This window comes from Dendropsophus ebraccatus, chromosome 15, assembly GCF_027789765.1.
Source record: "Dendropsophus ebraccatus isolate aDenEbr1 chromosome 15, aDenEbr1.pat, whole genome shotgun sequence".
Classification (NCBI taxonomy): domain Eukaryota; kingdom Metazoa; phylum Chordata; class Amphibia; order Anura; family Hylidae; genus Dendropsophus; species Dendropsophus ebraccatus.
This window is the reverse complement of record NC_091468.1, coordinates 48,113,696-48,257,874: the sequence shown is the minus strand read 5'-3', so window position 1 is coordinate 48,257,874 and position 144,179 is coordinate 48,113,696. Positions and strand designations below refer to the sequence as shown.

Here is a 144,179-nt window from a genome sequence, read left to right as displayed (position 1 = left end):
GAATACTTTTTAATATTATTGCAGGACAAACATCAGCTGATAAGTACTGGAAGACTTGAGATTTTTATTTAGAAGTACTTTATAAATTTGTATAACTTTTTGACACTAATTGATTTGTAAATAATTTTATTTCTCAGAAGTATCTCTGTAAACCCTTGCCTCTTTAGCCTGTTTTGGCCTTAATGCTCGGGGCCTATTTTTCAAATCTGACCAGTCTCCCTTTATGTAGTTATATAGCTTTTAACTATCACGGTTATTCTGAGATTGTTTTTTCGTGACATATTCCTCTTTATGTTTGTGGTATACTTTGGTTGATACACTCAGTAGTTTTTTGTATAAAACACATTTGCGCAAAAATTTACATTTCTTCATATTCAAAATTCTCTTTTCCTAAGAAAGATAGACATGACACATGAACTAATTATTACTGCAACATCTACAACATGTCTGCTTTATGGCGACATCATTTGGTGAACGTCCTTTTACTTGTTAGGATGTTAGAAGGCTTCAAAACTTTGCATCGATTTTTCAAATTTTCATGAAAATTTCAATTCTGATTTTATTAGGGACCAGTTCAGTTCTGAAGTGGATTTGTGGGGCCTGTATGTTGGTTACCCCCATAAATCCCTCCATTGTAAAAACTGCACCCCTCAAATTATTGAAAGTAACATTTCATAAGTTTATTAACCCTTTAGGTGTTTCGCAATATTTAAGCAAGTTGGAGGGGAAATTTAAAATGTTCATTTTTTTGGCAGATATTCTTTTTTATTTTTTTATTTTAATTAATTTTAATTATTTTTTTCCTCTTACACAGCAAATACTAACTGAGAAATACCACTCCCTATTGACTCCCCTTATTCCAATGTTTCTAGAAATCCCCCATATGTGGCCACAGTGCGACACCTGACTCAACCACAGGCCGCAGACATGACAGAGACCAGGTGAATTTTGGGGCCTTTTTTTAATTTCAGTTTTTTTAGCCATTATGTCATGTCACAGAGGCCTTTCGGTGCCAAAATATTTGTGTAAGACGAGTTGACGTTTCCATCGGTACCATTCTGGGGGACATATAACACCCTGATCATTTTTTATTACATTTTTTATGAGGTGGTATGAATTTAGCAGCTGTTTTTCACCATTTTTTTTACATCGTTTACTACACGTCATATATGACATGTTATCGTTATTCGTCATGTCGGTACGATCACAGCGATATCCATTTTATATAGCTTTTGATATAGTTTATGGCATTTATACTATACTGTAAGAGCAGTAATATTTTTTTTTTTGTCGCCAATGGAATTATGTGAGGGCTTTTGTTTGCGGCAAAAGCTGACGTTTTTAGTGGTACATCTTTTGGGTACATGTGACATTTTGATAGCTTTTATCTATATTTTTTAGAGGGTGGGATTAACAAACAATTGTCATTTTGATTAGTTTTTTATTATTTTTTTTGCGGCGTTAATTGGGCGGAATAATTAATGTAATGGGTTAATAGACGGGATCATTACAGATGCGGCAATACCGAATATGTGTATCTTATTTATAGGGGGGAATGGGAAATGTGTATATTTATTTTTTTATTTAATTTCTTTATTTATTTTATTTATTTATTTGTGTATTTATTTATGAATGTATTTGTGTGTATGTGATTTAACTTTTGCAGGTCCATCTATAATACATTACAGCACATGATCTGTGCTGTAATGTATTATAGAATAAATAAGGTGTCAGAACCTGACAGCTTATTCATACGATCAGGTCCCTCAGTGCGGGGGCCTGATTGTCTTATATCTTAGCAGCCCAGACGCATTAACCCTTTAAGGACCAGCCCTAAAATGACCCAGCGGGCCGCGCAAATTTTGATCTTTGCGCTTTCGTTTTTCCCTCCTCCCCTTCTAAGAGCTCTAGTACTTTCAGTTTTCTATCTACAAGGCCATGTAATGGCTTGTTTGTTACAGAAATAGTTGTACTTTGTAATGGCGTCTTTCATTTTACCATAACATGTATGACGGAATCCCAAAATTATTATTTATGAAGATATAAATAGGTGAAATTGTAAAAAAGAATGCAATATGGTAACGTTTGGGGGGTTCCTGTGTCCGTAATGCACTATATGGTAAAAGCGACATGATACTATTATTCTATAGGTCAGTCCGAACACAACCATTTGCAGGTTACACAGATTCTCTAATGTTATATATATTTTTTATGAAATCCTTTTTTTTGGCAATTAGTTATTAATAAAATGGGCCTATTGTGATGTTTATAACAGTTTTATTTTTTCACCTATGGGGCTGTATGGGGTGTCACTTTTTCCGCCATGATCTCTAGTTTTTATTAATACCATATTTGTGAAGATCGGACGTTTTGATCACTTTTTATAAAAAAAATTTTATATATACAATGTAACATAAAATCGGTAATCCGTACACTTTTTTCCCTGTTTTCGTGTACGCCGTTTACCGTTCGCAATGACGCTTGTTATATTTTAATAGATCGGACAATTACGCACGCTACAGTATATTATATGTTTATTTATTTTTATATGTTTTATTTATATAATGGGAAAGGGGGGTGATTTAAACTTTTATTGGGGGACGGGTTTTGGGGTAGTGTAATAGTGATTTTAACTTTTTTTTTTTATACATTTTAAGTCCCTTTGGGGGACTTATACATTCTTTACTTTCATTTTCATCACTTCATCACTGATGCCATTGGCATAGCATTGATCAGTGTTATCGGCACTCTGCTCGTTGAGCCTGCCTGTGCAGGCTCAGAGAGCAGATCGCCGATGGGACCGCACAGAGGCAAGTGAGAGACCTCCGGCGGTCTGTTTTAATGATCGAGACCCGATCGGTAAGTGACAGGGGACTCCTCGTCACTTACACTTAAACGCTGAGGCCGTGCTGCGATCACGGTGTTTAAGGAGTTAATGTCACGCTGCAGCGCGATCGCTGATTGCAGCCTGCCCCCACCTGCTATGAAGCGTGCTCTAGGGGTCGTCTAGGGGTTAAGTAGCGTCTGGGTTGCTATAGTAACCCCCGGCCATCTGCCCTCCCTCCGGCTGCCCCATAGACACTGCGATCGCCTGAACTGCGGTGCCTAAGGGGTAAACTGCCCAGGTGGAGCGCCGTTTCCCTCTGGGCAGGGGAAGCGGGAAGAGGCTGTGTGACACAGCCTCCTCCTGCTGCCTGATCGTTGTTAGAGATGGAGGGGGGAGGCAGGGAGAGCATGACGTTCCGGGAACGTCATGTTGCAGGAACTACCTGCTTTACATGGCGTTCCAGGAACGTCATTTTACGGCAAGGGTTAAAGAAAAAATAACATTCTTTATTGCAGATTTGAATGAAATACAAGAGTGGAGGCAAAAGAGAAGAGAAGTATTAGTGATTTCTTCATGGATTCAATGGATGAATGGCTGAGAAAGCTGGATGCATCAATAACGCTGCATGGAAAACAGGAATACAACCATAGGCCATAGGACTCCTTAAGGCTGCATGCAATGTCTTCAGCGGTGATCAAATGTTGCATGCACAGGTTCGGAGAAATATATATATAATGGGTTGGCCACTTTATAGTAGAATAATTCAGTGTACAGTATTAGTAAGTGTACTCATTGCACATATTGACAGCAGCTCCCTGTGTAACTCAGAGCTAAAACTAGACTCCCCTCCTCCAGGCTGTGCTGTCCTGCTCTGTGGTGAGTCTGTCCATAAGATGGCCAACATTAAGGAGCATGTGACCATGCCCCGCCCCCCAGTGTCTACCACTGAGCCTGTATATTCTTATGGTGGACATTGGGGGGGTAGGGCATGGTCACATGCTCCACCATGTCGGCCATCTTATGGACAGACTCACCCCAGAGCAGGACAGCCCAGCCTGGAGGAGGGGAGTCTGATTTTAGCTCTATGAGGTATACAGAAAGCTGCTGTCAGTACGTATGTGAATACACTTATACTACACGCAAAACAATTTTATTATAAAGTGGACACAGCCTTTAAATATTATATATATGTTTCGTAAGAGTGCATTCACATGTACAGGATCCACAGCATATATAATGGTGCAGATTTAAGGCTGTGTTCATTTATTTAGATCAAATCTGCTGCAGATCCTGTATGTGTGAATAAAATCCACTGTGATACAGTGTGTGTGAAGCTACCCTTAAGGTGGATAAAATTTCAGTAGTAGCCAGTAACCAAAGATGGATCATCCATGTTAAGTATAACAATCTTTCAGTTAATATAACAAAATTCCAGTTAATATTCCAGTTAATATAACAAAATTCCAGTTTATATAACAAAATTCCAGTTAATATAATTTTAGCATATTTTCTTTTTCTTGCTTTTCTATTTACTATGTGCAATACTTCCTGTATTTTATCTGTATTGTTTGGGGCTAAAACCATTTTATCTGTGCTGCAGAGGAAATGAATGAAAGTAATGCTGTCATAAATCAGTTTTCACACATCCATAATTGCAAAAAAGATATATAATGCATTAATGTACTTAAAAAAAACCCAAAAAAACAACTGTTTTTACTAGAAAATTCTCATCTTTTAGTAACTAAATACCTTAGTGTAAAAAGATAGCAACAAACAGCATAACAGTCTCATAGGAATTGCCTCTAGTATGATATAGATAGGAATATAGATATTTCTTTTTAAATTCTACTGTCAGTTTTGAACTCTGCAACACACTGTTTGCTGGGTGTCAGAATAACACTGACATCTGCCAATAATGGTGATGTTGTAGTCACTTGCAGCAAAACAGATGAGCCTCGCTGTAGACAGGGCCGTGCATTGAACTGACCAGAGCCAGGGGGGTCATATATTTTTGGCTGCCATTGTCTCTGCACTAGGCTGAAGCAAGCTGTGAGCGATCTTTAGGATTGTCCTCAAGACATTCTTTTCATGTTTGGTTATGTTGAACTCAATAGACATATTTGCAAAAGTTTATTTTGAGTTATAAGTTAAACTTTGTTGATTATATAAAAGAATGTTGTTTCCTAATTAAATTTCATGTTAATGACTTTAATGCAATGAACCATTAAAGAAGGTGGCTTAATAATATCCGTATGTTACACACACACACACACACATATATATACATACACATTGTAGCTAACCAATATAATGCTGTTTATTTAGTATACATGACGGTAATATAAACAGAAAGTGAAATCACACAGTGTTAGAATATCACCGGCACTGCTCCGTCCACCAGTCTGTAATGTTATATACTCTTGGACTCTGGGCCACATATGCATACATCGGAGGCGCACCTCACAGTAGTCGTGAGTTAAGTAAAAGCTAAGGGCACTCATCGGAAAGTTGCAGTATATCTTTATTTCAACATAAAGTTACAGGCTTCGCTATTCGGCAGACGTCAGACTTCTTCACACAGACAAACTAGACATGACGGCCATTTCGCGCGCATGCATGCTTCATCAGGTCATAAACAGAAAGTGCATACAATTCATAAAACCACAATTATCCTAAAAATCAGGGGTAAACATATAAAAGGTGAACTTTGGGTAGCTAGAAAATTTATTTTCTGGTACCTAGAAACTTGTTCATAAGATGATATACCAACTGCTTTTCAGTATATAGTTTGCTAGCTGGATGTCAAAGGGGTACTCAGGAGAAAAAAATTAAAGGAGAAAAAAAATTACTTATCAGCCGCTGTATGTCTTGCAGGAAGTGGGGTATTCTTTGCAGTCTGACACAGTGCTCTCTGCTGTAACCTCTGTTCGTGAGAAAAATTGTCCACTGCAGTAACTTACACTAATAGAAAACCTTTCCTGCTCTGGACAGTCTCTGACAAAAACATACTGTGTTAGGGTACGTTCATACTGAGAAAAAGAGGCGGAAATTCCGAGTGGAATCCCCGCTGCAGACTCCGCTCAGAATCCCGCCTGTCTCGCTGTCTCAATGTTATTTATAGGGCGCTTCCGCTCTCCGCTTAAAGGATTTATATGTCAATTCTTTGATCGGAGAGGCGCAGAGAGCAGAGGCGCCCTATACATAACATTGAGACAGTGAGGCAGGCGGGATACTGAGCAGAGTCCGTGGCAGGGATTCTACTCAGAATTTCCTCAGTGTGAACATATCCTTGGACTGGAAAGAATACACCACTTCCTGTAAAATATACAGCAGCTGATAAGTACTGGAAGTTGAGAATAGTTACATAAAGAAGTAGAACAAATGATTATAAGTACATCATAATCTACTGTATTTTATTAAAGTAGAATGCCTATTTCTCCCCATACCAGGTTATTTTCCTAAACCAATAATTCACTAAAAAAAGCTAAAAATATGTCTCCAGCAATAAGATCAGCCCACTGAAAGATCTAGTTACATGCTGCCTATAGAAGTCTATGGGGAAGTGACCAGAGCCAGACAGCTAAAGCCAGGAGTGAATGCTACAAAACTGTAGATGACAGTGTGAGATCTATATTTTTTATAACACGTTATATGATCTTTCTAAAGACATCAGGTGTCGTATAGTGTTGGATTATCATTAATACTTATTTTTAGGTTGGAAAGGGGGGAAGGGGGCTACAAGACTGATGTGAAGCGTATGAACCTGGCCTGCATACCCATGCATTGTTGTCAGGCAAATTATTTTACAGACATAAGTCCTGATTTATCAAACTCTGTAAAATAAAATAAAAAAATAAAAAAAATAAAAATGGAGAACAATGCCCCCAGCAACCAATCACAGCTCAGCTTTCAGTTCTGGTAAAATAAAAGCTGAGCTGTGATTGGTCACAGTGGACAGTTTACACCAGTTTCTATTTTATAGAGATTGATAAATGTGGGCCTTAGTTTAAATAGGTTGAAAGACAATTCAAACAAATTATAATGTGAGAATAGAACTCAATTATTTATTATAATAAAAGTTTTTGCCCTATTTAGCAGATTGGGATGCTTTCTTTTTTCTTTTCATCACATACTTCATTGATATACAGGGAGCTGTGGGGATGAAAAGGTCACTGTACTTATTATTAATGTGATACATGTGAATGACAAAAAGGTTATATGCGTCAATGGAAAGAGCCACAGATATAAAACATTTTGACATTTTGGCTGTGGGATTTTCTATGGGCAGCGGACTAAGCTAAGAAAATGTAAATAGTTTTCTATTTTTACAATTTCTGAGAAAGCTTCTTAGTCTCTGTCCAAGACAAAAAAAACAACACATTCTTCTAACTTTTCAGGCTGATGTAATCTCCTTAGTGGCACAAATGGAGTTTGACAGTTTGGACGAAAAATATGATTTGCCAGGACTGTAACCCTCAAGGTCTATTCATGGCAAATATCAGGATGTAAAATCTATCTTGTATGTATGAGGACACTGGTCTAAAGTAGCAATAGACAAAGGCCCTAAGTTTGAGCTGCCCCATAGGCTTCTAGACACAAAATAATAACTTAAATATATTCTGAATGTATGATATAACATTACATTTATATAACATAGAGTTGGTGAAAGTGCACTAGAATAACCAGGCTGCACTGTGCTGATGGATTATTTACACAGTACACTGGCTTCTTTTACAATGCGTTTGCAAGGAGCTATGTGAGTAGAAAGGAAAGAAATAGCAGCAGCAGAGAAAGGAAGGGGTTGCACTAAGCACAGAGTTGCTGCTGGTGCATGACACAGCAAGGAAGATGTTACATGAAACACTGAGATAAGAAGGAAGACCTGATTTACCTTGCAGGGACATTGTGGATCCTCTGAGGGATGGGGAAGGCCTCAGTTTGCATGCATACATCCCAGGACTGCTCAGTCCCCTCCCCCTTCACTGCCCACACATTATATGCTATGTCTTGCAGTCTCTGTTAATAGAGACAAATTTCTCCTAGCAACAGGCAGTGAGCAGCAGATTGCAGGGAAGGTTATGGAATAACACTGAACGATTAACGAACAAATATGGAATAACAGCAAACAAATGTGGAACTGCAGCGAGCAATTAACAATGGTTTTAGTTTCAGCTCACAAAATGTGATAAACGACACATTAATGATTTTTTGATGGCTGCCTGCATTTACAAATGATTATCCTTTAAATTTGAACGATATAACGATTTTTCCCACGATAATCATCCCATGTAATAGGGCCCTTACTGTAAATCAGAAAAGATAATATATAGTCAGTGAGAGAGGAAAGATATAGATTATTTCTAGCACATTATGTATTTGTAGTTGTCAATAATTATCACAGACTTTTCTGAGGTTACAGTGCATTTATGTGCACTCTGACGTCATGTATTCCCCACAGCCATTCATTTTGGCATTTTTACAATAAAGCAACTTCCTTTCAGTGTTCAGTATTTAATGATCCTATAAGTCCTTAAGTTAAGAAACATCACTTAACGCGTACTACCCGCAGCTACTCTTATTTCTTACACTCAGCCGTGCATTTCTCCATGTCCATTAGCGCCTAATGTGTTAGCTCCAATTATGCCTTTTAGAAACAAGTAGATAACTAATGGCTGAGATCCTTTCTGCCCCATAGCAAGAATTTGAATAAAACACTAAATGGAGTACATAGCAGATTTAGGCCATGTTCACACAACATATATTTTCGTAAAGGTACGGCCGTTGTTGCAATCGGAATCAACGGCCGTACTATTTACGAAGATATACGTTGCCTTGCCTTCTATGGAATCCCGGCCACAGCGTATACACATAGTATATTCTCCGTCCGGGATCTCTCAGGGCGCCATAGTTTCACTGAATAGCGGCCGCAGAAAACCCTGTCAGTGCACACAGTGGAGCGAGCATCGCCGGCTGCTCGCTCCATAGCGTGCAGTGTAAAGTTCTGATGCGGGCGTGCACGGATGCACCCACATCAGAACTCTGCGGCGTGAAAGATCATCCGGTCAGTACTTCAGTGGCAACCTGGATGATCTTTTCAGAGACCAGCCGTTCTGTGACCCAGCCGGGTTACGGAACGGTCGGTCTCTTACGTAGTGTGAACATAGCCTTAAAGTTGATCCTAGAGATGGCAGGATACCTAGATATGGCAGAATTCTGTGTGTGAAGGTACATTAGTCAATAATATCAATGATGACTTGGACACTATCCTAAAGGGGTACCCAGTACCTCAGTAACCAATTATGCAAGTAATAAGAAACCTGAGTGGAGGCTGCAGTCTCCTGTCACCACATGCACACACTGAAGGTGCTGTTAAAGGGAACCAATAAGCACAATTGTGCTGATATGGTTCCTATAGATCTACTGTGCAGCTCCCCGAGTATACCAGCCCCATCTGCGGCGGCAGCTATGGGCCCCTATTCCACGGGACGATTATCGGGAAGTCGTTCGAATCTAAACGATAATCGTTTAGTTGAATAGCAGTTAACGATTAACGACCGAACGAGAAATCTTTGATCGTTTAATAAGACCTGGACCTATTTTTATCGTTGCTCGTTCGCAAATTGTTCACATTGAATAAGATGTCGTTCGGTCGTTCGCAGTAGTGACGAACGCAATAGTGATGACAAGACAACCGCAAGAACGATAATAACTAACGATTATTGTTCCAAGTAAATGGGTGAACGAATTCAGGTGTTTCGCAATAGCGGTAGTTTGGATCGTCTATCGTTAAAGGGGTTATCCAGTGCTACAAAAACATGGCCGCATTCTGCCAGAGACAACATGACTCTTGTCTCCAGTTCAGGTGTGGTTTGCAATTAAGCTCCATTCACTTCAATGGAAATGAGTTACATAACCCCACCCAAACTGGAGATAAGAGTGGGGCTGTCTCTGGAAGAAAGTGGCCATTTTTGTGTAGCGCTGGATAACCCCTTTAACTATTATGCAAACGATAATCGTCCCGTGGAATATGGCCCTTACATTGGGTAAAAAGATGCTTTATTCCACTGCGCAAGGCCAGGAGAGGGCCCACGACTAGTCATCAGGGCAGGGAGCCGCCCCTGACTAGTCACAGCTTTCTGCTTGTTAGCGCGCTCAACAGGGATGATTGACAGACAGAGAGACCACTAACAGGTGTCTCTGCCTGTCTATCATCTCCACAGAGCGTGTGAATATTCATGGGTGTCTCTCCGCCCAACACTTGTTGCTAAAAAAAAAGTTTGTGACATGAAAAAGGCCATTTTTAGGGGTGTGGTTTATTAAAGGACAACTCCAGTCAAAATAATTTTTTAATATGTAATTACTTATGGACAAATTTCTAATGTACATTAATTATGGGAAATGCACATATAGGGCTATTTCCCTTATTTTAGTAGAATTTATATGTATTTAACCAGTACATTTGGAGGGCACCGCATAGTGACAGGAGGGACATGGGACAGGAGGGACATAGGTGTGTGTGACAGGAGGATAGATAGGGACAGGAGATAGGTGTGTGTGACAGGAGGATAGATAGTGACAGGAGATAGGTGTGTGTGACAGGAGGATAGATAGTGACAGGAGATAGGTGTGTGTGACAGGAGGATAGATAGTGACAGGAGATAGGGATGTGTGTGACAGGAGGGCCGCCGCTCTACGCCGCTCTCTGTTCCCACATACAGCCTCCCGGTCTGCACTGCATGCCGGCCGGAGACAGGAAGCACCCCCACCCCGCAGGGAGCACGGCGCTCCCGGTGCTTCCTGTCCCCGTCTGGCATGCAGTGCGGACCGGGTGGCTGTATTTGGGAGCAGAGAGCGGTGGCCAGTGGCCACACACATCCCTATCTCCTGTTACTATCTATCCTCCTGTCAAACACCTATCTCCTGTCACTATCTATCCTCCTGTCACACACACCTATGTCACTGCTGTCACACACATCCCTTTCTCCTGTCACACACAACACCCATGTCCCTCCTGTCACTATGCGGTGCCCTCCAAAAGTACTGGTTAAATACATTTATGGATTACTTTGGGAAGCAAGTATTCCATAAATGTATTCAATCAAAAACATACTGTCTATTACATTTACATACACATCCATTGTAATTCCAATGGAGTGTCCAGCAGGGGCGCACTATATATAGAAGTCAATGAGTACCATTGACTTCTATATATAGTGCGCCCCGTGCTGGACACTCCATTGTAATTACACCCCCGGTTCGTGAAGTCACAGTATTTCAGAGAATCTGAAGTCTCCCTAATCTACTAAATTAAGGGAAATAGTCCTATATGTGCATTTCGCATAATTAATGTACATTAGAAATTTGTCTAACTTTCCATAAGTAATAACATATTAAAAAAATTTTTGGCCGGACTTCTCCATTAACAAGATGTATATTGCAGCATACTGCAGCTGAGCCCTTCACTTTAGCGGCTCAAATGTATTCAGCAAAGGACAATGTTCAGGCTGCCCTGTATGTATGTACACTACTGTTCAAAAATTTGGGGTCACATTGAAATATCCTCATTTTTGAAGGAAAAGCACTGTACTTTTCAATGAAGATAACTTTAAACTAGTCCTAACTTTAAAGAAATACACTCTATACATTGCTAATATGGTAAATGACTATTCTAGCTGCAAATGTCTGGTTTTTGGTGCCATATCTACATAGGTGTATAGAGGACCATTTCCAGCAACTATCACTCCAGTGTTCTAATGGTACAATGTGTTTGCTCATTGGCTCAGAAGGCTAATTGATGATTAGAAAACCCTTGTGCAATCATGTTCACACATCTGAAAATAGTCTAGCTCATTACAGAAGCTACAAAACTGACCTTCCTTTGAGCAGATTGTGTTTCTGGAGCATCACATTTGTGGGGTCAATTAAACGCTCAAAATGGCCAGAAAAAGAGAACTTTCATCTGAAACGCGACAGTCTATTCTTGTTCTTAGAAATGAAGGCTATTCCATGCGAGAAATTGCTAAGAAATTGAAGATTTCCTACAACGGTGTGTACTACTCCCTTCAGAGGACAGCACAAACAGGCTCTAACCAGAGTAGAAAAAGAAGTGGGAGGCCACGTTGCACAACTAAGCAAGAAGATAAGCACATTAGAGTCTCTAGTTTGAGAAACAGACGCCTCACAGGTCCCCAACTGGCATCTTCATTAAATAGTACCCGCAAAACACCAGTGTCAACATCTACAGTGAAGAGGCGGCTGCGGGATTTTGGGCTTCAGGGCAGAGTGGCAAAGAAAAAGCCATATCTGAGACTGGCCAATAAAAGAAAAAGATTAAGATGGGCAAAAGAACACAGACATTGGACAGAGGAAGACTGGAAAAAAGTGTTGTGGACGGATGAATCCAAGTTTGAGGTATTTGGATTACAAAGAAGAATGTTTTTGAGACGCAGAACAAATGAAAAGATTCTGGAAGAATGCCTGACTATTTACAGCAGAAGCAGGCAGCTGGTATTCTATCGGTAATGGAGTGGCCAGCGCAGTCACCAGATCTGAACCCCATTGAGCTGTTGTGGGAGCAGCTTGACCGTATGGTACGCCAGAAGTGCCCATCCAACCAATCCAACTTGTGGGAGCTGCTTCTAGAAGCGTGGGGTGCAATTTCTCCAGCTAGAATGCCAAAGGTGTGCAATGCTGTAATTGCTGCAAAAGGTGGATTCTTTGACGAAAGCAAAGTGTGATGTAAAAACAATGTTATTTTGAATACAAATCATTATTTCTAACCTTGTCAATGTCTTGACTCTATTTTCTATTCATTTCACAACGTATGGTGGTGAATAAGTGTGACTTTTCATGGAAAACACAAAATTGTTTGGGTGACCCCAAACTTTTGAACGGTAGTGTATGTATGCATTTACTTACTGGGAATATATTGGGCTTAATGTCCATTTAACCCCTTAAGGACCGGGCCTGAAATGGCCTTAAGGACCGGAGCAAATTTTATGAATATGACCAGTGTCACTTTATTCATTAATAACTTCGGGATACTTTAACCTATCCGGCTGATTCTGAGATTGTTTTCTCGTGACATATTGTACTTCACATTTCTTGTAAATTGAAGTCGATACTTAGAACAAATCTTTATGAAAAAACCCAAAATAACATGAAAAATTGTGAAAAAATGCATTTTTCCAACTTTAAAACTTTTCTGCTTATACAGAAAATGGTTATGCCACATAAATTATATATTAAATAGCATTAGCAACATGTCTACTTTATGTTGGCAGCATTTATTAAACTATATTTCATTTTTTTTAGACAATAGAAAACGTAAAACATAAGCAGCAAATTTCCAAATTTTCAGTAAAATTTCAAAATCAGATATTTTTAGGGATCTGTTCAGGTTTAAAGTGTATTTGAGGGGACTGTATGTTAGAAAGTCCCCCAAAGCACCCCATTTCAGAAACTGCACCCCCCAAACTCTGCAAAAGCATATCCAGAAAGTTTTTTAACCCTTTTGGGGAGTCACAGAAATAAAAGCTAAGTGTGTAAGAAATTTGAAAATTTACATTTTCTGTGCAGAGATTTTATTGTAATCCAATATCTTTCATAATTGTAAACCTATTAACAGAGAAATGCACCCCAATATTGATTGCCCCGTTTCTGCAGTTTATAGAAATACCCCATATGTGGCCCTATTGCGCTATTTGACGCAACCACAAGCCTCAGATATAAAGGAGCGTCTAGTGAATTTCAACGCCTTCGTTATATTTGGTCATTTCTGACTGTACCACTTCAGGTTGGCAGAGGCTCTGGGGTGCCAAAACACAAGAAACACCCCTAAAGGGACACCATTTAGAAAACTACACCCCTCAAGGAATGTAACAAGGGGTGCGGTGAGCATCTGGACCCCACAGGTTCTTCACAGATTTTCAGAACATTGTGGCGTGAAAAAATAAAAATTATTTCTTTATACTGAAATGTTGTTCTAGCCTTCAATTTTTCATTTCCACAAAGGGATAAAAGGAAAAAAATGCTCAAAACATGTAGCGCAGTTTCTCCCGAGTACGGAAATACCCCACATGTGGACATAAAGTGCCAAGCGGGCGCAGGACGAGCCTCCAAAGGGAAGGAGCGCCAATTGGCCTTTGGAAGCTGAATTTCACTGGAATGGATTTCAAGGGCCACGTCGCTGTAACGCCCGGAGTAGTGGATCCACTGGACCGGCACCAGCGATGGCACAAACCTCACCAGGGAGCGGAGTCTAAGGGGCCGCTGGTTTTCACCAGAGCCCGCCGCAAGGCGGGATGGACTTGCTGCGGCAGGCGACCCCCAGGTCGCTACCCCTGGCTTGGTTGCTGGTGACGGCAGGCGAGGCGTGACAGGAGCAGGTACTGACAGTGGCGTGTAAGCGTACCGCAGGTGACAGGCTGGACACAGGAACAGCAGAGAGACGGGAGGCAGGAACCAGGGACTAGGAGTAGGGACTGGGTAGCGGACAGGAATCAGGAACAAGGACTAGGGACCAGGTAGCGGACAGGTAACAGGAACAACAGGGAGCTGGGCCAAACGCTATGGGAAGCATGTAGAGGCTCCAACACCTGGAAGGGGGCATGGCTGGAACTTATAGGGAGTGGTTGGTGCAACTACCAATTAAGGGCGGACTGGCCCTTTAAATCTGAGACAGCCGGCGCGCGCGCGCCCGAGGAGGCGGGGCCGCGCGCGCCGGCCGGCACAGTGACGGACCGGAGCGTGGTGAGGTGAGGCGCCCCCCGGGGCCGAAGTAACAGCAGCGCCGGGTCCCTGCTTGCGGACACCGGCTGCTGCAGGGGCAGGAGAGAGGGTGCGGCGGCGGTCCGGAGCACGGGACGCCGCCGTGGCCCTAACAGTACCCCCCCCCTTTGGCCTCCCCCTCTTTCTGGTCTGCAGGAATTCTTTGATAAGGTCCCGATCCAGGATATTAGATTCGGGTTCCCAGGATCTCTCCTCAGGACCAAAACCTCTCCAGTCCACCAGGAAGAAACGTCTTCCTCTGACAGTTTTCATCGCTAAGATGTCTTCAACAATGTATACGTCATCAGAAACAGCTTGTGGAGAGGAGGAAGAAGCTTTACTGGAGAATCGGTTGAGGACCACTGGCTTCAAGAGGGAGACATGGAAGGCGTTAGGAATCCGCATAGTAGGGGGTAGACGGAGTTTGTAGGTGACAGGGTTGATTCGTTTAAGCACCGAGAAAGGACCAAGGAATCGAGGACCCAACTTGTAGCTGGGAATCTTGAGTCGAACATATTTGGCCGAGAGCCAGACTTTGTCACCTGGGAGAAAATTCGTGGCCGGTCTCCTCTTCTTATTGGCCTGGTCCTTCATGCGTTCAGAGGCTTTGAGTAAGGACTGTCGAGTCTGTTCCCAGATAGACTGCAGGTCAGATAACAACTCTTCCACGGCTGGGACCTCAGAGGATGGAGAGAGAGGCAGAGGAGGACGAGGGTGATGCCCGTAGACCACAAAGAACGGAGACTTGCCTGTGGAAGTCGAGTCCAGATGGTTATATGAGAACTCCGCCCATGGAAGTAGATCGGACCAGTTGTCTTGGCGGCTGGAAACAAAATGACGTAGGTAATTACCTAGAATCTGATTGACTCTCTCCACTTGTCCGTTGGTCTGAGGATGATAGGCCGATGAGAAGTCCAGCTTCACTTGGAGTTGCGAGCATAGGGCACGCCAGAACTTTGAGACAAATTGAGAGCCTCGGTCGGACACAATGTGAAGAGGAAGTCCATGCAGGCGGAAGATGTGTCTGAAGAACAACTGAGCCAGGCGAGGAGCAGAGGGTAGGCCAGGAAGAGCCACGAAGTGAGCCATTTTTGAGAAGCGATCCGTCACCACCCAAATGACTGTATTGCCCGCAGATGGAGGTAGATCTGTGATGAAATCCATCCCAATGTGATGCCAGGGATGGTCCGGGACTGGCAGAGGCAAAAGTAGGCCGGCAGGCCTTTGACGGGGAGACTTATTCCTGGCACAGACTGCACAGGAAGCCACAAAGTCCTTGACATCTTGGAGGAGATTAGGCCACCAGTAGTGACGGGAGATCAATTGCCCGGTCTTTTGTGCTCCTGGATGCCCGGCCACCAAAGAGGAATGCCCCCACTTCAAGATCCGCTTCCGGAGTGCGGGGCGCACATAAGTCTTACCGGGAGGCAGTCTTTGCAGAGCAGAAGTGGCAACTGGTACTAGGCGGTCAGGAGGTATAATGTGGCGAGGAGATTCCTCTTGCCCCATGACATCGGATGCTCTGGACAATGCATCGGCCTTTACATTCCTCTCGGCTGGACGGAAATGGATGGTAAAGTTGAACCGAGAGAAGAAGAGGGACCACCTGGCCTGCCGGGGATTGAGGCGTTGAGCCGATTGGAGGTAGAGGAGGTTCTTGTGATCCGTATAAATGTTAACGGGATGTTTAGCCCCCTCTAGTAGATGACGCCACTCCTCCAGTGCCAACTTAATAGCCAGGAGTTCACGGTCCCCAATTGTATAGTTCCTCTCGGCCGGGGAGAAAGTCCTGGAAAAGAACCCGCAGGTTCTGGTCTTGCCAGATGTGTCCCTTTGCGAGAGGACAGCTCCTGCGCCCACGGAAGATGCATCGACTTCCAGAGAAAACGGCCTGGAGACATCCGGGCGGACTAAAGCAGGAGCAGAGGCAAAGGCAGACTTTAGGCTATTGAAGGCTTGTTCGGCCTCTGGAGGCCAACGTCTGGGATCCGCCTTCTTCTTCGTGAGAGCCACTATAGGTGCGACCAGGGTAGAGAAGTGAGGGATGAATTGCCGATAATAGTTGGCGAATCCAAGAAAACGTTGGATGGCTCGGAGTCCCACAGGACGTGGCCACTGGAGGACAGCTGAGAGCTTGGCCGGATCCATTTGTAGACCCTGGTCGGAGACGATATACCCAAGAAACGGAAGCTTGCGCTGATGGAAAACGCACTTCTCTAGCTTGGCGTATAGATTGTTGGCCCGTAGTCTTCGTAGAACCTGACGCACTTGGGCCACATGAGTCTGCTGGTCAGGAGAGAAGACCAAAATGTCGTCCAGATAGACTATGACGCAGACATAGAGGAGGTCTCGGAAGATATCGTTCACGAATTCCTGGAAGACCGCGGGGGCATTGCATAGGCCGAATGGCATGACCAGATATTCGTAGTGCCCATCTCTGGTGTTGAAAGCGGTCTTCCATTCGTCTCCTTCACGAATACGGATCAAATTATACGCTCCCCTGAGATCCAGCTTGGAGAAGATCCTAGCTCCACGAAGACGGTCGAACAGTTCGGGAATTAGCGGAAGAGGGTATCGGTTCTTGACAGTCACCTTATTTAAGCCCCGGTAGTCTATGCATGGGCGGAGGGAACCGTCCTTCTTTTGAACAAAGAAAAATCCAGCGCCAGCGGGAGACGTGGATTTACGGATGAAACCCTTCTGTAAGTTCTCCCGGATGTAGGAGGACATGGCTTCAGTCTCGGGCACAGAGAGAGGGTATACTCGGCCACGTGGAGGAGAAGTTCCTGGAAGCAGGTCTATGGGGCAATCATAGGGCCGATGAGGTGGTAGAGAGTCCGCCTCCTTAGCCGAGAAGACATCTACGAAGTCTTGGTAATCCTCCGGTAGTCCAGTGAGAGGCTTGGCGTAAACCGGTGACCTCGTAGAGCACTTGGGTTGGGGAGACCTCAGACACCTATTATGACAGTCCTGACCCCAGCTGAGAACCTCTCCAGTTCTCCAGTCCAGCTTAGGGGCATGCAATTGCAGCCAAGGAAGGCCCAGCAGGATGTTGGAAGAGGAATGGCGCAAGACGTAGAAGGAGATCCTCTCCTGATGTAAGGCGCCCACATGGAGAACTAGGGGTGCGGTCTGGCAGTGCACTGCTTCGGTCAGAATCTCCCCCGTAACCGAAGAGATAGACCGGGGTTGGGCTAGCTGGATCACGGGTAGCCGCCATCTTTGGACCAAAGAAGCAGAAATGAAACTGCCCGCAGCACCAGAGTCGATGAGGGCAGTGGTCTGGAGAAGCTGCCCAGAGGGTGTCTGGATGGAGACTGGCATGGTCAACCTTGGAGAGGTGGCATTCACACCTAGGGAGGCCTCTCCTACCGGACCTAGGTGCGAGCGTTTCCCGGACGCTGAGGACGTTGGGGACATCTCTGCCGATAGTGATCAGCGCCACCGCAATAAAGGCAGAGATTCAGCTCCAGTCGACGGGCCCTCTCATCAGACGTCAGGCGAGCTCGTTCCACCTGCATGGGAACCTCTGGAGACAACTGGGGCGTAGGAGCAACGGGATTCTGGAACACCGGTGCCAGTCGAGGATGGCGACGGGGCAGGCTCAGACGCCGTTCTTGTCGAACCTCCTCCTCCCTCTCGGAAAACCTGGTGTAGACTCTGGTAGCCAGTAGAATGAGTTCATTCAAGGAGGTAGGCAGATCTCGAGCAGCGAGCACATCCTTCACCTGACTGGACAGGCCCTTTTTAAAGGTGGCAATTAGAGCGGCCTCATTCCAGTCTAGTTCTGCGGCCAGGGTGCGGAACTGGATGGCGTAATCACCAACGGAGGAAGTCCCCTGGGAGAGATTGAGGAGAGCAGTCTCAGCCGAAGACGCACGGGCAGGTTCCTCAAAGACAGAGCGGAACTCGGCCAGGAAGGTACGGAGATTGGCAGCAACAGGATCATCACGGTCCCACAGTGGTGTGGCCCAGGCCAGAGCTCTTCCCTCCAATAGGCTGATGATAAAGGCCACTTTAGAGCGCTCGGTAGGAAACTGACTACTTAACAGTTCAATATGCATTGTGCATTGAGTCAGGAATCCCCTGCACAACTTGGGATCACCTCCATATTTATTCGGGAGGGCCAATCGAAGTCCCGAGGTGGTTGCAGGTGGTGGTGGGCGCTGGCCTGTAGTATGCTGCTGCAGGGCGGCAGTCAATTGCTGGATTTGCTGCGACTGCTGCTGGATCTGTTGAGCCTGTTGAGCGACCACTCTGGCGACGTCACGGAGATCAGGCACCTCGCCGGGATCCATGGTTGGAGCCTACTGTAACGCCCGGAGTAGTGGATCCACTGGACCGGCACCAGCGATGGCACAAACCTCACCAGGGAGCGGAGTCTAAGGGGCCGCTGGTTTTCACCAGAGCCCGCCGCAAGGCGGGATGGACTTGCTGCGGCAGGCGACCCCCAGGTCGCTACCCCTGGCTTGGTTGCTGGTGACGGCAGGCGAGGCGTGACAGGAGCAGGTACTGACAGTGGCGTGTAAGCGTACCGCAGGTGACAGGCTGGACACAGGAACAGCAGAGAGACGGGAGGCAGGAACCAGGGACTAGGAGTAGGGACTGGGTAGCGGACAGGAATCAGGAACAAGGACTAGGGACCAGGTAGCGGACAGGTAACAGGAACAACAGGGAGCTGGGCCAAACGCTATGGGAAGCATGTAGAGGCTCCAACACCTGGAAGGGGGCATGGCTGGAACTTATAGGGAGTGGTTGGTGCAACTACCAATTAAGGGCGGACTGGCCCTTTAAATCTGAGACAGCCGGCGCGCGCGCGCCCTAGGAGGCGGGGACGCGCGCGCCGGCCGGCACAGTGACGGACAGGAGCGTGGTGAGGTGAGGCGCCCCCCGGGGCCGAAGTAACAGCAGCGCCGGGTCCCTGCTTGCGGACACCGGCTGCTGCAGGGGCAGGAGAGAGGGTGCGGCGGCGGTCCGGAGCACGGGACGCCGCCGTGGCCCTAACAGTCGCATTTACAAAGCAATCGTGCTGCCAAAACACTGGAAACTCCTCACATGTGACCCCATTCTGGAAACTACACCCCTCAAGGAATCTAACAAGGGGGGCAGTGAGCATATGGATCCCACTGGTGACGGGCACAAATGTGGAACAATGTGACGTGAAAGTGAAAATTTTCATTTTTTTCACTTTCAAGGCACAAATGTGCCCATCATCAAGGGTTCCCTATCCTCACTGCACCCCTTGTTAGATTCCTTGAGGGGTGCAGTTTCCAGAATGGGGTCATTTGTGGGGGGTTTCCAGTGTTTTGGCAGCACAAGGGCTCTGTAAATGCGACATGGCGTTCATCATCCATTCTGGCCAAATCCAGCCTCAAAAACCAAATGGCGCTCCTTCCCTTCGGAGGCTTTCCCTGCGCCCACATGGCGCTTTATGTCCACATGTGGGGTATTTGCGGACTCAGGGGAAAATGCTCTACACATTTTATGTGTTTTTTTCTCTTTTAACCCCTTGTGAAAATGAAAAATTCAAGGCTAGACCAACATTATAGTGTAAAAAATGTAATATTTCATTTTCACGCTACATTGTTCCACATTTTTGCCCATCACCAGTGGGGTCCATATGCTCACTACATCCCTTGTTACATTCCCTGAGGGGTGTAGTTTTCATAATGGGGCCACTTGTGGGGGGTTTTCACTGCCTTGGCAGCACAGGGAGTTTTTAAATGCAACATGGCCCCTCGAAATCCATTCTACCCAAATCCAGCCCCAAAAAGCTAAATGGCGCTCCTTCCCATTGGAGGCTCGTCTTGCGGCCGCATAGCGCCTTAAGTCCACATGTGGGGTATTTCCGTACTCGGGGGAAATTTCTCTACATGTTTTGTTTTGTTTCTTCTCTTTTAACCCCTTGTGCAAATGAGAAACGTCAAAACTAGATCAATGATGTTGTGTAAAAATTACATTTTTACACTTAAACATTGGCCTAGCCGTGAATTTTTCATTTTCACAAGGGTTTAAAAGAGAAAAAAAAAACACAAAACGTGTAGATCAGTTTGTCCCGAGTACGGAAATACCCCACATGTGGACATAAAGCGCCATGCAGCCGCAAGACGGGCCTCCGAAGGGAAGGAGCGCCATTTGGCTTTTGGAGGCTGCATTTGGCTGGAATAGATTTCAAGGGCCATGTCGCATTTACAAAGACCCTCGTGCTGCCAGGACAGTGGTAAACCCCCACAAGTGACCCCATTCTGGAAACTACACCCCTCAAGGAATCTAACAAGGGGTTCAGTGAGCATATGGACCCCACTGGTGACGGGCACAAATGTGGAACAATGTGACGTGAAAGTGAAAAATTTCGTTTTTTCATTTTCACAGCACAAATGTGCCAGTCATTGAGGGGTCCATATGCTCACTGCACCCCTTGTTAGGTTCCTTGAGGGGTGCAGTTTCCAGAATGGGGTCACTTCTGGGGGGTTTTCAATGTCTTGGCAACACAGGGCCTTTGTAAATGCGATATGGCATTCATCATCCATTCTAGCCAAATGGCGCTCCTTCCCTTCGGAAGCTTACCCTGCACCCGCATGGCGCTTTATGTCCACATGTGGGGTATTTCCGTACTCAGGGGAAATTGTTCTACACATTTCGTGTTTTTCTTTATCTTTTAACCCCTTGTGAATATGAAAAAAATAAAGACTAGATCAATGATTTAGTGTAAAAATGTAGATTTTTTTACACTAAATGTTGGTCTAGCCTTGATTTTTTCATTTCCACAAGGGGTTGAAAGAGCAAATAAACACAAAACGTGTAGGGTAATGTCCCCTGAGTACGAAAATACCCCACATGTGGACATAATGTGCCATGTGGGCACAGGGCAAACCACCAAAGGGACAGAGCGCCATTTAGAGGCTGGAATGGAGGATGGAGGCCATGTCGGGTTCGCAGAGTGCCCGTGCTGCCAAAAAATTGGAAACCCCCCACAAGTGACCCCATTATGGAAACTACACCCCTCAAGGAATGTAACAAGGGGTGTAGTGAGCATATGGACCCCACTGGGACGGGCACAAATGTGGAACAATGTGCTGTGAAAATGAAAAATTTATTTTTTTACACTAAAACGTTGATGTAACTTTGAATTTTTCATATTCACAAGGGGTTAAAAGAAAAAATGAACCCCTAATCATGTAGAGCACTTTCCCCCGATTACAGGAGTACCCCACATGGGGACACAAAGTGCAAAGCCGGAGCACAGAAAGCCTCCAAAGGGAAGGAGCGCAATTTGGATTTTGGAAGCTGGATTTGGCCAGAATGGAGGACGAAGGGCTCTCAGAGCCCCCGTTGCTGTCAAAACAGAGGAAACCCCCCACAAGTGACCCCAACGAACTCAGGAATCTGTGGTTCGTACAGGGTGGGGTCACTTGGGGGGGCTTGTGGGGCAGCGCCTTGGGGGCTTGTCATCACTAAATGGTGATGACGATGAGGAAGAAGAGGAAACGAGGGATCTTCCTCTTCTCCCTCACTGGTTGTCTCAGTATCGGGGGCAATCCAGGCGAATGCCTCTTCAGCCAAGAACAACCTGTGGGCCATTTTTTTTTTTTTCTGTAGGATGCCTTCACACACACCGGATCCGCACACTGCGGATCCAGCGTCAGTGCATCCCTATGATTGACATCCCGCTGGCCGGAGCATACTACCTCCTCCCCGCTCCAGCTTGCTCCGGGGCTCCCGGCGCAGCCAATCAGTGAGCTGCCCCACCGCAGCTACTGATTGGCTGAGCGTGACGTCCTGCTGAGAACCCCCGAAGCAAACCAGAGCGGGGAGGAGGTGCTGTATGCTCTGGCCATTGGGGGGTTAACTTACATACACGCAGCGGGATGTCATTCCTGCTGCGTGTATGTATTCTCATAGGGATGCACTGGCGCTGGATCTGCAGTAGATTTCGCTGCGAATCCGCAGCGTGAAATCCCCTGCGGATCCGATGTGTGTGAAGGCGTCCTTAGAGGGGTGTGTAAGTGTTATGCTTTTACACGTGTAAGTGTTAGTGTTTTATGTACTTTTTTTTACATTTTTTTCGTGTGTGTTTTTTAGGAGGGGAGGGTGGCAGCGGAAAGGGTAAGAGGAGAGGGTGGCAGGGGAGGGGAGAGGGGCGGCAGGACGGAGGGGAGAGGGGCGGCAGGACGGAGGGGAGAGCAAAGAGGGTAGGAGGAGAGGGTGGCAGCGAAGAGGGTGGCAGGATGGAGGGGAGAGGAGAGAGGGTAAGAGGAGAGGGTGGCAGGGGAGAGAGGGTAAGAGGGGAGGGTGGCAGAGGAGGGGAGAGGAGCTGCAGGACGAAGGGGAGAGGAGAGAGGGTAAGAGGAGAGGGTGGCAGGGGAGAGAGGGTAAGAAGGGAGGGTGGCAGGTCGGAGGGGAGAGGGTGGGAGGAAAGAGGAAGTGGCAGGACGGAGGGGAGAGGAGAGAGGGTAAGAGGAGAGGGTGGCAGGGGAGAGAGGGTAAGAGGGGAGCTGCAGGACGGAGGGGAGAGGAGAGAGGGTAAGAGGAGAGGGTGGCAGGGGAGAGAGGGTAAGAAGGGAGGGTGGCAGGTCGGAGGGGAGAGGGTGGGAGGAAAGAGGGGGTGGCAGGACGGAGGGGGGTGGGCTGGCAGGACAGAGGGGGGTGGGCTGGCAGGACAGAGGGGGGTGGGCTGGCACGACGGAGGGGGGGTGGGCTGGCACGACGGAGGGGGGGCTGGCAGGACGGAGGGGGGGCAGCAGGACGGAGGGGGGGCTGACAGGACGGAAGGGGGGCTGACAGGACGGAGGGGGGGCACGACATAAGGGGGGCTGGCACGACATAAGGGGGGCTGGCACGACAGAAGGGGGGCTGGCAGGACAGAGGGGGTTGCTGGCAGGACAGAGGGGGGCGCTGGCAGGACAGAGGTGGGCGCTGGCAGGACAGAGGGGGGGGCTGGCAGGACAGAGGGGGGCGCTGGCAGGACAGAGGGGGGCGCTGGCAGGACAGAGGGGGGGCGCTGGCAGGACAGAGGGGGGGCGCTGGCAGGACAGGAGGGGGGGGCACTGGCAGGACAGGAGGGGGGGCGCTGGCAGGACAGGGGGGGGGCGCTGGCAGGACAGGGGGGGGGGCGCTGGCAGGACAGGGGGGGCGCTGGCAGGACAGGGGGGGCTGCCAGGACAGGGGAGGTGCTGGCAGGATAGGGGGGGGTGCTGCCACGACAGGGGGGGGGGGCTGCCAGGACAGAGGGGAGGGGGGCTGCCAAGTCAGAGGGGAGGGGGGGCTGCCGGGACGGAGGCTGGTGGGGGGGCTGGCAGGAGGAGGATGCCGGAGGTCGCCGCCGGAGGTATCCCAAGGGGGGAGGGAGCGGAAAGGACGGGGGAAGGAGGAGGAAGCACCCGGTGCGGTCCTGGAGTGTGCCGGGTGCCTCCTCCCCCCGAGCTGCCTCCTCCTCCAGTAACAGGGAGATAGATTATCATCTCCCTGTTACCGGAGGAGGAGGCAGCACGGGGGGAGGAGGCACCCGGCGCCCGGCAAACTCCAGGACCGCATCGGGCGCCGGGCACAGGACTCACCACCCCCATCATCACCTTCTCTGCTGCATATTCTTAGCAAGCAGAGAAGGTGATGATGGGGGTAGTAGTGTGGATCGCCTGTGACTGGCCGGCTGGCGGCAGCCGGCCAATCACGGGCGATCGGGGGCCGGCACCCACGGGCAGATGATGCCCAGGGACAGCTGTGATTGGTGCTGTCTCGTACAGCACCAATTACAGCTCTGTGCCGGGGTCCGGTCCCTGAAATGCAGCAAATCGCTGTGATTGGCAGATGACAAGTCATCTGCCAATCACAGCGATCGTCGTCACGGGGGGCAGGGAAACTGCCCCCTACGTGACACATGAAGATGGCTGCTGATAGAATCAGCAGCCATCTTTACCGGAGCGCCGCGCGATTTCGCGCGGCGCCCATTTAAAGGGCCGACGTACCGGTACGTCATGGGTCCTTAAGTGACAGTGATCCATGACGTGCCGGTACGTCATGGGTCCTTAAGAGGTTAATGGGCAGCTAGACACATTAGCAGAAGCGATGTTAAATATGTAATTTCACCTGACATCACATGGCATAAGTCATTGTGTAAAGCTTTGTAATAATTTCCCTTATCTGGTTACTACATAACACTCAAATGAAATATTATAAATGTTATTTCTTCTTTCCCTGTATAAGAAGAGCATTCTATTGTTGTGTTTCTAAAGATCAATGCGTATCCATAGTTACAGACTACAAATGCTGTGTAGTCTGATCCCACAGTTATGGGTCACTTCTTTGTATTTGGCCTATATTATTGCCAGCCCACTGACAAGAAGCAGAAAGAGAACATTAACAAATGACTGTAGAAATGAGGGGGTAATATTTCTTCTTGAACTGAGCGCTAAAAGATCTGTAGGGACTTAAACGGCATTCATGCTCCACTGGGAAAAAGGATATGAAAAGCTACTCGCTCCCAGAAGGAAAGGACCCAGCAATCTGGTTTTCTCTCTCTTTTTCTTCTTGAAAACGGCTGCATTGCATTACCATTTTTCCCATTTAATAGAACATGAGTCTCCACAAGTCTTTTGGCATTTTCGGTATGGCTACTAAATCTCCAGTCATTAAAGCAGGGATGGGGAACCTCTGGCCCCTCAGCTGTTTCAAAACTACAATTCCCATCAACCCTGGACAGTCGACACCCAGGCATGATGGAAACTGTAGTTTTGTAACAGCTGAAGGGACTAAGATTTTCTATCCCCATCCCAATGAAGCATTAGCTTGCAGTGACGCTACTTCCAATAGGTGGCACCAGAGAGCAAACTCTTTACACAACTGTAGAATGAGGCTATAGGGAGTTTGTTTATAATCAGTAACCATGGGGACACATACAGCAAGTCTACATTTCAAACTATCACTAAATGATAGGATTCCTTTAAAATACAAAAACTGTAGAATGGGGATATGTACAGTAAAATGACACCCCTAAATATCTATAGGCCCCTATTAAATTTCAGAATGCCTCAAAGGGCATGTGTAGATTTCATGGAGATAAAAAAAATATGGGATATTCCCTATAGATGTTACCTAGGAAAACGTTGAGAGTCATAGGAACTTGTCATAGGCCATGTCATAGAACGGCCGGTGTCAGTGAACTTCATCCGTGTGCGCCCGCATCCCAATTCACCACAGCACACAATGGAGAGTGCGGCCGGCGCGGCACTCTCCATTGTGTCAGTTGTCAGTGTTGTGCGAAGGCTATTCAATGAATAGTGGCCGCACAAAATTGGCGTGTCAGTTTTTCCTGTGCTTGCTGCTGATTCCAGCCGGAGTGTATACTTTGTGTATACACTCCGGTTGGGATTGCCTCTGACTGCAGTGCAACATAACTTTTCTATTAACCCCTTAACGACCGCGGGCGTATATTTACGCCCCGTGGCCACCTCGGGAAGTTCAGAACGGGGCCGCGCGGCGACCCCGCTCTGAACCGCCGCGGTCCCGGGTGCCCCATGTAGCCCGAGACCGCGGCAATTAGCATGCATGGTCCAATCGCCGTGTCCACTAATTAGGATTTAGATGCAGCTGTCAAAGTTGACAGCTGCATCTGAATCCTTTATGCAGCCTCATCCCTGGTGTCTACTGGGGTGGATTGCCCCCCCCGGGACTTTGTCCTGGAGGAGCGATCCACACATCCTGCGCGGGACGGGGTCTGCACCGCAATGGCACTGATCCCGGGTCAGAACTTGATTGCTTCCAGCTGCAGCATAGAGCATAGATCTATACAGCATACAGCATAGATCTCAATGAGAGATCAGTGTGCATATACTAAAAGTCCCCCAGGGCGGCTTCTAGTATATGTGTAAAACAAATAAATAAAGTGTTGTTATTAATAAAAAGCCCCCTCCCCTAATAAAAGTTTGAATCACCCCCCCTTTTCCCATGTTATAAATAAAAACAAATAAATAAATAAACAAACATGTTTGGTATGGCCGCGTGCGTAATCGGTGGAATTATTAATTTATTTCATTCCCGATCTCGCACGGTAAACGGCGTAAGCATGAAAAATCCCAAAGTGGAAAATTTGGCATTTTTTGGTCGCATCAAATCCAGAAAAATTGTAATAAAAAGCGATCAAAAAGTCGTATATGCGCAAACAAGGTACCAATAGAAAGATCACATCATGGCGCAAAAAAAAGACACCTCACACAACCCCAAAGGATAAAAGCGCTATAAGCCTGGGAATGGAGCGATTTTAAGCAACATATATTTGTTAACGATGGTTTGAATTTTTTACAGGCCATCAGATAATATAAAAGTTATACATGTTACATATCGTTGTAATCGTAATGACTTGAGGAACATATATAACAAGTCAGTTTTACCTCAGGGCGAACGGCATAAAAACAAATACCCCCCAAATAAACAGAACACTTTTTTTTTATTTTTTTCAATTTCACCACACATTAATTTTTTTTCTGGTTTTGCAGTGTACTTTATGAAAAAATTCATCATGTCATTGCAAACTACAATTAGTGGCGCAAGAAATAAGGGCTCATGTGGGTTTCTAAGTGAAAAAATGCAACAGCTATGGCCTTTTAAGCACAAGAAGGAAAAAAACGGAAGTGCAAAAATCTAAATTGGCTCTGTCTTTAAGAGGTTAATCATGGCCGTTGTTGCAAATGGGCAATGACGGCTGTGATTAATAGAAAAGTTACGTTGTATGAACGTAGCCTAAAAATGATATGTCCATTAGTCACCTCACCAAGTTATGTTGGAAAATACATGATGATCTAAAAACAACTACCTCCTTTATGCTACCACTGCAGCGGTGTTTTCTGGTGCACTTTAACTTTCCACACCATCTGGATGTAATTATTTCTGAGTTTGATTATGGAGTATGCTACAGGAACGGAATACGGTCAAATGTTTCCCTAAATAGTTTTACAGATATATTACATGTATATTTATAAATACCTCCTCCACTTCTGAAAGATTTAGCAACGTTCTGTGACAATATCCTTATATATTTCATCACGTCTTTGCTTGTAGACTTTTATCTCCGTATGGGCCCTCTCTGAGCGATTCGCAGCTGTGTCAACATCCTATAACTGGATGAGGATTGGTCCTTGTTATTAATGAAGCTGATAAATAAAAAGTTGTTTATATGTCTTATTACTTGTGTCTATGCGCCCTGAAGAAGGAATTTGTATACTGTAATCTGTCGCCTGAAAACCACCATAAATGTTTAGAACCACTGGTCTGGATGTATAGACACATTATGGTTTGAAAATTGAATATTTTTAGCACATACCACAGATGCTTGATCAAACTGAGATCTATGGAATTTGGAAGACAATTCAACACCATCCACTCTTTGTCATGTTACATTGTTTCACAGTATGGCACAATATCCTGCTGAAAAGAGCCACTGCCATTTTGAAATACACTGCCAGGAAGGGGCGTACTTGGTCTGCACAATGTTCTGGCATGTGTCAAGTATGTTCCATATTAACGCTCAAGCCCAAGATGCCTGGAGCATTGCAGACCCAGTCTTCTTCCCATGTACTCGTACCCTGCTATCCACATTTAGGCTATGTTTACACTGCGTATGAGTCCGCCGTACATGTGCGGCTGAAACTACGGGCGTGGGAAAAGTATACATGCGGCCGCATGCGTACGAACCGTGAACATACGCCCGTAGTACAGTTATGCTTCCCTAGCTTGTTTTGAAGCGATCTGAGGCAGGTCATTTACTTGGAAATCTTCGCCCAGCCCCATAAACCACACAGAACCTTTTGGATTGAAAAATCAAGTTCAATTTGGCTGAAATAAGTACTTCGTACGGGACCGCATGGAAATCCACGGCCGTGAGTTTCAACATTTCCGTCCTCAATGGTCTTGTTCATTTTTCACGGCGCCGTATACGTTCCGGCCGTAAGCTCATACGTAGTGTTCATTGTGCGGGCGTATATCGTATACTTTCAAGCGAACGCTTCAACCTCAAAACTACGTGCGTATATTCGCGGTTTGCACTACGGCCGGAAACATACGCAGTGTGAACATAGCCTTAAAAAACAAGGAAACATGATCAATCAGACCACACAACCCAATTCCACTGCTCCATGTTCCGATTCATATTTTCCTATGACCACTGTAGACATTCTTTTGAAAATGGACATAGTGAGAGGGGAGTTTCCCAAATTATTTATTTTTAATAGTAAATGATGTTTTATTTGTCTCTATCTATGTACAGTATGTGTTATTGTCCATTTTGAAATTGACCATTGGACCATACAAACAGCCACGGGGCAGGACTCCCAAAATAACTCCAAGGACCTCACGACCTTGGATGTTTATTCACACTAGGCTTAAAAATTAGCAACACATTTCGGTGTCCGACTGACACCTTTATCAAGTTCCTCCTCACTGCAAAACGCCAAGTCCTGCCAAGGCTGACTATAAATAAAAACTGACAGCACAGATATGTATATATCCGTGCTGTCAGTTTCCAAATCACGAGCAGTCTATACCTACCTGCCACACTGCTTGTAATCTGGTATCTGGCTTCTCCAGTCCTCCAGCCGCTGCTGTAGCTTCAGGCTTCCTCTTTCTCTGAAAAGATTGACAGCTGGAGGAGGTGACGGCTGAAGATACATCCGATGGCCGGAAGACTGGAGAAGCCAGATACCGTATCATATATGTGCTGTCAGTTTTCAGGGCTGCACAAAAGATACATGGATTGTATTCTCAGGCTGTGTAACGGCTCTGCAAACGAGCTGCGATGTCACTGATTGGTGCAAGTTTGTGGTAGCCCGCAGCCGAGAAATCTGGTAACGTAAAAAGACCCTTGTTAAGTAAAAGGGATTTATGCAAAACAAAATAATAATAAGTACATGCATTTTGAATAGTATTATAGTGCAATATGTACTATCACTAATAACAGTTACTGTCAGTTTTCACATGACCTCAAGTTTTTGTTACAGTACAATGATAACAGCAATCAATACAGAACTGATAACATTGGGAACTATTTATTATCTCTTCTTCAATAGCAGCATTGCCGTGAAGCAGTAAATAGGCTTTATCATGTTCAGTTTGCTCGGTACACGCTATCACATTTTTAAATGTTTGTGCCATTTATCGGTCATCCTGTCTGAGACAAAGCCACTATACAGCTTGCAATGCGATCAAAGGACCAGAACTATCTCTAGAATTTTTCCAAGTTACTGTATACAGTAGACCTTAAAGCTTTGTTCATTTATGGCCAGGCATATTGCTTATTCCGTTGGGGGCAGTATTACAATTAAAGTGTCACTGTCATTATAACTTTCAAAATCTAAATCAACAGTAAGTGTGATATAAGTTTGCAATATACATGCTGTAAAACAAAGCTGAACTTACCAGAAATCCAGGTCCGGAGTTAGAAAATAGGAAGTTCCGCGTTTTCCATGATAACTAAAAAATAATGAATGTACTGTTGATTTAGAAAGTTATGATGACAGTGACACTTTAAAGTGTCACTGTCGTTTCAATTTTTTTTGTTGTTGCAGAAATCAATAGTCCAGGCGATTTTAAGAAACTTTGTAATTGGGTTTATTAGGCAAATATTTTCCCAGGTCCCCCCCCTCCTCTCTCTCAGTCACTGCTCATTTTCAGGAAGTCTCGACTCTTTTACATCAGTCGGGCCCTGTCTGTTCTATGGAGAGAGGAGGGGGGAAGAAAGAGATTAGTCGCCAGCAGAGAGAGAACAAAGGATTACACAGCGGGACCTGTGTGAAAGGAGATATTCAGAGGCGAGAGAGGTCAGTGCTGACCTCAGAGGAGATAGCCAGGTGATGTAGCTGTAAATTAACTCTTTGTTGTCCTGTTTTAGTGCCTCATCTCCCTCCACCCCCCCCCTCCATAGAGAACAATGAAGACAGGGGGGAGAGCTTCAAACTGCTTTTTCATGATAAAAATGAATTTTTCAGCTAAAAAATCCAATTACAAAGTTTCTTAAAATCGCCTTTACTATTGATTTTTGCAAAAAAAATAAAAATAAAAAATGAACGACAGTGACACTTTAAAGTCACATAAAGGAATGTGACCTTATAATAAAGAACCTCAATGTGTTACCTGATGAGCGGCATGTTTACCCGCAGCTTGTGGTGGTGCTGTGCTGTCTATAAAGTAAAGAAAAAACAGTTTAGCTTTCTTACCACCCCCAGCAGGCCAAAGTGGGCTGAGATACTCTTGTTCTTGATATTGGTGTAGACCCCCGAGATATAAGCTTTCACCTAACAGACATTTATAGGCTTTCCTATAAAATACAACATCCTTATAACATCTGCAGAGAACCCTGTGGGATATGCTCTCTACTATTTCTTATATCATCCAATAGATACAGCACATCACAGAGAAATGTTTACTCCTCTGGCCTGTAAAGTTCTTTCACTTACGGCACAGATTACCTACTTAGGATGATGGTGGTTTAGCTTTTAGTAGAAGGATGCTTGTGGTTCTCTGGATATGGGATGATAAAGAAAAGATAATGGAGTGCAGATAAATGACAGGAAAATAATAATGGGCTGATGCAGGGATGGTTAATGTTACATAATGTCAGTAATTTGGAACAATAAGCATCTCCAATAAATTGTGTGGCGTTCTATTAATATATAGTATAAAGTCTTGACACGGCAGGCCGAGGGTTACAATGATGTGATACAGTACTATGTGCCCCAAAACTGGCTGAATTGTGTGATTTCCCCTAATTATATGATACAGAAAAGGACATATGATAGTGTATATAAAGTAGGGGAATACCATTATTTCTGAACACTATATAACCACTATACGACATGGAGAGAAAGGAGCTGCTGCACATCACACCTATGGCTGACAGTAATGCCACTCGGCTACATTTAAAAACCAACGCCAGGATGTCGGTATATAATTTGATCAAACCATATTGCCCCATGTGTGTACCACGTGCCTGTCTCCTGAATCACATGGGTCCCTACACTAACTCCACACTGTGTCGGTCAGCGATACAGTACTATGTGCCCCAAAACTGGCTAAATTGTGTGATTTCCCCTCATTACATGATACAAAAAAGGACACATGGTAGTGTATATAAAGTAGGGGAATACCATTGTTTCTGAACCCTATATAACCACTATACCATACCTTCTGCAGGCCCCATCTCTAAGTCTCAGTTGTCTCCTATATACTACGCAATAGAGGGGATGATCCCCTATATCAAGTAGCATAAGAAAATAAATAAATAAATAAAAAATATATATCTATACACACTTTTTCTCTTTTTTATATTGAGTGGCAGCAGTAAAGCTTGACACAGAACCTCCTTTGCCCTTGTCCTGGCACAGATAAATAACGGTATTGCTGTTGCATGCTGTGCCAGGAATACTGAGCCTTCCCGGATGTTTACTCTAAGGGCCAGTTCACACTGAGCAAAATTGCTCAGTCTGTTTCAATGGGACGGCTTGCGCGCCTCCGTTTCTGTGGCTCTTCCCTCAAAGAATTGACATGTCAAGTTTCTCTTTCTGCCTGTGAAATCCCACGGTAGTAGGTGGTGGACAGCAAGCCAATGCTGTACATATTTTTTTGAACAAGACATCACATGTTATCTCGCACATATGTCTAGCGTAAATGTTTCTTAGTCGCTGAATAATTGGAAATGGTGAAAATGTAGAGTAAGGGACCTCTCTGCCTGTTATTCATCCTCCCTGAGTGCGCTGACAGGCAGAGAGCGGTGACTAGATACAGGTGGGGAGCCGCCCAGATGACTACCTCCATGTCGCAGCCTGTCACGTGCCAGGGGGATTTAAGTCAATTTTTTTCGGGTACACAGCTACTGCTGCAGCCGCGGCTGTATAAAGCAGTTCAGGGAACCATATCAGCCCGATTGGGCTGATTGGTTTAGTGCATACTGCGGATTCATTTCTAATGTTCCCATTGGGGAAGGGTGTGATTTGAACATTCAGCAGGGCCCAGGTGTAAGTGCCACACCCCTACACTGTAATAATAATATGTACTCACACATTCACTTCTGACTCCATTCCTTTTATGATCTACCATATAGCACTGAAAAACAGACTAATACAGCGTGCAAATAACAACAGCAGTTATAATAACAACACAGTATCCTCAGTAATACAAGGAATGTAGCTGCATTCTGTATAGATGACTTTTCATGTTCTGGCACAAAGTCATGCTGCGTTTACACGGAACGATTATCCTTTGAATTTTCGCATTTGGGCGATAATTGGTTTGTGTAAACACAGCGAACGATCAAGCGACGAGTGAGAAATCGTTCATTGTGATCTTTCAACATGTTCTCAAATTGTCGTTGGTTGTTCGCCAAAAATTCGCGGATCACTTCATGTAAACAGTCCTTCAAAGATTCACCCTACGTGTGAGATGGGCATAAGTGATATTAAAAACGATCGCAATAACAATTTTTCTATAAATTTATTCATCTAAACGCTGATCGTTATAAAAACCAAATCGTTGCTTCAAAATCGTTAAATGATCGATTGGGCGAGTTATCGCTTCGTGTAAAAGGACCATCACGCACCCCCATCAGCTTTGTAACATAGTAACATAGTAAATAAGGTTGAAAGAAGACAAGAGTCCATCAGGTTCAACCTAGGGAAACCCTACTGTGTTGATCCAGGGAAGGCAAAAACCCCCACGAGGCAGACGACAACCACCCCACCACAGGGAGAAAACTCCCATCCCCCCCGACTCCAATGGCAACCAGAACAATCCCTGGATCAACGTATCACCGGAAATCTAATGCCCATAACTTATAATATTATATTGTTCAAGAAAAGCATCCAGGCCTCCCTTGAACTTATTTAATGAATCGGCCATGACAACATCATGTGGCAGAGAGTTCCACAGTCTTACCCCTCGTACAGTAAAGAACCCGCGTCGATGCTGATGATAAAATCTTCTTTCCTCTAGACGTAAAGGATGCCCCCTTGTCATGGTATTGTATTAAAAAAAAACAACAACATTCCTTACAGGAGGTACTTCAGGACGTCTGTATGACCTTTAGCACAGATTCACAATTTAGGTCAAACAGACGTATTATAGTGTGGCACTGCCATGGGCAGAAATGTGGTGCCAATGTATGCTAAAATGTTCATTGCGTGCTTGGGAGGAAGATGCTTTGGATGTGTCCCACCACTTCTGTAGGTGACCATACATGGATGATGCATTTGTGATTTGGAAAAGTATCAACCATGACTTGAAGAACTTTTTTTTTTAACGTTGAGCCTGACTGACCTTGACATTACAGGGGTGGTGTCACAAAGCAAAGATTGTTTGCAGTGATTGTTGTGTTTTGCAGTGCACTATATTCACTAACGGTATGTATATAGTTATTTGTGCAGTATATATGCTGTGTGTATATATATATATATATATATATATATATATGCAGTATATTCACTGCCGGTATATAGTTATGTATGCAGTATATATGCTGCTTATACAGTTATGTGAGGTATATATGCTGTTAATATGATTGTGTGTACAGTATATGCGCGCCTCCACTCTCCGTGCCTCTCTGCTCAAAGAATTGACGCTGCTACCCTGCTATGAACCGATGTGGTTCCGAGTGCCCCTTGTAGCCCGGGACCGCGGGTATTAGCGGGCACGGTCCGATCGCCGCGCCCGCTAATACAGTAATCAGATGCAGCTGTCAAACATGACAGCTGCATCCGATTACCGGACGCAGCACTTTCCTGGTGTCTAGTGGGTGAGACGTTGTCCCGGAGGAGCGATCTCTGTACCTGCTGCCGGCTGGGGACCTCTCCAAGATGGCGGTGTTCCGGGCCGGCACTCGTTTGTTTTCGGCTGCAACAGCCGAAATCAAACAAGTGCCGATCTCATTGATCTTTGCTGTATAAGTACTTATACAGCAAAGATCTCAATGAGAGATCAAAGTGTATATACTAGAAGTCCCCCAGGGGGAATAATCCTAACCCCAGGGGGGCTTCTAGTATATGTGTAAAAAAAAAAAAAAAAAGTATTGTTATTAAGTAAAAAGCCCCCTCCCCTAATAAAAGTCAGAATCACCCCCCTTTTCCCAGGTTTTAAATAAATGTAAATAAATAAATAAACATGTTTGCTATTGCCGCATCCGTAATCGCCTGAACTATTAATCACATTCCTGATCTCGCATGGTAAACGGCGTCAGCGCAAAAATATCCCAAAGTGCAAAATTGCGCATTTTTGGTCGCATCAAATCCAGAAAAATTTTAATAAAAAGCGATCAAAAAGTCGTATATGCGCAATCAAGGTACCGATAGAAAGTAAACATCATGGCGCAAAAAATGACACCTGACACAGCCCCATAGACCAAAGGATAAAAGCGTTATAAGCCTGGGAATGGAGCGATTTTAAGGAACGTATATTTGTTAACAATGGTTTGAATTTTTTACCGGCCATCAGATAAAAGAACAGTTATACATGTTATATATCGTTGTAATCGTAACGACTTGAGGAACATATATAACAAGTCAGTTTTACCCCAGGGCGAATGGCGTAAAAACACATACCCCCCCAAATAAAAGAAATGCGTTTTTTTTTTTTTTGTTCAATTTCACCACACTTTGAATTTTTTTCTGGTTTCGCAGTGTACTTTATGCAAAAATTCAGCCTGTCATTGCAAAGTACAATAAGTGACGCAAAAAATAAGGGCTCATGCGGGTTTCTAGGTGGAAAAGTGGAAGTGCTATGGCCTTTTATGTACAAGGAGGAAAAAACAAAAATGGGCCCCGTCCTTAAAGGACAACTCCCACGGGACCCCAAAAAAAAAAAAAACACAGACACACACAGACACCATACTCACCATCTCTCCGGTGACGATCGCCACTCGATTCGCCCGCCGTCCGCCTCTCCGTCGCCGCCGTCCGTCATCCAGCGATGTCTCCAACTTCCGGGTCCAGGGGATGGAAAAGGCTGCCAGTGCGCTTGCGCACCGGCAGCCTTTTCATTGGCTGGAGCGCATCACATGGCTTCCAGCAAGCTCAGCCAATCAGGGCTGAGCAAGCTGGAAGCCATGTGATGCGCTCCAGCCAATGAAAAGGCTGCTGGTGCGCCTGTGCACCAGCAGCCTTTTCATCCCCATTCACTTTGCATGAAGACGCCGAGGAGGAAGAAGACCCGGACCGCCCCCGGCTCTGACGTCGTCGTCACCAGATGCCGCCCCGGAGAAGAGGACCGTGACGATCGTAATAGGTAATGTATACATTCCTTAACTTCCGGGGTGGGGGGTCGGGGGTCCGAAAGTGGGGGAAGGGGGCCAGGCCGGGTATTTAACTACATTACAAAGTTATATAACTTTGTAATGTGTGTTAAATGAGCAAAAAAAAATTTTTGTGGGAGTTGTCCTTTAAAGGGTTAATGCGGCCACTGTCCCCCAACCTGTGGCTCTCCAGCTGTCTCACAACTACAACCCCCATCATATAACCCTGTGCATGCAATATCTCCTCAGATAAGCCTGTGCTCATATACAGACACACAGAAGCCGCCACCTCACGCGGTGGAGTGTGTATACTGTCCTGTGCTCAGACTATGACAGACGACGTGTACTGTATGGACCTATATACCCCGTACTGTGAGGAGGAGCAGCAGCGCCCCCATTGCCCTAGTACAGCGACACCCTGTGAGGGAAGAAGGAGGAGGAGAGCTGGCCGCCGGCGGCAGTGCACGGGTTAAGCCGCGCTCACTTCCTCATCGCCTGACGCGCACACATGATGGCGGGCTCCGGGAGGCGGCGGCTGCTGCTGGCTGTGGTGACGGCGCTGTGCTCGGTGCTGTGCGGAGCCGAGGAGGAGGAGAGCGCAGTCAGGACGGTCACCTCTAGCAACTGGACGGCGGTGCTAGAGGGGCAGTGGATGGTGACATTGTGAGTACAGTGACAGGAGCCGGCTGTCACCGCAGCTGTGTGTGACCATGGCGCCATTGTGTGAGGGGTCATATACGTGCGCCGTTTACACGTCACTATTCACCGCGGTAACGCCTCAGTGTGTACACCGTGACTGAATCCATGCTCTTAGGAGCTATAATATAACATTTGCCCTTTATGAGGAGAAGAGTAATGGCTCATATGGAAATGACACCTGCCAATCAGAGGCGAGGATTGTGTACATCAGGGCATGGCCCCGCCCCTTTAAGGGGGTTCTTAGAAATAAGTCCACTTGGATCACATGACCCCTGTATACAGCGGATGTGTGATAACTGTGTGATTAGGGGGGTCTGACTGCCAGGTATCCTGACAGTGCTGATACTGTCTATGGAACCCCCGACATTGATGGGCGCTGGACCTGGCGATGGCGGTCAGGTGTCCTATTGGGGCTGCACACCAGTGTATGTGTCAATTGTTGGATCAGATGGGATATATTCTTCAGTGATGACGTTGTTGCCCCCCACTAACAATTTTTTTTTCATAACGATCAGCGTTTAGACGGTACGATATATCTTACAGAAATTCGTTTTGCGATCGCTTAAGCCTATCTCACACATTGGTTATATCGGTGAACGACTGTTTACACGGAACGATCTGCAAATTTTTTGTGAATGATCAACGACGATTTGAGAACATGTTGAAAGATCAAAATGAACGATTTATCGCTCGTCGTTTGATCGTTCGCTGCATTTACACGTACGATTATCTTTCGAATTCGATCATTATCGTGCGAATTCGCCCGATAATCGTTCCATGTAAACGCAGCAATAGACTTTGCAATGAGTGGCTGGACCCCACTGCTCCATTCACATCTCCAGGCTGCAGTCCTGTGGTTGGAAGATTAGGAATCGGTGGGGATCCAAGTGGTCGAACCACAAACGATCTAGTATTCTAAACCAAGGGCTGTGCAGTGCTCGGGAGAAGGTTCATCCAGAGCAGGGGTAGGGAACCTTAGCTTTGGCTGTCCAGGCATGATGGGAGTTGTAGTTTTGCAACAGCTGGAGGGCCAAGATTTCCTACCTCTGCTCTATAGAAACAATTCTTCCTGCTTACCAAATATGTTCCTGTGCCCTCTAGTATAAACATCTGATTTCTTAGCTAGTGAATAATAATCGTATTGACAGATTACCATCTGCGGTTTATATTTCATGGCGTTTGTAGTGTGATGCCCGGCTGCTGACCCCCCACCAGACTCTCTTATCTCCCCATAGGCTGCGCCCTGTATACTCCCTCTATACTCACTATGACAGACTTTCAGTCTGATAAAGAGCCCTGGCCTCCCAGATAATCGGCTGCTACAGACTGTGACCTGTCCGAATAGTATTGTCTAAAAAAGTGTCTAGCAGCCCTGGCAGTCACCGGGACCGTGACTGTCCTTCTGCTAAGAGAATGATTACTGTGGATGTTTGACTGTAGGGTCTTATTACCAGCAGTAACAAAAAGTCAATAGTACAAGAGAATATCATAACCTGTGTAATGTATCTTACTGGAGAAAAATGCCTAATCAGGCTCCTCCTTTTTCTCGACATTCTTTGTGGAAAAACTGCTGAAAATTCAACTTGTCATTCTGTTGACATGTTCCTTAAACTTTTTGGATTTTATTTTCTAACTACAAAGCGATAATGGGCAGTATTTTTCCTATTCCTCTGCAGTGAACACTGCACAGGTGCCTTAACGTTCCAACACATGTGTAGTGTTCACACAGCTGAAGAATAGGAGAATACCTGCCTGGGCATTCCTAATGATGAGGTCGGCAGGGAGGAGGGACGGAGAGGCGAACGAGAAATCGTTGATCGCTTTACAAGACCTGCACCTATTTTTATCTTCGCTCGTTCGCAAAACGTTCGCATTGAATAAGACATCGTTCGGTTGTTTGCAATAGATATGAACGAAATAGCGAAGAAAAACGATTGCAATTACGATCATAAGTAACGATTATCGTTCCATGGAAATGAGTGAACGTTTTAAGGTCTTTCGCAATAGCGATCGTTTGAGATCGTTAACCGTTAACGATTATGCAAACGATAATCGTCCGGTGGAATAGGGCCCTTAGACGATTTGGTGCACTATGCTGTGTCAGTCTGTAAGGATCAGGCCATAGTGCAAGGGTGTGTGCACACTACGGAATGCAGGGAACACCTGTCTCGGATTCCGCAGCTCGCAGCCGCGTGCATCTCCTCTGCTCCCATAGGCTTCTTTCTATGGTTTGCCAGATTCCGACGCCCTTCCGAAGAATGATCGGCTTCATTTTTTGGGTGGACGGCGGAATCTGGCAAACCATACAATGGAGTCTATGAGAGCAGTGCAGATGCGAGCGGGTGCGACCTGTAGAATCCGCGACAGGTGTTCCGTCGGGATTTTGTAATGTGCACATAGCCTGTTGTGGTAAATAACTACAACACTAGCAGGACAGACAAAAGGGATAAGCTGGATGTGCATCCATCTAGGGTAGAGTTCTAGATAGTGATATGTGAAATGTCCAGCTATATATATGTGTGTGTGTGTGTGTATGTATGTATGTATATATATATATATATATATATATATTATATATAGTGGTGCCTTGGATTATGAGCATAATTCGTTCCGGGGCCGAGCTTGTGAATTGCTGAGTGTAAGCGCAGCCACGTTATACCTGCAGTGTGTATAGGTGAGTGTAAGTGGCGGCACATTATAGCAGCAGTGTGTATAGCTGAGTGTTAGTGCAGCCACATAATAGCAGCATTTTGTTTAGCTGAGTGTGAGTGCCGGCACATTATAGCAGCAGTGTGTATAGCTGAGTGTTAGTGCAGCCACATAATAGCAGCAGTTTGTTTAGCTGAGTGTGAGTGCAGGCACATTATAGCAGGAATATACAGGATGGGAAACACAAGGGCTGACAGACTGCAGGGAGCATGAAGGAAAGAGCAGGGCAGATGTGGGCACAGTATAGCAGCACTCTCTGTCAGGGGAGAGAGGGGTTATAGCTATGGGGAGATTACCTCCACAGTCCTGTCCCCTGATGTAGCCCCAGCCTGAAGTGGATCTGCCATGATTTTGAAGGTGAGGGAGACTTCCTGGATCAGAGTACAGAGTACCGCTATGCAGACCATGCCCCTCCCCCGCTCCCCCTCCCACCCAGTACAGGGAGCTCTTAAACCAAAGCAATGCTCTTAAACTAAGTTACACTTTTGAAAAACTGTGAGCTCTTCTTGCAAAATGCTCTTAATCCAAGTTACTCTTAAACGAAGGTACCACTGTATATATATATATTCTCGCACAGTCGCAGTTTAACCATACAACTGATGGAGACTTCATAATAGCTGCTGCATGAATTGCAGCCACTATAGCAATCAAATAAGGGAGCGCTGCTGACTATAAATCACACTGTGGTGCCACCTTCACACTGACAGATGATGCCTGGCACTCTGAGCAGTGTTTGTGGGCAAGAAAACCCACAGAGCCCTGAAGGGAGGGGGGGGGGGGGTTGGGTGTTTCCTGAGCAGGACACATTTTGCTTTCTACTTGGCGCCTAAAAACTTATCTTTATCTGGCAACAAGAGTGAAGACGTCTTCCTGTGACCTCATTTAGGACTTGTTTTGGACAATCTTTTTCTAGCGGCTGACTCATACACATTGACATCGAGCGCAGCGTGACACATGCTTGTAGATCAGGAGTACTAGTCTAATGGGATCTAGTAAATATGCAGTAAGTATTCTGTGTTCGGCGTTCCACCCATTGATTTAACACAGTAATATTGCCAGACTATATATTTCCATAATAAAAAAAGAAATGGTACATTGATGACGTATTAGTACACCATGGCTGTGCCAGTGTATCCGATCCAGATATTGCTCACACTGACATCAACTAGTTGGTCTCAGCAGTGTGTTAATGGATCTGTCTTCACAGTATTGCCGTCTCCTGGTGTGTACAACAGAATAGTGCCAGACAGATAAGGGTCCTGGATTGTGTGCCCGACAGATTTCACTGTTAGGGTACTATTACACGGCCTGATGGGGGCCCAATAATAACTGTAAATGAGCACCGATCTGCTACATCGTCGCTCGTTTACTGGGCCTATTACACGGCCCGATAATCGTTTAAGAAGGGCTGCATAGACATTGTTACCGATGTCCTTGCAGCCCTTGCTTAAACTGTATACATTACCTATCCAGGCTGCAGGGCTCCTCTTGCGGTCCGCTTGTCCCCGGGTCCCGCGCGCTCCAGCTTCAGAGCGGCCTGTCTTAGCTAACGGACTGCTCAGCCAATCACTGGCCGCGGCGTTCCCGGCCAGTGATTGGCTGAGCGGCCTTTTAGCTAAGACAGGCCGCTCTGAAGCTGCAGCGGGCGGGACCCGGGGAGAAGCACAACGCAGGAGGAGCCCTGCAGCATGGATAGGTAATTTATGCACTTTTCAAATCATCAGCCGTTGGCCGTGCACTGCTATTACACGTAGCGATGCGCGGCCGGTGCCCGACAATTATAGGTCCAAAGCTATATCAGTGATAGTTGAGTTTATTACACAGAACGATAATCGGCCGGATAAGGCCGATTATCGTTCTGTGTAATAGTCCCCTTAGCGTCTCGATAAGGGGTCGGAGTACTTATACATTTTGGGAATGACGCAAGCAAAGTCACGTGCTGACTACATTTGGGCCTCTGAAGTTAGTGGGGACTGTGCTTGTATACATCGCCGTCTCATTCTGACAGGTTGTTGGTGTGTGTGTGTGTCAAGGAGGGCACACTTGTAAAGTCAACCCACCCAAAATGGTGCCGCACGGCTGCAGTTCCCTGCACAGCCAGGTAACTAGGAGTTCCACTTTTACAATGATCTTCACTCCCATCATTAAGATTCACACCCATTTGATTACTATCTGAATATTATAAACCCACATATCTCCAGGATGGGAGGACATATCAAGGAACTGTAAAAAGTTGTGTAACCAGGACACCCAAAGCTTTTCATTGGTAGGAACGTCTTGTTTTGTTGGGTTACTTACAGGTCCTGTTTAACAGGAGCTTACATGTGAGCTGCCGCTTAGAGGGCTTTCCAGGGCATTTTTGATCGATGGGCTATTTAAAGTGTAACTATCATTTGTAAAAACTTCTGACATAGCGACACATCAGAAGTACGTGTCAGTGGGGGTCCGGGTGCTGAGACCCCCGCCGATTGCTAGAATGATGGGGCAGAAGCACGTTTAGTGGCCATGTTGGCTTACTGCAGGTTATCTACCACTGAGGTGAATGGAAGCTGAACTGCAGTAACCCAGCATATCAGCTTGATCGGTCAGTCAAGCCAAGCCAGGTCGGGAGAAGTTGCAGAGATTTTTAAGTTATGTCTTCCTTTGAAGCTGCAGCATTTTAAGATGAAATCTTTAAGATGGTCATCAGTAATAAGGAAACCTGTCAGGATTTCATGCTGCCCGAGGCATAGAAAGCATAAATTTACTATCCGACTACCTTTAAATGTAACCAACTCATTCGGTGGATAAAACATCTAAGCTCCGTCTCTTGTCAGGGGTCCAGAATTATTTGCATGTACCTTTTTAGGAAAATATCTTGATAATTGTATGGCAGCTTTTTGTGTTGTTTGTGCCGCAGGGATTGTGGCGGTGCTCTCTCCTCCTCATTACGGCTATGGCAGCTGTTTCCTGAAGAGCACACATCACTTACGTCTTCTGCTCTGGTTTCACTTGCTGAAGCTTTTGCGTTTTTAGATCAACTTAAAAAAGAAAAGAAATGCCTTGGTTGCGATACTACATCAGAGAGGTGTCCCCAATGTGTGACACTCCAGTTATAACATTACTGTGGTGCTCATAGTGTCCTGACAGCCAAAGCATAGTATTATGGAGTATAATGGCCTTTTCCTGATGCATAAAAAAAATTCCTGATCCTGCGCTATTAATTTATTGGAAACTTCTTATAATTGCAGGTAGACTGTAAACACTGTTACCTTTTATTGTGCAGTATAAGGACATCCATGTGTGTGTATGGTATACAGACAATATCAATAATAATGCATACATTGTTCATATCGCCTAACAGAGTAATGTCCATACTGATCGATATTTAACACGTGACCATACACTAAGCCTGGCCGTGCAAAGCAAATAAGGCTTTCCTGCCCCTTAGGAAAATGGGGCCATGTAAGGTCCCAAATGAGCAAAATTGGTGCTCACTTACATGCCTTCTCAAGGTGCGCTAAATCGCTGCCAAATCGCAGAAGGGCTGCATCATTCGCGCAGCTATTAACATGCATTGTTATCAACGGCACATCTCCTATTTACACAACGATAACAATACACTTTACTGCCGGTCAAAAGATCCAATCAGCCGATGAGCGGGTGTTTTTCCACTTGTCGGCCGACTGCTGGTACTTTTAGGGTATGTGCACACTACGGAATTTGGGCAGATATTTCAAGCGGAGTCCGCAATGCGGTCTCCGCTTGACGTTCCGCCTGTCCCATGGATTCTGAAGCTCAATTTGCTGTCTGCTAAAAAAAAATTGATGTGTCAGTACTATGGGCAAAGGGCGGATTGAGCTTTAGAATATCATTGAGTCTATGGGACAGGCGGAACTTTAAGAGGAGACCGCCGTGCGGACTTTGCTTGCAATTTCCGCCCAAATTCTGTAGTATGCACATACCCTTAGGCTGTGTTCACGCGTGATGTTATTGATGCATTTTTGCCAAGTTTTGGACTAGTTGCAAAACTTGTGCCCCTCCACTTTACTTCCTTAGTTGTCAGTGCAGGCTCTACCACTATCCAACAAGAAACGTCAGCCACCTCCAGTAATCCATTTCCCTTAAAGTCATGGCGTATTCTGCCCCCCCCCCCCCCCCCCCACGAAGCAGTACCAGGAGTCCTAACTCCTAGATTAGTCGTAGGCACAGCAGCTCCTGATGGTGGTCACAGCTATTGCTGGCAGACCTAGCTCCCTATGCAGGAGGGACATATGTCTGACTGCTTTTTCTGGGTACAAAGTAACTGGATGCAGTCAGTGACCACATGTAATGTCATAAATCTGACACTAGGTGGAAGCAGAGACGCATGGGGCCACTCTGGGTCAGTTAGGGCATTTGATATACTTGCTATATGTGTTGCTGACCGTTCCGCTACTCATATGTTCCTGACCCTTGGTCATTGATCGATTTACCCGATTTTCACAGTGAAATGTTTACCTCTGATATTTTTTGTTCTCTGACCGTAATAAAAATCTGTGCTTATTATTTGATCAGATGGGAAGACTAAACTTTGTGAAATGGATTTCATCCTGGGCTTCCCGAGGATTAATATAGAAGAATTGACTTAGTCCTTTAATCCTAACACTAGAGCAGTAATGTAATCTTACAACACAATTCTGTAATGAAAGGAGAATATAAGGTCAGGACCTGGAATCCACAAGAGGTGTGTATGCGCCATCTAGGTATTGTACGCTGGAAGTAAGGCTTTATTGGAAATGACACGGTTACCTACAGACACTGTCATCCTTGCCCCCTTATATCTGGATATCTGTATTGATCCCTGTAATAATATGCCAATTTGGTAAATATCTGACAATATAGCAAGGGTCACTGATCCACCGTCTTATGCTGGAGTACAGTCGGCTTCACTCAAGTTTACTATGAACGATTTGAAGGCCCCTGTTAAATCTACTTCCAAAATACAAGATGCAATATATGGCGGCTGTATTCTTCAGTGTCTACAGAGGAGCAGAAGGGGATTAAAGGAAAGGATTGAAACATTTGTTGTCCTGGTCTCAATACATACTGCTGCCCCAGAGCTCAAAAAGGAGAGAGGTCTCGTTGACTACAGATGGCCGACTTCTCACCTTAGTAGAATCCAAATGAAAAAGGGAGATATGTCCCCGTGCAGACCATAAGTATAGAAGCAAATTTTATTGGTGTATATCCACAGGGCTGCAGCAGGCTGTGTGTGTGTGCGCATAATTGCATGCCCCCAAAGTGACCTTCTATATCACTGTGTGACCTCTATATCACTATGTGTTACCCCTCTCTATATCACTATGTGTGACCCCCTGTATATCACTATGGCTAACCTCTATATTACAGGTATCTGGCATTGTTAGCAGTGTTTCTTTAACCCCTTAAGGTCAAAGCCTATTTTCGTTTTTGCGCTTTTGCTTATTCCATTTTAAGTTTAAAAGTCCATAGCGCTTGCATTTTTTCACCTAGAGACGTATATGAGCGCTTATTTTTTGCGAAACCAATTGTACTTTGCAATGACAGGCATTATTTTTCCATAACATATGCTGCGAAACCGGAAAAAAATCATTTGCGCTGTCAAATTGAAAAAAAAACGAATTTGTTTTGATTTCGGGGAGTTTTGCATTTACGCCGTCCGTCCTATGGTAAAACTGACTTGTTATGCATGTTCCTCAAGTCGTTATGATTACTATGATATATAACATGTATAACTTATATTGTATCGGATGGCCTGTAAAAAATTCAAACCATTGTTAACAAATATACGTTCCTTAAAATCGCTCCATTCCCAGGCTTATAGCGCTTTTATCCTTTGGTCTATGGGGCTGTGTCAGGTGTCAGTTTTTGCGCCATGATGTGTTCTTTCTATCGGTACCTTGATTGCGCATATACGACTTTTTGATCGTTTTTTATTTAATTTTTTCTGGATTTGATGCGACCAAAATGCGCAATTTTGCACTTTGGAATTTTTTTGCGCTGACGCCGTTTACCGTGCGAGATCAGGAATGTGATTAATAGTTTGGGCGATTACGCGCGCGGCGATACTAAATATGTTTATTTATTTATTAATTTATATTTATAAAATGGGAAAAGGGGGGTGATTTGGACTTTTATTAGGGGAGGGGATTTTTTATTAATAAAAACACTTTTTTACTTTTTTTTTTACTGTAACTAGAAGCCCCCCTGGGGGACTTGTATATAGACAGCACTGATCTCTCATAGAGATCAATGCTGTGTATATACACAGCAAAGATCGATTAGATCGGTTATAGATTACTATGGCCTGCTGCAGGCCATAGCAATCTATTGCCGAGCCGGGATCAGCGTCATTCCGATGCTGAGGCCCGGCACGGGCAGAAGAACGGATCTCCCCCCTGCGATCGCATCGCGGGGGGGAGATCCGTCCCACTAGACACCAGGGACGTGCGGCGCAGTGCCTCTAAATGCAGCTGTCAGGTTTGACAGCTGCACTTAGAGGCTTAATTAGCCGGCGCGGCAACGGGTCCCGCGCCGGTTAATAGAGGCACTGCCCGGCTGGACATGTCAGCCGGGATCAGCGCCGTTCAGAGCGGGGTCCCGGCGGGACCCCGCTCAAAACACCCCGAGCGGCACCATGACGTATCAGATACGTCATGGGTCGCTAACGCTAAAGGGTTAAGTATGGTGAATATTTAGTTAGAAACATAGAAGACTGTCAGCAGGAAAAGACCACCTGCTCCATCTAGTCTAGTTGTGAGTAGTTCAGGACATGGAAGCTGGAGACTGGCTGCATCCACTGCACACACAGGAGAAGCTGCTTTATATACAGTATTCCTTTATTCCCTCAGAAGTCGCCCCAGGATCATGTAGGACATTAGGGAGAAGCTGCAGAGCCAGTGTGATAAATAACTCCCCTGGTATATGACCGCCCATTTATGAAGGAGCAGGAGTCGGGAGTCTGAGTCGGTCCTGATAAAATTCAGAAGTCTGAGTTGGAGACGGTCCTGATAAAATTCAGGAGTCGGAGTTGGAGCCCGAGCTGCGGCTTACCGACTCCACAGCCGTGGCCAATCAGTTGTCATTGCACCTGGGGTTCAGGACCCTAGGAAGACAATAAAGGTGTAAAAAAATAAACGTTAACCATGAAATCATCCCCTCCTCAAATACAAAAAATGTAAACAAAAAAAAAAGTCCAAAATCTTAAAACATTGTTGTTGACCCTGTGGCACTGTGAACGGAAACAAAAAAACGGGCAGCATGATGCACAAACATGCTCCCTTATGTATTATCCACTTTGAATGGCTGTCATTGGGGTGTTTTCAGATTGACAGATGTCTTCCTGTTTGTGTATAATTGTAACTGAGTTAGTTACATGGCACCAAGTGTGATATCAGGACGCAGATACACTGAGCTAATAAATATGGCTCTTGTCTATCATGTAGCAGATTTAATGCTGTAATGCCGGCCTGTTGGTAATCCCTCTTTGTTTTCTCTAGAAGTAGAATAACAATATATTCCAGACCCATTTTGCACAGAAATAGTTAAGCCCATAGAAGCGCAGAATCTGACTTTCGAGAACAATAACCTTCCATGGCTGATTGTAATGCATTGTTCTCGTAATAAATGTCTCGCTCGGAGCTACTTTGGAGTATGATTAAGATTCAGCCGGGCTGTGGAAATTGAAGTACATTGTTTTCTCATCCCCCCCCTTCCCCACCTAAAGTAGCACAAATTGTTTTATCTCTGAGATGTTCATTCATAATCCAAAGGGCAGATAGCAGAGATGTCGCAGCCTTAGGAGACATTTAATTATTTTCTTCTCACAGGCCTTTAAAGCGTCACAACAAAAGAAATCTCACTTCCAACGCTTGTTGATTGTTTTCTGCAAACAGATTTGATTTATGTGACTCAACAATCCATAGTCGGGGTTGGAAATATGAACGGTAATGCCATCAGTCATTGCTGACCTGTTACAAGGAGAATTTGGTTTTTTTGCATAGACAAAATCTTCAGCACTTAAGACAAAGTTATTGATTTCCAGAAGTTATCAAGTTGATGAAGACATAAGTTCCCCTACACGTGTGTGTGTGTTGCCTTGTGGCTCACCCGAACACCACCCCATGTGTACCCCACCCCATCAGTAACTTACCTACCGCCCATAACTTTACATAGTGCTCCATGAACCCTATTTTTTGCATATTCAAATTTTATAGGGGACAATGTATCAATGGGGACTCTTCATGAGTACTCCATTGTTTTTTTTTTCACTGATCTCCTTGAGCTTGTATTTTTCAATGTCCCCGTTAGCCAGAATCCTACTCCACACTGACGAAGGGCAAATACCCCGAAACAGCTGTCTGTGGATAGATGCCCGGCTTTGGTATTTCCCTTGTCATTTTGCAATACTCGCAGCTGAGTTAGATTTCAACCCAAAAGCGGCCACCCTGTTATTTTCCTTTTTGTGTTCTACTACTCGCAACCGAGTGGGACTTAATGCGCTACATTTTTTAGGGTGGTTTGATGATCTCCCTGCTGGGAGGCACCCCTTGGCAACAGGTTTTCCTTCCCTGGATGGATATCTGGCTATTCCCGTCTTTTGAGACTTGCAACTGAGGCTCCACAGACCCCCTTTTTTGCATTTTCAAAGTTTATAGTGGGCAATGTGTCAATGGAGACTTTTCATGAGTACTCCATTTTTTTTCGCTGATCTCACTGAGCTCAGTGATTACTGTGATTTGTTATAGATATTATACAATAGAGCAGTGATTTTCAACCAGTGTGCCGTGACACATGGTCGGGTGTGCCGCGGGGAAAGTTCCCCAAACTATGGTGCCCCTGTGAAAGAGGAGAAAACAATGGGGGAGAGAAACCTGGGGATGGGGGAGAAACAGGGGAGAGAAGCAGGGGGGGGAGAGAAACATGGGGATGGGGGAGAGAAACAGCGGAGAGAAGCAAGGGGGGGAGAAGTTTGGTGGAGAGAAGCAGGGGGGAGAAGTATGGTGGAGAGAAGCACAGGGTGGGGGGGAGAAAACAGGCAGGCCTAGGTTTCACACTGAGTGAGTATAAATACATTTAGAATCTATATTATTAACTATATGTATAATATGTACTGTTTTAGTGTCATTTTGTGCCATTTTGGTTGGTGGTGTGCCCCGAGATTTTTTAAGTATAAAAAGTGTGCCGCGGCTCAAAAAAGGTTGAAAATCACTGCAATAGAGGCTGTCTCCGCCTATGTGCAGCACTTTGACGGTAACATTCTCTGTAGTGACACGGGAACAGTGCTCCACATTTGCTGCTAATGTTCCTCTATCTGACTGTATCATCTCTGCAAAGTACTGAAGACCCCTGGCTGGCAAAATGTCCTGAATAGCCTAATGCATGTATGCTCCTGTTTCTTCTATTTGCTGCTCTGAATGTAGTACAGAACAGCTGTGCGGATGTCCTAATGGGAGTTATGATGGAATGGCTTTTATTCCTTTTCTCTGTCTTATATCATATATAAAACTATGGTGCTGGCTGAATCCTAAGGTTTCAAAATGGGCAATAATAGCTCCTTATGCAACCTATGTTGACTTCCCTTTTAATAGACATATTATATCTACTTACAGGACAGGACACACCGGAATCAATTCTGAACAGCTTAGTGAGTGGCGTACTTTTCTCCATAGTGACTTGTGACCATATTTTTGTAGTCTTTGCTCTTGGCAATCAGACTTTTACAGTAGCCAAATCTTTATATACTGTAGGATATCTAAAGGCCACTGCTCAGCTTGATTGTTGGCTGTCAGCACCCGGGCCCTACCTGAGGTGCCAACAGTGTGCTGTAGTTTACAATCCCCTAGAGAGCATGTCATTTTTCAGTGAAGCACATTTTGCACAATCTCTCGTCTCCTACTGTAATGAAGAGTCAAAGAGAAGTTGCGGCTCAGTGTTTGTGACTCACTCTGGCACAGCTCACCACTCCTTCCTGCTCGCCTTTCATGCATAATCTCTGCTGCTCAACCTTATGCTCTCTCTCATTGTTATCCAGTGTCTCTGAGTGTTTATTCCAGACATAAACTGCCTACAGAGGACTGATCTGCAATCTGATATAGTTGTGTTGGAGCTGTGGTCTAGGGGTAAATCAATTTTCTCAAGACCAGTGATAGTTTTTTTTTTGCCTTAGTTTGATTCCCCTGATAGAAATGAAATATAGGTATTTAATTATTGTCTTTTTTTTTCTCAGTATTGTATCATTTTTAAAAGTGCAAAGAATTCCCAGTCAGGTCCAAATTAGTTTTTTTAAACAATGATGAGAAAAAATAAATAACATTTCACTTCCATGAGGGAATCAAACCCAGGAAAAAACTCTCATTGGTCTCTAGACAGGTGATTTACCCCTAGACCACAGTTCCAACACAACTATATGTGATTGCAGATTAGTCCTCTGTAGGCAGTTTAAGTCTGAAATAAACACTCATAGACACTGGCTGACAGCATGAGTGAGTATAAGGTCGAGCAGCAGAGATTATTCATGAAGAAGAGGGAGGAGGAAGGAGTGGTCCAGTGTGCCAAAGTCCGGCACAAACACTGAGCCACAACTCCTCTTTGACTCTTCATTAGAGTAGGAGACCCCAGATTGTGCATAATCCACTGCACGGACAAATTACCAAAAGGTACCATGCTCACTGGAGACTTCCAGCTACACACTGTCAGCGCCTTGGGTAGGGCCTGGGTGCTGACAGATTCCCTTTAAATATATTATTCAGTTCACTTAAATGTGATGGAAATTAACAGTTTTTTTCTCATGTTTTATTAAATACAGTTTTTATTATGGCAAAGGGCAGAATCCACAGCTTCCCTTTGAGTACAGTGGGCATGCTTGTCATTGTTACGTAAAGTATTATCTTAGGCTTGGCTTGGCACAGTGTCCTACAGATGGTATGCCCTAGGTTACTTTTGTTCATCTAATTTTAAAGGACTAAAATAAGCATTAATTGGCCAATAGCAAAAAAAATAGAAACCAAGTGGTTTTCATTGGCATGGATCGCCGTATTGTGATTGCATTCATTTTTCAGATGAATGAGCCCTATAGGTTTCTGGCAGTAAAGCTGTTAGGCCGGTTCCAGAAGTGTTCAGTCTTGTCTCTCAAACCTACACATAGCCGGTTTAATGTACAGATCTGTCAGGATGTGATTAATAATGTGGATCTGCAGACACATTAGTAATTATTTTGGTGACATTGGCGTGTAAGATAACATTTTACACTTGGATTTCTGAGCAGACATTTTTTTAAATGTGAATGTGCCATAATGTACTATTAGAAAAGGATTTATTGTTTAAAGGGAATCTGTCAGCTCCTGGGCCCTACCTGAGATGCTGACAGTGTGCTGTAGCTGGCAGCTCCCAGTGAGCATGGTGCCTTTTTGGTAATTTTCCGTGCAGTGGATTATTTACAATCTTATGTCTCCTACTGTACTAAAGAGTCACAGCAGCTGTTCGTGCCACACTCTGGCATGCATCCTCCTCCCTCTTCATGAATAATCAATGCTGCCCGGCCTCCTGCTCACTCACTGCTCACAGTTTATGTCTGAAAGAAACACTCAGGTCTAATTGAATCTCTCAGCCCAAATGTGCTGGATCTGTGGTCTAGAGGTAACTCACCTGTCTAGAGACCTGCCAGCAGTTCATTCTCTGGTTCGAATCCCCTGATGGAAATTAAATAGTTTTTTTTCTTCTCATTATTGTATAGTTTTTAAGGCTATGTTCACACACAGTATTATTTTGGTCAGTATTTTGCAACCAAAACCAGGAGTGAATTGAAAACACAGAAAGGCCATGTTCTTAAATTGTTGAAATTGAGTGGTTGGCCGTCACTTAAAGGGAACCTGTCACCCCCCGTGCCGGGGTAACAGGCTGCCGACCCCCCGCTAGAGCACCTTATACGTACCTGATCCCGCCGGGTCCCGATTCTTGATTCGGTCGGGTGACACAAATACAGTATCAGAGCCCGAAGCCCGGCGCGCACGCTCCTGAGTCCAACACTCATAGAGAATGACAGAGCGTCGTACTCACCAGTCATTCTCTGAGTGTTGGACTCCTCTCAGGAGCGCGCGCCGGGCTTCGGGCGCTGATATCTTCATCACCCGACCGAATCAAGAAGCGGGACCCGGCGGGATCAGGTGAGTATAGGGGGCTCTAGCGGGGGGGTGACAGGTCCTCTTTAATGGCAACTATTGGACGTTATTTTAAAATAACAGTAATTATTTGCTATTAAATGACAGCCATCCACTCAATTTCAACAGTGTGTTTGAACAGAGCCGTTCTATGTTTTCAATCCACTTCTGGTTTTGGTTGCAAAATACTAAGCAAAAATACTGGGTGTGAACAAAGCCTTAAAAATTATACAATAATGAGAAATAAAAAGACATCTATTTAATTTCCATCAGGGGATTCGAGCCAGAGAATGAACTGCCGGCAGGTCTCTAGATGGGTGAGTTACCCCTAGACCACAGCTCCAGCAGATTAGGGAGAAGAGATTCAATTATACCTGAGTGTTTCTTTCAGACATAAACTGCCTACAGAAGACTGATCTGCAATCTGACAGCTGAGCGAGCAGGAGGCCGGGCAGCATTGATTATTCATGAAGAGGGAGGAGGATGCATGCCAGAGTGTGGCATGAACAACTGCTCTGTGACTCTTTAGTACAGTATGAGACATAAGATTGTACATAATCCACTGCATGGAAAATTACCGAAAAGGCACCACGCTCACTGTGGGCTGCCAGCTACAGCACACTGTCGGCACCTTAGGTAGGGCCCAGGAGCTGACCGATTTCCTTTAAATCAAGTTTAATAAAATTGGAATGAGATATATATATAATTCCCCCCCCATACTGTATACCTCCACCCCCCCCCCCCCACCTCCCTCTGTAGTTCTTCCCTCATACTGTATACATCTCCCCTCTGCAGTAAGGCCCCACCATACTGTATAGCCCTCAAAATCATTCCCCTATACTGTATACACCCCCATTCCTTTGCAGGTAGTCCCCACACTTTATATCTCCCTTGCCCCTATAGTTGGCGCACATACCCTCTGTCCCCCCACATTCAATATCCCCCACTCTGCATCTTTTTACCACTCCTGCCTCCCCTGATTGGCTGATGCTCTGGTTACCTGACCTGTCATTAGGGGGTCACTGCTGGATATGAGGCAATATCCATGCTACCCACGGAAATGGCCACAAAGGCGCCAGGGCCGTATTTACCACTAGGCACCCGTGGTCCGGTGCCTAGGGCAGCACCTTGCAGGGGGGCAGCACCAGGGAGCAGGGGGAAGGAAACAACTTTTCTTTTTTTGTTTTTATTTTTTCAGTCTCCCACCTCCTGTTCAGACTTGCCAGTAAATCTGGTATCTTTTTGAGGGGGGTAGGGGGGGAGGTATGGTCAGGTCTTGTATAGCAATATTGTTCAGGTCTGGCATGGCTGTGACGCCTGGATCCTATCCTATGGTGAGAGAATTCCTTCAGACAATATGCAGACTGTTCTTATCATTGATTGAATGTGAAAATTATGTTTTGAGCTGTTAAAAACCATGAAAAATGCGATTCAATGTTTCTACATGTAGAGAAATGAATGTGGCCGAAACCAGGCTCCCCCACACTCCCCAAGATGGGGTGTCTTCAGGTTTAGTGCCTAGGGCAGCAGCAGCTGTTAATACGGTCCTGAAAGGCGCATGAGACAGTAATATGTCTGAGCCCCCCCCCCCCCCCCCCCACACACACACACACTGGATGAGAATGGGGGGTCCTGCGTATTACGTTTGGCATGAAGACCCGATCTTCTATCAGCAGCATTGAATTAACCACTAATCCGGCAGCTGCACCTCATGACAGGTACACTTTCACTAGGTCTACTCCACATTGAATCCAGGTCTTATTTTCTCTGTAGGGCTTATTTTTTGAGAAACTGGAGAATTTAGTTTTTATTATGGCCACTAAGCCTAATAATAGGTTAACTTGTTACGTATCTAGGGACAGGATTATAATGAGTATTGCTGCGTTCACACGAAACGATTATCTTGCGAATTTGCACGATAACTATCGAACTATCGTCGTTCGCAAAAAATTCGCAGATCGTTCCGTGTAAACAGTCGTTCACCGATTTTACCTATGTGCGAGATAGGCTTAAGCGATCGCAAAACGATCGCACAACAAATTTTCCATACGATTTATCGTTCCGTCTAAACGCTGATCGTTATTAAAAAAAAAAAAAGTGTTACTTCGAAAACGTTAATTGTACGATTGGGCGAAGTATCGTTCCGTCTAAACGCAGCATAAGTGTAATATATATAACCATTCACACTAACAAACTTCTATTGGCATCGTAGAGTAGCTAAGCTAAAAAAATGGATAGAATTTCCTCTTCACTCTTATTGGACATATGGACATAGGTTGATACAATTTTTTGAGTACATAAAAGGCTCTTGTATCAGTAAGACGCCCATCGTTGTGTATTAATGGTGAGCACTTACACTGTAACATAATCATGTTCTTGGTTGGCCTGTGACCTCCATTTATTTTGCACGTTTTCATTTGCCCTTTGTGGATTTCCCCCAGGTGGTCTGGTTTGCTCCCACATACTGATCTGTTAATAGGATGACCCTGGTCGTGTGTGTACAGCAGGGAAAGCAGGTTGAATGATTTTACTGTGTACAACATGTTGGCCGTATATATGCAATGGGCTATAAATGGCACTATATAAGCAATGGGCTATAAAAAGAAATGTAATAATTGTTTGCTGTATCCATCTTTCTTTACTCAGCTTTGCTCCGTGGTGCCCGGCCTGCCAGCAGATGAAGCCTGAGTGGGAGAATTTTGCCAAACGAAGTGTACTCCTTGATGTACATGTAGCAAAGGTGGATGTGACTGAAGAACCAGGTACAGTCATAAACAATTACATCTTTATGATGATAACTGGCCCCACTTGTCATCACAGTAAGCCATGTGTTGTGTGGCCAGGATATTTTTGCATGCAGGCTACTATGCACCGATGCAGATAATTGTGTGGCAGCCGGCCAGGGGCCCCGCTACTCTGCCGTGGGTGGGGGTTAATGATGACTCCAATGGGCAGGCAATGGGTGCTTAATTTATGCTAGAACTATCCCATTTTAGTGCTGAAGATGGGGTTGTCATTTATGGTATTCATTTATTTTACAACTTTTTCCAGTACTGGTAATAAGCCACTTCTAGTATGCTGGTTCCTATTTCCTGACCTGCATAACAGTGGGAATTACTTGGTTGCCTGGTGTACAGGAGTATAAGGACAGTGGAAATGCACTGCTGAGCATGTCTGATCACCAGCATTGAACACATTAGGTGGACACACAAAAGAAAAGCAGGAAACACCATAACAAGTATGGAACAGCAATATGGAGACACATGAGCTTTTTTCTTTAATTCTTGCAACTGGAAAATTATGTCTTTACCAGATCCAGGATTTCCTTGGGAATTGACCCATTTAAAACTTACCTGTGGTCTTTAACCCCTAGACGACCCTGGACGTAGGGTTACGTCATGGAAGTCTGTCCCCAGACGACCCATGACGTAACCTTACGTCCAGGGCATTCCGCGGCTGCAGGGGGTTAATAATAACATATAAAGTAAAGATCGCTGCTGATCCTTTCAGCAGCGACCTTTTACTCACCTGCAGCCGCGCAATCGCTTCCCCCACGCCATCACGATCGCTGTGATTGGCTGGCCAATTAAGGGCAGCCAATCACAGCGATACCGATGCATTGTGGGCCGGTATGACGTTAATAAACCGTGATTGGTGCTGTCAGAGACAGCACCAATCACGGTTATGCCGGGGGCCGTGTGCCACGTGACCCCCGCCCCCCGATCGCCCGGATTAGCCGTTTGCCAGTAACTGGCCAATCACGGGCGAGGCGGGCGTTTCTACATATTGATCCCTCCCTGCTTGCCCTCCTTTTCGTCAGGATCGGCGAGCAGAGAGGGTGTTTGTGAGTTGCCCGCTCCTGCCCCGTTGTCCTTAGCAGGGAGATCATGTTAGCAGCACACTCTCTGCTGCTAGCAGTCTCCCTGCTTGTGATCCGCCCCCGCCCACTCCCTTGTGTCATCCGCCCCCACCTCCTCCCCTGTGTCATCCGCCCCCACCTCCTCCCCTGTGCCATCGCCCCCCTGTGCCATCGCTCCCCTGTGAGATCCGCCCCCCTGTGAGATCCCCCCCCTGTGCCATACGCCACTTTTGCCATCTCCCCCCCCCCCCCCCCTCTTCCCATCAGCTTCTGCCCCCCCCTTCCTCCCCTGTCTTCCCCTTCTTCTCCCTTCTGTCTTCCTCCTCTTCTCCCCCCTGTCATCCTCTCCTTCTCCCCTGTGCCCTCCCACTGTTTTTGTGCTCCCCCCCCATCTGTGCCAGCCTCGTTGGTGGCATAGCGCAGGGTGATCAGCCAGCAGTGCCCACTGTGTGCTGCCTGGCTGATCCCCTGAAATTTGTGACTGTGCAGCAGCAGCAGCAGCAGTAGTTCTTCTGCTGCTGCTGCTCCTGTCTCTCTTGTTCTGATCAGTGACTCATCACTGATCAGCAACAAGTGGGCACAAGTTTTGTTTTTTTTTTTTGTAAAAAATAAAAATAATTTTTTCCTTGTTTTCCCCTGCGCCGCTCCGTGCTGCCCGTGCTGTCGCATCCGTCAGTGGCATAGTGTGTGCAGGGAGATCCTGCTAGCAGCATCCTCTGTGCTGCTAGCGGTCCCCCTGCCTCTTTGCCCCCCTCAGACCGTTCCTCCGCGCCGCCCCCTCACCTGCCCACCTCACTTTCCCACCCCTGTGCCAGCCTCCCCCTGCCTCTTTTTGACCTCTCAGACCGTTCCTCCACCAGCCTCACCTGCTCACCCCTGTGCCATCCTCCACCTGCCTACCCCTGTGCCATCCTCTTTCTGCTCCTCTTTGCCCCCTCAGACAGTTCCCCCCCACCTCACCTGCCCACCCCTGTGCCATCCTCCACCCTTGCCTCTTTGTTCCTCCAACCCCCACCCACCGCCCCGTTTCTCTTGTTCTGATCAGTGACTAATCACTGATCAGCAACAAGTGTGCCCCTTTTTTTTCTCTAACAAATAAGTTTTTCCCCCCTTTTTTTGCATCCGTGCTGCCCAGTCCCTCTGCCTCTCTTTGCCCCCTCAGACCTCACCTGCCCACCTCACTGACCCACCCCTGTACCAGCCTCTCCCCCCTGAGTCACTTTGCCCACTCAGACCGTTCCTCTTCCACCCTCCCCCTCACCTGGCCACCTCACCTGCCCACCCCTGTGCCAGCTTCTCCCCCCTGACTCTCTTTGCCCACTCAGACAGTTCCTCCGCCACCCACCCCATCACCTGCCCACCCCTCTGCCATCCCCCCTGTCTCTCTTGTTCTGATCAGTGACTATTCACTGATTAGCAACAAGTGGGCACAGGTTTTTTTTCCCTTGAAAAGTGTAAGTGTAAAAAACACGCACACACTACACATAAATAAATTTTACTGATTTACATAACCCCCCCATATCTAAATCTTAAAAAAATTGCCCATCGTATGTATTCGGCTGAAGAGGCATATACTCTTATTGCCTCTGACACCGATACAGCCAGTGAGGGAGAAGAGGAAGATCCTACTTTCCTCGTTTCGACCTCCTCCTCCTCTCCATCATGTAGCGATGATGAACCTCCAAGGCGCCAAAGGCGTCCAAGGCGAACGCCTCGGACAGCCTCCCCCGATCTCCACCCCAGTGACTCCATCTCCACCCCAGCCCCCCATACAAGTGAGCCCATCTGGACCCCATTCCCCCCCAATTTTGAGCCACAGATTCACGATTTTGTGGGACAATCGGGAATCCAATTTGACCCCTCAGGCTTCACTGAAATAGACTTTTTCAAACTCTTTTTCAGTGAAGAACTGATAAGTCTGATGGTCGTGCAAACTAATTTGTACGCCCAGCAGTTTCTGGCTCAGCACCCCGTCTCCTCCTTTTTTTTCGGGATCCCACAGCTGGACCCCAGTTGATGCAGCAGAAATGACCACGTTTTGGGGTCTTCTGCTGCACATGGGGCTAGTTAAAAACCCCCGAATTAGGCAGTATTGGAGTGTGGATATTTTATATAACACTCCAATACACCGAATGGCCATGACAAGGCATCGCTTTGAGGCTATCCTCAAATTCCTGCATTACAACAATAATGCAAGGTACCCCCCCCCCCCCCCCCCCCCCCCCCCCCGAGATGCTCCCTCTTACAGCCGCCTATACAAAATTAGGCCGATCATTGATCATCTTGCGGCCAAATTTTCGGAGGTATATATCCCAGGGAAATATATCTCCATTGACGAATCCCTTGTCAGCTTCAAGGGGAGAGTCCAATTTCGCCAGTACCTGCCAAGTAAGAGGGCAAGGTACAGCATCAAACTCTACAAACTCTGTGAGAGTACCTCAGGGTACACTCACAGATTTAGAGTTTATGAAGGGAGGGACACCCACATCCAACCTCCAGAATGTCCCCCCACTCTGGGAGTTAGTGGGAAGCTTGTGTGGGAACTGATGTTCCCACTACTGGATAAAGGTTACCACCTCTACGTGGATAACTTTTATACCAGTCTCCCTCTTTTCAAATCCCTCAGAGCTCGAGCTACTGTAGCTTGCGGCACTGTGAGGAAAAATCAGAGAGGCCTCCCGAGATCTCCTGTGGCAGAAGTACTGCGACGGGGTGTCTTCAAGGCCCATTTTAGCAACAACCTGGTATTAGTCAAATATAAGGACAAACGCGATGTGCTTATTTTGACTACTATCCATGGTCCTGGCACGACCCCTGTCCCTGTCCGCGGTACCACCGCAGTAGCACTCAAACCCGATTGTATTTTGGACTACAATTGGTATATGGGAGGAGTTGATCTTTCAGATCAAGTCCTCAAGCCATATAGTGCTCTGCGGAAAACAAACATCTGGTACAAAAAGTTAGCCGTGCACATGGTCCAAACGGCAATGTACAACGCGTTTGTACTTTACCGTTGTGCCGACCACCCTGGGAAACACCTCCAGTTTCAGGAGGCAGTTGTCAAGGCCCTGATTTTTTGTGGAGGAGAAGGAGGGCCTAGTACTTCTGCAGCTGCAACTGGAGGTCCCCGTATCGTGCCAGGGCAGCACTTTCCTGGCGAAGTCCCTCACACTGGCAAGAAGGGCAAAAGCCAGAAAAGGTGTCGCGTGTGCTACAAAAGGGGGTTTAGAAAGGACATGTGTTTTCAGTGTGATACCTGTCCTGATAAACCTGGCCTCTGTATAAAAGAATGCTTCAAGAAGTACCATACGTCCATGGAGTATTAATTCCCAACCTGCAAAATTTCCAAATTTGTCCTTTCCACTTCTGGTCACTGGCCACTAGAGATGAGCGGACCGTTGGACTTTTGGTCGCTCTCTCGTCATGCCTGTGATCCCGGCTGCATAGTTGCGCTCCCACGAATATGCGGGCAGGATATTCCAGGGAATTCAACATGGATTCCCTGGAATATACTGGCCACATATTCCCGGGAGCGCAAATATGCAGCCAGGAACACAGGCATTACGAGAGAGCGCCGATGCCATTGGACCAAAAGTCCGAACAGTTCGCTCATCTCTACTGGCCACGTTTTTTATATAGGGTACATAGGGTCCATTTACACGGAAAGATTATCTGCCAAAGATTTGAAGCCAATGCCAGGAATGGATGTGAAAGAGGAGAAATCTCAGGCTTTCCTTTATGACCTGATCTCTGTTTATAGTCTGTTTCCATCTTTGGAAACAGACTATAAGCAGAGATCAGGTCATAAAGGAAAGTCTGAGATTTCTCCACTTTCAAAATCCATTCCTGGCTTTGGCTTCAAATCTTTGGCAGATAATCTGTCGGATAATCTTTCTGTGTAAATAGACCCATACACGGCATGATTAGTGGAGGGCAGACTCTCCATGTTGGCATCACATGCTGATGTGGAAAGTCATACTGGCCTGACAGTTGAGCTTCTATTTCAACTGTCAGCCAATGCCGTGCCTATCTCCTAATTTAGACCTCAAATACACATGGGCTCCCAAGGCCCATTGTATTTGCAGGCTTACAATTAGAGCCAGATTTTGATTTTTTTTTCTAGAAGGGACATACACGGCATAATTAGGGCATGTCCACACTGAGCAAAATCTGGGGAATTCCAAAGCGGAGCTCCACTTACCTCAGTGTCAAACAGTGTGTGTATGGGAGGGCTCGCGCGTCTCTGCTCTTAAGAATTTACATGTCAGTTCTTTGAGCGGAGGCGTGCAAGCCCTCCCATAGACACACTGGTTTACACTGGGGCAGGTGGAATTCCATGGTGGAGACCTCCGCAGTGGAATTCCAACGATTTTGCTCGGTGTGAACGCACCCTTAGGGTCAGTTCACAATGAGTAAACACAGTGTAAATCCCACTGTGCTCAGTGTGCTGCTGTAAGTGAATGAGAGGGCGCCGGAATAACGCCGTGTTTACTCAGTGTGAACTGGCCCTTTAGCGGAGGGCAGACTTTCCATGACTGCATCAAATGCCGACGTGGAGAGTCATACTGGCCTTACAGTTGAGCAGTGTGAAAATTGGTATTTCTAATTTTCAACTACTGCAGCACATTCAGTCCAGGAAAATAGATTTTTGAAATGCTTTTGCACCCTACACCTCCTAAATACATTTCTTGGGTGGTGTAGTTTCTGTAATGGCGTCCTTTTGCTTGGGCATTTTTCTATTTATTTTCCTGAGAATGTCTGCAACTGTCACTGAATGAGACAACTCCGTGCATGTCTAATTTATTTTTCTCTTTTAACCCTACCTATGTGCCTGTCACCAGTGAGGTCCGTGTAGCAGGAGGGCTCAAAAGGGCATTCCGGCCTCAAAAGGGCACTCAGTCCTTTTGAAGGCTTGTCCTGTGTCCACGTACTAATGTAAGTCCGCTTGTGGGGTATTTCCCCCTTCGGAGGAAATTGCTCTACTCATTCCCACTCCAACTCACTTTTAACCCCTTGAGAAAATGAAAGATTCCAGGCTAGACCAACCTTTTAGTCTAAAAAATTTACTTTTTTTTAGACGAAAATGTTGGTCTATCCTGGAATCTTTCATTTTCACAAGGGCTTAGAAGAAAAAAAATACCCACTAAACATGTAGAGAATTTGCCCCTGAGTATAAAAATACCCCACATGTGGACTTAAAGTGCCAAGCGGGCACAAGGAAAGCCTCCAAAGGGAAGAAGCACCGTTTTGAAAGCTGGATTTAAACAGAATGGAGGATGGTGGCCATGTTGATTTTTCAAAGGGCCCGTGCTACCAAAACAGTGGAAACTACCCACAAGTGACCCCATTATGGAAAGGACACCCCTCAAGGAATCTAACAAGGGGTATAGTGAGCATATGGACCCCACTGGTGGAAGGCACATAGGTGGAACAATGTGCTGTGAAAATGAAAATTTCATTTTTTCTTTTTCACAACACATTGTTCCACATTATGCCTGCCACCAGTGGGGTCCATATGCTCACTATACCCCTTGTTACGTTCCTTGAGGGGTGTAGTTTCCATAATGGTGTCACTTGTGGGGGGTTTACAATGTTTTGGCAGCACGGGGGCTCTGCGAACCCGACATAGCCTCCGTCCTCCAATCTGGCCAAATCCAGCTTCCAAAATCCAAACGGCGCTCCTTCCCTTTGGAGGCTCTCCTAGCGCCCACTTGGCAATAAATGTCCACATGTGGGGTATTTCCGTGTTTGTGGGGAATTGCTCTACATGTGTAGCAGGTTTTTTTCTTTTTTAACCCCTTGTGAAAACGAAAAAATCGAGGCTAGACTAACATTTTAGTTTAAAATATAAATTTTTTCACTTTCACGGCACATTGTTCCACATTTGTACCGGTCACCAGTGGGGTCCATATGGCCACTATACCCCTTGTTACGTTCCTTGAGGGGTGTAGTTTCCATAATGGGGGTCACTTGTGGGGGGTTTACAATGTTTTGGCAGCACGGGGGCTCTGCGAACCTGACATGGCCTCCGTCCTCCAATCTGGCCAAATCCAGCTTCTTCCCTTTGGAGGCTCTCCTAGCGCCCACTTGGCAATAAACGTCCACATATGGGGTATTTTTCTAAACTGCAGAAACAGGGCAATAAATTTTGTGGTGCATTTCTCTGGTGATAGGTTTTCTATTATGAGAGAAATTGGATTACAATATAATTTGTGCACAGAAAATTGAAATTTTCAATTTTCTTACACATTTAGCTTTTATTTCTGTGACTCAACTAAAGAGTTAAAAAACTTTTTGGGAGTGATTTTGAACAGTTTATGGGGTGCAGTTTCTGAAATGGGGTGATTTGTGTGTGTGTGTGTGGGGGGGGGGGGGTATTATATACAATCCCCTTAAATTCACTTCAAACCTCAACTGGTCCCTAACAAAATCTGATTTTGAAATTTTCTCGAAAATTTGGGAAATTGTTGCTAAACTTTTAAGCTTTCTAGTGAAAGCAAGTTTAAAAAATGCTGCCAACATAAAGTAGACATATTGCTAATGTTATTTAGTGTCTAATTTATGTGGTATAACTATTTTCCTTACAGGCAGAATATTTCAAAGTTAGAAAAATGAAAATTTTCACAATTTTTCACATTATTTTGTGATTTTTCATAAGGATTCGCTATAAATATCCACTCAAATTTACCAGTAAATATAAAGTAGAATATGTCACGAGAAAACAATCTCAGAATCATTAGGATATGTAAAAGCATCTAGACATTATTAATGGATAAAGTGAAACAGGTCAAATTCACAAAATTTGGCCTGGTCCACTGGGTCATTTTGGGCCGGGTCCTCAAGGGGTTAAGATAAGCTGTTCTGTGTACACGAGGAGCAGGATTATATCTAGCCCTCATATATCTTCTATTTCTATGCAGATTTATGCTCTGCAAGCTGAATCTGTAACTTTCTCACACACACAGGAGGAGATCCTGCACTATCTTTGTGCACAGCCAGAAAAGCAGCAGCATGGAAGGCATGATAAAGCTGTAGTGAGCAACCTGTACTGTGTATAAATCTCTGCGTGACAGCTCTTCTTAAGGCCCTATTACACAAAGCAATTATCGTCCATATTTGGCCGACTATTTCGGCCGATTATCGCTTTGTGTAATAAAAGGCAATCGATCAGCCGGCTGATCAGTCGGCTGATCATTTTCTTTAATTTCCTATGGGCTCCTATTGTATTTCATTGTCTTTCATCGCCTATGGGCTCCCCAAACAATCTAAAGATCGTCTGGGGAGCCCCCCACATCTCTCCGTGGCCTTTCTGCTCTTACCTGCTCACTGTCGGCGCATGTAATAGCGCTGGCAGCGAGCTGGGAACGAGAAGCGGCACTCGCTTGCGTTCGGTGATTGCCCCGTGTAATAGGGACTTTACTTACAAAGCTGTTTCTGCCTGTGTACCCAATTCCCTCCTCCCCCTTTCATAGAATTGCTTGCTTTGTAACGTTATCCCTGGGCTAGCTTCAGGACTAGACATGAGCATGACTCAAGCACAAGTCTGATCACTTGATATTTGAATACTGGCTACCGCTGGAGTTGGATGCAGCCCTAGGGAATTCTGAAAAACATGGAAAGCGCCATAGGCCTGCTTAAGTAGCGTAGTTTGTGTAAGTTTCACTCATATCTATCCGGGACAGCTCCTAGCTGATTTGATAAAGTGGATGTGGATGATGAATTTAGCTAGTTGGGGGAGATGCTAGATAACAGGTGAAGCGTTTTGTCTGATAAGAATCTATTGTAGGACAAAGGCGGATCAAAAGAGGAGAAAAAAGGTGATTAAAAAAAATTATATTGCTTGAATTTAAATAATGTGCTAGGGTTGTTGGAAGCTGTAGAGCCCATAAGTTATACCTATGTCAGAATGGGCCTTAAAAGCATGTGGCATGACCAAGGCCAGTGATTGGTTGCTGCCGAGATATCATCATATGTCATCATTGTAGCCATGTAAATAAAGCTGGTGAGGGAGATGGTGCCGGGTGCAGCAGGTTACTATAGTATGTATGTGACTAAATGGTTAGCCACACAATGGTTACATGACAAAATGGTATTATTAAAAAATAAAGTGATTTTTGAATGTTTTGTTTATGTTGTTGTTCCCGGAGCCGTCACATATTCCGGTGTTTATGTGCCGTAACCCAGGGACTTGCAGTTTCCATGGCAGCAACATAAAGAAGGATACAGAATTAGTGATTTTATCTGCAAAATTATATACATGGTGGCACATTTCAACAAAATACAGAGTAGCCTAACGTTTAGAAATTGATTTGATTTTTTTTCCCTCCCATTTGGTGAGATCTGACATACATATTAATGACAATATAGATGTCCTCTCTTCATAATAGAATCATCAGAAAATAAAGCAATATTCGTGATGGGTTCAATAGGTTGTCTTATGTAAACCCCGCATGGGCTTTATGGGAGCTGCCTGGCACCCCTTGTATGTGCCAGAGCAGGGAGCTCCTGCAAAGAGTAGAGCCACGTCTTGTGGATGCGGTTTCATTTGCCCTCGGCTGCTGCTTTTTTTTTCTGGAACACCCCTTTAATATACAAAGTATTTTGTTTTGTGGAACAAATCTTTACTTTTCTTTATTTGCATTAATTACTTCAATCATGTCTATGGACAAGCAGATGTATCACCAAGGACAAGCAGATGTCGCACCAAGAAATCCGCTTACTCATGACTGAGCTTACTCAAGGATTCTCTCAAACTTGCTGCTGTACAAAGTATTAGTGTCCCAGTGGGCCAGGCTATTCTAACCCTCGGCAAACATACCCCCTATTATTAAGCTGAATTGCCAACCATGTAATACATAGGAACTTGGGATTGCATCTCACTCCACTCAGGTGGACATCCCTAAAGGTAGTGAATCTGTGTCCAATAGAATCACTTGTCACTGTTGTGTTTTTGTTTTTTGCAGAAATCAATAGTACAGGTGATTTTAAGAAACTTTGTAATGGAGTTTATTATGCAAATATGCCATTATCTGCATTCAAAAAGGCTTTCCCAGCCCCCCCCTCTCATTTACTGCTCATTATCAGGAAATCTTGACTCTTTTACATCAGTCGGACCCTTTGTGTTCTACGGAGAGGGGAGGAGGGAGGAGAAAGATTAGTTGCCAGCAGAGAACAAAGCATTACACAGCAGGACCTGTGTGAAAGCCGGTATTCAGAGATCAGAGAGGTCAGTGCTGACCTCATAGGAGATAGCCTGGTGATGTAGCTGTAAATTAACTCTTTGTTGTTCTGTTTTGGTGCCTCATCTCCCTCCACCCCTCCCCTCTCCATAGAAAATCATGAAGACAGGGCAGAGAGCTTCAAACTACTTTTTCATGATAAAAATTCCTTTTTTTTCGACTAATAAACCAAATTCCAAAGTTTCTTAAAATCCCCTGTACTATTGATTTCTGCAAAAAAAAAAAACAGTGACACTTATATGTCCAATATATATGTTGCTTCTGGGACCATAGGGTTAGGGTCAATGTTAGTCTTGTGCACTGTACAAGACCCTGAAAGGGCTCCGGTCCTCTCCATAGAAATTTATTTACATTTCTATGCATTGATCTCTTATAGGGTCTGCCAGGTTCCATCATTTTCTGGGACCTGTGTGAATGGAGCCTTATTCCACATGTGTAGCAATGCCAGAGCAGAGAGCTATTTTGGACAGTGACCATAAATTATTAGATTTTGTTCACATTTTGTTTAATTTCATATAAGAAAACGGTGCTCTCTGCTGCCACCTCTGTTAATGTCAGGAACTGTCCAGAGCAGGAGCAAATTTTCATAGAAAGCCTCTCTTTCTGTTTAGACTAGAAAGAAGAATACACCACTTCCTGCAGGACATACAGTAGCTGATAAGTATGGAAGAATGAAGTTTATTTTATTTTATTTTTTTACAAATCTCTGGCACTTGCTTGCACCAGTTGATTTGATAGAAAAACATTTTTTGGTGAACAACCCCTTTAAATGACGTCCATGCAGACCTGCCAGCTTTTACCACCAGAGAAGTCTGCAGAGTCAAGAACGGGGACACGAGCGATGGTCATGTTGTGTTCACTGCCGCTCTATTTTCTATGGCAACGGTACTTGGCTGTTCCTGTCTGCTGTCCTAGAGAATGAATGAAGCAGTGGTCACACATATACACTACCGCTTCATTCTAACATCAGAGTTGGCTCCTTCTCCTTGGGGTCTCAGGAGTCGCAGAGATTAGACACCCCATGATTAGATTGTTATGGATAGGGGATATGGCATTTATTACCTATCTGCAGGTAAATGTGGGATTACATGTAACCCCACTACTGAAAATGAGTGTTACATAGTTACATAGTTCTAGAGATCATTGTGGTCCCCAGCAGTCATAGTTTTTATTACCAGTTCTGTGGATAGGTGATAAATGTCTTATTGCCTATTATGCCTCTTATTGGTCGATATGGATCAGATTATAACAGATTAAATATATCATTTTTTTGCTTGTTGCTTAAATAAACTTCTTTCTCTTTTTCTCAGGACTCAGCGGCCGTTTCTTTGTCACAACTCTTCCAACAATATACCAGTAAGTGGATTTATTATCTTACTTTAAAACCCACACAGTACTCGGAGTGAGAAAGACAGACAGTTTTTTTTCTATAAATTTATAAAAATTAATGTGACATTAGCTGCAATAGGGTTTGTTTACCTTCCTCTGGATCAACACTGGGGGAAAAAGGCTGGTTTACCTTACAATCTTACAAATTACCCATAATACTGCAGCATCTGACTTCCATTGCTAACATTGTTATTTAGCTGTGAGTGGCAATTTAGCTTTTACAACCCTTTAGCCTATAAATATATTTGTGGTCTATTTTGTTTCCATCTAATGGATTATGTCCATGCAAATAGCTGTATCTGCTGGTAACACCAGGGCCTTAGCTCTTCAGCAGGGAAAGTGATAAATACTCATCTCCCCTGTTTCCCCTGAAACTCCCTGTCGGCACACTTTTGCTTCCTAGTCGCTAAGACACATTGACCATGCAGGAACGGCCTACTCAGTCATTCTGAAGCATGTCTCCGCTGTGGTTGAGCAGTTCCTGCTGAAGTATTTCTAAAACAGCTTGTTAGGTCACCAAGCTGAGTAGAGAACATTCTAGACTTAGCATTTGCTAATGAGGATCGCACGTCATATTAGGGGGCATTCTCATGCTGCGAGTTTGCAGCGAAATCCGCTGCGGATCCATGTGGTGTGAAGTTGAATGGGTCACATACCCAGAGCGGAATTTTCATTCCACTGCCAGTGTGTGACCCGGCCCCTTTAACCCCCTGCCGCCGGCAGGCCCTGGCCCGGAGCATACATTACCTGCTTGGCGCCGCGGCTGTGTGTAAGACTCCCGGCTCCCATCGCTTCAGCAATCAGCGCTACCGTGCACTGATTGGCTGATTGGGAGCTAGGGGAGCCGGGAGTCTCACACACAGCCGAGCAGGTAATGTATGCTCCGGGCCGGCGGCTGCGGGTGGTTAAAGGGGCCGGCTTACATATCCGCAGTGGAATGAAAATTTGCGGTTACGTTACCCCATAGACCTTCACATTATATGGATCCGCAGCGGATTTGGCTGCAAGCTTGCAGCGTGAAATCCGCTGCTGATCTGGTACATGTGAGACTACCCTACACAAGACTTTAAGACTGGGTGGTGAAAAAGTGTTTGAGTCCTGAAGCAAACTTTCCTCGAAAATACTGTTTGAGAGCCGAATTGTTGGAGTTCAGAGCACTATACTAGATGGTCCAAGCGGTCTTTTTCTCGCAAACAGTCTTCTATTCTTCTATATCAATGCATCACAAGCAAATGGTGAGTAAAGCCGACAGCACAGCAATTACAGCGGACTTGGGGCGGAGAGTTTAGCTTCTTTTTGATAGGCTAAAATACACTAATAAGGGTCTGTCTCACAAAGCCAAGGTTCTTTTAAATTGTGATTCTGTTTTCTTCAAACCCCAGTGAACACTTACGGAGGAAAGACGTGCCCGATCACCCCCTTCCCCAGCAGCAGCCACTGTATTGGATACTTCCATTAACATATTATCTATAACCCTGTACTTGTCAGACATTTGTGTCAGTGGGGTCCATGTGCTGAGCCTCCTCGCTGATCATTAAAGTGAAGGGGCAGAAGTGTGTGGCTGCCCCCCTGCCCCCCTACATCCCCAATCTAAACAGCTACAGTCAGTGGTATATGGAATTATTATGGAAGCCTATTGGACTTCCTATATGCAACATTTCCAGAAATTCCATACACTTCCATTAAAAGTACATATACCGCTTGCCATTGCTGTCTAGAGCATAGACCAAAGGGGCGCAGTGCATGCAGCCATACTTCTGCCTCTCTTTTTACATTCAGTGAAGGGTCCCGGCACCTGGACCCCCACCTATAAAAAGTTCTCGGACACTATGTCCGACAGTGAAATTTCACCATCCATTGCTAAGAGGCTGGGTGGAGATTTTAGCCTTTTTAATTTTGTCTCCTAGTGTTGTGGATGGAGCGTTCCGACGTTATCACGGCTCAAGGATGGCTGAAGACCTTCACACATTCATAGCGGAGGACAAATGGAAGGTTATAGAGCCAGTGGCAGGATGGAAAGCGCCTTCATCCATCTTGTAAGACAAAAGTATTTTAAAGCTTGCCTTAAAGTATTGATCTCTCGACTTTTAACATCTTTAGCTGTCGTTTTTTACTGAAACTGACCCTTAGATTCTATGCAAAGAGCGGGTTTTCTGAGACTTGATTATATTGATAGATCCAATAACTGTATAAGATCAATTCAGAGGAGGGAGACAGCACTTCAGGTGATGAACACCACTTTTATTCACACTGATAATGCAGCATTTTTGGCTAATATGTCTTTTCCACATGCTTGAAAAAGGCAAATTAATCAAACTGGTGTGTCTAAAAGTCGCGTTCATCACTTGAAGTGCTGTCTCGCTTCTTTGAATTTAGCCAGTTATTTATACAGTGCCTGATTTCTATTGGCACACTTAAAGAGGACCTGTCACCTTCAGGGAAACTTTGTAAAGTAATAGTAATAGACTAAAATTTTTAATATTTTTCACATATATGCAGTTAGAAAAGATAAAGAATTTCCTCTTTTACTAATAAAGCTCTGCCCCTCTAAGAAAGGGAGACAGGAGTGACATCTCACTATTTTGACAGCTTTGTCAGACTTTTTGCATCTGCATCCTGTGTTACAATGTAAATTGCATATAACCAGTGTTAAAACCAGGTTTAGGAGCTTTTATTGTTTTATTAAACTTTGCACCCTGTTGCTTTTTTGAGCATCATGGTTTTGCCTCTAGCAGAGGATTATTGGAGGTGCGGTTCACTTACATCACGAAAAGCTTGTCTTCAGCCCAGCTTTCTGTCTGGTTCCTATATATAGCTGACGTTCTCATTCTCTGCACTGTTTGTTTTTTGTCTGAAGATTACAATCAACTTTTCAAATAAAATGAAGTCCTGCAGATCATAATAGTAGGAAATGCCTGCGAGAACACTGCCGGCCAACGTTATCCCGTCCAAACACACCGAGGTTGAAGCATGAAGTCACTCTAGGTTATGTCTGGTTATGTAAAGTGTAGATGCACTAAATAAGCTGTATCATCCTAGACCACCCCTTTCAGAATGTTGCTGATTTTACCAGTGCGTCACTGTATCTAAAGTTCCCCATACACCTATTCCACGTCCCGATAATCGTTTAGCGAGGGCTGCAGGGACATTGTTACCGATGTCCTTGCAGCACTTGTTTAAACACCATACATTACCTAAACATGTTGCAGGTCTTCTCCTGCGCTCCTTCATCCTTTATTCTCCCTCCTGAGCTGACAGTCTGTCAGCTAAGAAAGGCCACACTGAAGCTGCTACTGCGTGCCGGGAGGAGGAAGGAGCGCAGGAGAAGACCTGTAACATGCTTAGGTAAAGCATGGTGCTTGTGAAATCGTCGGTCGCCCGCCTCGCATCGCTATTCCACGTAGCAATGCGCGGTCATTGACCGATTTTAGGTTTGCACCTAAATAAAGATCAGCCGATGACACGATCATCGGCTGATCGTTGTCTCTATTCCACGGAGCGATAATTGTCTCTTCGTGGAATAGGCCCCTTAGTTATAAGCCGGCCATACCCTCCACTTGTGGCGGTTTTAGCATATGGGGATGTCTAGAACAACCACCCACAGATGATGCTGATAGTAGTAATAGGGGTCGACACCTTTGTTCAAAGAGAGATAAGCCGTAGTGAAATTACCTGCTTACCCCTCCCCATAGAAAACACAGGAGCATTCAGCCATGCTGAAGTTTCCTTTGTATGAGGGGGCAGGAGACATAACTAATGGCCGGACGATCATTTGTCCGCCAGTTATTGAAGGTGTACAGGGGCCTTAAAACAGTTAAGAAGTAAAGGATAAAAGGAGTTCAGAATCCCAAGCAGAAGGATTCATTTCAGTAGAACTGCCCTTTAGCGCTCATTTTGATTTTAGCATAAAGAAAGATAGCTGGAAAAAAATTAGTAATTGTCAGATTGTTTAAATGGCATGGGCTTTACCCACAGATACTTATTCCCCGCCTGCAGGATCTTAGAGAAGGGTCTGGCTGATATTGCGTGTGGTAGTGCCAGAGATAGTAGACTACTGTACTCTGCCATCTTTAGCATTCCCATAGACCACTAATTCAACTAGTTCTTAGATACAATTTAGGAACATTTTGCAATTTCTGGTTTAGTGATAAAATAAAATGTTTCTCCATGTGGACATGTGAAGACTTATAGCCCATTCATGCGCCACTGGGAGTTCTGAGAAGAAGGATATGCAGAGCAGCTTATTGGTGTCACCCATTGGGGATAGCCTTCCCTTCAAGTCAGTGTTTGACTCCAATAGCAAGCCTTAGAACATGACCTGGAAAAGTAGAGGTTACCTATCTGTAGACAGCTGTTTCAGTGGTGTTGCCCCTTGTCAGTACAGAGCAAGGTACTGGCTGGCCGTAGGTAGGCAGATCAATGTGGAGACTAAGAACCAAATTTAATACAGTATAGCTATTACACGTTTCGGCAGCGAGCGGGTAAGAGCCGGGGCAGCCCATAGAAGATAGCGGCGGTCTGCTGCCACCACTCCTATTCCATGGAATGACGGCAGCATATCGCTGCTATGCTCATTGTTGTGTTTTCAACATGTTGAAAGGCAACGATCAGCTGTCATCATGCGTGTCGGCTGATCCTTCTATTATTCCAGACGATTATCGACCATAGCGTCCGATAATACGGCTGATTATCGTTACATGTAATAGGGCCTTTACTTAAGAAATGTCTGAAAACATTGCCACATCCTCTTGTCAGATAAGTCACAGGCAGCACTGGGAAACCAGCACATTGTTCCTATGGTATCCTGGTGTCAGATTCCCAGTAAGAGATATCTCTGATTATATCTAAAGGGAAATTCATGGTGACTCAAGGTCAGAGGTGATGTGTATCTATGACATATATCAGTAGAGCCTTTCGATTGGAGTCCAGTACTGTCTATTAATCTCATTTAGGAACCCATATGTTTCACTGGTAAATGCAGTTGTGTCTTATGACGCTTGTCTCCCAGTCACAGGACTTTGAGTCTTTCCGTCTATAAATCTATCTCTTTATCTCCCCCAGTCACATTAGCCGCTGTCTGAAGCCAGACAAGCAATGCCCATTGTAAATTGTGACTATTGATTGTCTGTGTAATGGCTGTAATGCTGGACTCTGTTCTCTCCAGGATGTCTGGGATGGCCGGTCTGTTCCACTTATCAGGATGGATCCGGGTAAGATATTATATTTCTCTTATAATGTCACATATACAGTTGTGTTGCTCTATGACCATATCTTCTTAAAGTGTCACTGTCGTTTAATTTTTTGTTTGCAGAAATCAATAGGACAGGCGATTTTTAAAAAACTTTGTAATTGGGTTTATAAGACAAATATGCCATTATCTGCATTCAAAAAGACTTTCCCCAGGTCCCCACTCCGTCCTCTCTCTTTCACTGTTCATTATCAGGAAATCTCAACTCTTTTACATCAGTTGTGCCCTGTGTAATCTATGGAGAGGGGAGGGGAGAGGAGGGAGATTAGTTGCCAGAAGAGAACAAAGGATTACACAGTGGGACCTGTGTGAAAGCCGTATTCAGAGGTCAGTGCTGACTTCAGAGGAGATAGCCTGGTGATGTAGCTGTAAATTAACTTTTTGTTGTTCTGTTTTGATGCCTTATTTCCCTCGTCACCTCCCCTCTCCATGGAGAACCATGAAGACAGGGGGGAGAGCTTTAAACTGCTTTTTCATAATAAAAATGCATTTTTCGGCTAATAAACCCAATTACAAAGTTTCTTAAAATCGCCTGTACTATTGATTTCTGCAAAAAAAATTTAAACGACAGTGACACTTTAAGGTGTTAAATCTCATGTCCAGCCACAGTCATAATTATTGGTCTCAGCTGGGTTTTGCTTTTATTCATACATGATCATTATAATTTTTTATGCAAAAACACGAGTAGAGATAAGCGAATCTACAGTAGGAACAAAGTGGAGCGCTTCCTACCTATCGGAATTCTGCTCATCGGGCTGCGAGGCTTTAAAGTCTGCTCCGCTCCCTGCTGCTCCTATCCAGGTGCTGGAAAGAGAGGGATCCAGTCCAGGGAAACTGGGAGAAGTTTCCCAGGACTGGATCCATCTTTTTCCAGCACCTGGGGAGGAGTGGCAGGGAGCGGAGAAGTCTTCAAAGCCTGACAGGTACGAAGCGCTTTGCTTTGTTTCTACTCTACATTCTCTCATCTCTATACACAATCATTGCTCTGCTAAATTGATGTCACAGTTCTCTAGTGCAGAGGTAGGAAACCCTGGCTCTCCAGCTGTTGCAAAACTACAGCTCCCATCATGCCTGGACAGCCAAAGTTTTAGCTGTGTATGTAATAGGAGCAAACACAAGCAGAACACCAAGCAGCAGTACACACCTCTCCCTCTTTTCATCCTAACCAGTTATCACTATCCGCTCCCAGTATGAAGCACTGTCTGTTACTTGTCTTACAAATCTGGCTCCATTACTCTCCTTCCTGGAATCTTTCAGTCTCTCTCATCCTCATTGTCTCCCTAAGTAAACCCAGTTTTCTCCTTTACAAATTGGCGCCACCTACTGTTCTTGTCTGAAAATGACAGAGGTGTCATTGACATAAGCAGTCCCTAACATTACAGTATGAGCCAACGTGTTGAGCTTCACAGTTTAATAAACATGGTTATTTAGCTTCAGTTTGACAGCACCGTTTGCTGTGTCAATCTGTAATACGGCCGCAGTATTATTGAGCTGTTTATCACTTCTTTTTTTTTTTTTTTTTGACACATGATGACCTGGAGGGAAAACAGATTGAGTAATTATTTTTTCACATATCTGCAGCAGACTGGAAATACACACAGACTACAGATCAAGTGATATATAAGGTGCAGAAAGATGACTTATTATTATTATATCAATTCAGTCTCCTCCAGAAGGAAGACAACTACTGTATCTCCTATTAGCCAGACCAGAGCCTTCTCTACTCTATTTTCAGGTAATGTCTAATGGGAAAGTGGTACGCAAATTCACTCTCCTTCAGAAGGAAGAAAACTAGTCAAACCAGAGTCTGCCCCAAAAGATGAAACACCCCTCTGTGAACACACACCCAGCAAACCCCTCTGCATCGGTGAGAGCTAAGAGAGCTAAACATCTTGTCTATGAATGGATGACTCTTGTGTGGATAGTGGGAGACTGTTCTTCCTTCTCAAGCAGAGCTAATTTGCATACATTCTTCCCATAAAGCATTGCCTAAAAAGTAAGTCTCAATACACCAACTGAGTCCCTTCAATAAGAGTTTGTACCCACAGAGCTATTATTATTGTTGTTACTAATACTAGCAGTAAGCAGGATTTCAAATAATTCAGCTTGTATTAAAGTGTTACTCCGAATTAAATCACCTGCTTGTCGGGAAGTTATACAGATTTGTATTAAAAAAAAGTTGACGCTTTCAAGTACTTATCAGCTGCTGTATGTCCTGCAGTAAGTGGTGTCTTCAGTCTGACACAGCAGTCTCTGCTGCCCCCTCTGTCCATGAAAGGAACTGTCCAGAGCAGTAGCAAATCCCCATAAAAAAAACCTCTCCTGCTCTGGACAGTTCTTGATATGGAGAGAGGTGGCAGCAGAGAGCACTGTGTCAGACTGAAAAGAATACACCACTTCCTGCAGGACATAAAGCAGTGGATAAGTACTGGAAGACTTGAGATTTTTATAAATAGTCATTTACAGATCTGTATAACTTTTTGACACCAGTTTAATTGGTAGAATGTTTTTGTTTTTTTTTGCCACTGGCGTATCCTTTATGAAAAGTGCTGCAGCATAAGAACAAAAAGTTACTAGATAAATGCATGTTGTTGTTGAGGGCCTCCTGGAATAGCTCTTTATGGAGAGATCATAATGTTAGGAGTCAGAAGACCTGAGTATTTCAGCGTGGGCTAGAAAATAAAATAATCTGCAGAAAGGAACAATAAGAGTATAAAAAATAATCAACAGCTACAATAGCAGGAGGGCAGTCAGTGCTGTTGCATCAGTCAATTTCCACCGGGCTCCTGATAGCAGAGACTCTGCGGACTCAGTCCTATTGATTTCCTAATTGTATGAGCTAAGCCCAGGAGCTGCGCCATTTGCTTGCTTCAGTCTATCTCGATGTCACAAACAAGAAAAAGATAACAACGAAAAAAAGAAAAGTAAAATTGCCATTACAGCCTATCGTCCTCGGGGTATCTGAAAAATCAATAGTTTATCTGTGTGAGAGTGACCTTGGTAGACATTGCATATCCTCTGTATTATAGCAATGATACTGTCACCAAAGCTCCTGAAAATTGCTCGGCTTTCCGCAATGTTTTCCAAATTGCCCTTTCACAGAGTGTTTCTTACGCGCAGGCTGATGTATATCACACTAGACTTTCCCCCGGTCTTTCTTTTATTGGTTTTGATGGAGACTGTAAAGAGGTGAAGTTTTGTCCGTCGCAGATAGAGACTCTTACCAGAAAGCCTGGGATGCACTTTCAGGGAAATAATTAGAAGACTGGTTCTGGTACTAGGCCATTTCCATTTCACATACAGGTCTAAACCTACTATAGTGGCAATAATAGGCAAGCTATTGTAGTTTATATACTTTATTTCATAAATTGGCTGTTTTATGATTACAGTTTTTCTATGTGGACATTAGACCTGTGAGCACAAAATGCTGCATAAAGTCAAGTGATCGTTTTTCTGTGGATCAGAATTGAGTGATCTGAGGCCGACACAAGGACGTTACTGCCAAACCTGTGGGCTGTTCTTATGCAGCAATATTAGGAGTGTACTGGGAATGGCGTGATTGATAATGTGTATGTACTCAGCAACAGTGCAATCTCTGAGGAGGAGGTGGTAAGAGTCGTTCTGGGAAAAAGGTGGCCCACGGCCAAGGAAACTGATTCCAACCCTAAAGCTCCAACTACACGTCCAATTGTACAACTTGGCCCAGATGGGAAGTGACAGCAGATGACCAGTTGTGTCAAAGGCAGACGGAAAGGCAAGACTCCAGTGAGAAAAAGACCAAACATTGTATCACAGCGGAGAAACACGGCCTATGGAAATGAGCACGTATGGCTTTATCCATGCTCTAGGGCTGCCTCCAAATTTGTCAGCCACTGGTATTCAAATGCTGAACAGTCAAACATCTTGGTACCCTTATACCTGTGGATGGATGTTTGGAGAGTAGGGTTAACTAGGCATTGAGGCTAAGTTCATCCCTACATGGCCGCTGTTTGCCCCATAGCAGAAGGACACTTATAATAGAACAATGCACTATGCTACAAGAGTCACATAGTCATGGATTGGATTCACAAAAATGACTGTGAATTTTTCTTGGTACCCTGGCCTTTAAGTTAGATATATAATCTTTTTTTTTTTTTCAAAATGTTTATTGGGTTTTCCAACAAAAAAGTGAAAATTTGCATATATGAATGAATAGAGCATGTCGTTTACAAGTATCCACAGCGGAAAGATAACATAGCAAGAATAAATACAACATTCGGACCTAGTGAACGCTGAGAGTGAATAATGCACATTAAATAACAAGTGTAAGAACCAAAAATTAAGAGCTTAGCAAAGAACTCATGGATGATATTCTGTAGACCTCCCTCACAATTTACTATTAAAAAACTGTGTCCACCGGCACATGCAGTTGGCTACAGAAATTATGAGATTCGCAAGGCACCTAGGGTGCCTCTTATCGCCTCAGTACAATACCATGTGGTCAACTGGAATGGGCGTACAATGTCACATATTTCCTGAGGGGTATAATGGGTGAGAATAAATGATTTCCACTTTTGGAAAAAGCGGGTCGTGCCAGAGTCTTTGTGCCGCTCCGTGTCAAGTTTGTCCACTCCTCAGAACAGTTTCATTTGTGTAACAACCATCTCCACATCTGGCACATTAGGGAGCAACCAGTTGGTAAATAGACATCGCAATGCAACCAGCAGCGTGATATGAACCAACTGGGGCACGGTCTTAGGTCTGTCTGTTCCTTCTGGGGGCCTCAACTGATGGAATAGCAATTCCGTGGGGCGAAGAGATAACTGTATTTTATAGCGATCACTGATGTACGATATAATGGTGGTCCAATAAGAGACTGTGAATTCACAAGTCCACACCCCATGCCACAAGTTGGTCAACGGAGCGTGGCACTTCGGACAATTAGTGATCCTATCGGGGAATGTTGGGGAAGGGAGGATGTTGAAACCATAAATCGCCGAGTGGGCCAATTTGAAATACGTCTCCCTCCACCTCTCGTTGACCACACATTTTCGTACCATTAACCATCCGTCTAGAATCACCTCTGTAATGTCAGTCACCCCCGTTAAGGGACCCCACTTGTCAAATATAGTCCTCGGATTCACTTTTAGAAAATTGTTGCGTAAGGCATTATATAGGGTTGATATCGAAGCTTTATTGGAAGAGTTTCCTATGATACCGTCTAGTGTGTGAAGCTGGGATTCCCTTTTTACGTCTCTGAGTCTACCTACGCAGAATCCATGCACTTGATTGATGTATAAGTTATGGGACTGGGGGAGATTAAATTTCTGTTGTATCTCTGCAGGTGTAAGCCATTTTTGCGATTGGGAGTCCATCAGATCCCCCACGGACTCGAAGCCCCTGGAGTGCCACACTTGAAGCCATTCCTTTCTTTGATCTTTAAGGAACTCCGGGTGGCAATCCAAGGGCATGTATTTGGAAACCAGGAAGGGGAGCTGCAGGAGCTTCCGTATTTCTTTCCATGTGACTATAGTGTCCCTTAACAGAAGGGAATGTTTCACTTCTAGTGGCAGTTTAGCATACGCTGTGTGTAGCAGACTCCGCAAGTTCCACGGGTGGGCTAGGGCTTGCTCAAGTTTTATGTTAGAAAAGTGGGAGGAATTGTGGAGCCAATCGATGATATGTCGGAAAAGACTAACTAGATTATACCCTCTTACATTGGGGAAGTTCACTCCACCCTCCGACTTACATAACATTAGTTTAGCCAGCGAGATTCTCGGGCGTTTTCCGCTCCAAATGAAATTAGTGAATGCCGACTGTAGTGCTTTGATGTCTGCGTGTCGTAATAGAAGGGGTAAAGTTTGTAGCGGGTACAGCAATCTAGCGAAGCTGATCATTTTAATTAAATGACAGCGTCCCATAAGGGTAAGAGGGAGATGGTGCCAAGCTTTAAGTTCAGAAATAATCTTGCGCAATAATGGAGTATAATTAAGGGAGTACAGCGAGTCAGGAGATTTTCCTATTTTTATCCCTAGGTACGTCAAAGAAGAAGAAACCACAGTCACCCCCAGCGAGTCAGCTGCTGAACGAAGGGACTGTGACTCCCTCCCCAGGGGCAGGAGTTCACACTTGGAAATATTCACTTTATAGCCTGAGAACTTTCCATACCAGTCTAAAAAAGCGAATAGGCGGGGCAAGGCACACTCAGGATTAGACATAAAAAGTAAAACATCATCCGCAAACATAGTCAGTTTAACCTGTTGGTTGCGAATACGGACGCCATCAAAGATGTCATTGGTAAGTAGGTGTTGTGCCAATGGTTCTATGGCTAGGTCAAAGAGGAGTGGAGAGAGGGGGCAACCCTGGCGAGTACCCCTACCCATTTGGAAAGATTTTGACAATACCCCCGGGGTGTTAATACGGGCGGTGAGGTCTTGATAAAGCCCCGCCAAAAACACTCTAAAGTTACCCCTTATTCCAAACTTATCGAGCACCGACTCCAGCCAGTCCCAGCGTACATTATCGAAAGCCTTTTCGGCATCTAGTGTAAGCAGAACTGGCTGGCTCCCTGGCTGGAGTCGATGCCGAGCATGATCTAAGACTGCAAGCACCTTTCTAACATTTATTACCGATGATCTGCCCAGGACGAACCCCACTTGGTGTTGCCCCACCAGGTTCGGCAGTAAGGATGCCAATCTGTTAGCCAGAAGCTTAGTTAATATCTTCAAATCTTGGTTGATCAATGAGATTGGTCTATATGACCCAGGCTCCATAGGGCACTTGCCTGGTTTGGGCAACACCTTGATGTAGGCCTGTTTCGCTGCCGAGGAAATATGACCTGTTCGCAGAATATGGTTAAAGTAATCAGTCAATATCGGGGCTATTTGTTCCATAAGGGCCTTATAAAACTCGCTAGAGTAGCCATCCGGTCCTGGTGCCTTCCCATTGCGTAAGGACTTGATGGTGGCCACTACCTCCTCCCCAGTGACATCTGCGCTTAAAAAATCACTTTCTTCCGCCTGCAGGGAAGGTAGGCGCAATTGTTGTAAGAAAGATGTGCCTTCTGTGTGATGGGGTGGGGGAGGGGAATATAAGTTAGAATAATAGGTCGCTAAAATGTCGTTGATCTCATGCGGATGTTTAGTGACATGTCCCTTCCTGTCCCTAAGGGCTATAATATGGGATGGAGATTGTCTGCGAGCCAGTAGACGCCCTGCCTTGTTTCCCTGTCTGAAGAGATTAGACTCCATATTGGATCGGTACATCCGTTCCCGTCGGTCAAGCCATAATTCATAGACTTCTCTCGTTTCCTGCCATTTAGTTTTGGAAAGGGGTGTTGGGTGCAGAAGAAACTGGGTGTAAGCCCCCTGTAAAGCTGAGCTAGCTGAGTGATATTGGGCAGCAATCTTTTTCTTTAGGGAACTATGATATGCCATAAGTTTACCCCTCACTACTACCTTGGCTGTCTCCCAATATAGGGTCTCGTCCTGTCTATGTTCTCTATTGTACGTCTCAAACTCCAACCACCAACCTCGTAATAGTTCTACAAACGATTCGTCTCTAGTCAGATACGAAGGAAATCTCCAGACATAGTCACGAGCAGGAGGGAGTGAAGTGTTAAGTTCCACAACTATAGGCGAGTGGTCCGATATTACCATTTCTTTAATGTCTATCCCCAAGAGCCTAGATGTGACAAAAGGACTCGTCAGTATGTAATCTATGCGGGACCAAGATTGGTGCGCATGGGAGAAGTGCGTGTACTCGCAGCTATCAGGGTGTTGGAGTCTCCAAACATCACATAGGTCCGTGGCGGTAAGCATTGGAGAAATCCGCTTGTCATTTGCCCGCCCCCTCCACCCCCCTCTGCCGGTCGTACCTTTCCTATCTAATGTCACATCCACTACCGAGTTCAGATCACCCCCTACCAGTTTCCAAGGCTCCCCATCTGCTTGTAGCTTACTTGTCAGAAAGTCAAAGAACAGTCTATTGTCACTATTAGGCCCATAGACGTTATATATACTTAATTTTTGACCCCTATGATCCAGGACTGTATGTAAATATCGGCCAGAGTCATCTACTGTCTGTGATAAGAGTTGGCAAGGGAATCTTTTGTGGATTAATGTGAGGACCCCTGCTTTCCCATCAACCGCTGGGGACCCATATACGTTGCCCACCCACAATTTGTGCATCCTTTCAAAGTCCTCGGCTTCTAGATGGGTTTCCTGTAGGAGGACAATGTCAGGACGATATCGTTTTAGGTGACGTAATATCTTAATGCGCTTATGGGGGGATCTAAGACCTTTGACATTCCATGTCAATATTGTAATGGAATCAGTCATTACTAAAATGGTGTGTGTGAAGTTGACCACGGGAATGATGATTATCATTATGCGGAGATGGTAGATAGAGTAGACATATACGATGAGGGACACGTAAGAAGGGCTGTTGAGTAACCCTATATACAACCTGGCATCTATGGCTCAAGAGGAGGTCAAGGTAAGCAACTGTGCGTAATAAACATAAAACTAAACAAGAACATTGTAAATAACCGAACCTAAGGAGGGATTCTGATCTCACCATCCTCCTTGTTGTTGGATAGGAACTTCCTTTTTTCAGGCATGTTCGGCTGGAGGTGTCCCACCCTGCTGTACAAGAGCATAACAGCCCCCCCTAGAGAAAACAACTCAAAATATATGTCAACATACAGCATATACAATAGATATCTTTGTAAACAGTTAGCCTCTGGGTAATGAGATAGGTGTCCCAGAAACCAATTGGATTATAAACAGCCGTCAAAAAACTAACCAACTGGGGGAGAGTATGGGAGAAGGGAGACATCTCAGTCCGGGGATAGATCTATAATCTTAAAGCGAATATACCATCAGGTACATCAGGCCAGCTCCCAGTGGGAGGAAACCCCCGCTCTTCTGTGACACAGCTCAATTGATTTTAATGGAGCCACGTCACAGAGGGGCAGGGGTTTCCTACCACTTGGGGCAGATTGGCCACCTCCACTGCTGTAGCCTGGGCCGGTGCATGGTAACATATGCTACACTTAAAGTGAATGTACCTGATGGTACATTCGCTTTAAGCCTGTAGATCATCAAAGGGACGAGAGAGAATGGGCTGTTGAGAGAGTTGCATGTATGGCAACTGAAAGAAGCAATCTGGTCCACATGGGCCAATATCCCTGCAAAACTATTTCATGGAATCTATGCCATGATAAATTGCTGTTCTCCAAAGGCGGTCCAATACTTGCAGGTGGTGGTGGGGGGGTCTCACTTTATTTGCTGATGAAGTTCCTGTTACTGAGTCCTATTACACTGAGAAATTTTTAGCGACTAACGATAAACGATCGCAAACGAGATTGTTTATCGTTAACCTGAAATCGTTCACCATATGACACAGAACGATTATCGTTAGTTACGATTGTTACTACAATCGTTATTGCGATTGTTACTACGATCGGTTACTCCACCTGATCCCAGCAAAACAATGAACAATGTGCAATTACACTGGACGATTAGTGAACAAATGCGGAACTTCAGCCAACAAATGTGGAATTAACAATAATTATTGATTAACAATAATTTTAGGTTCAGATCTAAATCAATGACATACGAACGGTTTTTGATTGTTGCCTGCAATTACACAACGATTATCGTTGAAATTCAAACGATTTAACGATTTTTTTCCACGATGATCTTCCCATGTAATAGGGCCCTAACAGTCAGATCTGACCTTCTGGGCTGTAGCTGCAAGGTTCAGTTCTGCTTGTCGAATTATATTCATCCTTTATAGACCCAGGTTTTCCAAGGAAATACTATGGACATGGGGATTTGTAAATGTAGCTCTAACACTGCTCATTCCTTCAGTGCTGAAGCTGAGAAATGTACAGATCCTGATGGGCAGCATAGTTTGTGTTTGATGGCCATGTCTAGGTTTCCCTTGGGCATTACGTTGTGAATTATGCGCTTGCTGCATAACTAGAGACATTGGATTACAAGTGCCACATGGCTGCTGTGTGTTCTGCTTAATAGTGACCTTGTCAGGCCGATGACTTTGCAGCATGTAACATGTTGCTTCTCAGTGCTGAAAAACAAGTATATGTCAGATCGTCACCCTAATGACTGTGAACATGAGCTGACCTCCGTGCATCCAATAGACGGCATTGCCCGAGGACACGGATTGTTATTTCTTTAGTTGTCAAGGGACTCGCAGTTATATTGACTTGAATGTTTTCTAAACATGTATGGGTGGATGCCATGACTTCAGGCACTTATCTAAGAAACTTGTAATTTCACTTTTGGAACTCCTCTATCAGACTGTCTTCCATCAAATCAGACTCTCAAATCTTCACTATAGAGTACAATGTATTTTTAGCATTGTCGGGAGCACAGAACTCTGTATTCACCTGCTGAACCATGCTGGATGCTATGTCACTGAGGAACTCACGACCCCTTACCTAAACCTGAAGAATGACTTCACTCTTGTGATGGGACAATTATCTGAGAAGCCTTCATGATAACATTTCTGGTATTTTGTTGGGTGCAGCCATTGAACATGTAGATATCAGTATGGATAGGGATTTGCTAGCTGTTGGACTTCAAATCCTTCATTAGATACTGGTGCCGAGAGACGTCTCGACAACAAGCAAATGATAATGTACAGCTGCCAATATACTAAAGGCCGTATTACACCAGCCTGTCAGCTGGGAGCAGCAGGGTGGCCCACTGAAGTCAGTGGCGCTCTGTTGCCGCCTCTCCTGTTTCACAGGGCTGCAGACCGTGGCTGACAAAATCGTCAATATTCAACATGTTGAAAGACCACGATCAGCTGATATTGTGCATGTGCTGATCATTGCCTTTCACCATTACGTACACCATTACGCAGAATGATTATCGGCTGGCTGGTCAGTAATCGTCCAAGTAAACATGATAATCATTCAGTGTAATATGGCCTTTAGTATCGCGCTCGCCAATAAGTGCCCATGTTTCCATAGCAAGGATGGCTACCTCTGGTGTCACATTATCCCTGCTTGTAAATCAGGATTAGCATCTTTCCACTGATATCTACTGACAAGGGAGGGTCAGGACACTGCCATATCATGTGGCTTGTTCAACCAAAATAGTCTGCTTCGAACTTTCATCATATGTATGTGCTCTTAAAATGGGTTATAAAGGATTATTAAAAACTCAGCTACTTTCTTGCTGTGTGTGGTATCAGCTCCACTTACTTCAGTGAAACTGAGCTGCAAAGCACATCTAAACTGAGGACAGGAGCGGTGCTCTTTCTGGAAGAGAGCGGCCATGTTTCTCTAAGCCTAGACAACCCATTTAAAGTGTTTATCCCAATATTAAAAGTTATCGGCTATCTACAGAATAAGTGACAACTAGCTGATTGGGGGTGGTCTATCTGCTGGGACCCCCAGTGGTCATGAGAACACTGAATACTGTATCACTGCTCATGTTAGTTGTGTCTTGGCCTCAGAAACGGCTGTAAACTTTTTGAGAATGGCACATAGTACAGCCCATGACTGTATCTTCCCTTAGCAGGAATGTTTCTATCTCTTTTATATGTATTTTTTCCTTTTCTATTGAAGCACATAAGATATTATTTCTGCCCAGAAACACATACTGTACCTTCACAAGATGCATCCTGTACTGTAGGCATTGCAGCTGGAGTTACACAGAAGTCCTTGCTCCGTTATACAGTATATCTTCTGTGGTGTGCCACAGAGACATTGTAGAGTGCCGCTAATATAGTAACCACTCGATATTACAAATATTTACATCAAGTGGAAAATTTATGTCTTATCATATTGTTTCTTTTCCAGCAAACACACAACTACTTCACAGGACCTCTAGGAATTCCGGCTTGGGGCTCGTACATCATCTTTATTGTGGCCACTTTGGTGATCGGACTCATACTGGGTTTGGTAAGGCTTTGTCTTCACTTATCACCGCCATGGATTAAAGTTGTCTTGTAAATATTGAGATACAAAATTGTACAGTAAATGTCTAGACTACATTCTGTGCTATATTTATTAAAAAATAAAAAAAAAGTACAGGACCCCTTTAAATGACTGTACGTATATATTGTCAGTGTCCCACTGTCACAGTAGATCAGCGGCTATCTTTTCCACTGACAGGTAATACCTTTGTAATACAGAAGAAATAATTAAATTAGTATTGGACATTTTCGTCAGGATCTACTGACATCTTTTCCTTGATCTGTTTCCTATGCAGATACTGGTACTTCTAGCAGATTGCTTTTGTCCTGCTAAACCCAAGTATCAAGTAGTAAGATCCGGTAAGTATGCATTGCATCTTATACATTAGTGGTTTACCAGTTTATTTTTTTTTTCATTCCTTTCTCCCACTAGCCCTGCCCATCTCTTCTAAACTCTAATTGGCGTCTATTACCAATTCTCTCTCAAACAAGAAAACCCATACATTGTTGCTGGATCTTTCTGTGTTTTTTTTTTTTTTTTTTAACCGTCCCTCTGAGGTTTAGGTTCATATGCAGAAGGTGGTGAATGTTTCTATGGATGAACAAGCTAAAATTGAACAGATATTTAAGGTTAAAATTACTTATGGATAATACCTTGTGATAGGGTATAAGTGTCAGGTCGCAGGGGGCCAGCTACTGAATCCCCCCCCCCCCCCCCCCATGGTCTTATGAACAGGGTACTGATTGTTGCATGTGCGCTGCTGCTCCATACATTGTATAGAGAGCTGCTGGAGAAAGCCGACTACAACATTTCCTCTGCAGACAATGAATGGAGCAGCAGTGCATTCGCAAGACCAGGCATTTATCTGCTATCCTGTGGTTGGGGATAGGTGCGTTAAAATCAGAATAGCTCTTTTAGGATTTATAAGCACATTTACCTTTTACTGCATAAGACTTGTCCAGTGCTTTTATTTAAAGGGGTTCTCCGTGTTGGACAGTCCTTCCCAAAAGGCGTTTTTAAAGGAGAAGTCCGGCAAAATTTTTATTAAAGTATTGTATTGCCCCTCAAAAGTTATACAAATTACCAATATATTATGGGAAATGCTTATAAAGTGCTTTTTTCTCTCCACTTTCTACTGCATCAAGGATTAACTTCCTGGATAAAATGGTGATGTCACGACCCGACTCCCAGAGCTGTGCAGGCTGTGGGTGCTGGAGAGGTTGATGGCAGAGGGACACTGAGGGACGCAGGGCACTGGAGGGACACTGAGCATCCCTCTGTCATCATCCTCTCCAGCAGCCTGCACAGCTCTGGGAGTCGGGTCGTGACATCACCATTTTATCCAGGAAGTGACATCACCATGTTATCCAGGAAGTGAAGCCTTGATGCAGTAGTAAGTGCAGGGGAAAAAGCACTTTATAAGCATTTCCCATAAGAAGTGTATATTGGGGATTTGTATAACTTTTGGGTGTCAGTACAATAATTTAATAAATTTTTTCGACTGACTTCTCCTTTAACAAATTAGTGATTCCATTTTGGAAACTCCAGCATTCGTTTGTAAACTCTGAAGAATCCTAGTTCCTAGCAGTAACTATTAAGGTTCCCCGTTGCACCACCACAGGGGAAATTAAGCATTACCCAGTGACCTTTCAATTCAGTGGGCAGTCTGTGTAATACAGAATAGAACAGGTCCTCCAGAGAGAAAGCTGCTCTTCCAGATGGAGTGGCAGTGTGCATGATCCATTCATTGTCTATATGACTTCTGAACATTGGAGTGCTATACTAAGTTCCATAGAATGGAGTGGTGGCTGCGCATAGTGCTTCTTTCAGCCCATTTACAGAACAATTGACCTTGGGTCTTTTGATGGGTAAGGGTCCCTGTGGTCTACCCTAACTATCAGTTATCCCTTTCTTGTGTACAGGAGAGAACACCCCGAATACTACAATAGAGTATATTAAAATGTTTTCATCCCTTTAATATAATCTTATTTTTAATATGTTTGTCATTTTTTTATTATATTTTTATGCAGTTATTTTAGCCACATGGTTCTTCTTTAACACAGACAGCTAGTTTGTCTAAGGGCTCGTTCCCACTGAGGAAAGGTAGCGGAATTCCGCAACGGAATTGTCCGCCGCGGAATGCCGTTAGCCTCCCGCTCATAATGGGAGTCTATGGGAGGCGCGCGCTCCTGCCCTGTCCGCGCTGAAGAATGAACATGTTCATTCTTCAGCGCGGACAGGGCAGGAGCGCGCGCCTCCCATAGACTCCCATTATGAGCGGGAGGCTAACGGCATTCCGCGGCGGACAATTCCGTCGCGGAATTCCGCTACCTTTCCTCAGTGGGAACGAGCCCTAAATCAGTAACTACATTAGTATTATTAGAGTTATTCCAATGGAGTATGTGTATCTTCCTGCCTGTCAAACACACCATGCCTCAAAAGTTAGCCATTTCTTTATCTAAATCACTTAAGTTTTTTTTCCGTTTTTAACACTTGTCTCACTTCCTTTATACATTCTCTATCTCAGGTTTTTAGAAATAGACTGTCGTCCTGGTCAAATTGGTTTCTTTCTGTAAACCATAAAGCCACATTTGTTTGCTGAAGCTTCCATAATGCTCCTCTGATGACTATCTCCCCCTGCTTTGTATATAAGATCGCCTTTTAGAGTCCTTACATAAAAAAAAAGTCTATCTTTTACAGCCAAGTGCTGTTCATCATCGAGAGACAGCTGGAGAAGAACATTGATCCTTATCCGTATGTTTGTAGATAATGAATGACGATTCAGCTTAGATTGTATGTTCCTTATAAGTATTCTATTTGAGCTAGAATAATGATCTGTTTCTTCGCCTTCTCTACAGATACCATATGTAGATATAAACATCAAAGGCTTCTTCAGACTGTCAGGGGTTTTATATGCACATAACAGTGGAGGTGATTGCGCTTGGGTTTGGAATCCCATATGTTAAGCAGCTTCAGTCAGGACGGCAGAGCTAGAGCCTGCTGGGCATATATACCGCATGTATACTGCTATCCGATGCCCCACTGGGGTCATAGAGGAGGCCTACAGGACAAATGTATTCAACGTTTTAGAACTTTGTGTTCTTGTAGTCTGATCTGAAAAGGGTTGTCCTGGACCTTTAATTTGTAGTGTATCTTTTTAGTGTGTATGATCTTTGGTTACCAACTCCCTGGACCCCCACTGAATAGCAGATCAAATGTCCCACAGAGCTGTCTGAAGTGTCTTCATAGGCATATGTTTGATCTTGGATCTTCAGCTTTTGAGCTGAACTTTTTGAAATAAGAGAAACCCAAAAAACAAAAGCATATATATACACACTTACACATGAGTAGAAAGTGTCCACTGGGTTGGTCTGATTGCCTCAAATGCCCTACATTTACACCCGTCTTTTTGCTTACCTCCCATTCTTGTATTTGATTGACAGCCCGTGTGTAGGGGATAGAATTGCTGGGCGCTTAAAGTGTCGTATTCTTTTTTTTTTTTTTTTTTCTTTTGCAGAAATCAATAGTCCAGTCGATTTTAAGAGACTTTGTAATTGGGTTTATTAGGCAAATATGCCATTATCTGCATTCAAAAAGACTTTCCCCAGGTCCCCACCCTCCCTCCTCTCTCTCATTCACTGCTTTTTATCAGGAAATCTCAACTCTTTTACATTGAGCTCTGTCTAACCTATGGAGTGGGGAGGAGGGAGATTAGTTGCCAGCAAAGAACAAAGGATTACACAGCAGGACCTGTGTGAAAGCCGGTATTCAGGAGTCAGAGAGGTTAGTGCTGGCTTCAGAGGAGATAGCCCGGTGATGTAGCTGTAAATTAACTCTTTGTTGTCCTGTTTTGGTGCCTCCCTCCACTCCTCCCCTCTCCATAGGAAACAATGAAGACAGGGGGGGGAGCTTCAAACTGCTTTTTCATGATAAAAATGCGATTACAAAGTTTCTTAAAATCGTCTTTACTAATTATTTCTGCAAAAATTTTAAATGACAGTGACATTTTAAGGTCAGTTGCATACATTTTGAAAAAAAAAGCACACAATCAGAAGTTCTCAAATCTAATGGTATGCATGTGAAGGGGCATTCATCCTTTACCTGCGGTTAGCTTACACTGCTTAAAACCATCAGACAGATTAAACAAGCCATAGAAAGATTAGGCAAGCCTAAATCTGGCTATACACTTCAGGAATCTATGTAAACAAGAGGTAAAGTAGTGGCACTTACCAGTGAATTTCGTTGTGCAGGTATCTTTATTTCACTGACTCATGGACATGTACAGGGCGGACGCCAGGTTGGTGCAGCTTACAAGCTTGTTTCGCGCTTCTGCGCTTCAACAGACCCCTGTACATGTCCATGCGTGACTGAAATAAAGATACCTGCACAACGAAATTCACTGGTGAGTGCCACTACTTTACCTCTTGTTTACATTGTTGCCGGATGGGACTACATTTTTAGTGAGCACCCCAAGATGCATCATTCATGATGGGACTTAATGTCTTAGCCCCTACTCACACCTGTAGTGCCGATTTGTTTCTAATATCACTGACACTTCAGGAATCTAAATAGTGAAAAAAATAAAATAAAAAAACAGGGTACTTCTCACTCAGCGCTGCCCAAGGAAGACATCCAAGAGTTGCCAGATAGAATAAAGATGCAATTTATTCATAAAAAGCACAGAAATTGACGCGTTTCGGGCACAAGCAGGTCCCCTTTGTCAAAATAAGGTGCACCTGTTTTTTTTTTGTTTTTTTTTACTATTTATCTTCCACGGGCCCCGTAGCTGGGAGCATCCCGTTTGTGGTACAATCAGCTTTAGCAGCCCTCCTGCATCCTAGCCACTGTAAACCTTCTGCCACTCCACGGACCACCGTAATACTGGTACCCCCACGGACAGTGAGGGGTTATACGCATAAAGCCCAAGGGGCAAAAAGGTGATCAGCCTATTATTCTTCAATAATCGTCCCTTGTTTGATAGTATTACATGAGGCGCCGGGCCCTCTTTTTTTTCTTCTCTTTTTACTTCTACTTCAGGAATCTGCCAGCCAAATTCTTTTTTAGCTGACTGCTATCCCCCCCAATACACTTGTATGCTTGGCTCAGGCAAGCGTGCATTTGTTCTTAATCATCCTTTATCTCTCCTACGCTCAAAAGGACCGTCATAGTGACATCCAGCACCCTTCTTTTCCCTGACATTTCCTGTTCAGTCAGTGATTAGTTGGGGGGGAAGGTCAGAAACAACCCAAAGTATTGCTGAAAGAGTAGTAGTAGATACTTGGAGCAAACTTCCAGCAGTTGTAGTAGGTAAATCTACATTAACAGAATGTAACCTGTCTGGGGTATCCATTTATCTATCTTCTAATAAGAAGGGAAATACCAAAAGGGCAGACTAGATGGACCCAGTGGTCTTTTTCTGCCGACAACTGTCTGTGTTTCTACGTTGGTGGAGGGTCTAAAGCCCCCCCCCCCCCAACACACACACACGTATATAAGATGATGGGCTATTCTCGCAAAAATGTCAGAGGGTTTGCTGAAGGTGTATGGACAATTTAAATGGAAACTCCCACAAAAACATTTGACGTGTAGCGTGTTCTCTCTAAGCTTTGTCTGTGCAACCAGAATGGTCTATGAAAAGTTTATGGGAATGTCTTGTGTTGTGTACATGAAATGGTGAAGAACCCCTTGGCCATGTTCTTCTTCCCTTCTTCCCAGTGGAGGCCTCATCACCCAGACCCCACCAATTTTTTTTTTTTTTTTAAGTAGACAGGTAGACTATAAACCTACTGTAGTTGGATACTTTTTTTTTTTTTTTGAGTCCAGGACAGGAGACAAATACATCCTAACTTTTTATTTGGCTAAAAATTTATTTGACGCATGGAAACGCCCATTCAGCCAAACTCTAGACACCTCCTCATAAAGAATCGGTGATGGTTGTTGTGGTAAGACATAAGTTTAATAGCTACTAAATAATTTTTTATACTTTATTTTATTGCAGAGATAAACCAGGACGATGCTGAAATTTCAGACAAAGATCTGAAGGATTCTACAGAGGGATTAAAGGAAACGACTGACAATGAAGATGCAGTTGAAGAGGACAATGAAGGTGACAAGGGAAATAATGATGAAGAGGATGATGATGATGATGAAGCGGAAGACAGTGAAGAGGATAATTCTAACAGTGGTGCTAAGGATTCTCAGGAGGACTCAGCAGTGGAGAAATCTGACCCGGAAGATGAAGAACAGGACGGTCATCCTCACCCACCAAGCACACCAGAGACTGAGAGTGCCTTGAGGCATCGCAGAACTGAAGCTGCGGACAGTGGACAGTAGAACTTCATATTCCTATATATTTTTATCTTTATGGACCAAAGATATGTCTCCATTATTTTTGCTGCAGTTTTTATGGTGTGTTTTGTATTTTGCATGGAAACTTCCTTTTATTACAGTAACTTTGTAAGGGAGAAGGTTTTAGAAGTTGTGTTTAGGTCCATAGCACAAGACATGTTTATCAGTTCCATCCAGGTTTCACACATTGACACGTTACACCTGATACAGTATACACCAAATACTTTGGGGGAGATTTATTAGGCAGATACATCAGAACTCCCATTGTCCCAGAAACTGACTTACATGCCATTCCCCAAATTTTTAGACACCTTTTAGAAAGCGTCTAGAGAAAGGGTTGTGAAGTCCTGAAGCGAAATGTGAAATCCTACAATGTGCCAGATTTATTAATAAGGTGCTTGTTTGTTGTGGGGGGAAATATTGAAGTAAAGTAAGTCAACCTAGAGGTGGGGTTAGGAGAACTGTCTGACCTATCTGCCAAATCTATAATGCGGCATGCACTGCGGTAGATGTGGCACATATGACCATCTGGCCACCTGCTGCTGATCCCCACCAGTTTCAGTAGTGTTGGTTGGTCTTTGCTGTCAGAGCTTCCTGTTTTCCATCCCAACACTTTAGAAGTGCCCACTCGGCCAATCACTAGTTGTGGTGAATCGCAGCTGCGGCCTATGATTGGTTGAGCAGGCATTTCCTATGTGTCAATAAAGCACAGACATCCGGGACTGACACTAACTGAATGGCACTGCTGGAGATGGGCAGCAGGTGTGTACATGTGTGTTGGTTTTTTTTTACACCCTGAGTAGCTTTTAAGGTAAAGATATTTCCCCAAAGTAGCCCCAAAATAAATTTCCCCCATTGTATCTTGTGAAGTAAGAGATTTGCTATACAGTTTTTGTAGTTTATGTATGTTTACAGTGTTTATGTTATTTTTGCTTTTTTTTGGCCTTTTTGCTACAGTGCTTAAAGGGGTGTTCCAGCTTCCCAGGCACTGTATATATAGTATATGATAAAATATGGATATTTTTTTACTTGTTTTGCACAGTTAAATAAATCTTTTATGTGAGGCTTAACTTAAGTAACCCTTTTGTCTCCCGTCTTGTGATGTAAGTGACAGACACATTACATCAATCACATCTGAAGATCCTGAGCGTGACCTGTATTAGTATAAGTAGTAGTTTTAGCATAAGCTCCCTAGTCATTGTGGGGCGCTGGATTAGCTTCTATCCTGGGAAAATCAGCTCATAGTCCCAAGCCCTGTTCCTGGCACCCCTGGCAAGCTTAGGGACCCCCATTCAGATAACTGGCCATCCATCCAAGTTTTTTGTTTACTGCATTGCCAGGGTGTATAATTAATCCTAGACTTATGCACTTACCAGTAAAGTTTCTCGGATTTTATAGTTTTTATTATATGCATTCAATAACTGGGAACACATGTCATATATCACAGTAAGTGATATTAAGCTGATGTCACTGACCACATGCTGGGAGACGTTACTTACGTATATGTATACGGCTTTCTGTCTAACTTTGATGTGTATCATCCTTATAGATTGGATATACAAGGAAAATTATTAAAATAGACAAACCCTTCATGTGCATCCAGTATTGGGAAATAGAAGTGCTCCCAGTGCAATGTCTGATGTAAACCTTTCTTATATAGCCCAGGAGTATAATACTGCAAGTGGTCTATTTTTTTATTATACAATTAAAGGGGTATTCTAAGTTTATATAAGATATCTCCTATGCTTAATATAGGACATGTGTAATATTGCAAGGGATTAGAGATGAGCGAACCGGGTTCGGGTTCGAGTCCATCTGAACCTGAACGTTCGGCACTTGATTAGCGGTGGCTGCTGAACTTGGATAAAGCTCTAAGGTTGTCTGGAAAACATGGATACAGCCAATGACTATATCCATGATTTCCACATAGCCTTAGGGCTTTATCCAACTTGAGCAGCCACCGCTAATCAAATGCCGAAAGTTCGGGTTCAGATGGACTCGTGCATGCTCGAGGTTCGCTCATCTCTACAAGGGATTCAATTGCTGAGACACCCTGTGATCATCAAAACGGGCTCCAAGTGTTTGTTATAATTGGGGTAGCAATGCACCATTCATTGTCTATGGAGCTGTTGGTGATAGTTAAAGTGACTCTGTGCCCACAGTCTGCCCCCCCCCCCCAAAAAAAGGAAAGCTGCTTGTACCTTCGGATAGCTGCTTTTAATCTAAGATCTGTCCTGGGGTCCGTGCGGCAGGTGATGCAGTTATTGTCCTATTAAAAAAAACGTTTAAACTTGCAGCTCTGTGCCAAACTGGCGTGGCCTAGAGTGTCTGTGCCCTAGGCCTGCACCTCCCTTCTGTCCTCCTCCCCGCCCTCACCATCATTAGGAATGCTCGAGGCAGATTGTCTCCTATTCATCACCTGTCTGGACACTGCACAGGTGCTTGATCGTTAAGGCATCGGTGCAGTGTTCTGTCAAGTGATGAATAGAAAAAAACCTGCTCAGGGGCATTCCTAATGGTGAAAAGGGTGGGGAGGAGGGACGGAGAGGCAGTGCAAGCCTAGGGCAAAGACACTCTAGGCCACGCCAATTCGACACAGGGCTGCAAATTTAAAAGTTTTTTGTTGGACAATAACTGCATCACCTGCCGAACGGACCCCAGGACAGATCATGGATTTAAAGCAGCTATCTGAAGGTACAAGCGGTTAGGAGGGGGAAGATTGTGGGTACAGAGTCGCTTCAAAGGGGTTATCCAGTGCTACAAAAACATAGCCACTTTCTTCCAGATACAACACCACTCTTGTCTCCAGGTCAGGTGTAGGTTTGCAATTAGGCTTCAGTAGAACTAAGTTACAAAACCTGCACCCAAACTGGAGACGAGTGGGGCTGTCTCTGGAAGAAAGTGGCCATGTTTTTGTAGTGCTGATAACCCCTTTAAGCACAATGCTCTGTTGCCATTGGCAGCTCCATAGACAGTGAATGGAGCAGTGATATGTATGGGGGGGGGGCTCCAGCAGTCGGACCCCCTGCGATCTGACACTTATTCTCTGCCCTGGGGATAGGTTACTTTAACTCTGAATACCCCTATCATAACCTTTATTTGCCTAAACTGGAATTCTGCTTTGTTTCTAAATTTGGTACCATTGTTTTAGAACAACTAGAAGACAATTGTATTTGTTATCGTTGAGGTTTTTTTTGATTATTATTATTATTGTTGTTGAAGGGTAATCTGGGAATATGAAGAGATAAAGTTTAAATTTTGTTTTCAGTTTGAACAAGTAAGTATTGGAATAATCCTGTTTTTATAGATCGATGGATCTTCAACAAGATTTTTTTTATATGTATATATTTTAATGGCTTTGAAAGCTTTGATGTCTTTCTATCGCTTTTTGCACAAAAGGTAAAAAGGTGAAGAGGAATACGATTGGTTGTAGTGCGAGCCTTTAGTATTCACAGTTCAGGAGAAAAGATGTTTACATTGGCTTTAGGGCCCCATTTGGTCCTTTATGGCAGTGATCTCCAACCTGTGACCCTCTAGATCAGGGATGGGGAACCTTCAGCCCTCCAGCTGTTGCAAAACTACAATTCCCATCGTGCCTGGACATGCTAAAGCTTTGGCTGTCCAGGCATGATGGGAATTGTAGTTTTGCAACAGCTAAAGGGCCGAAGGTTCCCCATCCCTGCTCTAGATGTTGGCTGTCCGGGCATGATGGGAGTTCACTGCCTTAAAGGTAATTGTAATGTACATATTTTTAATCCATGCCAGTGTCAGGCGCAGTACTTTAACCTCGCATAATCCAAACTGTAAACATATATTACCTGTAGCTTTCATATAGCTTTAGAGTTTGCATTTTATGGAATATTAGTTAAGTCTTCCCTTTTTAGCTTGTAGGAAAAATACTATAGTGTAATTTAATAGAGCAGGTTTATAGACTAGATCATCATACTATTAGCTGAGTTTGTAGCTTTTCCTCTATGCAATAAATCCGATGTTGCTTGTGGGAGTTTGCACTGCGCCATCTTGTGGTAGTGAGTGAGAATTACAATGGAAATCACATTGCAATAAAGCTCTTTAAAGCAAAGCTCATTGCTTCTTCATTATATTTAATTAAAATAGTAGTACAAGGTAGAATATCACGTGAAATTAATCTTTACCTGTGTGTTAAACAAAATACCTATTACATGTGTTCATTTAGGGATCATATGGTTTGCGGCAATTCTCTTTAATCATGGATGCATCCAGACCTGTGTTCCAGATTGCTATTACAGCCTCCATATAGGTTCCTAACCAGCTTTTGTTTTAGTTTAGTTTTAGTTTTTTTTACCCTCTATTCGGTAGAGATCAGTTCACCGTACAGTGCTGACTATCCAGGAAGGATTGTGAAACATTTGTGGTGTTGGTGCAGTAGAGTGACAGCTTTGTAATACACTGTTTTCTTGTGTCTGGAAATATTTTCAGTGCTCACTAACAGGAAAAAGTTGGGAAGTACTGGTTTACACCAGATCATGTTAGGACATGTGTTTACAGTTTTAGCAGTGGGGTTTTGTGACACGAGTTCCTCTGAACATCCATGTGTCTCCATGGTTAGAGACTATATAAAGATCCCCTGTGTGTAGTCTTATCCAGCAGTCATACTTCTCCCCCTTCTATCTTTAGGGATTCTGCAGCATTCTCTCCACACATCTGCGTTCTCTCTAAACTTGTACACAACCCATGTGACTCTCCTTTTTTAGATTCCCTATGTGTAGTTGGTGTTAGCTGCCCTCCATGTATGCTTTCCCTACTCTCCACCTGAGCTGCAGTCCTTTCATTTGTTATTACATTTTTACAGTTTTCAATGGCATTCTCAGAGTAAAGCTGTTCATACACCTTTAACACTGGTTCAGCCAGCAGCACTTTGTCCTTATTCACCTATCCACCAACACACTTTGCTAAATCCTAATTGGGTGTTCAGTGGAACATGCAGTTAATTTGCAATCTGTAAAATTATTACTCTAAAAGTTCAATGAGGGAGAACTAGTGGTTGAGTTTTGTGCAACATTATATTTTTTTTGAGTTATTAAGCTATATACTTACCCACCCAGTTTATGCCCCCCCCCCAAAAAAAAAAAAATAAAATAAAATAAAATGAAAAAAAAAAAAAAAAGAGGCTACCTTGAAGACAATATAGGCTGTAATTCATGCTCCAAACCGCTGACCCATGAGATAGCTGTTAGATCAAGGAGACATGGTACCTTTTGTATATGTGTCTGTGCTTCCAGAACATAGAAGAATGCTTTTATACCCCTGTGTAAATGCTTTGCCTGGTACCTAAACTGCTATGGGGTGTAAAACCTCCAAGAATCCCTCCTATACTGGATTCTGCCTCCAGCTGACTATCAATCAAGCAGGAATAGGGATGGCAGGGCGAGAGTGTAGGATTTCCTACACACCTCTCTGATGATTTGCACTGGAAAATAAAGTAATCTTTGTACATTATGGAAGCACAGACAGGTATATAAAAGGTAACAAGCATCTCCTTGACCTAGTAGTTCTCTAACCGTGTCAGCAGGTGATTTAAAGGGTACCTATGATTTAAAAATCTTCTAACATGTCATAGCGAAATGTCATGTAGTCATGTAGTGTTTGTATCAGTTGGGGTCCGGGTATCGAGATCCCTATGGAACTTCCAGTACAGCGATTACCAGAAGTTCTATAGGGCTCCATTATAATTCTGTCCACTGCTAGTTTAACAGTGGACTGAGATGAAGGGGCTGCCCCTTCATTCTAATGAGTGGTGGGGGGCTCAGCACCTGGACCCCGACCTTCTTACTTGTCAGAAATTTGTTTAAATAATTTAAAAAAAATTACAAAATCCTGGACATAAAAGATCCTATGTAAAAAGTTGGAGTTACACTTCTTATAATGTGTTCTACTCACTCAATATAAACCTATAAGAAGTAAAGCTTTGTACATTTGCATCACTTTGGTCTTGGTCAGATGAATGGCCTTGTTGGTCTCTCCGGGAGCACGTTTCACTAAGCCGGCCGCGTTCTAGTTCTTCTAGTAGTAAAAATCTGACATCATGAGCTTCACTTGTAATAACATTAGAGAACAGTAAAGAGAAAAAAAAAAGTGGAATTATTCTGAAATCCTAAAGCCACAAGCACATAGAGAAATCTAGAAGAGTCTGAGGCCACTGTGCATGGATGTGCACACAATACCGCCCTTGTCCATGACCTCTACCTGGTTTATTTAAAATTCTGCAAGGAAATGTGAAGTGAGGGATTAAAGTTCTTTAGATTAGGGGTTTTCGACTTTGCAGACAGAAAATATATTCAAATCAAACTATTTTTCTTAAAAAAAAAAGTTAAAAAAAAAAAAAAAAAAAGTCAAGCGAGCGGGATAAGTGAGCGGTTTCAGAGGTTATATTATTACTGTTTAATATGAGCCTCATCTGGCATGCATTACCGCAGAGCACAAACTGGCATGGGAAAACAGTTGACTCTGACCACAGCTGTTGGGATAGGAAGTTAATAGTTAGGGAGTTAAAAAGAGTTTGAGAAAACTAAATGTGCCCTCTGTTTACAGGCCCAGATGCACGCTGACATTAACCAGTGGCACAAACAATAAGCTCTTGCAAACTAGAAACACTCCTTGCCCGGCATGAAATATGTCTCGCAGGGCTTTAAAGATCCAGCATGGATTTTTTTTTGCAATAAACAAAACATTTTGTAAGCTACATTAGCGTGTATGAAAGAGTCACACTACAGGACAAGGGAGGTTTATGGTGTGTTATATTAGCCGATGTGACCTGGCTAATACAGAACAGCCATCCCACATCCCCTGCTGCGATTTATTTCATGTAGCGAAGCCCACAGGAACACTGTGGTTATGTGAGTCTGTGGGACAAAGTACAAAAATAGTGTGTTGGCAGCTGAATTAAACAATGATGTTCTCAGTTTGTACTCACTGCCGGTGTTCGGTTTATCTTGGGGCCACGTATTGTTTGTCGTAAAAATAACCTGGAAACGTCAACTTTTATCGTATGTTCTTTCTTGCTTCACACAGACTTTTTTTTTTTTTTTAAGGGCTTCTTTTTGCTTGTCCAAAAGGCATCAATTATTTTTTGTTTTTTTGAGGGAGGGGGAGGGGTTCTTTTATAGCAAAGCCTATTTGAAAAATGGCAGAAAATTTTATATCCAGAGCATGCTGCTTGTTAAAGTTGTTAAAGCAAACACCATTGACCCAAAAGGAAGAACAATGTACTGTGTTAATATTTTACTGTAGAATTAAAGGGAATCTGTCAGCTGTAATTCAGGGTTAAAATTGCTGACACCGTTCGATAGCTGTTAAGTCAATGGGACACATGGGGGGAGATTTATCAGACATGGTGTAAAGTGAAACTGGCTCAGTTGCCCCTAGCAACCAATCAGATTCCACCTTCCATTTCTCACAGACTGCTTTTTCTCACCTGCTTTTTCTATAAAAAAAACAAAAAGTCTGTTGTTGCCGTGATATAATAGATTTCAAGGCAATGCATTGAAGGCAATAGAATGACGGATGTCTAATGCACACAATGTTTTAAATAACGGACGGCTTGGACGTCAAAATAATAATCATGACCAGTGGCGGATTATAATATGGGCGGTATGGGCGGCCGCCCGAGGCTCCGGGGGGGCCTATGCCGCCCACATTATTACTATGCATGATGTTACACAGCAGGACATCACTTTTGGGGCCCAATGGGCCCCTGAGTGATGTGCTGCTGTGGCGCGCTGTCCCTGGAGTCCGCAAACCGCCGCTACCCCCCCCCCCGTAACTCCCCCCCGTAACTCCCGTTGCGGCACTTAGCCTCACTTAGGACAGGAGAGCTGCTCCAGGTGGGCGGGACGCAGCGCAGCCGTCAGAGGAAGCTGGTGATGCTGCAGGAAGTGAGCACCACCGCAGCCAGCAGTCTGGGGCCCTGTTTCCTCCCCCATCTGCTCTCCTCTGCTGTCGGTGCATGGGAGGAGGAGGGGAGGAAGAACCCGGTGCCGGGACTAGGAGGAAGATGGAGGAGGGAGGCATGGAGCTGCTGTCTGCTGACAAGCAGCAGCTTCTTCATAATAAGTGAGTGTGTGTGTGTGTGTGTGGTGTCTGTTACACTGGGTCAGGCTGTATACTGTGTGTGTGGTGTTTGTTACACTGGGTCAGGCTGTATACTGTGTGTGGTATTACACTGGGTCAGGCTGTATACTGTGTGTGGTGTTACACTGGGTCAGGCTGTATACTGTGTGTGGTGTTACACTGGGTCAGGCTGTATACTGTGTGGTGTTACACTGGGTAAGGCTGTATACTGTGTGTGGTGTTACACTGGGTCAGGCTGTATACTGTGTGTGGTGTTACACTGGGTCAGGTTGTATACTGTGTGTGGTGTTACACTGGGTCAGGCTGTATACTGTGTGTGGAGTTACACTGGGTCAGGCTGTATACTGTGTGTGGTGTTAGACTGGGTCAGGCTGTATACTGTGTGTGGTGTTACACTGGGTCAGGCTGTATACTGCGTGTGGTGTTACACTGGGTCAGGCTGTATACTGTGTGTGGTGTTAGACTGGGTCAGGCTGTATACTGTGTGTGGTGTTACACTGGGTCAGGTTGTATACTGTGTGTGGTGTTACACTGGGTCAGGCTGTATACTGTGTGTGGAGTTACACTGGGTCAGGCTGTATACTGTGTGTGTGGTATTACACTGGGTCAGGCTGTATACTGTGTGTGGTATTACACTGGGTCAGGCTGTATACTGTGTGTGGTGTTACACTGGGTCAGGTTGTATACTGTGTGTGGTGTTACACTGGGTCAGGCTGTATACTGTGTGCAGTGTTACACTGGGTCAGGCTGTATACTGTGTGTGGTGTTACACTGGGTCAGGCTGTATACTGTGTGTGGAGTTACACTGGGTCAGGCTGTATACTGTGTGTGGTGTTAGACTGGGTCAGGCTGTATACTGTGTGTGTGGTGTTACACTGGGTCAGGCTGTATACTGCGTGTGGTGTTACACTGGGTCAGGCTGTATACTGCGTGTGGTGTTACACTGGGTCAGGCTGTATACTACGTGTGGTGTTACACTGGGTCAGGCTGTATACTGCGTGTGGTGTTACACTGGGTCAGGCTGTATACTGTGTGTGGTGTCTGTTACACTGGGTCAGGCTGTATACTGTGTGTGTGTGTGCACACACACGCGCCTGTCTCTGTGTATGAGAACTGTGGATGTAAACATGCAGTGTGGAAGTGTATGTGTATAAAGTGTGTTTCTGTATGTAATGTGCTCAGTAAATGTACTATGTGTGTTTAAAGGATGTATGTACACATGTACAGTATGTGTATATGATGTATGCATGTAGTGTGTGTGTATATGATGTATGTATATGGCGTATGCATGTACAGTATGTGTATGTGATATGTATATGTGTATGCATGTACAGTATGTGTGTATGTGATATGTATATGTGTATGCATGTACAGTATGTGTGTATGTGATATGTATATGTGTATGCATGTACAGTATGGGTGTATATGATGTATGTATATGTGCATGCATGTACAGTATGGGTGTATATGATGTATGTATATGTGCATGCATGTACTGTATGGGTGTATATGATGTATGTATATGTGTATGCATGTACAGTATGGGTGTATATGATGTATGTGTATGCATTACAGTATGTGTGTAAATGATTTAACTGTATGCATGCACAGTATGTATATGGTGTATGTATGCATGCACAGTATATGTGTATACAATGTATGTATATGGTGTATGTATGTACATTATATGTGTAGATGTAAGCCCCAGAGAAGAGCAGAAACATTGACAGGTTATCCCTAGAACTACAACCTCCATCATGCCATGTTAACACTTCATGATGGGAGTTGTAGTTATGCAGTCTCTGTCTCTCCAGATTGCAGCACTACAATCTCCATCATGTCTACTGGCAGCTCATGATGGGAGTTGTAGTTTTGAAGTCTTCTGTCTCTCCAGGTTACGGCACTACAACCTCATCATGGCCTGCTGGCAGTTCATGATGGGAGTTGTTTTTCAGCTGGGGTCGGTTGTGTACGAAGTGGAAGGAGGGGGGCCCAGGTAGGGGGGACAGCCCGGGGCCCAGGGTACATTTAATCCGCCACTGATCATGACAATTATTTTCAGATGTTTTTTCCAAACAGTGGACTTTTTTTGTTGTTGTTCACGCACAGTTTTTCTTTTTTCACCGTCCTTTCACCATTTTTACTATTAAATTCAATGGACTTTTTAATTAAAGACACATCCAAAAAATTAGTCCACCTAAACTAGAATAATATACCAACAGCTGTCATTGCATTGACAGGCAGCCAACCAGCGAAATGACAGATGTAATTTTTTTTTCCTTTTAAAAAAACGGAGAGGAAAAAATGTGTGAGCATAGCACAAAAATGCTTAAAACTTAAGTTAATTTTAGTAGTATGCACTTTTTCCCTTACACATTACAGTACATTTTTATAGCACTTTTTGCACAAAAACAGTGTGACTTTTTGAAAAGTCGCAAAGAATAAATGTCTTTTACCATGCCCCCTTTACAAAAGCTGCACCCATTATATTGAGACCCCCCGCCTTGTTGGATGAGATTTATTTAAAAAAAGAACCCCACCTTCCCCTTATACAGAGAGGAAAAACGTTACTTTATTTTTTTTAACTGTGATCCCCTTTAGTGTCAATTATTTGATCCTGAGAACCATTTGGGTTTATTGGAAAAAGTTAAAATATTTTTTTGACTACAAAACTTATTTTCAACTGCCCAATGCACATATAGTAGTAAATAAAGTTAGGCTAATATATTTCTGTAGCCTTTCATGCTTCCTGTGTAACGCACACCCTGTAATAAACTTTTTGTTCCTAATGTACACTATAGCACAAAATTAACTTTTTCAACCTCCCACCATGAGACTTCTATGGCGGTAAAGGGTGGAGTCATAGTGAGAAAGATGTAGGGGTGAGGGTTAGATAGAGCTGGCTGAATTTCTAGCTAGAGTGTATAGTGGGAACAGAAAATCCATTACAGAATGTACTATACACAGGAAGTGGGACAATGAAGACAACAGATGCAAAAGGGAATCATATAATACCACAGAAAGGTAGTAAAATTACTTTATTTGCTAAAATACATTAATTTATTCATTGAAATTAGGTTGTACTGTCGGAAAACAGGGCTTATGATTGAGCCCTGGACACTTTGTGTGCCACAGTAAACAGAATAAATAAATGAGGTACTTGCATGTTCAGGAAAGTATCTGAAATAGCCTCTGAATTCAGTACGGCCTGAACCCAGAGACATGGTATGACCCATAGACTTATCCTGAGCCGTAATATAGCTTCAGCCGGGAGAATTAATTTTCCCTTCTAACATAGATGAGCTAATATTTTGAATGTTTTTGTTTGTTCATTTATCTTCGGCTACACCAATTAGACCAGTTCTAGAAGTCTGGAAGCTGGCAGAACGATTCATCTCCACAAAGTACCATCCACTAATATCTTAACAAATGTAAAAGCAATTTCCTTCTGTCTAGTCAGCGACGATTTCTCTTCATGTTTTCAGAACTGAATCATCTGTCTTCTTCTACCTTATTACTTGTACCCACACGTTATACATTATTATTACATTATGATAATCACATAGTAACCTCATAAAAGTGAAATGCCATATTCATAAGCAAATTACAGGGGGAAAAAAATCTGTGAAGAAAACTTCTTAAAGAGACGGGAGAATCAATATTCTGATGAAATAAAAAGGCATTGAGAAAGTATCACCCACACCAAGAACAAAATATTATAATAAAGTATAATCTTTTATATACGGACATGGAGATAAAGGAGCTGCTGCACCTCACACCTATGGCTGACACTAATGCCTCTCGGCTACATTTAAGAACCAACGCCAGGATGTTGGTATATAATTTGATCAAACCATTACTGCCTCATGTACCACGTGCAGGTCTCCTGGCCCACCTGAGTTCCTAAACTAAATCAACACTGTGTCGGTCAGCGACCACCAGCCCCACAAAGTGAGTGTAAGCAGGGAAGGAAGGCCACGGAATGGCCCTGCAACCCCTCTGTCACAGGACCAAACCCCAAGGGCCCCCAAACCCAGCAGGCACCGCCGGCGGAGAAAGCGTCCATCTTTAATCTTTTATATAATCATAGACCCTTGGACCACCTTCACATATCTGTAGCTGTCCGCAATTGCTCGGTCCTATTCATAGAGGTAAGTGATCTGGCCCTTTTATGGATTAAAAAAATTATGGACGTGTAAAAAGGTCTATTGGAAGTAATAGGTGCTATCTAGAGATGAGCGAACTGGGTTCGGGTTCGAGTCGATCCGAACCCGAACGATCGGCATTTGATTAGCGGGCGCTGCTGAACTTGGATAAAGCTCTAAGATTGTCTGGAAAACATGGATACAGCCAATGACTATATCCATGATTTCCACATAGCCTTAGGGCTTTATCCAACTTCAGCAGCCACCGCTAATTAAATGCCGAAAGGTCGGGTTCGGATCAGCTCGAGCATACTCAAGGTTCGCTCATCTCTAGTGCTATCCTGTCCACAATTATAGATCTGTTATTGCAGACAGTGTAATGCTGATATGGGACAGGGGCCTAATACAGTTCTTAAATTATGTCTGACATATCCAAGCTGAAAAATAATCTGCGACTCCAGATAACAGGTGAAAATGTCAGAATAGGTAACAGATTTGTAAAGCCGAGTACTAATATAGTCCTTCTTATTAATACCTAAATGCATATAAATGAAACATGATGAATACACTATGTAGTAGTAAATTATCATAGAAAAATATGCATATAAAAGGTACAATGTCAAAGTCTAGTCTGCTACATACTAGAGTATATAGGAGATCAGCACCACCCCACATGTATTGCCATGTATCCCCAGCTTCCTCAGGGGGTCTGAACCTAGTGTCCAGTCTCTTTATATACCTGTACTGATGTAACTGAAAGCACCTTGCTTATCACAGTGTGTTACGTCCCCCCGGGATGCATGCGAGTCCACCCTCCAGGTAATATTTAAATTTAATAATCAGTGCATGATTGTAGAGAACTGTCATCCAGGGCTGTATTAACAGCTGCTGCTGCCCTAGGCAATAAACCTGAAGACGCCCCATCTACACGCACCTATTGGCGATACCAGACATGACCAATACCACCATACCCCCCACCCCCTCGGAAAAGACACCAGATTTACTGGCAAGTCTGAACCAGAGGAGGGAAACTAAAAAAATAAAAACGAAAACAATTTTTTTTCTGTCCCCCTGCTCCCTGGTGCTGCCCTAGGCACCAGAACACGGGTGCCTAGTGGTAAATACGGCCCTGCTGTCATCATCGAATCCCTATCACATGATATTGTAGGATTTAAAGGGCATGTATAAATATTTTCTTTTACGTATTGGAGTCGGATACTAAAAGTTGTTTCTTTTACGCTAATCTGTTTCTATTTTCTGACTGTCATTTTTTTATTTTAATTTTTTGTACATTGTATCCATGTTTTCCAGCCTGTCCTGACACTTCTCTACTTTCTCCACGGAGCAGGCAGCTGGATTCAAAAGTCGATCATTTAGCTTAGTATAAATCGAGCTTCGCTCATCTCACGTTGTCATGTCTGATGAGTCATGTTTTTTACTTCATTGAATAAATCAGTGCTTCTCAATTCCAGTCCTCAGGCCTCACCAACAGGTCATGTTTTGAAGATATTACATATAAAGAACACCTGTGCTAATACCTGATGCACTGAGTATAATTATATCACCTGTGAAATACTAAGGAAATCCTCAAAACATGACCTGTTGGTGAGGCCCAAGGACTGGAATTGAGAAGCACTGGAATAGATGGATGTTTGTGTGTCAGGTGAGAAACGTTAGAGAACAAACACCAAGCAACAATTGCTGGGAGAACACATCCTGGGGGGGGGGTCAGTGTGATGGTCTGGGGAATGTTTTCGTACCATTCTCTGGGCTAGTTCATCCATGGGAAAGTCATGCTTAACCAATTTGAGATCATCTTCTCTGGGCCAGGTGGGATCTTCCATCAAGACAACGCAATTGGTTGGAAGAGCATGACCAAGACTTCCAAATACTACCCTGACCCCCTAATTCTGCAGACCTGAACCCATCTGTAGGACCACCTGTGGATTCACAGGTGGCTGTGAGATACACTGCAGTCAACGTAGCTCCAGATACCTGTGAGAACCTACCATGATCTTACTGAGGCACCTCCAACCCATTTGGTACTGCACATAGCGATTACTCTAGATAGTAGTTGGTGATCATAATATTATGAGTTGACTGTGTATGTTACTATGTGATTTAGTTTTTTTTAATGAAAAATAACTTCAGACCTGGACTTGTAAGATTGTTATTTTTAGTAATGAAGTCCATTAAGAAACAGGTAATAATGGAAAACATCCATTAGGCTCTATTATGCTTTCCATCTCATGCATTTAACGCAGAAGCCTGAACATAGCCTTGTATTCTATATGGAACACCCAATTATTCTGAAATAAAACACATTGCATCTTTTGTCTTTTTTTTTTTTTTTTTTTTTTGCTGCACTGTTTTATCTCCCTTCAGCTACAGAGACAGATTAGACAAGAATACAAAGTTACTTTACCTTTTCTTTCTTGATTTCTGAATGAAAACAGCAAAGCCTCGTACACACAACAGTCATGCGTACTAGGGAATATACAGTGGTACATGACGTCCCTTAGGACAATGGAGCATGCAGATGGAGGGTCGAATTAGACCTGTCAGGTCAGCTCAAACTTTCGGCAGGTTTGCTCAAGGTTTGCATTTACTAGGATGTATGCAAAGGTTCCACTCTTTCACTTGTTTCTCCCACTCATGACCAGTACCCCTGCAGCTCACACTGACTCTTTTCACTGCGGCTGCCCTCTGCCCTTTTTGAATCTCTACACTTGCTTACTGAGCCTATAACTGTTCAGCAAGGGCTGCTCATACATTTTAGTGATGTCCATGCAGCCCTTGCCTTATGTATAAAGTTTATTATTTTACTCCTAACGGTCCATGCTCCACGATGTTCTTCCACCTTCTGCCCACTCCGCTGGAAGTTCTGAGCCAGTCTCTGATGGGACAGTGCCATGACCAGACTGGCTTTGAAGTTCCATTGTTGGCTGCAGGGAGCTGGCAGACGTGGAAACCTCCATGTGATCACTTTGGGACTGGCACAAACTGCTCTTCGCTCTGTTCCCACATAGGCACGTTAATGTATGTCCATTTAGCAGAAAGTTACTGTTAATGCATATACAGTAATGCCCATGGCATGAGACAGGTACAGAAGCAAAGCCTTTGCCATCAGTGGCAGATGCCTGCTTTTTCAGCAGCTCAAATCCCTTCTTCAGAAAAATAGTCCATCATACAGTTGCACTATTATTAGGAAGAAGGGAGTTGAGCTCCTGAAACATGTCATTTCTGTGCTTTTTAAGAATAAATTAGTATTTTATTAATTCCACGCATGTTGGATATTCTTGGGACAGCGCCTCATCCTTGCAAGCCTCTCAAAAATTAAGCCCTCAGATAGATCAATGATAGAACCAAAAAGTTATTATCTGCGAAAAATGGCAACTGTCAATTCTGATGTGTCATACTGATATGCAGTGGGTCTGATGAGTGGGGTCTTGGTGATGAGATCCCCGCCAATCACTAGACAAATGTTCATGTGCCTGTTCTGAGTTTTTTGTGAAATTTTTTTTTTTTTAAGCTAAACTACATAATATTGGGGAAAATGTTATCTTTCATTTTTGGGGCCCAGCGTTAAAAACTTTGCTCAAACACCTGTTGGGTCAACATGCTTAGTACCGGTCTGAATGAATTCCTTGAGGGGTCTAGTTTCCCAAATGGACTTATGTCTTGGAGGTTTCATCCTACTGGTTACATTCCAGCAAAATCTGCGCAAATGGTGCTCCCTCCCATCTAAGTCATGTCATGCATCCAAAAAGCATTTTATGATGAAATATGGGGTACTGCTTTACTTAGATATTGCTGAATACATTTTTGGGGTGCGTATATCCTTTTGTTCTATAGGTACTTATTATAGGTTCCAAAAGTTCAGATTATAAGAAAAAAAATTCAATTTTAGTTTCCACGGCCTAATGCTAAACACTTTCCTCAAACACCTGGGGATGAACTAAAGGGTTAACAAACATAGCAACACAGTAACATAGTTATTAAGGTTAAAAAAAGACAACAGTCCATTAACTTAAACCTACGTAAACCCTGGCAAAAACCCTTATGAGGCAGATGCCAATTGCCCCATCACAGGGACAAAAATTCCTTCCCAACTCCAAAGTGCCCCTAAGACATCTTTTTTTCTAAACTAAATAGCCCCAAGCTTGATAGCCTGTCTTGGTACTGTAACCCACCCATTCCCTTAATGACTTTGGTCGCTTCCTCCTCTGCACCTGCTCCAGTTTAGTCACGTCCTTCTTCTATACTGGTGCTCAAAACTGTACACAGTATTCCTTATGTGGTCTGACCAGTGATTTGTAAAGAGGCAAAACTATATTCTCATCTTTAGCATCTATGCCTCTTCTGATGCATTCTTTTATTTTATTAGCCTTGGCAGCCGCGGCCTGGTACTGATCACTAAAGTTGAGTTTACTGTCCACCAATACCCCCAGGTCGTTTCAGAAGTAGTTTTACCCAGTGTTTTATTATTTAGCTTCTAACTGTATTTATTATTTCTTCGGCCCAAGTGCATACATTTATCCATATTAAACTCCATTTGCCATTTCTCTGCCCAGGCCTTCAGCTTCCCTAAATCGCTGGGATTATTTGATTGCCCCCCGTGACACCGTCACGTGTTTCTAAACGTCAGTGAGCTAGCCAGACCTTCCTCCGGGAAGGAACAACCAAGCCAAGGAATGGCTTCAGTCAAGGAAACCACCCAAGCAAGGTATTCATCGACAGACAGCTGTTTCGGGGTGTTTGCCCCTCATCAGTGTGAAGTAGGATTCTGGCTAGAGGTCAACCAGCATCCATTTTTTTACTAGGTGTTGCTCCCACTAGCCAGAATCCTACTCCACACTGACGAGGGGCAACCACCCAGAAACAGCTGTCTGTGGATGGATATCTTGCTTGAGTGGTTTCCTTGACTGGAGACATTACTTGGCTTGGTTGTTCCTTCCTGGAGGAAGCTGGAGAATAGGATGCTGGATCACAGCTGCACTGGTAAGTATGTACTGCTTTGTGATATGGAAATATATGTATATCCATGATTTCAGTTTCCTTTATCATTATCAGCATCATATCCCCTATTCCCTGTTTACACAGGAAGATGTGTGGCTGATGATGATAAATTTTAAAGCAAGTTTTAAATACACCATCAGCCTATGATCAGACGTTTTTCTTAGCTGATCGCTGTCACTTTTACATGGGTTGATTATCAGCCGCTTAAGGGTTTCTTGCATATCTCCTAGCCGTTACTTGTATAAAGTCCTTTATCTCTGGTGCTTTCAAGAGGGTGCCTGGTAAACTTGGTAAAAAATTTTTGTTCAAATATTTTTATATTTCTTGCCTTGAAGGCATGTTTAAACGAAATATACAAAAATTTGAACAAAAAAATGAAAAAGGTTTCTGTGGGAGATATCCCGTCAGGTAATGAAGGTGTATGGCCACCTTAACCCAAGCACCACAAGGTGCTTGTTTGAACGCCAAACTCGATCAAACACCCGGATGCCGATTGAGCACTATGCTTGCTTACTCATCACTAGTTACATCATAAGTGCTCAAGTCCATGTTTAATGTTTAAGCTTCTTCCAAATGTTCTTGGTCCATACAGAGACTTTGCACAGAGCAGAGTAAGCGCTGGGCCCTGCCGTGCTATGTGTCTCCTTTCTTTGTGTACACTGTGTGCTGAATACATTGGAAGAAACTTGCACACGGGACTGTGGTCTTTAAGGGAATGTACCATCACGCCTGGGTTGAAGCACTGGAGGTGGGCTGAACCACTGAGTCATACAGGGGTGGGGGTTTCCTCCCACTGGGGGTGGTTCAGCCTGCCTCCAGTGCTTCAGCCCAAGCCTGATGGTACATTCCCTTTAAGGGTATGTTCACACTTACCGGATCCGCAGCTGATTTTCTGCTGTGGATCCGCAGCAGATTTCATTTAAATTACTGAACATAGCATCAAATCTGCACCATCAAATCTGCTGCAGATCTGCTGCGGATCCTGTAGGTGTGAACGCACCCTAAAGCAGTTTTCTAGGGAAAGCCCATTGAAGATAGACCATCAATAGTTGACTAGCCATCACAGGAATGTACAGAGCCAGAAGCCTAGATTATATTTATTGTGTAGTGGTATAATTTTGAAGGTATTGGGATCAGCGCTGCAGTATGAAGGCACCCCCTGCTGCCTACTGTACAAAACTGCAGTCTCTAGCTCAGAATGCTGTTGAAGTTCATTAAAGCAGCTATGGAGAACAGTTAATGAGTGGCGGTGTCAATAGGTCATCAGATGGGTCATCACTTGATTTTCCTTGAAAAACCCTTTAAGCACTTAGGTAGTATAACTGGAATGAATTAGATGATGTTATATGTAAAATTGTAATTTAGTAACAAGTGTTATGGTAGTGACCGCCCGGTTATCAGTTTCATCATATATTTCCACGAGTTAGTGTAAAATATATAATCATACTTTCTAAGAGCCCTATCACACAGGAAGATTAACGTGAAAAATTTGGAATTTAAGCAATACTCTTTCATGTATGCAGGAAGCGATCAAACGACTAATGAAAAAGAATTTGTATGTCGTTAATCGCATCTTTTGAGCTGACTATAAAATCATTGTTAATCATTCGCAAATCTTTCGGTGAATGTACGCATTACGTCCGTTATTACGATTCGAGATGAGCGAACCGGGTTTGGGTTCGAGTCGATCCGAACGATCGGTATTTGATTAGCGGTGGCTACTGAACATGGATAAAGCTCTAAGGTTGTCTGGATAACATGGATACAGCCAATGATTATATCCATGATTTCCACATAGTCTTAGGGCTTTATCCAACGTCAGCAGCCACCGCTAATCACATGCCGAACGATCGGGTTCGGATGGACTTGAGCATGCTTGAAGTTCGCTCATCTCTAATTACGATCATTCGTTTACTAGCATATACAAAGATTCATAATTACAATCGTAACTAATGACTATCGCTCATTGTATTATAGTGAAACGTTTGCAATCGTTTATCGGTAATCAGAGAAAACGTAAAATCACTAATAGGACCCTAATAGTGGCGGACTTCTAACATTTTCCGCTATAGGAAAGAAGAAGTGACTGTGAATAGTAACAATTGAGTTGTGATTCCTTGGTATTTATTGCTGTTTTTCTGTGTAGTTTCTTTGTTTTTGGTGGGGGTGGGGAGGGACTATGTTCAGGGACTTTTTTTGTCACATGCTGGAGTTTCTTTTACAGGGTTGATTAACTTCCTTCTGTTTTTCCAGCTGAATGCTATATATTTTAGGAAGAGACTATATAACCCTATCCTTTAATTTCCCAGCAGAGACTATGAAGGGAAAAACGTAGTTTACTGTAAATGGAAGTGTTCTCAAGATTTACTCTTAAGCATTAGTTTTTTCAGTGGAAAGTGAGTCTAGTGTGATTAATGTTGAGGGTTGTAACATTGTTCAGCTCTATTGATCCTAATGTAAACTAACACGGGAGTACTGTAGATTTACAGTTTATCCATCAGATGGAGCTATCGTACTTGGGAAAAAACGGAAACCTAAGCTTAGAGGTTAGCTGTGTGTTCTGTCTGTTAGTTAATACTATAATGTTTTACTTGTATATCGCTAACCTATTAGGCTTTGTTCACACAGCGTAAAAGTACGGCCGTTGTTGCCGGCCGGTACGGCCGGTCTCTTACGTAATGTGAACATAGCATTATACTGTATCTACATTTTTTTTTTATTAAGAAAGAAGAGAAAAATAAAATAGATATGTGGACAAAAGTAGAAATATCCCCAGCATCTCAGATATACAAGAGCATGCTCATTTTGGATCGGAACATCGGGATGTATAATGAGAAAATATCAACATGTGGTCAAAATCAGAATAAAAGCAGCAGTCCCATGGTGAGCTGAGGAGGAAGAAAGGTCATTAAAATGTCGTGACATCACCTGACCCCGAAATAAGTGACAACATATCACAAGGCTAGCCATCAATTAATGGCAATGGCCAGAACCAGCATTTCATGTCTTGAAAAAGAACGACCATGAAGTTAGTTACAGAAGAGGATGTGAAAAGAGAATGAGAGAGAATGAAAATAAAAAGGGGGGAAAAAAGTACAAAAAGAAAAGGGGAATTTGGTCCAATAGAGCCAAGGTTTGTCAAATAGGGCACTTGCTGTACATATGGCTGGGGTTCCTCCATCTCTATTAGAGATGAGTGAACCTGGAGCATGCTCGAGTCCATCCGAACCCGAACTTTCAGCATTTGATTAGCGGTGGCTGCTGAACTTGGATAAAGCCCTAGGACTATGTAGAAAACATGGATATAGTCATTGGCTGTATCCATGTTTTCCAGACAACCTTAGAGCTTTATCCAACTTCAGCAGCCCCAGCTAATCAAATACCGAACGTTCGGGTTCGGATCGACTTGAACCCGAACCCGGTTCGCTCATCTCTAATCTCTATCCTTAGACATATTGTTTCTTATGCTTTCAGGTCCCTAACTTATGGTTTAGGTTTATGCATATCATTTGCTCAGGGCTATCCTAAGTACCCTTTTCTCTCTATCTCTGGTGTGCACTTTGGCATTATAACAGTGTGTTCCATGTGGCTTGGTTAGAGACACTATGATATTTATTTATTTACTTGTCTGTTTGTCTCCTAACTTTGGATTATTTATACCTAGCCTATTTGTCCTGACTACATTAGTCATGAAGTTTGGAGGATCCACAACCACTTGTTTTCCTTTCTTTTGTAACCAGGCTCTGTATTATATGTGTTTTTTTTTTTCTGCTGTCTGTTACATCTTATATTTATATTTTATCTTATATTTTTATTTAATGTGTTGTTTTGCTTTGGTTGTATACCATTCCATATGTACAAATATACACTCACCGGCCACTTTATTAGGTACACCTGTCCAACTGCACGTTACCACTTAATTTCTAATCAGCCAATCACATGGCGGCAACTCAGTGCATTTAGGCATGTAGACATGGTCAAGACAATCTCCTGCAGTTCAAACCGAGCATCAGTATGGGGAAGAAAGGTGATTTGAGTGTCTTTGAACGTGGCATGGTTGTTAGTGCCAGAAGGGCTGGTCTGAGTATTTCAGAAACTGCTGATCTACTGGGATTTTCACGCACAACCATCTCTAGGGTTTACAGAGAATGGTCCGAAAAAGAAAAACCATCCAGTGAGCGGCAGTTCTGTGGGCGGAAATGCCTTGTTGATGCCAGAGGTCAGAGGAGAATGGGCACACTGGTTCGAGCTGATAGAAAGGCAATAGTGACTCAAACAGCCAACCCTTACAACCAAGGTAGGCAGAAGAGCATCTCTGAACGCACAGTACGGCCAACTTTGAGGCAGATGGGCTACAGCAGCAGAAGACCACACCGGGTGCCACTCCTTTCAGCTAAGAACAGGAAACTGAGGCTACAATTTGCACAAGCTCATCGAAATTGGACAGTAGAAGATTGGAAAAACGTTGCCTGGTCTGATGAGTCTCGATTTCTGCTGCGACATTCGGATGGTAGGGTCAGAATTTGGCGTCAACAACATGAAAGCATGGATCCATCCTGCCTTGTATCAACGGTTCAGGCTGGTGGTGGTGGTGTCATGGTGTGGGGAATATTTTCTTGGCACTCTTTGGGCCCCTTGGTACCAATTGAGCATCATTGCAACGCCACAGCCTATCTGAGTATTGTTGCTGACCATGTCCATCCCTTTATGAACACAATGTACCCAACATCTGATGGCTACTTTCAGCAGGATAATGCGCCATGTCATAAAGCTAGAATCATCTCAGACTGGTTTCTTGAACATGACAATGAGTTCACTGTACTCCAATGGCCTCCACAGTCACCAGATCTCAATCCAATAGAGCATCTTTGGGATGTGGTGAAACGGGAGATTCACATCATGGATGTGCAGCCGACAAATCTGCGGCAACTGTGTGATGCCACCATGTCAATATGGACCAAAATCTCTGAGGAATGCTTCCAGCACCTTGTTGAATCTATGCCACGAAGAATTGAGGCAGTTCTGAAGGCAAAAGGGGGTCCAACCCGTTACTAGCATGGTGTACCTAATAAAATGGACGGTGAGTGTATGCCTATAAGTCTTCAACATGCATGAGCCAAAACTGAGATTTAAAGCAAATCCACATGTAGTGGTCTAGGTGGCACTGCAATACAGCCTCTCTGCTGCCACCAATGTCTGCTTCAAAAACTGCAGGGCTGCACAAGCCCTTGTCATGCAACAATTACATATTGCTATCTTTCTGCGTGCAGTGCTAGCAATACCCCCCCCTCCTCAAGTGGGTGGCTATAAGTGGTGGTCATGTGATGTCTTAATGGACTACAGAGGACAGTATATAGGCACAAAGTAATAAAGCATCAATAAAGCCTATGAAATGTGAAAGCTCTGCAGAAAGTAATGCTCAAGGTTAATTATATACACATTGTTATGGCAGCCTGCACGAATGAAACTAAGTCCTGCAAGAAGGTACAGTATGGAAAAAAAAACAAAAATGTAATAAAATAAAAAAGGGTAACTATAATATTTTGCAGGCGGCAGGATACGCTGTCAAAAAACCTGCCGCTGCGCTCCCAATTCAGGCACGCGCCGGATCCAGATTTCATCCAGCAGTGCAGTCATTGCAATTGCATTGCATTGCATCTGTATCGGGAGCGCAGCGGCTGGTTTTTTGACAGCGTATCCTGCCACCTCCTTAAGATTATAGTCACCCTTTAATAATAAAAATAAAGATCTTATTAAAAAAATTAATCATGTCAGAAAGCCCACTTACTGTAGGAGGTAAGCGTAATCTTTTTTTAAATTTAGTCAGAAGAAGCTGGGACTCATATTTCTTCCCATTCTTTAACACTGGCAAATTGTGTAAAACTGCGTAAGCTGAAAAAGCCAGAACACAATCTGCCAGTGATAAAGGTCCCAATTCTGCATGTAGGAGAAAGTCCATACTAAAAGCAGCGTACATGCAAACTGGAGCTTATCCATTTACAGGGAGGACGACCTCAGGTCATGTAAACATGACACCGTAATAGTTATTTATTATCTTTCCCCCCATACAGAAAAGGCCAAGGAAGCCATAGCGAGGGCTCAGTGATATTGTGGACACTGACTAAAAATGTCGGCAAAACTCATTACTGTGGATGATTTTGAGCAACATGCAAAGTGTTCTCTGAAAAAATCCGTATTTGATTATTATCGATCAGGGGCGGACGATCAGCAAACCCTAGCCGACAATGTAGCAGCATTTTCAAGGTGAGGTACTGTATAATGTGTATAGATTTACAATACTCTTCACTTTAGACCTTTTCTATGTAGAGTAATGTACTGTATGATGCTTCGACCGTATCCAGTGGTAACTTTGGCGGCAGTGTTCCTTATCATATTCTTTTTAGGTGTTTATGCACTTGATGGCACTTGAGTATTTTTACCCCAAAAATTCATAGCCTTTATATCATAAAGAAACCACAAGTGAAAATATCCCTAATAGGGGAGCATGCTCCCCAATGTTTATCTGATATATCTTACTATGTGTTCTTGGGAGCGAATTTACATTGAATGGGGCCAAAGCCAAATTGAATGATTCCGCCATCAATTCTTTTTGGTAATTTCATTTTGGCTAAAACTTGGTTCTGAAAAAAGTATGTATGCCATTCTAAGGTCTCCTAGAACTATATAGGGTACAGTCCTACAACACCTCAAAGTGTCATACCCCACTTTTATGTCTGAGGCAATGTAAAATTGTAGATTTTTTTTTTGTTTAATAGAGAATATTATAACTGTACGACTAAGAATATGGAGTAGTTGAGTAGATGCTCTTAGCAGGAACCAGTTATATACCAGTTAAAACATGAAAGCTGTGAGCTTGATGGTGGCCCCAGGCAAAGCTTCTATGTCTTTTTATGTTAGCTTCAATAAAAAAGCTGAAAAAGTTCATATGACTATGTTAGTTGCAATTTTATATGATATGGCGTATTTTCATTCATGAGAATATGTATTCCCGTCTCAGCTTGTTATCCCCTATCCATAGGACAGGGGATAACAAGCTGATTGCTGAGGGTCCGAGGGTACCACCATTCTCAAGAATTAGGACGCAACCACCTCGTAATGAAAAAAGCACTTGGCACCTGTGCGACCACCAAAACCTACACTCTATCCATTCTCTATGGGGCTACTGTGCAGACATGCCTCATATCTGTTCTTTTGTCAAGTTCTACAGAGTGCCGATTGACTTTATTTGGCTGAACTGAGACTTTATTGGGACAATTGTTCTGTGTGGGACTAAAAATGTTGTCTACATTGTCCTGCAGTGAAAGAGCAAAAGTTTGGAAAATTGACCAAACGGATTCACAATTAGACTCTGTTTGGCCAATTAAAGTCAATGGACGAACCCAACGATCCAGATTCGGACTCATCCAGTGGTTGATTTAGCCAATGTAGAGCCTGACAGAGGGGCAGAAATGTGACGTGAATACCCCCTAAGGATGATTGTAGATGGCTTTGTCCAATCATGTTGCTTAGCAGTAAATGTAAAGTCACATGACAAATCAGCTGTTGAGCTATAAAAGAAGTAGTTGAATTATATTTTTTAGGAAAACAGGGAAGGGGTGAAGCTTCTGACAAATAGTCATGAGTAGACATTTCGATCTATACACAGATATAATGTAGATCACAGCAAAAGTTGTATAAAGAATATAATCAAACAAAATATATTTATTATTAAACAAATAGAATTTAGGCGATGAGCACTTTAAAGAGGATGTACCACCAGGTAGGTCCTCTTTAACCTGACACGGGGATAGAACGGCGCCGTCACGGGGTCACGGGGAAGCCGGTGCCGCGGTCCATTTTTTGAACCGCAGCCCAGTTCCCCTGTACGGTGCCATTCTTTCCACGGTTACCGGACTGTGCTCAAGCACTGGAGGTAGGCCGGCCCGCCCCCAGTGGGAGGGAATTCCCTCCCCTCTATGACGTGGCTCTGTTAGAATTAAAGGAGCCGCGTCATAGAGGGGAGGGAATTCCCTTGCACTGAGGGCGGGCCGGCCTACCTCCAGCGCTTGAGCACCGGCCGGTAACCGTGGAAAGAACAGCGCCGTACAGGGGAACCCGGTTGCGGTTCAAAAAACCGACCGCAGCACCGCCTTCCCCGTTCTATCCCTGTGTCAGGTGGTACATCCTCTTTAAGTCTTATAAAAAACGTCAAAAATTGCAGATATAACATATAATTCTGAATTGTTAAAATGTTCCTTGGTGGCCATCAATATACAACACTTAAAGGGTTCTATGACTTGTCTGACAGGACCAATCTGTGTTGATGTTGTCTGCTTTATGAGAAGGCATGACTTTTATCAAGTCAGGCTCTATGGAGGGTTACTGCTTATTATGCAATTCTACTGCTATTATTTAGGCATTGCAGAGCAGCTTTTGCCTGTAGTGACTGTGGGGATAGTATTATAAAAGTCATACTAAAATGGCCCTTTCTATTTTATGTGCATGTAAAACCTGAAGTTGAAAGAAATTAGCTCCTATTTTTGCTGTAAGCACGTTGTAAAGAAGAAGAAGATTACTTTTTAAATTATCTATGTGATCTAGGAAGAGAAACTCATAAGGCAAATTACATGAGTCACTGCCATTTTGTATTCTGTTATGGATCCATTTGATTCAGCATTTAAAGGAGAAGTCCGGCAGATTATAAAATCCTGCAGCCGGGGCAGGGGGGAAATTAACTACAAGTACTAACATACCTCCTCCCGTGCCCGCGGTGAGCAGCAGGCGCAGGCCATAGGACCCCTGCCCGAAGGCATTTCATGTGATGACGTCACGACTCGGGAGGAAAAAGGCCTGTCCCGGATGATAGACTGGCCTCTCAGCCAGTCAGTGACTGGAGCGGCATCCCGCCCCGGTCACTGACTGGCTGAGCGGCCAGTCAATCAGTCGGGTCGCGACATGTGAGCTCCAAAGGTCCAGGAGCCTGGCAGGGGTCCCGCAGCCGGCCCCGACGCTCAATGTGGGCACGGGGAAAGGTAAATTACTACTTGTAATCAATTTCCCCCCTATCCCCGACTGCAGGTCTTTATAATCCGCTGGACTTGGGACAAACTGTTTAATCCGCCGTACTTTGTCATTGGGACAAACTGTTCTCTAAAACAGCTACCCTAGTCAGAAGATGATGGCGGTCTAGCTCTGAGAAGGGAATCCATTTTTCCTGTAGCACCGAGTGTACCATGCCTGCCGTTCAGTTGATCAGCTGACAATGCAATATATTGATGGGCAGAGTCCATGAATGTGAGAGCTGCTCTTACTAGCAGCTCTCTACTGTGTCTCCTATGGTTGGACTTTAGCTACTGTTCAACAATTGCTTTTTCCATTTAACTTTTATTAGTTATCTTTTGTGAGTCCCCACTTCTATTCTTGTGGGTACATATGTTAAAGGGGTTGTCCAGTGAAAATCTTTTTCTTTCAAATCAACTGATATCAGAAAGTTATATAGATTTGTAATGTACTTCTATTAAAAAAATATCAAGTCTTCCCATACTTATTAGCTACTATATGTTCTGCAGGAAATGTTTTATTTTCAGTCTGACACAGTGCTCTCTGCTGACATCTCTGGCCGAGACAGGAACTGTCCAGAGCAGGAAAGGTTTTTTTATGGGGTTTCATAGAAAAGTGTCAGACTGAAAATAAAGCAACATTTCCTGCAGAACATATAGTAGCTAATAAGTATGGGAAGACTTGATATTTTTTTAATAGAAGAAAATAGAAAAGTAGTAGGCGCTCTAGAAGAGGGTGAGATAATCTATATGAGATAATAATCTATGTAAGACAGTATGTAATGTACGATCATATACTTGGAAAAATCAAAATATAAGATGTATACTAGGATAAATCTAAATTGTAATAGTATGGACCATATATACGAGTAATACTAAATATTTAATATGTCACAAAAAATTCATGGACTGGTGAATCAATGTCTACAAATGCACTTCTATAAAAGACATAAATTTATAAATTTATAAATTTAAAAGACAATAATTCAATACCAATAGATGAGAAATGTTAATTAAAAGATAAAAATATAATATATATATATAAAATGTCAATATGAGCCCAGTGGAATTCGGCTGCGCCGGGCCCAGCGCAGTCAATCCACATAAACAAGTGATCCCGAATCCTTGTGCCGTATGCTAGTATTTGTCGGCAAGATAGCGTTGTCGTAATCTCCACTGTGCAATGATAGAAACAGTCTATCTTGCAAGTTCTATGTATTTTATAGGTTGTTGTAATAAAAATAGCTCAGATAAGGCTCCGTAATGATATTATGTTGTGATACGGGCCGTAGTCTTTATCGGATGTCTTGTGAATATAGCTGTTATTTAGAATCATATAAAATAGATTGGAACAATGGTGGTGGAATAGTCCACCTCTCACCCTTCTGAAGACGGCTCTCGTAGACCGATGCGGTGCTGCCGTAGTGACCTGACCATAGATGGATTTGGTCTCCCTGAGGTCTAGGTTTCCGTGCTCTGAGTTGGCACGATGCTGTATCACGTCTGGGGTGTCTTCTGAGATGTTACGGCGTCCGCGTGTTGATGAGCGCGCGCTCTTTCAAACTGATGTTTGGGATAGATGCCGTGGAGAGTATGGCTACGATTCGGGATCTTTTAAACAAGCTTGCGTGTGAATAAGAGGCTCTGTTATCCTTAAAACTTAGGACGCGTTTCAGGAGAGCTGCTCGCTCCTTTCTTCAGCAAAAAAAACCTTTTTTACGTACATTACATACTATCTTACATAGATTATTATCTCATATAGATTATCTCACCCTCTTCTAGAGCGCCTACTACTTTTCTATTTTCTTCTATCAACTACTCTTCTCCTAGCGCTGAGACAGTAGTGCACTCGAAGTAGGTGTTTTTCCATATACATTAGTGAGGTGCAGCGAACCCTTATCACTATATTTTTTTAATAGAAGTACATTACAAATCTATATAACTTTCTGATATCAGTTGATTTGAAAGAAAAAGATTTTCATTGGACAACCCATTTAACATTTACTTAAAAAATGCTGAAATTAGGATATACACAATGGATTTAAATGGGCAAAATCTTTTTTTAGCTTGTATTCTCTGGTTTTCACCCTTTCAATGGGACTGATATGCATCAAGACTAGGGATGAGTGAATTTACAGTAGGAACAAAGCAAAGCACTTCATTAGGATTGAAGTAGGAACAAAGCTGGATCCAGTCCTGCGAAACTTCTACCAGTTTCGCAGCAACCGGGAAACTGGGGACAGGTGTGGTGCTCTTATCTAATTTAGGACAACCCCTTTGATGCCCTTTTATATGGTCAGATGAGGGGGTGGGCAACATGGTGTAAAGTGAAACTGGCTCAGTTGCCCCTAGCAACCAATCAGATTTCACCTTTCATTCCTCACAGACTCTTTGAAAAATATAAGATGGAATCTGATTGGTTGCTAGGGGCTGTGTGTTTATTTTACTGAGCATTAACATAGCTGATTTTCTCACAATTTGGGGAAAAAAGGACTATTGTGATGTACAAGATGACCCCTCTTCTGCACAAATGTGACTTAAACAGTGTGACATAGCAACAGTGTGATGTCTGCTGAGTAATTGGATTCCGTCTGAGAGCTGCTTCTTGTCATTAACACATTGATTAAAGAATTGGCACAACTTGCTGCCATGAGAAAGATCCTTCTAGAACAGACTTGCCTTGAGAACAGTTGCCTAATTTCAGAAAAATGTGAAAACAAACCCTAAACATGTGTTCGGTGTCTAAAGTTTGATTTACATTTTATTGATGTCAGATGGAGATTGAGGCCTCGTGTTCTAAGAGATGTTTCTGCCACCGATCTCTCGACAACCATACTAGGGCAGAAAGTGAGCATGCCAATATGTGCTGGAGCAACGGCGATGCAGAGAATGGCTCATCCTGATGGAGAAACGGCAACTATAAGAGGTAAACTTACATCGGTCGTTACTATGAAATGGATGGTGTTAAACATAGTGTGAACATAGCCTTATACAATATTCTCTTTTTACATATTAGCCTGCAGATCAGCTGGGACAGGAATTATGTTGAGCTCATGGGCCACCTCCTCTATTGAAGAGGTAGCAGAAGCTGCACCAGACTGCCTACGCTGGATGCAACTGTACATCTACAAAGATCGCAACCTAACAAAGTCACTGGTGCGGAGGGCTGAACAACATGGGTACAAAGCAATCTTCCTAACAGTGGATACTCCTTATCTGGGGAGAAGACTTGACGATGTGCGGAATAAGTTCCAGCTACCTCCTCATCTCAGGTATTACAACATTTGATCTTAAAGTGGAAAGTCTGGTGATTTAAAAAAAAAAAAAAGGCCATCTACTGTAAGGGGACTATACAGGAGACCATCCACTATAGGGGGATTACACAGGAGGCCATATACTATAGGGGAATTACATAGGGGGTCATCTACTATAAGAGGACTACACAGGAGGCCATCTACTATAGGGGGATTGCACAGCAGGGGCGGAACAACTTACTTCTCCCAGACCCCCACCGGTGCTGGACAGGCACAGGGACAGGTGAGTTGTGGTTATTATGTTCCTCTCTGCCCCTGCCTTTTCTATAAATTATGGCGGACTTCTCCTTTAATTGTACCAGATTAGAAAATACAGTGCCACACCTGTTTACAATTGAAATTGCAGCTCAACCCTACTAACTCAATAGTGTTAAAGGAGGTTGTCTGGACGTAAGTCATAAGTAAAGATGCTGCTGGGGCTGCAGGGAACATAACAGATGTGTATACTTACCCATCCCGCTCAGCTGTCGTTTTCTTCTGAGATGTAGTATCCGCTTATCTACTAATTTCTACTAATATTTCCTTTACATCTACATGTAACCCGTTATTCTGTCTGTTAAAAAAAAATTGATATCTGAAGGATGAAAAATTTTGAGACTGAAGACTTAGCATTTTCATCAAAAGAAGGCTATGGAGACAACAGTGGTTTGGCGGTGTATGTATCTCAAGCTATAGATGCTTCTATCAAGTGGGAAGACATTGAGTGGCTTAAAGGATTAACCTCTCTGCCTATTGTAGCCAAAGGGATTTTAACAGGTCAGTAAAAGGTTATATTGTGTTACATTGATTATTATTATATTATAATATAATTATATATATCAGGGGTCCTCAACTGGCGGACCGCGGTCCGAACCCAGACCGCGGAGGCCAGCTGTCGGTCCGGCCCCCGGCTGATACGCGCTCTGTAGGGATGTCCCGGGGATTCCCTAGCAGAGCGCGCACTACAGACCTCAGTGTACGCTGCCGGCCTGTCCTTCCCGGAAGTGCAGGCCGGCGGCGTACGCTGAGGTCACTGATGCGCGCTCTGCTGGGGAATCCCCGGGACATCCCTACAGAGCGCGTATCAGCCGGGGGCCGGACCGACGGGAAGAGAAGAAGACAGCCGCAGCGGGGAACGAGGTGCTAGGTGAGTTGTTTTTGTTATTTTTTTTTCTGTCTGGGGGGCATCTACAAGGGGAGAGCGCACAGGTGGACTATATACTACAGGGGGGACCTCACAGGGGGCTATATACTACTGGGGGGAGCGCACAGGGGGCTATATACTACAGGGGGAAAGCACAAGGGGGGCTATATACTACTGGGGGGAGCTCACAGGGGGCTATATACTACAGGGGGACAGCGCATGGGGGGCTATATACTACAGGGGGAGCTCACAGGGGGCTATATACTACAGGGGGAAGCTCACAGGGGGGCTATATACTACTTGGGGGGAGCTCACGGGGGCTATATACTACTGGGGGGAGCTCACGGGGGCTATATACTACTGGGGGGAGCTCACAGGGGGCTATATACTACAGGGGGAGAGCACAGGGGGGCTATATACTACTGGGGGGAACTCACAGGGGGCTATATACTACTGGGGGACAGCGCACAGGGGGCTATATACTACAGGGGGAGAGCGCACAGGGGGGCTATATACTACTGAGGGGAGCTCACAGGGGGCTATATTCTACAGGGGGAGAGCGCACGGGGAGGCTATATACTACTGGGGGGAGCGCACAGGGGGGCTATATACTACTGGGGGAGCAACAGGGGGCTATATACTACTGAAGGAGAGCGCACAGGGGGGGGCTATACACTACTGTGGGAGCAACAGGGGGGGCTATATACTATCAGGGCAGTCACCCCCTTTGTACCTAATATCAAAGGCCTGGTGAGAGAGAAAAAAATGCCAATTTTCCCGCTAATAAGCAGCAATTCTGTATATAAATAGTTGAACGTTTGTGACAAAGTAACAAAACACGTTTCCTACTGATGTTCAGCTCGGACCTTCACCTGACAATAGACCCCGGTAAGTGGACCTTCACTAAAAGTTGTTGAGTACCCCTGATATATATTATTATAATATTATATTGTATATAATATTATAATAATGCATTATATTTATTATTAATGCATTCAAGTTCAGGGAAGAATCTAGGGAACTAATCAATTTTACAAGTGCGCTAACCTGTACAATGGCTAGGCTTGTGATAAACTGTCATCAGTGGAAATGCATGACCGGGAACTCCCACGGGTTGAAAAAAAATTAAAGGTATAATGTAAGGTAAGCCAGTTTCTTTTTTAAACCTCTTGTCAAGAGGTAAGGGAGCTACACAGGGACTATAGAGGGACTACACAGGCGGTCATCTACTATAGGGGGATTACCCAGGGGGCCATCTACTATAGAGGGACTACACAGGGGGCCATCTACTATAGGGGGACTGCACAGGCGGCCATCTACTATAGGGGGACTACACAGGAGGCCATCTACTATAGGGGGATTACACAGGGGGCCATCTACTATAGGGGGACTACACAGGGGGGCATCTACTATAGGGGTACTACATAGGTGGCCATCTACTATAGGGGGACTAAATAGGGGCCATCTACTATAGAGGGACTACACAGGGGGCTATCTACTATAGAGGGACTATACAGGGGGTCATCTACTTTGGGGGACTACACAGAGTTGACCATCTACTATGTAGGGGAACTAGATAGGGGGTGATCTATGATGTAGGGGGGTGTTATTTGAAGAAAAAAATACTTTTATTCCAGTGGTAGCAGGGTCAAAGTGAGTTTTTTTTGTGTGTTTGTGTTCTCCCTGCTATTTAAAAAGTTTTCCAGATTTAGAAAAACATCACCACTTTCTTTCAGAAACAGCAGCACTCTTGTGCTCGCTTTGAGTGGGGGTTGTGAAGCTCAGTTTTTTTTAAATGAATGGAGCTAATTTGTAATACCATATACATCCTGAAGACGTGTGGCACTGAGTCTGCAAGAAAGCGGTTGTGTTTTTTTTCTTAAAAACCTGGATAACCCGTTTAAAGAGACAGCACTCCTAATCTGTCCCCCACTGTTTTTTTTAAGCGGATGATGCCAGAGAAGCTGTTAAGCGTGGGGTAAGCGGCATCCTTGTGTCTAATCATGGCGCACGTCAATTGGATGGTGTTCCAGCCACAGTAAGTATGTGGTAAATGTATTGTATAAAGTATATCAAGGAGTGTAGATGGTACATGGGAAGCAGCTCAAATCACAGAGGTAACATGCAGTTCTACAGCGGTTCAGTTCTCCCGCCTGTTATAACCAAACACTAAAGTGTAATTGTCAATACAAAAACCTTTTTGAAATGTCATAGAGACATGTTAAAAGTTATAATCTGTCCGAGTGTGCACACCCATAGTGATCAGGATAGCAAGAGTCAGAAAAAAGAGTCAGACTTAAAGGGAACCAATCACGCCGAAATTGCCCCCATTGATAAGGAAGCGTGCTGGTACATCAGCCAGCACGCTTCCCAAACATCCCCCTGTCCCCTCCGTCCCCTCTTTTGTTAGCCCGTAATCTTACTTTTGTGATGTCCCGCGCCGTATGCTAATCAGCCCCAAGTAGTCAAGGTGGGCTGAACTAGTCAAGGTGGGCTGTACTAGTCACGGTCCTGGGCGCTGTAATCACGCCCAGAGGGGCGTGATTCAAAGACCTTCGCTCCGCCGACGTCATCTCTGGCCCGCGCTCACGTCGTCGGCGCGCCGCGTCTTTCGCATGCGCAGTACGGCGGGAGAAGACGCTGACGTACTGCGCGTGCGCGGCGTGCGGAAGACGTCGGCGTTGGAACGCAAGCGCCGCCGACGTCTTCCGCACGCCGCGCACGCACAGTACGTCAGCGTCTTCTCTCGCCGTACTGCGCATGCGCGGCATGTGAAAGACGCGGCGCGCCGCCCACGTGAGCGCGGGCCAGAGATGACGTCGGAGGAGCGAAGGTCTTTGAATCACGCCCCTCTGGGCGTGATTACAGCGCCCAGGCCGTGACTAGTACAGCCCACCTTGACTAGTTCAGCCCACCTTGACTACTTGGGGCTGATTAGCATACGGCGCGGGACATCACAAAAGTAAGATTATGGGCTAACAAAAGAGGGGACGGAGGGGACAGGGGGATGTTTGGGAAGCGTGCTGGCTGATGTACCAGCACGCTTCCTTATCAATGGGGGCAATTTCGGCGTGATTGGTTCCCTTTAAAATGAAACTGTCAGGACGGGACAGGTAGGGACAAGACACGAGATTGGGCCCTAGGTCTGAACCCACCCTCTGTCCCTACCTGCTTGCCTCAATCGGCCCTAGGCGGCCGCGGACAACCACATAGACGTTCCCTATACCGAGTACATGAAACACAGAACAAGATAGACGGACAAACACAATATAGGATAGTCAAACAGGCAGGGTCAAGACCAAACGGGCAGCGCAGTACAAAACAAGTAACAATCGGATAGTCAAAAGCCAGAGGTCAAGTAACACAGTCGAGCAAGGAGAGGGCATTAGGACGGGAATAGCAGGAATAGACAAGAGGGAGCTGGGACCAGTGTATTAACCTAAATAGCCAGCACTGAGAGACTGCCTCAGCTTTGCTTTATGCAGACCGGTGCTCTGATCTCCCAAGCTTCAGACAAGCAGATTAATCTGTCAGTCAAAGAACACTGCTCAACTGCAACAATCAAGGCCAGTAGTGAGCAGTGTAACACTAGCACTGCCAAGAGGCTGAAAGGAAAGCAGGTGTGTCAGACAAAAGGCAAAACAGGCCCTGTTCACACCAGGCTCAGTGCACATTCCTGACAGAAGCTTGATGGAGCCCAACTCTTTTTTTTTTCTAACTTAGAGCTGCAGTGCATCCTCTACTCGCTTTTTTTTCCAATGGGTATGGATCTGAACACTCAGACCTGGACCAATCAAAACTTTCAACATGTCTCTATGACACGTCAAAAGCTTTTTGTAAAGGATAGGGGATATCCAAGATAAAGAAAAGGATAGCTGCTTTCTTCCAGAAACAGCACTACCATATTTTGTGTGGTATTGCAGCTCGGTTCCATTAAAGGAATTGTCCAGAAAGCAAAAGACAGAGTGGTAAAGGGAGAAGTCTGAAAGTTGTCAGAAAACATTTGAGTTCACCTGTAGTTCTCAGAAGGTCAGCTGACCTAGGACAGACCACTTTCTCTGACACATTAAAAATTATGGGGGAGATTTATCAAAGGAAATTTTTTGTTGTTGTAAAAGGGCCAGATGCGAATAAATTTGTTTGCAAACTCCTGTTTTGCAAATAAATTTTCACATCTAGCCATTTTATGCCCATTGTGCCAGTGGGACGAGGAGGGAGCAGAATGGGGAGCGTGGACTCTAGGTCCAAAAATTTCATAATTTTTCTCTTGGAAAATAAATGATAAGGAAACCTGTGCCAGCTCTGAGCTGGTGAAGGTTTCCTTCCATGTGCACACAAGATTTATGCAGGGGCATTGCGCCTCTACATAAATCGCCGGCACTGCAGGGACATTTTTAAGCCAAACGCAACAAAACATAAATGTCGTCCTATGATTTTCTGTGAGCTAATGATCCCATGACCTAGATATTAGGGTATGGGCACACTATGGAATACACATAGAGACTTCAAGTGGATTCCGCCACACGTCCCATAGACGCAATAACATTTGTCGGTGAATTCAATTGTCAATTCTTTGGGGCGGACGGCAGAATTCGCTGGTGAATATCATGAATAATATGAGTCTATGGGACATTTGGAAATGCAAGTGGAGGCTGTGAAGTCTCTGCGCGTATTCCGTAAGGTATAACAAAGTATAAATGTATTGTATCAACCTGTGGTTAGGCCAGGTAGCTGAGACTCTATGCTGGTGTGCACCCGTCATACCTCAAAAGTTGAAAACAATAGTAAAAGATGTAGGATGGTACTCAGTTGCTTGGTGTATATAGCTATGAAATAATAAAATGTAGATATATAGGTATATAAGTATAAAATATACTGGAGGTGTTTGAATAAAAGAAGTATGTTAAAATATTTAATGAATAGCTAAATGTGTATATACCCTAACAATGAGGCAAAACAGATGGCACCATTGGATTAGTGACAGTAAATGTGTATGGTATAGATAAAAAAAAAAAAAAACGAGTAGATCTTGAACGTAATCTCTTAGCACAATAAAGTGTATAAAGAAATGAAAACAATTAAGTAAAACAAATTGGAGTCAAGGGTGGAGAAGCAAAGAAAAGTTTTCTACTTACCCAATGTTTTTCCGTGCAGATTGATGTGCTTGAAGACATTGTGAAAGCAGTGGAGGGGAAAGTTGAAGTATATCTTGATGGTGGCATAAGGAAAGGAACAGATGTCCTGAAGGCTCTAGCATTGGGTGCCAAAGCAGTTTTTATTGGAAGACCTGTATTATGGGGTTTGGCCTATCAGGTACAGTAGATGTGTAGCATATTTAGTAGGGCATAGATATTAATAATAATAATAATAATAATAATAATAATAATAATGATATTTACTAATGTTTTCTTTATTAACACAAGGGTCAACATGGAGTGGAAGAAGTTCTTAGTATACTCAGAGAAGAATTCCACTTAGCAATGGCTCTTTCAGGTATGCCAAAGCATCTCTTTTTATATAAAATAATAACTTTTGTAACCACAGACCATACAACCATCACCGTGTACTAGTCAGCCTGTGATTTCTGCAACTCTAGTTCACCAAATCCATTATCCAGCCAATTAATGTCACATTAAAAAGGTTGTCCCGGAAGAAAATCACTCCTGTGGATAGGGAAAAAGTAGGAGATCGCAGGGGTCCGACCTCTGAACCCCCCGCCAATCCCCATATTGGGCCATTGGCTTCTGTATTATAAATAGAGCTGTGGGTACGGCACACGACCCACAGCTCTATTCATTCCTATGGAGTGACGGAAAGAGCCAAGTATGAAGGAAGAGCAATGTTCTAAGCTCTTTCCGTCGGTTCCATTGGCATGAATAGAGCTATTGGGCATGTGTCCTACCCACGGCTCTATTCATAATAGAAAAGCTGAGGGCCCGATTTGGAGATTGGCAAGGGGTCCACAGGTCGGACCCCCTGGGCCTATCCTGTGGTTAGGTAAAAAGTGATCTTTTTTTTCCTGGACAATCTCTTTAAAGGACAACTCCAGCCCAAACTATTTTTTATTATGTTATTACTTACGGAAAGTTAGACAAATGTCTAATGTACATTAATTATGGGAAATGCACATATAGGGCTATTTCCCTTAACTTAGTAGATTAGGAAGACTTCAGACTCTCTAAAAAAAAGATGACGTCATGAACAGGGGGTGTAATTACAATTGAGTGTCCAGCAGAGACGCACTATATATAGAAGTCAATGAGTACCATTGACTTCTATATATAGTGCGCCCCTGCTGGACACTCCATTGTAATTACAATGGATGTGTATATAAATGTAATACAGTATACAGTGTTTTTGATTGAATAGATTTATGGAATACTTTGGGGAGCAAAAAGTATTTGCTCCCCAAAGTATTCCATAAATGTAATCAATCAGTACATAACAGTAAGCCCGCCGAACTGCCGCCTGCCTGCCGCTACCGAACGCCCGCCGCTCTGTACTACACTCAGCTACTACTCTCATGGTGATGGCAGAGTAGTAGCTGGGTTATATCACCGCCGCCGCCGCTGATGCTGCTGCTGATGGGCGCAGGGGGAGCCGCTCATCACTGTGCAGCTATCATCCCCCTCCGCTCCCCCCTCCTCCTCCGGCCAAACTTTACACTATGTGATGGCTGACTCCCAGCCCGGCCACCAATTTCCGATCACACATACCGTCTCCCGGTGATTCCTGGTGTCCCCGGCCGGCATGTGTGATCGGAGAGCGTTAGCCGGGCGGAAGTCAGCCATCACATAGTGTAAAGTTTGGCCGGAGGAAGAGGGGGGAGCGGAGGGGGATGATAGCTGCACACTGATGAGTGGCTCCCCCTGCGGCCATCAGCAGCAGCATCAGCGGCGGCGGCAATATAACCCAGCTTCTACTCTCCCATCACCATGAGAGTAGTAGTTCAGTCTAGTCCAGAGCAGCGGGAGTTCGGTAGCGGCGGGAGGGGGGGCGGCAGGCGGCGGTTCGGCGGGCTTACTGTTATGTACTGATTGATTACATTTATAAATTACTTTGGGGAGCAAGGACACTTGCTCCCCAAAGTATTCCATAAATGCATTCAATCAAAAACACTGTATACTGTATTACATTTACATACACATCCATTGTAATTACAATGGAGTGTCCAGCAGGGGCGCACTATATATAGAAGTCAATGGTACTCATTGACTTCTATATATAGTGCGCCCCTGCTAGAGATCCATTGTAATTACACCCCCGTTTCGTGACGTCATCTTTTTTTCGAGAATCTGAAGTCTCCCTGATCTACTAAATTAAGGGAAATAGCCCTATATGTGCATTTCCCATAATTAATGTACATTAGAAATTTATCTAACTTTCTGTAAGTAATAACATATTAAAAAATAGTTTTGGCCGGACTTCTCCTTTAATATAATAGTTATGTAATAGAACCATAAGGACATTTCTTATTGTAGCTCTATATCTCTCCACGACTGCACTTCATTTTCTACATTGGACTAAACATTATCTAAATTGCAACAAGAGAATTGCTGTGTGGTTTTGCAGTAAAAATGGGAGTTTTTCTGCACCAATAACAAACTTCTCGTAGCTGATGTTAATTTTAAAAACATACTGACCTAATAGCACATCATGTAAATGCAGCTACCCATTGACCGACAATGCAACTGTTATGTGTGAACTCAGCCTTAAAGGGGGATATATATCCAGGATTAGAAAAAGCTTAGTTGTTTTCTTCCGGAAACAACAACACTCTTGTCCTCAGTTTGTTTGTGGTATTGCAGCTCAAGTGAATGGAGCTAAGTTGCAATACGATACAACAACCCGAGGACATGTTTGGCTTTTTTTTTTTTGGGGGGGGGGGGGGGGGGGGGGAAATGCAGCTATTTATTTTTCTTTAAGGGAACCTGTCGCCCTGCAAATACTATCTAAGCTATAAGCATCATATTATAGAGCAGAAGGAGCTGAGCTGATTGATATATATCTTTATGGAAGAAGATTTAGTATAACTTGTAATTTATTGTTTGAAATCTCTGAAGTTTCCATGCTAAGGAGTCCAGTACATTGAATGACACCGCCCACTGGACTCCTTACCACAGAATAAGCAGGGATTTCAATGGACATGTTGCAAGTTATGCTTAATCTTGTCCCACAAAGATATATATCAATCTGCTCAGCTCTTCTTGCTCTAAAACATGGTGGCCATAGATAAGATAGCATTGTCTTGGTGACAGGTTCCCTTTAAATCCTGGATAATCCCTTTAATTAATCACTTTCCTTATTGCTATAATATAGCAGCTATAGACTTCTATAGGCTGTAGCTTTAGATGCTTCTAAGTTCATATGGTTGTTTTATTCTGTAGGAGTCCACATTAAATATTCAGACACTTTACTATGATGGAATCCTATACGATGCTGTATGGAGATAGCATACAGCAGCACATTAACCGTTAGCAGGATTATAGTATGGAGCCATAGGGCCCCAATACATAAAGCGTCATGAGGCCTCTACTGTACTACAGTATGCCATGTTCAGACGCTGTATGAACATTGGCCAATGTTTGACACAGCTGGTGTTTAACGTGTCAAACAATGGCCGGTGTCTCAGATGTTCACCCGGCTGATACTGCAGTATTGGATGGGTGAACATCACTTCATTTTAATTGAAATGTTGGCAAATTTTGATGTTCCCGCACTCCAATTAGCCATAGAGCACAATGTAAAGTACGGCCGAAAGCCGTACTTTAAATTGTGTGAACAGGCTATCTTGTACAGCCACTATTCACTGAATAGCAGCCGCACAAAATAGACTTGTCAGTTATTTTGTGCGGACGCAGAGAACAACGACCATAGTGTGTCCAGTGTGTAAACCCTACGGCCATTGTTCCATACACACTAGTGTGATTTCACACTGTCAATAAACAGCGGCTGTTGTGAAAATGCATGATGTTTCCATTATATATTGAGAATAGTAATAATAATAGTAATATATTTGTAACAACTTACTACAGATGATTATTATATACCATCTTGCTATGAACATAGTTTGTCCAGCTAACCATGGTCCAGAAATACACTTTTCCCCATAGAGCTTCATCCTAATTAGCTTGTGATGTATTCATAGAGCGATTAGCCCCGGCATTCAGCACGTAATACCCCATAAACCCACCTTTATTTGCCCAGTTCATTAAAAGAGGATTTATAGCAGGTGTCAAGCTTCTCTGTCACATTACAAGGAATGGTTTTACCCAAGACAAAGGTGTTCAGGTAATGACTGACATGTTCAACAATTCCGACTTCAACCTATTTATTTACTGTTCTTAGGTTTTAATCTCTGCATTGAAAGCAAGTTCTTTGTAGTTATTTTGATCTCTTCAAAGACAAGACAGCTAAAAACTAATAAAAATTACATTTTCACTGCGTTAAAGGGGACCGGCCCTATTTTGGTTTGGTTTGTACTTCTAATAACTAGAGATGAGTGAACCTTGAGCACGATTGGGTTTATTCAAACCTGGCATTTGATTACCGGTGGCTGCTGAAGTTGGATGCACCCTAGGGAGTCCTGGGAAACATGGATACAGCTTTTGGCCCATGGCTGTATCCATGTTTTCTAGGCAGCCTTGGGGCTGCATCCAACTTCTGTAGCCACTGGTAAGCAAATGCTGCACGCTCGGGTTCGGATAAATCCAAGTCTGCTCAGGGTTCATATATTTCTACTAATAACCAATGTAAGGGAATGTTGACTTAAAAACAGTTTTGGACTGGCCCACCAGAAGACCCGTGGGCCCCCAGCTTAAAAAACTGCACTAACCCTGACTAACATGTCGTTTCTCACCGGTTCTTCATTGGTGGGCCCCCTGGATAATCTCCTCTGGTGGATCCCTGACAGGGCCGTTTCTAGGGGCGGGCGAGCCGGGCCACCGCACGGGGCGCCCACAGCTAGGGGGCGCCAGGCGGCGCCCGACAGTACCCAGCCTGCAGCGCCCGCATCATTAGGACTGGCCCGAGGATCTGGAATCTAAGTTTCAGATCCCCTGGCCAGAGAGACCTTTAGCTGTGCGTACAGCATGCACAGCTAAGGGAAACAGTGCTGGGGCAGAGACAGAGGCTTCCTGTGCAGGCGGCTGTGTATGACAGGATGGCTGCCTGCACCGGAAGCCAGAAGAGGACGGGACTCACCGAGAAGAGGAGCTGGAGGCTGCAGGGTGACAGGTGAGTATCTGGTGGGGGATCCAGCACAGAGGGAGCCCCGATATGTCCCGATAAGCCTGACGCCCCCCCCCACGATAAGCCCCGCCCCCAACGATAAGCCCCACCCCCGGTGCCAGAGCTGACAGGTCACCCAGCTCTCCCCTAATCCTGAATGTCCGTATAATGGAGGTCACCCAGCTCTCCCCTAATCCTGTATGTCAGTGTATAATGGAGGTCACCCAGCTCTCCCCTAATCCTGAATGTCAGTATAATGGAGGTCACCCAGCTGTCCCCTAATCCTGTATGTCAGTGTATAATGGAGGTCACCCAGCTCTCCCCTAATCCTGAATATCAGTATAATGGATGTCACCCAGCTCTCCCCTAATCCTATATGTCAGTGTATAATGGAGATCACCCAGCTCTCCCCTAATCCTGTATGGCAGTGTAATGGAGGTCACCCAGCTCTCCCCTAATCCTGAATGTCAGTATAATGGAGGTCACCCAGCTCTCCCCTAATCCTGTATGTCAGTGTATAATGGAGGTCACCCAGCTCTCCCCTAATCCTGTATGTCAGTGTATAATGGAGGTCACCCAGCTCTCCCCTAATCCTGTATGTCAGTGTAATGGCGGTCACCCAGCTCTCCCCTAATCCTGTATGTCAGTATAATGGAGGTCACCCAGCTCTCCCCTAATCCTGTATGTCAGTATAATGGAGGTCACCCAGCTCTCCCCTAATCCTGTATGTCAGTATAATGGAGGTCACCCAGCTCTCCCCTAATCCTGTATGTCAGTGTATAATGGAAGTCACCCAGCTCACCCCTAATCCTGTATGTCACTATATCAGTGTATAATGGAAGTCACCCAGCTTACCCCTAATCCTGTATGTCACTATATCAGTGTATAATGGAGGTCACCCAGCTCTCCCAGCATCCTGTATGTCAGTGTAATGGAGGTCATCCAACTCTCCCAGCACCCTGTATGTCAGTATAATGGAGGTGACCCAGCTTTCCCAGCATCCTTTATGTCAGTGTAATGGATGTCATCCAGCTCTCCCAGCATCCTGTATGTCAGTGTATAATGGAGGTCACCCAGCTTTCCCATTATCCTGTATGTCAGTGTAATGGAGGTCATCCAGCACTCCCAGCATCCTGTATGTCAGTGTAATGGAGGTCATCCAGCTCTCCCAGCATACAGTTTGGGACCTTATAGGTGGGAAAGGAGAAGGAAGTTTCTGGAAGTGCGGATCCTGAGATGTTTGTCTGGCAGGTTCAGAAGAGATGAATTGTAGCTGCAAGAAACCATCATGGAGGCCGGAGCCGGATGGAGAGAAAAAGGGAAAGTGACGCCTCAGCGCTTTTATCAAAATTCGCCCTGTTGCCAAAATGACCTAGAAACTGCCCTGATCCCTGATACCCTAGTCTGACACTACCTACAAACCTTTATCTCAAACCAAGGTTCAAAGCTATAACCACACAAAGTACAACTTCCTATCCCATATTACTCAGACAACCTATTGATGGGAATAACTACTATGTAATGCTTGGTTTCATCTGTGTAAATTGAACATTTATTGCAATGTTTTCCCCAAAGATTACAACTTATCACTGGAGGTTCCAGCAGAGGACGTGTTGTGTTCAGTCTGTTGTCAAGGGATCTGTCTAAAGTTCCCCATTAGAGAGGCGCCATTCTCAAGCAAACTTGGGTTCATCCAGACAAGAGCATGCAGCATTTGATTAGTGGTGGCTGCAGAAGTTGGATGCAGCCCTAAGGCTACCAGGAAAACAGATACAACCATAGGCCATAAGTTGTATCCATGTTTTCTAGGACTCCCTAGGGCTGCATCCAACTTCTGCAGCCACTGGTATCCAAAGGCTGCATGCTTGGATCCAGATGAACCTGAGCGTGCTTAAGATTCACTTATCTCTGGTCCCCATACACCTTATACTTTTTTTCGCCCATACCCACAGCTCGAGGTGGATCCAGCTATTAGTGTATGTGGCTGTCCCGACAGATGATGTCTGTGGAAATAGGGGTTAGGCGTGATGGAAAATCATTGCCTGACCCCTTTATTCTGGGAGAAATAAGCTCCATGGCTCTGGCTCAGCTCTTCCTTATACATAGAGAATACAAGAACAATTGGCTATGCCAAGCTTTCCTGAGTATGAGGAGGACGGGAGAGATTGAAGGTCTATAGGGACCTTAAAGGACCCCATACACGTTAGTCAAAAATTGTCTGAACCTGCTAATGAGACAAGCACGCAATTCTCCCCTCATAGATGATATTAGGTAAGAGAAGGTTCGGACAGGTTGGATATCAAATGCCTAACTCTTTTGTTCTCAGAAACATAAGCCTTTAAAAAAAAGTGCAACTGCGGTGTCCCACCACGGGTGTTTCCTGTCTTTACACCCCTCGCAAAAGTCTGTACTTCAAAGTAAAAGTGGTAATGAAGTACTACCTAAGTTTTGCCACTAGATGTCACTAGTATGTATATTGTGAACCTAAGTATTGCACAGCTGTAGGTAACTAAAGGGTTATTGTTTCTAGGATCTGTGCACCAATGGGAACGCTTTCTTTTTTCTACCTATGTCTATCCTTTTCTTTCTCTTGCACTCTCTTTTTACCAACTCTCAGACGCTGTAGGAGGAAGTCACATGGGGAGAGGAAGTGTAGCCACACCTTAGTGATCCTTACTCTAGCTTTGGTAGAGGATGGACGCAAGCCAGAAAGGTCTCTGCAGTAGCCAAGTAGGGCCCTGGCTTATGCCAGGTCCCCTGGGGAGCTTTTGGGTCGGTCTCTGTAGTGAACGGACAAACATAAGATACCTTAACACTCTTTTCTTGACATCAGCACTTCCACACACTATGCAGTGCTGAACGCATACTTAGAGAGGGATCATCCCAACCCATTCCAAGAACCAGTCTAAAAGTGCAGGACAGTACCCTGAAGAAAGAGGAACTGATCCGGACAGAGCAAAGTTGCTAGAAGCCTACGTACTCTCTACTCTCATATTCTACTTAATAATATAATAATAATAATAATAATAATAATAATTTTTATTTATATAGCGCCAACAGATTCCGCAGCACTTTACAATTCTGGAGGTACATACATATACAAAAAAAATCGACATTACAGAGATACTTATAATTATCCATACATGAGGAGTGAGGTCCCTGCTCGCATGCATGAGCTTACATACTATCAGGAGGGGGTGCGAGACAAAATGGCAGAGGGGCAAAGTGCATCGTTGTTCTTATGGTCCAGCCATCTTTATGAATAAGGCAGTGCGGGTAAGGGGGGGTGAACCTGTCACCAGCCAATGCCTGCATGCACAGGTCTAAGTGCTTAAATGCTTGGTGTGTGTGTGCGTGTATGTATGTGTCTGTGTGTGTCTGTGTGTCTAAAGTTCCGGCAGAGCACACTTCTACCCTGGGTTGGGACTCTCTCGACATCCTCCTCTCTACCTCTCCGAACCTCTTCTACCTCTCAGCACGCAACTCAGTCAGCACGGCTGCACCTCTCCTTGAGCTCTTAGCACAGGTCGTTTCACTAAAGTTTAAAGTATATTATAAAGTCAAGATTTTACTGTATATCACTGTATTAAGCTTTCCTGCAGTAAAGAAGAGTTTATTTTTTTAACTGGACTCAGTGGTTATTTGCTAAGCACCTACACAGCCATTGCATCTGCCTTTGGTCATCTCCACTTTCTGTGGGTGGCTGTACCAATAGTCCGGGTGGGTCACAACTCCACTCCGGACCACCGTGATAAGCGCCCAAGGGACCTCTAAACATAAATACACTTATACTTTTTTTTTAGATGCATTTATAATTTGAGACTTTTTAAAAGGCAAGAAATTTCTCTGAAAAAATTTGCCAAAGTGATACTACACAAGTGTTAAAAAAAGAAAAAGAAAAGAAAAGCTAGAAATGTAAAGTGGAAAAAGTACAAACGATACATTAGGAAGTTGGCACTTTTTATTAGAAAAATGCTCTGTTCTAAAGATATGGAAAGAGGTATCCTGGCACATGCTTACTCTGTAGCTTGTTTCTTTGATATAAAACTAAAGATACAAGAAAAAGTAAGCCAGATGACTGGAATACTTCTTTCTGCATTGTGCTTCGGAGCTCAGTCCTTCTCCACCTGCACTGCAGCAAGCCTTAGAGTTTTCTTGAAAAATGACCAACAACTGCAGTTGCGCTGTAGAAAGTATACAGAACTGACACCAGATGGCGCTGGTTAACTGTTAATGTTTATTAACATGCATAGGGGTTTCTCTTGTCTAATGGACTGTTCTCTATGGTTATGACATTACTCTTCTGTGTTATCCCGCATCTTGATACATATGTACATAATGGTCTGTATGTTCCAAATAAGATTGGATTTGTGAACCTCTGCGTGTGAGCTGAGCATTCTCTTATATAGTATGTGCCAAAGTGTCCACAGGGCGTGGCTAATGGCCTCAAATCTCTAGAATTTTCGTCCCCAACAGCACAGAAGTTGTAGTTTGTTGTTTGACTAAGAGAGAAAAAATTGTACATAATGTAATAAAGCGACAAAATAATGTTTATCATGAATGTTATCTCAACACCGTCATGCACATTCACATTATTCTGCGCTCTGTGTTTTAGACACAATATTTATTTTTCTACAGGTTGCTGTAATGTCAAAGAGATAGACAGGTCGTTTGTTTATGAAGACCCCTTTGCTGCCAAAATATAGAACAGTACAGAACACCTAAAAGACGAAACGTAAAGCAACTAGAGACGAAGACACTGGTGTCGTAAATGGTGGAAATAAGCAGAATGAGAGAACATGATATTGCCTGTTATATTTCATCTTCTGTGTATTTTTATTAAATAATAAATCATGACACTCAATAATGCTGTTGTTTTGGCTAATGGATATTTCTATGAACGGGTTTATTATAGTATGTCATGTGGATGTACAACTGGCATGATGCTGTGTGTAATAAAGGGGTTCCCATAGATATAATGATATTGCTATGATATTACTGAAACAGTGGATCATCTAAGCCACAATTGGTTTGGTTCTGGCTAGACTGGGGTTTGGAGTCTGATTGTCTTTCACTATTAAACGGATATTCTGGATATTTATATTTAAAAGGGCACAGGGTGGATGGAAAAGAAACCGAAAAATGCATACTCATCCGCCCCTGATCCCCCACCAGCGCTGATCTCATATAATGACTCTTGCTGCTGAGTGCTTGTGCTGCTCTCAAGACAATCACGGACTGAGAAAGGTCACTGCTATGCCCCCTGATTTGTTGAGCAGGCAATTCCTGTGCATTGAGGGTAGTGCAGGAAGAGCTCCGCACTGTTGTAATGTCACTGGCGCAGGATTGAGGGCAGGCGAGTATGTGTATGTTTTTCTTTTTCTTCCTAAACTGAACTTTTAATTATAAAATTAACTGTGTTGACAACCCATTTCACCTTGATCGCTAGATCGTCCGGTCGGCCCATAGAGGATAGCAGCGGTCTGCTGCCGCCGCTCCTATTCCACGGAGCGACGGCAGCAAATCGCTGCTATCACTGTTGTTTGTTTTTAAACATGTTTAAAGACAATTGACAGCAACGATCAGCCGATATTATTCATGTCGGCTGATCGTTGCCGTCTATTACACGGGACCATTATAGGCCAAATACGGCTGATAATCGTTCCGTGTAATAGGGCCTTAAAAGAGGCAGAATTTCAAGTGGAATCCGACACGCTGACTCCACTCGTAAGTCCCACCTCTTTTGCTCTGTGTGCAAGGGCCCTGAGACAGAAAAGTCCAGTAACAGTGAACTTTAAACTGTCAGCTGCAATTTACACTCCAAGCTACTGACATTGTTAGATAGCTCTTAGGTCAAGGAGACACATGGTGCCTTTCATTTATCTGTCTGTGCTTCCAAAATGTAGAAAAATGCTTTTATTCTCCTGTGCAAAATGTCAATAAGGTTTTGATCTGTAGCAAGTTGAAATGCTTCCTTGATCCCCCTCCCATCTTTATTTCTGTAGGCTGAGACCCACAAAGGGAAGCACAGATGTATATATGAACGGATCCATGTGTCTCCTTGACCTAACAGCTATCTAACAGCTATCTAGCTATGCCAGTAGATTCAGTAGCCAACAGATTCACTTTAAGTGGTTTACCAGCTACTCTATCCCGTCCAATCATCTTTAAATAAAATATATTTCTAATGTCTCCTGAGTCTTTCATAATCTTTCCATCTATCCTACAATAAAATGACACCAAACTTGTAAAATTCTAATATTAAAAAGCAAAAGAAGTTCTAGGAAACAGCTACATTTTTCCACACGATAGAGCCCGGCTGAATGAGGTTCTTCAAGTCTTCTTCTGCTTTTCCATCTGCATCATGGATTAGCTTCTGTTAATAACCTAATACATATTTACATGATAGAAGCTAACGTTCCATCTATAGCTATGCCTGGAATGTTCCGTATGCCCTAACAGCATAACATGAGAGTTATTGCCATGTGGAGGATCCAGGCTTTTCTACCGTGTGTACCTTACTAATGTTAACATACCGAACCCTACACTAAGCCTAAATTGGTAATGTGTGAGTATAAAAGATTTCCACACGCTATACTACAAATGAGTCAGAGCACTGAAGTAATTCATTATGGCAGAACAGCTCTCCTTACTACATCCAGTGTTTCTTGTCTTGTTGAGGAGTCTGGAAATACTGAGGACGTCATTAACGGCCGCCATAAAGATGCTTTTCAGCAGGTCCACAAACATTCATCAAGAACCTCAGGTGTTAAGTTCGACTTTCTCCCAGGACTCTGGAGTCTATCTGCGGAACAAATACAAGGCTCACGCGAAAGTTCCAAGCCGTTACTTAAAAAGGAATTAAGAGAAGAAAATCCTGGCTGTAAAAACACAGTCAAATCTGCACGAGATCTATCAAAGGAAAGTAATCTCCTTCAAGCAATGGGAGTGTTTGGCTTAATACATTTGGTCAAGGTTGTCTGCTGGGTTTCACATGGATGGGGGAGGTTCACGTTTTTAATGTAATGGGCTGAAACATATATACATGGCTTCAATATATAGTATATAAAAGAACATATGTTTATATTAGATTACTTGATATTGTAGTCTTGTGTAAAAGCTAAACGTTTAGAATTAAATATAATTAAAGAGACTTTAACTAGTGGAGAGTTGGGTTTAGCTAACATTAAAGGAGAAGTCCGGCAATTTTTAAACTCTGGCAGCCGGCAGGGGGGAATTTGATCTGGAGTGGGAACTTACTTCTCCCTGTGCCCGCGGTGAGCGGTGGGACCGCCCTCGGGACCCTTGTTGGAAGTCATTTTCCCCATAGCTAATGGACTGGTTGCTTAGCAGCGTCCAGCCCCCGTTACTGACTGGCTGAGTGGCCAGTCCATCAGTTGGATCGTGATGTGTGCAGGGCTGGTACTGCCGCTCACAACGAACACGGGGAGAGGTAAGTTCCACTGCTGATCAAAGTCCCCCCTGCTCCTGCCAGCTGCCAATTTTTTTTTTTAAATCGACAGACTTCTCCTTTAAGAGCCATATTCTTTTGTAAGGAGATCATTTAAATGGGTACAAAATGTTATTAACTCAACTGGTGTCAGAAAGTTAGACATACTTGTAAATGATTTCCATTTGAAAAACTCAAGTCTTCCAGTACTTATCAGTAACTGCATGTCCTGCAGGAAGTGAAGTGTTCTTTCCATTCTAACACAGTGCTCTCTGCTGCCTCTGTCCTTATCAGGAACTGTCCAGTGTAAGGCTATGTTCACACTACGTAAAATATAGGCTGTTCTTTTCACCGGCCGGACTTTTGCGACCAAAACTACGGCCGTAGAATTACGATTGTACGTGCTAGTCGTGAAACTACGGCCGTTGTTTAATTTTGATTCCTAGCATGTTTATAAACCGGATGAAACAGGTCATTTACTTTAAATACTGCGCCCAGCCTGAGAAACCACTCAGAATTTTTTTAACATCAAAATCACGTTTAATTTGTCAGATATAAGTTTTACGTTCGCGGCCGCATTGAAATCCACGGCCGTTGTTGCAGTATTACCGTCCGGAAATAATTGACATGTTCATTTTTCACGGGGCCGTATAAACAACGGCCGTTATCTGATACGCAGTGTGAATTCAACGGCCGTAGTTCCATTGCATTGCAGTCATTATAGGGAACCTCAAAACAACAGCCGTAGTTTTGTGGCGCGGACAACGGCCGTTTTTTTACGTAGTGTGAACATAGCCTAAGAGAGGTTTTTATATGGGGATTTGACACCAGTTGATTAACTTTTTTTCTCTGGTATATACATACAGTAATTACTAAAAAAAGGGGGTTATAATGAGCTGTTATGTATATACATTACTATATTCCAAGAGTGACTTCCTAATTGTGGCACATAGTAGAGAAGGGTTTTGGTTTATATGTAAAACAAGGTTTGTGTATCTTGAGATGCCTGTATGCTGTAGTACATTGTGGAGGATGTAGGTTCTTAGAACACTCTTTGAAATGTAGTCCAAGTTGCCAGATCAATGTTATTGCATTCCCTGGCTGATCTCATACAGACACTCATACTAGGCCAACCCCACCCCTACCCTGAGTGTTATACTGTATATAAACACCGGCTGGAAGTGAAACGTACAGACACATGACAGCTTAGCAGGATAATCTGGCATATATATACCAGATTAAACTTGTCTAGTAGAAAACGTGCCAACCTTACAGTATAAGGGGTATTGAAAATCTCTTTCTTTGAGGGCTTACTTTTTGAGTAAAAAAAAAAAATTCTAAATACACTATATTACCCTCTTACCTTAAAAAACTGCTCAGCTATAAACCAAGGCTTTATTAAAACAGGGATTTAGGTCGGGTTTACACAAGGTATGACAGTGGCCGTTCTGTAACATGGCCATGTCACTGAATGGCCACTGTCAAGTAAGTTGACGCCGGCTTGTATGGCAGTAACGGCCGGATGAACTGCACTTCTTTTGATTTGGAATATGGGCGCATTCAGGTGTGCTGGAGCCACACTTTACATTGTCTGCACTGTCAGTTTTCTATTCGGCCGCAGTGTATACAGAGTGTATACACTCCGGCTGGGATTCCATAGGACACAATGACCAGAGCTGCAACGGCCATTATTTAATGAAAATTTACGTTGCATTTGAGAGAAAAACCCATTATGGCATCTTAAGAAAAGCTAGGTGCCCAATTGCTTTTTCTACAGATTTCCTTGCCTTTGTTTCTTAACCAAAATGATGCAATAAATGGAGCAAAAGAAAGAGAAGTTTTTATGGGGGAGTGGAGTGCTAAGTAAAAATTTGGGAAGCAAAGAGTGACCTTAAAGTGATTGTATCGCTAGGTATATCGCTTTAATTTTTTTAAAAAAATCAATAGACCAGTGCCAGCCCAGGGATGACAGTGGTGCGGTCCTTTTTTTGAACCGCCACCCAGTTCCCGCGTGTGGCACCCATCTATAACCAAGCACCAGCCACCGACCATCGCCTGTGGCACCAGATAGATAGATAGGATCCGATAGAACAGGATCCTCAGCTTCCTCACCGAGAACAACGTTCTCAGCAAAAGCCAAGCAGGGTTCATGCCAAATCACTGCACCACCCACCACATCTTCACCCTGCAACAACTCATCAGGAGCCACCTCCATGATACAAAGCACAAAACTTTAAAAAGGCCTTTGACTCAGTGTGGCCGCCGGGCCTATACCTGAAACTTTTGGAGAATGGAATAGGAGGGAAGACATAAAATGCCATCAGAAGCTCGTACACTGAGAACAGATGCAGCGCAAGGATGAATGCAAAGAGAACGGCTTATTTCCGGCAGAGCCAAGGAGTCAGACAGGGCTGCAGCCTCAGTCCTACTCTCTTTAACATCTACATCAATGAGCTGGCAGAAGCCCTGGAGTCCTCCTTGGCACCAGGTCTCACCCTCCATGACACCCAGGTGAAATTTCTCTTGTATGCAGACGACCTTCTCCTACTCTCACCAACCGAGAAAGGTTTCCAAGACCAGCTGCTCATCCTGGAGAAATTCAGCACCATGTGGGTCCTGTCCATCAACCCAAAGAAAACCAATGTCATGGTGCTCCAGAGGAGGAAACGGAAACCAGCCGGTCCTCCTACTCTCCTGCTGCACAACCGCCCGTTTGCAAAAACAGACAGGTGCACTTACCTGGGCCTACAAATCAGTCAATCAGGGAGTCTCAAACAAGCCACAGAAATCCTGAAAGACAAAGCCTGCCGAACCTTCTACGCCATAAGAAGGCGCTTTTGCCATCTTAGACCACCAGTGACCGTCTAGCTAAAAATATTTGACACCATCATTGCCCCAATCCTTCTGTATGGTAGTGAAGTCTGGGGCCCTGACTGGTCAAAGTGGGACTTTGCACCCTGTGACAGGATCAGGGGCAAAGTAGTGGATGGAATGTATGTTTCACCAAGGTTCCTGTAATATGTGTGTTAAATAAGCAGCCAGGGAGTTAGCATAGCAAGGAGAGTCTGGTTCCTTGCTACAGGTTTTGGCAAATACCGGATAAAGGGCCTGGATGCTTTGGAGTAGGGGAGAGATGGGTGGGCTCCTACTCCACTTGGCCACTCCAGGTATTGGGAGTGACTCTGGTTACTCAGGTGCAAGCCTGTGTGTGCTATAAAATGGCAGACAGCTCACAAGATGAGGGCACTCTCTGCTCCTGCGTAAAGTCTCATTGTGAGTGCACAGTGCTGCATGTTTTGTTTGAGAGCTGTGCAGTTGGCTCAGCTCTGGTTAGTGAGTTGATAACTGTTTAGTTAGTTGCCAGACGGCGTAGGTTTTCTTTTGTATTATTGTTTATTTTATCAGCTACAAAGAAAAATAAAACTGGTTGCGGCCAGTTGCACATTACTTGCTGGTGTGGTCAGGGCCGTATTTACCACTAGGCACCCGTGGTCCGGTGCCTGGGGCAGCAGCTTTCAGGGGGGCAGCACAAGGAAGCAGGGGGAAGAAAAAAACTTTTTTTTTTTTTAACTCTCCCACCTGCCCTTCAGACTTGCTAGTAAATCTGGTGTATTTTTAAGGTGGTGGTAGGGTGTTAGGGGTATGCATGTGGCGGAAACCACGCTCCCATTTCTTCCCCACTAGGATTGTTGACCATACATTGGTTACCGCAAGAGTGTCTGGTATCTGCTGCATGTGGTGACGTACAGTAAATGTGTGAACGCAGCCTAAGACTAATCAGATATCAATGTGATGGGTAGTGAAGATGGGGCGTCTTCAGGTTTAGTGCCTAGGGCAGCAGCAGCTGTTAATACGGCCCTGGGTGTGGACTGTGTTTTGTGCCAAAAAGCACCCATCTAACCCAGGAGATGGTGATCCCATGAGCTAATCCCCTAAGCCAACCCAACCAAGCCACCAACCAGCGCATCATTATGAAAAGCCAAATCCAGATGACAATAGACAAGGGCAAAGAGGAATACAGAGAATCCCCGAAACTTACCATATACCAGAACCTACAGAATGAGTACAGACTTGCCCCATATCTGGAGAAACTGCCCAACTCCAGAGACGGGAAAATCATGAACCGCTACAGGCTGAGCGCCCACAACCTGGCCATTGGAACTGGTCATCACCGACAGATGTACAAGCCCAGGGAGAGCAGACTGTGCCAGCTGTGCGACCAGGAGGCTGTGGAGGATGAGACCCACTTCCTGCTACACTGCTCCAAATACTCAGCAGTGAGGGACACTCACTATAGGAGACTGGCGGATCTCCTCCCAGGCTTCACCACTATGGAGAAGGAAGAGAGACTACCCATCCTGCTGGGGGGAAGAAGAGACCACAGCGACTATAGTGGCACAATATGTCACTGCCTGCCATAGAGGAGAGGAGCGTGATATGCCATGGACTCCAATACCCTGACCCCCGACATCTTCCCACCACCTATGATATATAGATAGATAGGAGATAGATAGATAGATAGATAGATAGAAAGGAGATAGATGGATGGATAATAGAAGATAGATGATAGATAGATCTGTACAAACCTATGTGCATTAATATTTTAAGCCCTGTCTATATACAGACTCACCCACACTATTTTAATGCATTTACTTTATATTTGATCATATAAAGGAATAATAATACAGTTTGGTTTCCATAGAGGAAGAGGAACAGTCATTAACATATTAAATGTTGTGTTTGGAGGTATATTTTACCATGTAAGCATAGGCTGGCCAACCTACACAAGAACCAGACCTCAGCTTGAAAGAAATGCTTAATATGTGGCTATTATATGGAGCTGTATATTTTACTTGCCACAGAAGGTGATTTGTATGGCCTCATTCGGTGAGGTAGCGGCTTTGCTTTTTCATCTAGCTATAAAATTAGATGTTTCAGCTTTAAGTCATGTTCATTTGTGAAGATCGTCATGAGATTTTTCAGCTCCTTCGGATGGTACTTGGATGTCTTTCTGGGGATGTGATTTGACATCAGTTGAGTAGACCGGTGCCTTCTATTTCAAGGTTTGCTCTTTGCATACGTTGAAAGTATAGACGCTCATTTACAATCTAAGGCTATGTTCACACTCAATGGGATCCCGGCCGGAGCGTACACACATCGTATGCGCTCCGGCCGAGATCCCATACGGCGCCAGAAAAAACTGACATGTCAGTTTTCTGCGGCCGGAATTCAGTGAATTCCGGCCACAGAAAGACCTGTCAGTTCACACAGTGAAGCGAGCGGCTCCGGCCGCTTGCTTCACTGTGTGCTATGGGAAGCTTTAATGTGGGCGCACGCTGATGCGCCCGCATCAGAGCTCCGCGGCTGGAAAGATCACCCGGCCGGTACTTAAGTACCGGCCGGGATGATCCGGGCTGAGACCGGCCGTTCTGTGACCCGGCCGGGGTCACGGAACGGCCGGATGTTCACAGCGTGTGAACATAGCCTAATACGTTAAAGTGTCTATACATCTTCAACAACCGTTGGACGATTATTTGGCCAACAGTTATCTCTCCCAGCCTCCCCATAAACATGAATGGCACAGCATTAATGTATTCTCTATGAGGATGTCAACATCAGACTGCTTATCTCTTTGAAAACAAAGCGATTGGGCAGTGAAAATATATCATGTTGACCCCTATGTCCACTGACATCATCTATTACCCTAGCAGAGACTCCATATGCCTTATACTGATATGAGAGGCAAGTTGGCTCACTTAAGAATAAAGTATATGGGGGCCTTTAAGGATATACATAAAAATTACAAGGCTCATTCGCAAAAAGTCCTTCCAAAATCAGAGACTTTTTACATTTTTTCCTCTATATTTCCTTAGCTTCTGACCCAGACCTTACTCAAACCTTTAACAGCTACGACCTCCCTGCTGCCCCTGAATTGCCCCCTGATATTTTGTTGGGTTGCTTGTTTTGTGCCACTATGTCTCCTTGGACATCATATACTGTGTTATTCTATGGATCATGCCTTTCATGTATTGGCCATTGAAACTCATGACTCATGACAACCATGTGTCTGATTCCATTGGAGGTATGGCATTGATTTGCCTGTTATACACTACAAGGGTCAGTTCACACTGAGGAATTGGTGCCAAAATTCCAAGCAGAATCCCTGTCAGATAGTCAGACAGTCAGACATATCAATTCTTTGAGCAGAGAGCAGAGGTGCCCTACACCTTACATTGAGACGCTAAGTCAGGCGAAATTCTGAGTGGAGTCCGCCAGGAATTTCGGCGCCGA

At 44.1% G+C, this 144,179-nt stretch overlaps 2 protein-coding genes across 3 annotated transcripts; both read left to right on the top strand.

Annotated features, from left to right (window-relative positions):
* The first annotated feature begins 35,742 nt into the window (after nt 1-35,742).
* Nucleotides 35,743-91,342, top strand: TMX4 (thioredoxin related transmembrane protein 4). Of its 2 annotated transcripts, none has more exons than XM_069954971.1 (8): nt 35,743-35,851; nt 54,071-54,186; nt 65,833-65,878; nt 67,819-67,947; nt 71,076-71,121; nt 82,975-83,076; nt 83,387-83,450; nt 89,090-91,342. In XM_069954971.1, the coding sequence occupies exons 1-8, from the start codon at nt 35,751-35,753 to the stop codon at nt 89,422-89,424; spliced, it is 939 nt and encodes a 312-aa protein (XP_069811072.1). In that variant the 5' UTR covers nt 35,743-35,750; the 3' UTR covers nt 89,425-91,342. The 2 variants fall into 2 exon arrangements, with proteins under 2 accessions (XP_069811072.1, XP_069811071.1); XM_069954970.1 differs by lacking the exon at nt 35,743-35,851 and adding an exon at nt 36,294-36,521.
* Nucleotides 91,343-112,779: 21,437 nt separating this feature from the next.
* Nucleotides 112,780-135,305, top strand: HAO1 (hydroxyacid oxidase 1). Its single transcript, XM_069954374.1, has 8 exons — nt 112,780-112,976; nt 118,546-118,697; nt 118,788-119,043; nt 119,666-119,841; nt 122,155-122,246; nt 125,363-125,521; nt 125,632-125,701; nt 135,077-135,305. Exons 1-8 carry the CDS (start codon nt 112,840-112,842, stop codon nt 135,142-135,144), a joined length of 1,110 nt encoding a protein of 369 aa, XP_069810475.1. The 5' UTR covers nt 112,780-112,839; the 3' UTR covers nt 135,145-135,305.
* The last annotated feature ends 8,874 nt before the right edge of the window (nt 135,306-144,179 follow it).

What these genes read in the sequence shown, in the direction of transcription:
- HAO1 (XM_069954374.1), top strand. Translation starts at nt 112,840, where the DNA reads ATGTCGGCAAAACTCATTACTGTGGATGATTTTGAGCAACATGCAAAG. An exon ending in CAGCTACCTCCTCATCTCAG is followed by an intron (nt 119,044 to 119,665) that starts GTATTACAACAT and finishes TGATATCTGAAG; the next exon opens with GATGAAAAATTTTGAGACTG. An exon ending in AGCCAAAGGGATTTTAACAG is followed by an intron (nt 119,842 to 122,154) that starts GTCAGTAAAAGG and finishes GTTTTTTTTAAG; the next exon opens with CGGATGATGCCAGAGAAGCT.
- TMX4 (XM_069954970.1), top strand. Translation starts at nt 36,367, where the DNA reads ATGATGGCGGGCTCCGGGAGGCGGCGGCTGCTGCTGGCTGTGGTGACG. An exon ending in AAAGCGCCTTCATCCATCTT is followed by an intron (nt 67,948 to 71,075) that starts GTAAGACAAAAG and finishes TGTTCTCTCCAG; the next exon opens with GATGTCTGGGATGGCCGGTC. An exon ending in GTATCAAGTAGTAAGATCCG is followed by an intron (nt 83,451 to 89,089) that starts GTAAGTATGCAT and finishes ATTTTATTGCAG; the next exon opens with AGATAAACCAGGACGATGCT.